Source organism: Bos mutus, chromosome 27 (genome assembly GCF_027580195.1).
Source record: "Bos mutus isolate GX-2022 chromosome 27, NWIPB_WYAK_1.1, whole genome shotgun sequence".
Taxonomy (NCBI): domain Eukaryota; kingdom Metazoa; phylum Chordata; class Mammalia; order Artiodactyla; family Bovidae; genus Bos; species Bos mutus.
Window position 1 is genome coordinate 24516891 of NC_091643.1, and position 144179 is coordinate 24661069.

The 144179-nt window shown below is 38.4% G+C and overlaps 1 protein-coding gene and 1 non-coding gene across 4 annotated transcripts; both read right to left on the reverse strand.

Annotated features, from left to right (window-relative positions):
• Positions 1-15690: 15690 nt before the first annotated feature.
• MSR1 (macrophage scavenger receptor 1) lies at positions 15691-99635 on the reverse strand. Of its 3 annotated transcripts, none has more exons than XM_070364113.1 (10): positions 99446-99635; positions 82000-82106; positions 80754-80867; positions 74533-74942; positions 68059-68245; positions 64471-64551; positions 61276-61365; positions 54475-54528; positions 30288-30476; positions 15691-16570 (listed from the first exon to the last, which is right to left on the reverse strand). In XM_070364113.1, exons 2-10 carry the CDS (start codon positions 82100-82102, stop codon positions 16437-16439), a joined length of 1362 nt encoding a protein of 453 aa, XP_070220214.1. In that variant the 5' UTR covers positions 82103-82106; positions 99446-99635; the 3' UTR covers positions 15691-16436. The 3 variants fall into 3 exon arrangements, with proteins under 3 accessions (XP_070220214.1, XP_005887499.1, XP_005887500.1); XM_005887437.3 differs by lacking the exon at positions 99446-99635 and adding an exon at positions 90794-90915; XM_005887438.3 differs by lacking the exons at positions 15691-16570; positions 30288-30476; positions 99446-99635 and adding exons at positions 49977-50117; positions 90794-90915.
• A 1992-nt stretch (positions 99636-101627) lies between these two features.
• On the reverse strand, positions 101628-101700 carry TRNAC-ACA (transfer RNA cysteine (anticodon ACA)). Its single transcript has one exon. It is a non-coding gene; the product is annotated as a tRNA-Cys (tRNA).
• Positions 101701-144179: the final 42479 nt, after the last annotated feature.

Genomic DNA, 144179 nt, shown 5'->3' on the forward strand with positions numbered 1-144179 from the left:
TAAGCTGGCTCAAAACTCAAATTCAAAAATCTAACATCATGGCATCGGGTCCCATCACTTCATGGTGAATATAAGGGAAAAGTGGAAAACAGTTTTCTGTGACAGTTATTTTCTGGGGTTCCAAAATCACTGCAGGTGGTGACTGAAGCCATGAAATTAAAAGTAATTTGCTTTTTGGAAGAAAAGTTATGACAAACCTAGACAGTTTATTAAAAGGCAGAGATGTAACTTTGCTGACAAATGTCCGTATATTCAAAGCTATGGTTTTTCCAGTACTCGTGTACGAAAGTGAGAGTTGGACCATAAAGAAGGTTGAGCACTGAACAATTCATGCTTTCCAACTGTGGTACTGGAGAAGATTCTTGAGAGTCCCTTGGACTTCAAAGAGATCAAAACAGTCAATCCTAAAGGAAATCAACCCTGAATATTCATTGGAAGGACTGATGCTGAAGCTGAAGTTCCAAAACTTTGGCCACCTGATGTGAAGAGCCAAACCATTGGAAAACAGTCTGATGCTGGGAAAGATTGAAAGCAAAAGCTGCCAGAAGTAGCATAGGATGAGATTTTGGATAGCATCACTGACTCGATGAACATGACTTTGAGCAAACTCTGGGAGGAAGTCAAGGACAGGGAAGCCTGGTGTGCTGCAGTCTGTGGGCTCGCAAGGAGTCAGACATGACTTAGTGACTATATAAAACACACAAAAAAACAACAGACCATCTGACACCAGTTCAGCTGGAGTCAGGATCTCTTTCATAAATGTTGTCCATTTACCCGGTCTCCACCTCCACAATTTCCTACCTCTTCTCAATCTCCATTGCTACCACCCACTCTCCTGACCCTGAGTGAATGAGAATTTGCCAGGTCCTTGAATCCAGAGGACACTTGTTAATTTTCTGCAACTTGAATACTCTGCAGCATTTGATGCTACCATTCCCTCTTCCTGAAAACAATGACCATGAAGTATTATGCCCTACAATTGTTTTTCCTTTAAAATAGTGAAATAATGAAAATTGCAAAAAAGTTTAAATGACACCATAATGAATACCTATGAGGCCACCACTTTAATTCAAATGAGCTAAAACATAACAAATACTGTTCAAACATTTTCAGACTGCAAGCCTATCTCTCTCTCCATTCTCCACACTCTGAACTTGGTTCATGTTGTCTATAATTCTCAACTTTGATCACATTTGTATGTATCCTTAAATAATTTAACTTGATTTGCATTTATTTAAATTTTGTTTAGACAGAGCTAAAAACTATATCTATAGGTTTTTATTTTATTGTTACTGTTTTTAAGTTCAATGTTTGTGAGATTTATTCATACTGGTATGTATAGTTATGTATATATGTATATGTATAGTTATAGATCTCTTTCTTTCTATAGTATATTCATTGTTTAAATCTACTACTGTTGACAGCCCAAAAGATCACCAGAAAAACTTGCTGATCAAGTAAAGTTTATTAGACTTACTGCAGTAAAGCAGAAACAATATTGACAATTTTAAAAGTGTTTCAGAAGTGAGAAAGCCAGGGAGAATATTTACGGAGTTTTAGGAATTGGGCTGGGTGATTTTAAGGTGGGCCTTACAAGAAAGGAAACAGTTTGAGATTGAGCTTGATATATGGCATTATCTTTGGAGCAAGGGTTTTGAAGAGAATCTTGGTGAATCTGATAGTCTTGAGCTGTTAGGAGAATTATTAGTTTGTAATGAAGGTTATTTCAGATGGTTCATAGGCTTATCTCCAGGAGCAAGTATTTCTTGCAGCAAGCTAATTTATTTTGCTTTTTTTCTCAGTATTGCTTAACATAGGACCATGGTTACATGACTCAGTTTTATTTAACTCTGGAGCAGGAAAGGATTGTTTAACACAGTATCATGGAATTGTGTTTAAATTCTGCCCACAATTAAAAAAAAAAACATTTTCTGTATCAATTGTTTTCAATGTTACTATGAATAATGCTGTAATACCTTTATTAATATTTAAAAACCTAAAGTGTAATAGATGATTATAAGGAACGCATATTCTAAAATTTACTAGACAATGAAAATTTGCTCTACAAATAGACTGTTATAACTTCAATTCCCATTAGAACCTTATGAGAATTCTTTGTCTGCACTCTGACCAGTACTTGCAACTGTTCAGCTTCTAAAATTTTCCCCAAAGTTAAATGATATCTTATCATGGTTCGCTTTGCTTTGTTAGTTGCTATTTCTATTTTTGTTCCACTTTTCTACTGAGTGTATATTTTTCTAAATTTGATTTCAGATGCTCTAAAGTTTCATGGAAACCATTTTTATGACTATGTGCATTGCAAATATTTTATCTCAGTTTTTGGCTTTTCTTTCTCTGTTTTATATATTTAGATATCTATAAAGTTTTTTTTTAATGTAGTAAGATTTATCAATCTTTTTATTATAGCCTATATTTTTTGTCCATTTAAGAGCTATTTCCCTTCTAGGAAGTCATTAATGACTAAACATTTAGATCCTTAGTTAACTGGAAATTAATTTTTGTAGTTGGTGTAAGTCAGAAATGAATTTCATTTTTTTCTGTACATGGATGACTCGTTTTCAGAGTGTAATAGAGAATATCTTTTCCAACTTTCTAGCACATATCACACTTCCATATACATGTTAGTATACTCTGGGCTCTAGATTCTACCCCATTGTGCTATTTTGTCTCTTCCAGAACCAACACCATCATTTCTTAGTGTACTAGGAGGATATCTGAGACGTGGAGAAGCAAAATTTCCCAGTTCTTTTTTCTCCAAGGGTGTCTCTTCCTCCACGTTGTTTCCTCCGTGTAATTTTCCTGTCAAGTTCTACTGAAAACCAACCAACAAATCTTAAAACCCCTTGCCATTTCAGTTGGAGTTGTGTTGACTCTCAGCCAACTGGGGAAGAATTGGGATATTTTAATAACATTCAAACTTCATATGCACGAAGACAGAATCTTTTACTCCTTCTTTGCAACTTTCTTCATGTTGTAGCGACCCGGGAAGGGCACTTCCATCCCTTACTGGAGACAGCACAGTGTATGGATGAAGGTCCTGGTTGCCCTCTCTCTGGATCTGCCGCCAAGTTCAGGCAGGGTGAACTTGTTCAAGGTTGCTCCCAGCTGATGATGGAGCAGACAGGGTACTAATACAGGCCCAGTCCTGCTTAATGCACATTTCCTCTGACTCGGGGCCTCCCTGTTGGCTTGGCAGAACTGCTCTGTGGTCTTAGACTGTCCTGCCCAGTGCTCCTTCCTTCTCTCATTTCTCACCCAAGTATCAAATCTTCATCACAGTCTAAGGCTCTCCTACTCTCTTTCCCTTTTATCCTCCAGATGTTTTCCCTAATAAATTTATTTTTATTGACAGTTACACGTTAGTACCTGCCTCTTAGAGCACCCAAAGTCACCACACTCAGTGACTTTCAAAGAATTTTATAATTCCCTTCCAAAGTTATTTCCAGACATTTATGAGACTTTAAATGAACAGTTAAGATTTTAAAATCATACTTTTTGATTGCAATTGTGGTAGAGACACTGCACATAGGGACAGGCATATATCTTTGAGGACTTGCCTAATTCATGCTATTTCTTATCTAAAGGATGTAGGAGAAGCAGCAGAAAGAGTGCCTTTATAACCATGCTCAACTTCTATGGAACCACATTGACCATCTCCTACCACCCTCTTATAGCTAAGACTGAGGCTGCAGGGATAATAAAGGGAAAAATAGGAGGCTTTCTGACCCCTGACTGCAGAAAGAGACTAAGGAACAAGGTGAGTGGAATCGCAAAGCAGCTGAGCTCAGGGATGACACACAAACCTGGTTCTTCACACCCAGAACTGAAAAAACAGAGTTCTAGATCCAGCCTGGGCTTCTCAGCCTCTCAGTCTCTGGGGCTGCTGTTACAGTGAGATGGGTCCTATGGCTTCATCTCAGACTTGGGAGGGAGATGATACTTCAACAATACACAGCTACCTAGACAAGAAACCATTGCCAGAAACATGGCCCAGGAGACACTCCTAACAACTGGCCCTTCAGTAATGAAAACCATTTGCTAAGTAAGGGCTTGGTGGAGAAAGAGTGGACGAGTGTATTTCTAAAGCTAGGAGGGAAGGCAAGAATGAGTCATCTCTTCTTTCTGCGGACAAAACAGCCGTTAGCTTGAGAACCAATCTAACCTTGAGGCAGGATGTTCTGAAACCACCTCCAGGCAGAATAGAAAAGTCTCTTAGAATTCAGTTGCTCCTCTATGAGTTGCAGCTGGGACACAGCAGTGCCAACTCTTGGCTGCTGTGAGCACCATGATTCCAGTGCCCCTGGCTGCAGAGCTCAGTGGCTCATCGTGTCCTGGGGCTGAATGCTAAGACCGCAAATCGTGTGCCCTCCTTGGGGTGTTTAAGCTCATCCCACTTGGATTCTGCTCCAACTTTGCAGGCTTCTGGGAGCCCCAGAGTCATCTGTTTTCATTCTATTGTTAATATCAGGTTGAGTTTCAACAATCCTTTTCTCGTCTCCTCCCTGCTTCCCCTTTGGGCTGGAATCCTCAGTCCTATTATTCAGGAGCAAATTGTTGGTCTGCTCTTCCAAAGCCTAAATCAGACTATAGTGCATAACATTCAGTGCAACTTCCATTGAGCTAAAAGATGACTGTAGTTCTTTATAATTCTCATGACAGAGATAAGACATTGAGTCTAAGAAGATTGAGTGCTTTGCCTAAAGTTACACACTCGTCAACTTGTAAAATGTAGTTAGGATTTGAACCCTGGTTTCTGGGACTTCAGACTCTGTACCTTTTCCATGGTGCATTTTCACCTACCTGCTAGGCACTTCAGTACCCTTTCTCTGCTCCACCTCCAAGCTGGGTCATCTTACTGCATCTTTGTAGATGCCTCCATGCACAATGTGTAACTAAACCTTGACAACTCTGAGTCAGGCTCCCCTTGGTCTCACTATATCCTGGGGAGAGTGGGATGCTACCCCTCTTCATCTACGACTGTGCTCTACAGGTAAATCCTCAGAAATTACAAAGGCCAAGAAATCGTGTGTGGTTTTTTTCTATGATAACATTTCTCTTTATTTCTAATTTCTTCTAGTTCCATTCTACAGAATCTACTGATTCTGAGATGCCAGATTTATTATTAAATAATGTGTGCTCAGTCGGTCAGTTGTGTTTGAGTCTTTGTGACCTCTTGGACTGTAGCCCGCCAGGCTCCTCTGTCCAAGGAATTCTCCAGGCAAGAATACTGGAGTGGGTTTCCATTTCCTCCTCCAGGGGATCTTCCCGACGCAAAGATCCAACCCATGCCTCCTGTGTCTCCTGCACTGACAGGTGGATACTTTACCACTGAGATGCCAGATTTATTATTAAATAATAAATATAGCTGGCTTTCCTGGTGACTCAGACAGTAAAGAATCTAGCTGAGAGAATACTCAGCTATAGAAAATGTTTAATCTAATTTATTACATTTTCTGTCTGCTATTTAGGTTGTAAATTGCTTTCTGTTAGCTTTAATTTATGAAAATAAGCTGTGAGAAGTCAGAAAATGTTGAATATGTGCTGGCATCAACACTCTGGGAAGGTTATGCCTCAGCTAAGGAGATGCTTAAGTCGTTTAAAGGCTTATTTCAAAGTTCAAAAATGAAATTATTACTGCACAGAGACATCAACACAGTGCTTACATAAAGAATATGATGGGAAAGCAATGAGTGATACTTTACATGAATAAATATCTTTTTATGGTCTATTAAGAATTCTGTGCTTGAACTAGTAGTTACTCCCATTAGCTTCTAAATGGAGCATTGTTGAGAAGCACTGGACTGTGATATTATGAATGACGTTGCCAGTAGAATAAAGTGATACAAGAGTTGAGTTGTTTTCAAATGATAGCTGGAGAGATACTAAGGATCAATGAGTTTGTTATATAAGAGACAGGGAATGGGTGGAGAGCTCTGTCTTTTCTGAATGCCAACTAGGATATGTAGGGGCTGATATTTTGGTTGGGTCCAAATAGTAAGTCACAGAATCAGAAATGAGGATGGATGGGGTTGTAATTTTCTTGGACTCTCTTATATTAATTATGTTGATATAAGTAGGGATACAATAGAATTTAATGAACTAGAAGACCAGGCTGGACTGAAAGGGAGTCAGCTGACATAGACCAAATGGGATGGTAAGACCACAGGGGTCCAAGCAGGGCAGGGTCCCCTTAGTCCTCCAGGCTCCCAGGGAACCCCTGTGATAACTGGACACTGAGGAAGACATCCGGTCATTTGGCCAGCTTATGTATTGATAACAGAAGCAACAAAAAAAGCCTCTTATTAGAAGCACAAGGACACCCAGCATTCTCAGGAAACAAGGTGGATACCAGGATTGTGGCTATGCTTGTTATTTGATATCACACCAGCTGGTGGGAACTGGGTTTCTAATGTGTTGGGTCTTATTTTAATAGGCAGTCAGGCTGAGTCATTATGTAACAGGCAGTTTGTTTGCTGAAGCCTTCCACAGATTATAAACAATAAGCTCGATTCATCTATAACTGTGGTGATTCTTCCTGTCCACTTCTTATTTATCGACTGTATTTTATTCACTTTGCCCCATGGTACCTAGATAAATGCTTGCCTAGTTTGAGTTCTTAGAAAATGTGTAGTGGTATTCTCGCTTTGAAACTGACCTAAAAGATGATGGGAAATAATTGTTTTAGTAATATGTAAGATGTCTTCTTAGAGAGAAGGATAGCTCTGCTAGGTCAATGTTTATAGGTAGATCTATGGGAGTAAAAGTGAGATGCTTTAGTCAGGGACATACATATTAAAAAAAAAAAAGTAAAATGAAGATCTGTGATGCACAAGCAAGTAATGGGCATTAGGTGCTGGGTTAGAGACTAAGAAGAATGAGAGAGAGTTGAGGAAAGAGGTACGTTTCTGAGGAACAAAGAGGAAGTAACACTGTCCAATGAGATGTTCTCAATGGTGGCGGTTTCACAACAGAGGCACTTAACTTATTTGGTTCTGAATTGTTAATAGTATTGGAAATTGTATCTGCTTCATTGAATCCTCAGGCCTTTTCCGTTATTTTGGGCATAAAAGAATTAGAATGGTGTCCATGATGAGGCAATGCAGAAAAAGAAACATACTCTTGGGACTTCCCTGGTGATCCAGTGGCTAAGACTCTGCACTCCCAATGCAGAGGTCCCGGGTTTGATCCCCGGTCAGGGGACTAGATCCCATATGCCACAACTAAGAGTTCTCCTGCAGCAATGAAGACAGAAGAACCCACGTGCTCAGCCAAATACAAATAAATAAATATTTTAAAAGAAATGCACCCCTGAAACACTAAATGAACCCTAAATTTAACTCAGAAGAAGCAAAAAACGGGAATTCCAGGTGGACCAGGTATCAGTTTTGATTGGTTCCCTCTAATAAACCTGGGAGGGACCCATCTCTTCCCTCTGCTGCTGGGGAGGGAAATCAATTTGTTTAACCTTTGGATTTAATTTTACTGGAGTTTTCAGTTTCAGACAACAAAAGCAAGAGGAAATTCTCTAGTCATCTTATCCTCCTAGTTTGTAATTATGCATTTGGCATTTAGAAATACATATATCCAGAAAATACATATACTTTAATCTAAAAGAGCTTCTGATACTATTAACATATACTAATTATAATCCTTCAAAATAATGAATTTTTCAAATTTGCATCTTACTGTTTACTTTCACATCCTAAAATTCTGAGACTCTAGGGGTGGGAAGCTAGAATTTCGACACCCAAGAACGACAGTAGATATATGGAACTCTGTCCCTTGTCCCTGTTATTCAAGCTTTTAATAAAGCCCCCTTCAGTACTATCTTCTGACATTGAGAAATCCTTCTTTTATAATGACCCATATAATATCCATCTTTTAAAACTACTCTCAGTTGCTTCTCATATTATTTTAATGGTTTTAACACAAGCATGTAAATACTTTCATTGTCTCCATACACACATGAGAAAATCAACAGTCATGGATTGATGTTTGCAGAGTTTAAACTTGCATGTGGGAACCAGCTCCAAACTCACATTTGATCATCAAACCTAAGGAACAGGAGGGATTTACAAGTGAGGTAGGAACCCAGCCATCAAGGTCTGTGCCAAAAATTCTTTCCCTAAAACTTGCCACACAGCACTGTGCCTTTTATGCGCCAAAGGTAGGTCTTGCTTAAGGCATTTATGAAACAAATATGGAAATTAAAGCAGAATCTCTATTACTAATGGTGATGGCACCTGGCAACGTCATAACGTAAGTTATACAATGAAGCAAGGCAATTATGCCAAAACGCCTGAACTACTAAGAAACTTACATCGTATATTAAATATTCACCCTATACACATGTATAATTCTATACTCAGAGTTATACCAAGCCGAAATCAATCCCCAGATAAAATAGAAATGACTTTTCTCTGCCTCTCTTACCTTCTCTCCCTAGACAGCAATAGTAAAAATGCTGATTTAAATGTTATTAAAACATTTACACAGCATATCTAGATCTTCATATCAGAGTCTAATATTATTACAACAGTGGTCTATAAAGTAGGAATTGAGGTGTACACAGCTTAAAGATGAATGAATGTTAAGCATAAAAAGTGTCATTGCTCAGTTTAATTTCATACTACTTGCCAGAGGTTTCCTGCAACTCCAGTCCAGATTTTGGGAGCTACTCTCTGGCTTGGAGTAGCAGAGAGCAGCGTTGCTTTCAGTTTGAAGGAGCCCATTATCGAGCTAAACAGATGCTTGGTATTTTGCATCATCAGCACATCAGGCCTACAGACAACCAGCTTCTCTCTAGCCACCATCATCATTCAATAGGACAGGTTGCCTTTCTACAGTTTTACAGTGGGTCCCACATGCCTCTTAAATCCAGTTAGACTCCTGAGTTGGAGTTCCTCTAGGAACTTGTTTGTTTTTGGTTCTTTGCATTCTATTGAGGTTGTTAAAGTTCTAACCTGTTTATGACCCTGCTTATAAGAACCTCCTCTGTGCCAAACCACATTTCCTTCTTTAGAATATAGCCACTTTCCAAGAAGGGCCCGAGTTTCTTCCTCCTTTCTTTCCTGTTTTCCTCCATCTCTGTAACTTTCCACATCCTGACTCAGATGGTTCTGTGCTGTGTCAGATGCTGGCTGACTCATTTAATGAGTAAGTGGTTTGGATTAAGACCTTGGCAGGCCTTCTCTAGGACAGGCCGGTGTTCATCTAACAGCTTTTCAATGAAGCCCCAGGCCTTTTCAAGGGTGAGAGAAGAAAGGAAAGAAACAGTGGAGATAAGTGAAAACTGATGTTAAAAAAGCAAACCACTCAGTGAAGGGACTGGCATTTTGGAAGGCAGAAGGAAGGAGATTCACCTGGGGAGTGTTCTGGCTTCAGCTGAGATTTCTGCTGTGGCTCCAGACCAGTCTCTGAAAATTTCTTTGTCTCTCATCTTTCTCTGGATTCCTATGCAGGCCTAGAGCAGCTTCTACATGGGGCAAGCCTTGCAAATGTACCCCTTATTATTTATGTTTTTCAGTTTTTCAGATAATTCTTTTTCCAAGTTAGACTCAACTCATTCCCACAGCATTTCTCCTGAAAGATCTGAGTAAATTCAAAGTTCTAGATACACAGTCAACTTTCTATTTGAATTTACCGAGCACTGTCACATTATGAACCACAATGACGCTGTGATGTGCGAGGGTCTCAGGGTCATGTCCAAATGAAAGGACAAAAGCCACAGTCTAAAAACACAAGAGCAACTTCAAAATCGTTCCAGCTCTTTACTAGTATTAACACCATCAAACAAGCGAGGGCTGGTAACTATTCACCGTACTAGATCACTTCTTTCCATAATTTATGTTCACATCAACTCACAAGCACACCCTGAGTCTTAGAAAAATCACGTGCAATCACTCCCATTTTCCATGCTCGGGTTTGAAGATTTAGAGGTTAAACGAATTTCCTAAAGACGTGCAGCCTGCAGGGGGCAGAGTGAGAGGAGAAACTGAGGCTTTCCCTTCCAGGCCCGTGACCACATCACAAGGCTTCCTGGTGCACACTAGCCTTTTCATGAAACCGAGAAAATGAAAGGCCTTGTTGGAGGAGAAAGCACGTGATAAATAATAATGAATTGCTCAAGTTTTTCATCGCTATGAGAAGCGCATAATCCACAGAGAATGTTATTCATTTGTCCTTCATCTTAATGAGATACGGTTTCTCAATGTTAAGGAGTGAAAGATGATATACTGTAATGCTATTTTAAAAATGAAAACTACAACAAATGGTGTTCTAGCATAGGAAGCGCTTGTTTTGTCGTCATGCCATGAACCCAAGTTGACAGCTGATTCCCCCGCTCCCCGCCGTGTAACTGGAGTGCACAGCCACTGGTGGGGAGGTCTGATACGGAATAATGTTCCTTTGAATTTCTTGATTTCCTTACTACTTGCAATGTGGAGTGAAGCTCTGTTTTTAGGTAGCAAGTTGACTTTAAAATCTGAATATGGAGATAAAAAATAATTATTGCTACCTCATTTCTTCAGGGCACAATATGTAAAAATATCATAAAGCAACTTACCTTCTAACTCAGAAGGTTCGGTGTATAATGAAGCCGTGATGAGCAGACTTGCTTCCTGAGGTCTCTCTTCTTTCCTTCTTCTCTTCCTTCTACCCACCCATCCATCCACCCAGCCCCCTCCCTTCTGGGCTCCCTTTCTTTTTACACTTAGCTCTCAGCTTATTCCTTTGACCCCATAGTCACCCTGGCAGCTGACTTGGATAGGTCTTATTAGTTCTTGCAGTCAGCAGGACTAGACTTCTTTAATAGGCCCTAATTCAGAACAGCTGTGTTTTCACTGTTTTCTGCTGCTGAACTTTTAGAGGAGGACAATTTTATGCAATTAAGTAAAAGAAAATATATGAGCAATTTGTCTCATTAATTTTATCAGTCTTTTCAGGGAAATGATGTAAGCATGAAACATCAAAGACATTTTTTGAAAAAAATTGAAATGTTCTCCAGTAGGTTTGATTGAACTTACTTGGCCCTAGGGAGGTTCTTAATGGATGATTCACAAATGTATTTCAATCTTTTTTTTTTTTTTTCTTTTCTCCCTAAAATTACCCTAGGCATGTAACTCTAAAGTTTTTCATTCAGGGAACCCCAAAGAGCTTTCGGGTTACAGTCAATTCTAGAGTTATTAAAAATAGTAATTTCCCTTTTAACAATTCTCTGTGTACTTGACATTTCTGTAGAAAAACCTATGGCACAATAGTTTCATAAATTATGTAACACTTTTAAAACCTGGACCATGAGTTTCAGGCTCAAAATCGTATTGTCTTCAGAAAACATGTTCCACAGCCAAAGCAGTTCAAAATAATTCCTTGTTTTACCTGTAAGCTCTATAAACTAGAAGAGAATCTAAATATGGAGCCCACAGCTGCAATTATTCAATGTCCTCTATTTTTCTGTTCCCTTTTCTGCATAAGGCCACAGTCTCTAAATCCAGAGTAACTGTTCCTCTGTACCCTTCAGGAGATTCAGTATCACATAACTGTGGACTGTGGCTGCTAAGTTTTCCAGGCAAGTCTGTTGTGTTCCTCTCTGGTCCTGGGTCTGAAGTCAGGAGGGGGCTCTTTAGGAGAGAGGATGGACATGAACTGGGAGACAGAGTGAGCGAGGACAAAAGGGAACTCACAGAGATGAGCTGGAACCTGCATTCATTTCTCTCCTCCAGCTCTGATAAGCCAGGTGGTGTGCAGGACAAAGTGGTAAATTCAACACAGAGCTCAATGTGTACCTGGCTCAAGCAGAAGAGAAAATGAGCAAGGCTCCAGGGAAAGCACAGGAGCTCCTGGCTCCACTGTCCTGCAAACCTGGCCCGCCAGCAGCAAGGTAGACCATCCGTGGAGCTTTGTCAGGGCCCTGCTGCCCCCTCTGCAACTTTCTGAGCATAAAAAGGACCACGCTGCTGCTGAACTCTCAGTTTCTCAACGCCATGCAAAAATGCCCTTGGTACACAGCAAAGGAAACCATAAACACGAGAGAAAGACAACCCTTAGAAGGGGAGAAAATATTTGCAAGTGAAGCAACTGACAAGGGATTAATCTCCAAAACATACAAATGGCTCGTGCAGCTCAATTAAAAAAAAAAAAAAAAATGGGTGAAAGATCTAAACAAGCAGGCATTTCCCCCAAAACATACAGATGGCCAACAAACACATGAAAGATTCTCAGCATCTCCAATTTTTAGAGAAATGCAAATCAAAACTACAATGAGGTATCACCTCATACCAGTCAGAACGGACATCATCAAAAAATCTACAAATAATACATGCTGGAGAGGGTGTGGAGAAAGGGGAACCCTCTTATACTGTTGGTGGGAATGTAACTTGGTACAATCATTATGGAGAACAGTATGCTGCTGCTGCTAAGTTGTTTCAATCGTGTCTGACTCTGTGCGACCCCATAGACGGCAGCCCACCAGGCTCCCCCATCCCTGGGATTCTCCAGGCAAGAACACTGGAGTGGGTTGCCATTTCCTTCTCCAAAATATCATATATTAACTCATATATGTGAAATCTAGAAAAATGATATAGATTAACTTATTTGCAAAGCAGGAAGAGAGACTCAGAAATAGAGAACAAATGTATGGATACCAAGGAGGGAATGAGGGGGTGGGGTGAATTGGGAGATTGGGATTGACATATATACACTAGAATGTATAAAATAGATAATTAATGAGAACCTACTGTATACTAGCAAAGGGAACGCTAAACTCAGAGCTCTATGGTGACCTAAAGGGGAAGGAAATCCAAAAAAGAGAGGATGCATGTATACATCTAGCTGACTCACTTGGTGTGACTTCTCTCTAAAGAGCTTGGTAATCTGTGACAAATACTCTCTATTACTGTTCTGCAATTATCTGGGAAAAAAACGAAAGAAATGCACTGCTGCTGCTGCTAAGTCACTTCAGTCGTGCGACCCCATAGACGGCAGCCCACCAGGCTCCCCCGTCCCTGGGATTCTCCAGGCAAGAACACTGAAGTGGGTTGCCATTTCCTTCTCCAATGCATGAAAGTGAAAAGTGAAAGTGAAGTCGCTCAGTTGTGTCTGACCCTCAGCGACCCCATGGACTGCAGCCTTCCAGGCTCCTCCGTCCATGGGATTTTCCAGGCAAGAGTACTGGAGTGGGGTGCCATTGCCTTCTAGATAATTTCTAATATTATTATTTTTCAATTTTAAAAAATCTGGCTATATTAATAATGCATGTTTATTGTAAGAAATTCAAAGTTTGTAATACAACTGTCAGTGATTAGTAGAATTTCTCCTTTTTTTTTTTCTTTTTCTTTTTTTAAAGAAGAAACTACTTTCCTACCCCTGCTGTTTTCTTTACTCTTATGGCTTTGAGTTAATTTCTAGTATTATTTCATTTCAATCTGAAGGACTCCTCTGCAGTATTTCTTATAGGGCAGGTCCAATAGTAAGAAACTACCTTTGTTTTTGTTTATCTGGGAATGTCTTCCTTTCTCCCCCATTTTTTGAAGAGACAGTTTTGCTAGATGAGAATTCTTGGTTAACAGTTGTTGTTGTTGTTTTTTTTTTCCCCCAGCAGTTTAAACCATGTCTTCTGACCTCATGGTTTCTGATGAGAAACTGTCTGTTAATCTTATTGAAGATCCTTTGTATATGACAAGTTGCTAACCCCTTGCTGCTTTCAGGATTCTCTTTTATCTTCCGACAGTTTATTATGATGTGGCTTTGCGTGGGTATCTTTGAATCCATCCTGTTTGGATACTGTTGAGTTCCTTATGTCCATCTCTTCCATCAAATCTGAGAGCTTTTGCACATTATTTCTTCAGACATTTTCTTTTCTTTCTCCTTTCCTCCCTTTCTCTCTCTCTCTCTCCCTCATTCTCTGCTATTTCTGAGACTCTCACAATGCATGTTTTGGGCACCCTCCATGTACTTACAAGCACCCTACACCATACTTTTACTTTTCTTTAGCTAATTCTTCATTTCGTTTAAATGTACTATTAAATCCCTTGAGTGAATTTTTCACTTTAATAGTTGTACTTTTCAAATCCACAATTTCTGTCCTTTTTTAAAACTTTTTACTGATATTCTGATTTTGTTAATACACTGTTTTCAGTTTTCTTTAATTCTTTGTCTTTTTTTTTTTTAGCATAAACAGTTGTTTTAAAGTTTTTGTCAAATATCACAACATTGAACTTCCTCAGTGACTTTTCTGTCAAAGGTCATACTGTTCCTTTCACTAAATCATACTTTTCTGTTTCTTTATACACCTTGTAATTTTTTTTGCTGTTGTTGTTGAACACTGGACATTTGAATATTATAATGTGGTACCTCTGAAAAGTAGATTCTCCCCCTTCCCAGTGATTTGCTGGTTTGTTTGTTTGTTTGTTTAAGGCTGTATAAGTCTATCTTTCTTGTTACTTCCCTGAACAGTTTTGCAAAACCTGTTTCTTGTGGGTAGTCACTAAAGCTTCTGTTCCTTAGCCTCTGTTCAGCTAGTGTTTTTGAATGCTAGGAGCTAAAACAACAAACAAACCTCTACCAAAAAAAGCCCAAACATACCCAAAGAAAAGCAATAATAATAGCAAAACCCACCTCTTTCAGTATCTGCAGACTGGTTCTATGCTGAGGGGCTCCTTCAGCACTTAATTACAAAACTACACTGCTGGAGTAAATCACCTATGTATAACAATTAGAAGAGTGTACTGTGATGAAGTGCATTTTCAGTAGGCCGTTTCCAGTAGTTCCAATTCCAACATAACATTTTTGCCTTTGCGAGTAAAAGGGCACTGAGTCATTATCTGGGTATATTTGTGAAGACTTCAGGATATGAACAAATGCTTAAGACCATGCTTTTGTTTATCATCATTGAAGAAAGTATAGTAGGGCCATCCTGTACTAGTGGCTTTTTAATCACATGTTTCTCTGAGTTGGGCTTATGAAACTTGAAAAGTATGTTTCTCAGGGCTGAGATTAAGCTGAATTTCAACAGAAATTGCTAGTCTTTCTACCCATACATCTAGACAGCAGGGCACAGTCACTGAGTTATTGGATGAACTTGGTACTATTCTGGCTTCTCAGGGTCATCAACCCTTTGCTGCTGCTGCTGCTAAGTTGCTTCAGTCGTGTCCGACTCTGTGCGACCCCATAGACAGCAGCCCACCAGGCTTCCCCGTCCCTGGGATTCTCCAGGCAAGAACACTGGAGTGGGTTGCCATTTCCTTCTCCAATGCATGAAAGTGAAAAGTGAAAGTGAAGTCGCTCAGTCGTGCCCGACTCTTAGCGACCCCATGGACTGCAGCCCACCAGGCTCCTCTGTCCATGGGATTTTCCAGGCAAGAGTACTGGAGTGGGGTGCCACTGCCTTCTCCCATCAACCCTTTAGGGGTGAAGATTACCTCTCTCTCTCTGGGTTGTAAATATTGACTCTCTTAATGAAAGACTATAGAGATGGGTCATTGAAACTTCCTTCTGCAGGCAGGACATTGCATGCTGTTAATTAAAACTGAGTAAGTAGATATACTTACCTTTTAAACACAGTCCTAGAATCATAACAAAGTAATTACTCATCTTAGTTCAAAATGTATAGCAAGCTGAGCTCTATGTTATAAAATGACATTTTTGACCTGCTAATTATATGGACACATACAGTGATGGTGGGCCTTTGCTTTTTCTCATATGTCTTGCTTTCAGCTAACTTAATGGTCCAGTGTAAAAGAAAAAAATAAAAACAACAAAACTGTCAACACTTGACCATGTCAAATAATCATGTTATTATTAATGACCATGTGGTTAGTCATGTTAGTAATGACTTTGTCAATATTTGAGCAGGTAAAACCTGTTGAGTTTTTCATCATGGCCAAAACATATCATGAACATTACTATCTAACTTCTAGTTACTGCACAGAAATCTTGAACTAAGATTCTTCCTTTAGAAATGTGTATGGGTTGGAGATTTTGCCAACTTGGTACAAAAGAAAACTTTCCAACCCTCTCATTATTCAAAAAGTAATCACATTAAAATCAACTAAATAGATTACAAAGAAGGCAAAAATTGTGTCTTGTAATGAAGATACAAATCGTAGCCAGTGATTGGGATGTGTTTCCATTATCACTGGCATTTGTAATCCAGAAGCCTTAAACTTCAATATATGCAATTCAATATATAAGTCATTATATTATAAAATGCCACTTAAAAACCTAGAGAAGTTGAAATGGTTCTGGTATTTGAAGCAAACATGAAGCTATTTTATATGTTTATCCAGTGATTTTTAAATATTCCTTTTCTGTGGACAAAATTCTTAGTTTCTTAAATATTAATTAAGCTGATTTTAGTGAAGCAAAGGAAAAAAATCACTTTGTAACAGTTTAAAAAATGTGAATGAAAATATGATGCATTATGTAGTGCAAGTGACCCCAGCATCTTCGTCGTGCAAACAGGCTCTCACACCCCACTGTCTAATTCTGCACTCTTCAATGGATGACTCTTTTCCGAAACAAAATACTTCATTCAGCCATATTGGACCTGTACCTGCAAAAATCAGATACAACTGTATTAATAAGTATAATTTAATGTTTATGTTTGCATGGAACAGAGTCATTAATTTATTCACTAATTTAACAAAAAATGTGTTGCTCATTATCCACATGCAAGCTCTGCACTCTGTATTAAGATTCAAAAGTTAACTCCCTGCCCCAGAAAATTTTATTTTCCATCAGTGTGTAAATGACAAAAATACTAAGTAATAAAAGCTGCCATGAAGTTCAGCTCTTCATACAGACTTTTATGAAATCATAGATTAATGAATTATTGGTTTTCTCCAAGGATTTAATAAAAATTTTATTTTTAAAAATAAGGAAGGAAATAAGCTTTACTAACAATGGATATATGCTATAACTTAATGATCTAAACGTATCTTGTAGGAGGTTTATCTAGAACATTAGCGACCCTGCAGTTCTTTTCTTAGCTTCCTGTGTGTTGCAGTTTGCATGTGTCTGGTTTACCAGGTATATTATCTATTTTTAATTAAACCAAAACTAACACAATCAGCAAAGGGCTTACAAACTATCCTGCAAGAAGACTACAGATTATTAATTGCAAACCCAAGCAAACAAGAAAATGGCAGAGGTAACACTTATACTCTTTGTCTGAAATCTTCCTCAGACACATTAGAAGGAAAAACAGGCTGTCAGCACAGGCTACCTAGGAGATAATTAACTAAACAAACTTAACTGCCACTTTCAAGATAAGAACATTATTTTATCAGTGAATAAGAAAACAACTTCTTTTTTTTTTAAGGAATTCATGGCAAGAAAAGATAACTTTAAAATGAATGTTTGGCAATGTTTTTCTGATATTCTCTAAAGATTTTTTTAAGTGTATCAGATATAACAGTTTTTTCTTTCATACTTAAGACACTTGGGAACAGACTCTTTGAAAAACTTATAAATGAATGATTCCATTGATATATGGCAAAACCAATACAATATTGTAAAGTTAAAAAATAAAAGAAAAGAAAATAAAGAAAAAAACAAACAAAATAAACGTATAATATTGAAACCTCCTGATGAATTTTCAAGAATAGTTCATGTCATCAAGAAACTGATGATTTAGCAGTGAAATTCCAATAAACACCTTTGCAAAACTGTGAATGGAAAATAAATATCTTAATACTCTAAGTATAATCAATAATGCACTTTTTCCATTTGGATCAATATGATGTTAAAGGGTTCTCTTTCAGTCACAAGAACTATATAAAGCATGTTTAGAAGCAAATTCAAAACCTAGAAACATACCTCTGTGTAGCTCTAAAAGCTAAATGAAGATTTGTTTTTTACAGAGGAATATAAAATGGCACATATAATTCCATTACTCTTAACTGATTTTTCAAATAATCTGTGAGTTAAATAAAAGTTAATAATATGTGCATGACTAGCGTGCATAATTATATAGTAGTGGACAGGGAGGCCTGGCGTGCTGCAGTTCATGGGGTTGCAAAGAGTTGGACACGACTGAGCGACTGAACTGACTGAACTGATGTGCCTATAATATACAACTAAATTAGCAGATACTGGAAATTTTGTAATTGTGATATGGATAATATTTGACCAAAGCTTAAAAATGAATGAAGGTTTTTCCATATATTGAAAAGATGTAATTCCATATAGTGGGGGCATCATGAAATGTATGATCTATTAAAACATTGAATGATCTTCTGTCATCTGTAACTGAGTCCATTAATGGGGGGAGGTGGGCTCCTTGGAAAGGTTGGACAGGAAGCTACGACCATGCTATAAACATTTTTGGATTGTATATTATAAGTCACCAAAAAAAATAATAACATCATCAGAACTATATTTTAGAATTGTAAGTCTGTCAGAAATGTGGAAGATGGATTGAAAAAGAAAAAAAAATCTATAAGCTAAAGGAGCACTTAATAGGATGTTTACCTAGACATTTTCTGTAAAGACATGTTTTTTATTTACTTTTGGAATTAGGAAATTGTAAGTTCCATATATAAAATAAATAGGTGCACTTACTTAATTTTTGAATAATTTGTGCCTTCACTAGAAATATCCAAATAAAGACAAATATTAATAATATTTAGGTTTACATTATCAAAGTAACTGGGAATAGTATATTTTTCATTTCACACAATAGTAATTAAATCATTAGAATCCAAATAATGTCTCTATTAGACAAGCAAAGGTTTTCCTGGGCTGATCAATTATGAGTAGCAACTTGGAGAGCTCAATTATTTTATGAAGTGTTTATAAGAGTAATAAGCCTTTTCAATTTGAATTTTTAAGGCAGATAAAAAGGAAAAAAGATTAGAGGAATATGATCTTAAAATCAGAAGCCTGGCCAGTAATACTCTTTGGTTTTCAAATTGCTCTTACTAGGTATGTTGTGCTCCGTTTTATGTTTGTGAGTAATTGTGTGTGTGAGCATGTTTGTGTGTGTGTGCATTTATTTTAAATATATAAGGTCTATCTAAATTTTTGCGAAACTGACCCAAAGAGCTACTCAACAAGATAAGCAAATAACAAAAACTGGACAAATAATAAAGCTATTTCCCTGCTAACGTGGAAGGGAGCCAAAACAGTGGGGCATTTATAAATCGTATTTATTACACTTCAGTTCAGTTTAGTTCAGTCGCTCAGTACTGTCTGACTTTTTGCAACCCTATGGACTGCAGCATGCCTGGCCTCCCTGTTCATCACCAACTCCCAGAGTTTACTCAAACTCACATCCACTGAGTTAGTAATGCCATCCAACCATCTCATCCCCTGTCATCCACTTCTCCTCCCACCTTCAATCTTTCCCAGCATCAGGGTCTTTTCCAGTGAGTCAGTTCTTCACATCAGGTGGCCAAAGTATTGGAGTTTCAGCTTCACCATCAGTCCTTCCAAAGAATACTCAGGACTGATTTCTTTTAGGATGGACTGGTTGGATTTCCTTGCAGGTCAAGGGACTCTCAAGGGTCTTCTCCAACACCATAGTTCAAAAGCATTAATTCTTCGGTGCTCAGCTTTCTTTATAGTCCAACTCTCACTTCCATACACGACTACTGGAAAAACCACAGCTTTGATGACAAAGTAATGTCTCTGCTTTTTAATATGCTGTCTGCTGCTGATGCTGCTAAGTCACTTCAGTCGTGTCTGACTCTGTGCAACCCCATAGACGGCAGCCCACCAGGCTCCCCTGTCCCTGGGATTCTCCAGGCAAGAACACTGGAGTGGGTTGCCGTTTCCTTCTCCAATGCATGAAAGTGAAAAGTGAAAGTGAAGTTGCTCAGTCCTCTCCAACTCTTAGCAACCCCATGGACTGCAGCCTAACAGGCTCCTCCATCCATGGGATTTTCCAGGCAAGAGTACTGGAGTGGGTTGCCATTGCCTTCTCCAAATATGCTATCTAGGTTGGTCATAACTTTACTTACAAGGAGCAAGCATCTTTTAATTTCATGGCTGCAGTCACCATCCACAGTGATTTTAGAGCCCAAAAAATTAAAGTCTGTCACTGTTACCATTGTTTCCCCACCTATTTGCCATGAAGGGATGGGACTAGATGCCATGATCTTAGTATTCTGAACATTGAGCTTTAAGCCAACTTTTTCACTCTCTTCTTTCACTTTCATCAAGAGGCTCTTTAGTTCTTCGCTTTCTGCCATAAGGGTGGTGTCATCTGCCTATCTGAGGTTATTGATATTTCTCCCGGTAATCTTGATTCCAGCTTGTGCTTCATCCAGCCCACTGTTTCTCATGATGTACTCTGCATATAAGTTAAGGAGCAGGGTGACAATATATAGCCTTGACGTACTCCTTTCCCAATTTGGAACCAGTCTGTTGTTCCATGTCCAGTTCTAATTATTGCTTCCTGACCTGCATACAGACTTCTCAAGAGGCAGGTCAGGTGGTTTGGTATTCCCATCTCTTTAAGGATTTTCCGGAGTTTATCATAATCCACATAGTTGGCACAGTTAATAAAGGAGAAATAGATGTTTTTCTGGAACTCTCTTGCTTTTTCCATGATCCAACCAATGTTGGTAATTTGATCTCTGGTTCCTCTGCCTTTTCTAAATCCAGCTTGAACATCTGGAAGTTCATGGTTCACGGACTGTTGAAGCCTGGCTTGGAGAATTTTGAGCATTACTTTACTAGCATGTGAGATGAGTGCAATTGTACAGTAGTTCGAGCGTTCTTTGGCATTGCTTTTCTTTGGGATTGGAATGAAAACTGACCTTTTTTAATCCTGTGGCCACTGCTAAGCTTTCCAAATTTGCTGGCATATTGAGTGCAGCACTTTCATGGCATCATCTTTTGGGATTTGAAATAGCTCAGTTGGAATTCCATCATCTCCACTTGCTTTGTTCGTAGTGATGCTTTCTAAGGCCCACTTGACTTCACATTCCAGCATGTCTGGCTCTAGGTGAGTGATCATACCATCGTGATTATCTGGGTTGTGAAGATCTTTTTTGAAAGGGTTGTTATTTATTATAACTTATATAAATAAGCATGAGTGACACTTTTGGTTTTGTAGTCTTTGAGAGCACGAGAACAGCATGGTTCCATGGCCTCTGCACCCTGGGGACTGTGGGGCTTTCATTCTACAATTTGTAGATCTTGTCACCAGATTTATATCTCAGCAGTGCAGAATTTTTACAATCCACGAAAAGAGAATTTAGTATGAGGATCCTCTCAATAGCTGAAGCGCCCAGAAGGGCCATCCCCACAGGGGCAACTCAAGACAGATATTATTCAGTCATTGTGCTGCCATGTGAGTCTAAGTTTCTAGAAACCATAGTGGTGAAATTCATGAATATTTGAATGACAAAGGTGCAGTAAAAAATAAAAATGAACATGTAAGCCCACTGTTTTAAGGATTCATTGTGTGGCAGAAAATAGTCAAAGTACTTTTGAGCTGTTACCTTACTAAGTTCTCCATCTTAAAAAGTTAATAAATGCTATTTTGGGGTCATGATACTGTTATGGAAAGTGAAGGTCAGAGAGAAGAAGCCCCTTTGCCCTAGGTCACATAGCTAGTGCGTGATGGAGCCAGTATTCCCACCCTGGGTCTGCCTAGTGCCAGGCCTTTCATCAGAGATTTACTGCAATCCCTTGCATCACTGTGATGTGTTTGTGTGCTCAGTCGTGCCTGACTCTTTGCAGCCCCATGGACTGTGGCCCTCCAGGCTTCTCTGACCATGGGATTCCCCAGACAAGAATACTAGAGTGGGTTGCCATGCCCTCCTCCAGGGGATCTTCCCTACCTGGGGATCAAACTCACATCTCTTATGTCTCCTGTACTGGCAGGCGGATTCTTTACCACTGCACCACCTGGGAAATCTCCCTTGCATTATTAGATTCCATCATTTAACAAATCTCCTTGCAGTACCTATATGAGTGAACAAAAATCAGAATCCATCCTGTCTTGGACTGACTTTCTAGTGAAGACCTTTGTTTTAGGTGAATGCAACAACTGAGGTCACAGAGATAATTAGTGGCAAAGCTGATTCCTGTATTTAGAACACTTAACTCATGCATGCATGATAAGTTGCTTCAGTCGTGTCTGACTCTGTGTAACCCCGTGGACCATAGTCTCTCAGGCTCCTCTGTCCATGGGATTCTCCAGGCAAGAATGCTGGAGTGGGTTGCCATGCCCTCCTCCAGGGGATCTTCCTGACCCAGGGATCAAACCCATGTCTCTTAAGTCTCCTGCAGTGGCAGCCAGGTTCTTTACCACTAGCATCACCTGGGAAGCTCCCGCTTAGCTCATATTACAATGCTTTCCCCACTGAGAACACATAGATGTGATAAATACATTATGTAATTTAGTAACTCTGGTGTTACACTATACAGAAGACTCAGGCACAGTGAACATACTGAGTCTTTTCATATATAATTTTACATATTTACTTCCAATAACTTTGTGAAATATTGGCAATTATTTCCATTTCACTGATAAATAAATTGAGACTCAGAAAGGATGTATGATTTTCTCAAAATAACAGAGAAAATAGGGGCAAGCAACAGAACATGATGACATTTAAAACTTGGTGCTATTCACTGACTATAGAGAAGCCCAAATAGAGTTATAAAAATTATTTTCAAGTATTTGCTATTTTATTTTTATATTAATATATTCAGGACTATCAACACTAAGGAAAATTTTATTTAATACTTACTTCCCATCTTCTTCCAAATTGTTTTCTACATTAAAAATTAATGCCAAAGTAGAATAAAAGTCATAAAATTTTATCTTCATATGCACTTCAAAGATTAAAAAACAGATCCGTTTTTATTTCTGTAGGTAACGACAGTTACTGAAGGACTTTTGTCGTTGCTGCTGTCCTTGTTATTTTTTGCCTCTGAGCAATCCTTTCTACTAGTGGAAACCATGAAAAATTGATATATGTATTTTAGGGATGATTTTATTCTCTAATCCTACCTGTTTATCGTCTATTTCTCTATCTACCTAAACATCTATATAGCTACAATTTCCTTTACAATGTGAAAGCTGTAGAGGAAGGAAAAACTGATTTTGTGTTTCCAAAAGCAGACAACAAAAACTGTCATCCATGGCTTCTGGAGTTTTATGACTTGGTTTGTGATGCTTAACAGTGTGCTTGACAGATGATACCATTTCCTCTTACTGCTAAGTCACTTCAGTCGTGTCCGACCCTCAGCGACCCCATGGACTGCAGCCTACTAGGCTCCTCCATCCATGGGATTTTCCAGGCAAGAGTACTGGAGTGGGGTGCCATTGCCTCCTCCAATTTCCTCTTAATACCTCTTTAAAACAAGACAAATATTGATATTTCTTTGAGGGACTTGAGTTTCTTTAATCTTTCGTAACCACTGCTTTTATTTTTAAAAAGTAATCATATTTCAAAGAGTAGCCAGATACACAGTGACATGATGAGATTTGAAATTAGCTGCTGAATAAGATAAGTGAAGAAGCAAAAAATCACTAATGGTTAAAGCCTCTGAGTGAATTTTAATTACATCCAGTCAAGGCTGGGTGACATGCATTTATATCACTTTTTAGACTTCTAGTTGGGAAGTGCTTTGTCAACAGCTTCTTCTTTGAGAAAAGCATTATGCTTTTTTTTTTTTTTTAGGGGGTCGGGGGCCAATGTTAAAAATGAAGTGGGAATCAGACTAGAGAATGGGTAAACTTAGATTATAGTTCTAGATTCTAGTTTTTTGGTTCTGGAGAAGCCACTTATTTTCTCTGTTTTATTATATATGCAGAATAGAGGAGTGGGGCTGAAATAGCTCTAAGATTTCATTTACTTTTACAATTCTAAGATTCTGAAGAAGCAAGCTCTTTAGAAATGAGGTTTTTAAGGTTAAAGAACTTAGAAGGACTTTCTGTCCAGTGGAGAGACAAGGTAAGGCATGAAGGTTGACCCATGCCTCACAATCACGATAACAGCTATGGAAATGTGGGTGTTTTGTGACAGTTCTGTCAAATTTCCTTAGTTTTCTAGGGAGAATGGGGCTATACCACCTTTCTCATAAGCACTGTGAGCACTAAATTAGATTGCATAGTAAACACTTGATAAACAATATTATTTCATACTTAGTATTTCTTTGTTAGATAAGCAATAGAACAGACAGGTTACGAACTGTTAGGCTCTATGAAAGTGAAAGTGATTGTGTTAGTAGCTCAGTTGAATCTGCCAGGCTCCTCTGTCCATAGAATTCTTCAGGCAAGAATTCTGGAGTGGGCAGCCATTCCCTTTCTCCAGAGGCTCTTCCTGACCTAGGGATCGAACCCAAGTCTCCTGCATTGCAGGCGGATTCTTTACCATCTGAGCCACCAGGGAAGCCCTGCTTCTATACCAGCTTGCTGCTACTGCTGCTAAGTCGCTTCAGTCGTGTCCGACTGTGCGACCCCATAGACAGCAGCCCACCAGGCTCCCCCGTCCCTGGGATTCTCCAGGTAAGAACATTGGAGTGGGTTGCCATTTCCTTCTCCAATGCATGAAAGCAAAAAGTGAAAGTGAAGTCGCTCAGTCGTGTCCAACTCTTAGCGACCTCATGGATTGCAGCCTACCAGGCTCCTCCGTCCATGGGATTTTCCAGGCAAGAGTACTGGAGTGGGGTGCCATTGCCTTCTTACATAATATCTAACACATAAACATTTACATTTGAAAACTTTCAATGAGCAGGGATCAGAATGTAAGAATTGGCAGTTCTGATCTATTGATATATTTAATTTATCTTTGAGATTGTTTTCACTCCCAATCACTAAGGGATAGTTCAGAGACACAGAGTTTTATTTTTGATCTTCAGTTTAGCTTTGTAATTCTTAAAATTCCACTCAGAAAATTGAATATGGAACGTGAAAGGGGTAATGTACAAAAGATAGCATTTATGTTTAGAATTTTCTTCTGTTTCTGCTTTTACATTTGGAGCTTCAGCACCAACTCCTTTAAATTTAGGAGAAGATGAGATGGCTGCTCCAGAGCCAGTTCTTAGTTTGTTCATTAGCCTAGAGGCTCAGACATGCCTGGAACAAACTCTCGGACTACCACCGTCCCCCGATAAAGCTCATCCGAGTTTGCTACAGGGAGCCCACTGGGAGAGAAGAGGCTCCCTGCCTCCTCCTTGCTCCATGCAACAGCAAGCACCAGAAGCTTCTCAGCGCTTCTTTAATTTAACCTTTTTGTCTCCTTAGGAAAAAGAAAGAACATTCCATTTGATGCAAAAGGTGCATCCAGATGAAAGAACCCATTTAAAGGCGTGAGCTTTAAGCTTTGTTCCTATGAATCATTTTACTTGCAACACTAATTGTTCTTAAAAAGCTAATAAGGATTATCTCTAACAAGCCAGGTTTGCTATTTTAAAATGAGAAGGGAAAAAAAAAAAAGGAGAGGGGGAGACTGTGTCCAGAAAATGGTATTCTGTCTTTAACAGGAGAATTATACAAAGGAGATAAATTTAAACTTTTATCTTCTTGTTTCAATTTTGATAATGTTGTACCATATAGCATTAATCTGATTCTTCTTACTTTCCTATGGGAATGACATGTAATTAAAACTTTAATGCACCTTCCTCCTCTTCTCTGCTCTACACCTCCCCACTCATACTTCTAAATTTCCTTGCCTGCTTCTCTTTTGCAGTCAAACTGCTTTCTTGTTTACCTCCTGAGTAAAACTGTAAATTTAAAATGGAAAAAGGAAGAGTTTAAACAGCTTCACATGAAATGATGGTTTGCCATGACTAATCCAGAATCAGTTTATGTTGTAAGCCTGTTTCTTAAAATACAATGTACACTGAAGCAGATCATGAAGTTCATTTTTCAGATTCTTTTTCTTCAGAACAAATCACCTCAGTTCTATTTTTCTCCCAGCCCACCTTGCTTTACTATTTTAAAATTCTTATCATCATTCTTCAGTTGTTTGGGGCTGAAATCTCCAGAGAGCTGAAACAGTGCTGGGTGTGTGTGTGCAGCAGAGCGGGGACCTTACTAGAGAATGTTACACAGAATGTTCTAAAGTCACACCTCCAAACTGCAGAAAACCACATTCAACTTTTCCACCCTTGGAACATCATGAATGTCACTCCACAATGTAACACCAATCTGACTTCTCTACCTTTCAACTTTCAGCTTCCCCGGTGGCTCAGACAGTAAAGAATCTGCCTGCAATGCAGGGAACCTGGGTTTGATCCCTGGGTTGGGAAGATCCCTTGGAAAAGGGAACAGCTACCCACTCCAATATTCTTGCCTGGAGAATTCCATGGACAGAGGAGCCTGGCAGGCTACAGTCCACGGGGTCACAAAGAGTTGGACATGACTTAGTGACTTTCACCTTTCAAAGAGGATGGTAAATATGTAATTATACAGTTAGTGGTCCTGCTCCCTGTGATCTTGTCACTCGTGAGCAATGCTGTGCGTCTGGCTTCAAACTGGGCACTTTATAGATGCCACTTCTTTTCAGATTCAAAACAAATATTTGCTGTTCAGTTGCTCCATCATGTTCGACTCTTTGCAACGCCATGGATGGCAGCACTTTGGGCTCCTCTGTCCTTTTACCATCTCCTGGAATTTGCTCAAACTTATGTCTGTCGAGTCAGTGATGCTGCCCAACCATCTCATCCTCTGTCATCCCCTTCTCCTCCCACCTTCAATCTTTCCCAGCATCAGGGTCTTTTCCAATGAGTCAGTTCTTTTCATCAGGTGGCCAAAGTGCTGGAGTTTCAGCTTCAGCATCAGTCCTTCCAATGTATATTCAGGACTGATTTCCTCTAGGATGGACTGGTTGGATCTCCTTGTAGTCCAAGGGACTGCCAAGAGTCTTCTCCAACACCACAGTTTAAAAGCATCAATTCTTTGGTGCTCAGCTTTCTTTATAGTTCAACTCCCACACCCATACATGACCACTGGAAAATCCATAGCTTTGACTGCTAAGTCACTTCAGTCGTGTCCGACTCTGTGCGACCGCATAGACGGCAGCCCACCAGGCTCCCCCGTCCCTGGGATTCTCCAGGCAAGAACACTGAAGTGGGTTGCCATTTCCTTCTCCAATGCATGAAAGTGAAAAGTGAAAGTGAAGTCGCTCAGTCGTGTCCGACTCTTAGCAACCCCATGGACTGCGGCCCACCAGGGTCCTCCGTCCATGGGATTTTCCAGGCAAGAATACTGGAGTGGGGTGCCATTGCCTTCTCCATAGCTTTGACTAGATGGACTTTTGTTGGCAAAGTAATGTCTCTGCTTTTTAATATGCTGTCTAAGTTTGTCATAGCTTTTCTTCCAAGGAGCAAGCGTCTTTTAATTTTAATGTAAATACATAGCCTCACTGAAAATGGACGCTCATTTTAGAGAAGTAGTCAGTTATCTCGGAAAAATCTTGAGATGATTGTTTCCATATAGCCAAATGAATCATTTCACTTGAGACTAAACTCTATTTAAATAATAAGCTTCTGTTTTTTTGTTTGGCTAGTATTTCAGAATATTTATTTTATTCCTTTCTTACCGGTGTTTTAGACTAGAAATTCCTAGTGCTTTAGACTAGAAATCCCCAGAGGTATAAGTAAGAATGAATAAAATCTGGGGGGAAAGAGCATTTTACTTGTGAAACTAGGCCTTCAAGTTAATGGAATCTTAAGATAATAGTCTCCAGTTGTGTATTGACTGTACAGGCTTGAACCTTAATGGGAAAACAACTTTGAAATCTATAGCAAGGCTCCATATTCAGAAAAGGAATAGAGCCTGGGTATAATGTCTTATTCTGTTTCCTCCTACAGTTTATATTTGAAATGTTTTTTATACAATTATGTATTTTAAATAAATGGTCTTTCATGCTATAGATCCTAGTTACATAGAAATGGAATCTCTCTGAAAAAAACATTATAGAAACTCAAATGGGCAGATTAGTCTTCCTAAACAATTAACTGATTCATTTGATTTTCTAGTGATGAAGAGTTGGGGATTTTTGTCTTTTTCCCTTCTCTGGGGGTAAAAAATAAATCTATCTTATCAATGTTTAAAACATTTCACATGGAGGTAAATTTTACAGGTACATGAATGATTTTGGTCTGACAATTTTCAAGCTGAGGAAGTTCTGAAAGTGTAGTGTAAATGGAAAAATTTGGAAATTCCAAAAATCTGTTTGGTGGTGGCAACTTATGGATATTTTCTCTTTCCTTTGTTTCTTCTATTCAGAGCTTTAACACACAAATTAAAAACTGGTGGCCAGGGGCTTGAACAAAACAGAACAGAAACTTTCACCACTTTCTTTCTGTCTTGTCTTTAGCCTCTTTATGAAGTTAAATTATCCTTCTGGTCTTTAAAGACTTTGGAATCTAGATTCCTTCTAAAATTCATCTCTTAAATCTGATATAATAAATTCATTTAGGTAAAAGAATAAAGGATATAATTGTGATCTATTATTAATACTGCTTATGTGTTTAGCACAATGCATGACAGAGAGTTATTGCTCAGTAAATTGTAGCATAATAGTGCTAAACACAGGCTTCCCAGGTGACGCCAGTGCTCAAAGGACCTGCCTGCCAGTGTGGGAGACGTAAGAGATGTGGGTTCACACCCTGGGTCAGGAAGATCTCCTGGAGGAGGAAATGGCCACCCACTCCAGTTTTCTTGCCTGGAGACTCCCATGGACAGAGGATTAACAATATGTTTCATTAATATAATTCATGAATTTAAGAAGTCTATCTTGTTTAGTCTTTTGATGTAATAATTTGACATACTCCACTATTTTATTATTACACATAAGATTACCTGGTAATTGTTCAGTCGCCCAGTCATGTCCTGCTCTTTATGACCCATGGCCTGCAGCACACCAGGCATCCCTGTATTACATACCTGGTAATGCTGTTATGTTATGTCTATAATTCTGCATACAATCTCTATTGCCAGTACCTCCCTAGAAGAATAACTAATGCAAGAAGAAGGTGGTCAGATCTTTCTCTCTTTTTTGGTCACCACCAACTTCAGAGACACTAGTTACTTATCACATATGGACAGAAGAATAAATAAAGAGGAAACACTGACTTTAAAATTCTAGTTTATTTATATATGGCTACTTTCTTCTAACCTGTCCTTCAGAACTTATATATGTTTAATTATACATAAAACCTAATACAAGATGCCAGTGTAGGGGGAAAAAATGAGGTAGTAAAAATACCATGGGTAAACTTTCAAATGTTTTACCCCCTGCAAATTTTCTCCCAAGGTCTTTCAATACATTCATAAAACATGTTACCAAATCATCAGATGAAAATACACAAATTTACATGTAGCAAAAGAACTACGCAATTCAACCTCACATAGAGGGGAAAGTAACCTTTCCATTCCCTATTTCCCATCACAGTCCTTAGAGGAGAAGTCATAACTGGCAGGCATAGAGAGCTCGTATAATTGCTCCTTTTTCTTTTAGAGTTTCTACTGCCCTTTCTGGAGAAGGAAATGGAAACCCACTTCAGTATTCTTACCTGGAGAATTCCATGGACAGAGGAGCCTGGCGGGCTACTGTCCATGGGTTCGCAGAGAGTCGGACAGGACTGAAGCGACTTGCAGGGCGTGGTGGCTGGGGGGTAAACGCAGAAACCGGTACCCCGCCCCCACTCAGTTCCACAGAAGAGAGAATAGGGGAACACAAGGCATTGCCCACAAGACCCAGAGAGGTCAGTGAGTGTCCCAGGAAGTCAGGCCTTCTCTGTAACTGACTGCTTTCTGGTCTGCTTTGCCGATCATTTCCCGCATTTCCTCTGTTACATTTTCCACTAACCAATTCAGTCTAAAGGATATGTAGACATTAAAAGGTGTCTAAGAGCATATGTCTTTTCCTTAAATCTCTTTTCATTCCTACTTTCTAGGAAAGGCCTGTAAAAAAAAATTCTACTTCCTTTTCTATATGTTCCTGTCTCTACTTGATTATACGTATTGGAGAATGCTTGCTGCTGCTGCTGCTGCTAAGTCGCTTCAGTCATGTCCGACTTTGTGCGACCCCAGAGACGGCAGCCCACCAGGCTCCCCAGTCCCTGGGATTCTCCAGGCAAGAACACTGGAGTGGGTTGCCATTTCCTTCTCCAATGCATGAAAGTGAAAAGTGAAAGTGAAGTCGCTCAGTCGTGTCCGACTCTTAGCAACCCCATGGACTGCATGCAGCCAATCAGGCTCCTCCATCCATGGGATTTTCCAGGCAAGAGTAGTGGAGTGGGGTGCCATTGCCTTCTCCGGGAGAATGCTTACATTTCAAAAAAAAAAAAAAAATTACCTTTTCCAAAATAAGCTCGCTTATGCACACTTTGAACACCTTTGTATCCCAAGCTCCTGCAGACGACCAGTCCTCCACGCAGTTCCCAGCGGTCGTCACACACCGTACCCCACTGGCCTTCGTGAAAAATCTCCACTCTGCCTTCGTGAGGGCCGCTGCCACCCACCAGTCGGACTGTATTAGATTGTCCTGTAACAGAAATAAACAGGGTTTAATTTTTTATATATGCACATACTGCTTTATAATGCTTTCTCTTAAAAGAAAAAAAGCACATTTTTTCCAGTAAGTTCAATTATTGGAATAAGTATTAAATTTTCTAGCCCCACCTATTGGTAAAGACTTTAATTGCAAACACTGTACTAGCAGTCAAATCTGAAGAAGAAAGCTCTTCTTTCTTGTGAATCTCTTCCAGTAACTTTAAAATTTAACAACCACAGGTCTGTTAATGTTATAGAGATTTTATGATATTTTATAATATCATAAACATAAAATAGGCCAAATATCCCATTCTTCACCAAGATGAACAAAATAACTATAGTGACAACACTGATCTAGAAACAGCAAGACTCTTCCTTGTTACAAGGTCCCTGGATTTTATCCCAAAGTGTTTATCTTGTTTTGTAAAAGCATTAATGAGACCGGGATCAGATAATTTTTATTTTGAGAAATTGCTAAAAAGTACACTTTGGGAAGAAACATACCATGTCTATAATAGTAAAAGTAATTTTGCTCTGCAGTGCCTAAGTAATTAAAATTGCCATACATGCTGTAAACTTTTATAAAATCTTGATCATGTGCAGTGATTAAAGTGTCTCTTTTTGCCTTCTTTAAAAGCAACATATACATTTCAAACCCAAGAACAGGCAAATAAAGTGGGTAATTAGTATTATAAAAAGTTTCAGTTAGAGTTAGAAAATTTCTTTAAATAACCTATACTATTCTAGTAAGTTTTTGCTTAAGAATATTTGGCTAAAAATGAGGAAACAGAAAAGACAGAAAATAACTTTTAAAATATATTTAGTGCTAAATAAAAATAATAATATTCTCTAATAATTAAAAAAGCCAATGAATTAAACACAATTCTACTTAAATATATCTTTTCAAATACAAGTTTGAAGGACATCATATTATAAAAAAGCACAATGTAACTGTTACAACAAAAGTATCTCTGTAATGTGAAAATGGAATTTTAGGTTATGGGTTTTCAGAACTCAGTTACCTAAAGAAAGAGTAACTTTTTTTTTTTTTAATTTCAGTAAATTTTGTTGGAACAGTAATCCAACAATGTGTAAAGGAAAATAAGCTGTTTCCTACAAGCCTGACTGAGCCACTCAGAAACAGGAAAAGCAAACAAATTAAATGTAGTATTACAATTATTTTCTTGATTCTTCCAAAATGTTATTCAGTGCTAAATAATGAATTTATGCAATAATGCCCAGGTGCATAAGCCCTTTTTCACTCAATAAATGTGAATTATAAGCATTAACATTTTTTAAAAGGAAAATAGCTTGCTATTGCAGTATTCAAACTTCCAATTACTGAGTAACCCAATTGTTCACTGTAAATGCCTAAGAAATAGGAACTGATCCAGCAGCAGATTGTGTAAAGTTTTAAAATGCTAGAGTCATGTAATAGTAACTAGTGCCACTCCCAAGTGTTTAAATTTTACACAAGTCAGAAATACCTAAACACAACATGTTTACCATGATTCTATGAAAAAACAGATGTCACATTCAAACACGTGATTTTATGAGCTTGCCTTACTGCCCAAATAAGTGTACAGAAGTGTTCTCATTGTGGGTTCTTACCCTCTTCAGTTCAGTTCAGTTGCTCAGTCGTGTGCAACTCTGCAACCCCATGAAAGGCAGCACGCCAGGCTTCCCTGTCCATCACCAACTCCCGGAGTCCACCCAAACCCATGTCCATTGAGTCGGTGATGCCATCCAACCAACTCATCCTCTGTTGTCCCCTTCTCCTCCTGCCTTCAATATTTCCCAGCATCAGGGTCTTTTCAAATGAGTCAGCTCTTCGCATCAGGTGACCAAAGTATTGCAGTTTCAGCTTCACATCAGTCCTTCCAATGAACACCCAGGGCTGATCTCCTTCAGAATGGACTGGTTGGATCTCCTTGCAGTCCAAGGGACTCTTCAAGAGTCTTCTCCAACACCACAGTTCAAAAGCATCAATTCTGTGCTCAGCCTTTTTTATAGTCCAACTCTCACATCCATACATCACTTTTCTCCTTACATCTCTGAAAATGCCATTAAGGAACCTGGCTTGTCCTGGATCAGTGGGTCTCAAACTTTAGTTTGTCTTAGCTCAGGCTGCTACAACAAATATACCATGGACTGATGGGTTAAGCAATATTAATTTCTCACAGTTCTGGAAGCTGGAAAGTCCAAAAAACAAGGTGATGGCAGATTCAGGATTGGGTTTAGCCAGCTTCTTGCAGCCAGCTGCCTCTTGTCTGCTGTGCTCAGGTGGCCTTTCCTCAGTGTATGTAAAAAAAGAAGTAGAGAATAGGTCTCTGGTCTCTTCTTGTAATACTACTAATAGAGGAAAACAGTAGAATGGGAAAGACTAGAGATACCAGGAAAATTTCTTCAGGAAAATTAGAGATACCAAGGGAACATTTCATGCAAAGATGGGCTCAATAAAGGACCAGAAATGGTATGGACCTAACAGAAGCAGAAGATATTAAGAAGAGGTGGCAAGAATACAGGGAAAACTACACTAAAAAGATCTTAATGACTCAGATAATCATGATGGTGTGATCACTCACCTAGAGCCAGATACCCTGGTGTGCAAAGTCAAGTGAGCCTTAGGAAGCATCACTATGAACAAAGCTAGTGGAGGTGATGGAATTCCAGTTGAGCTATGTCAAACCCTAAAAGATGATGCTGTGAAAGTGCTGCACTCAGCATGCTAGCAAATTTGGAAAACTCATCAGTGGCCACAGGACTGTAAAAGGTCAGTTTTCATTCCAGTCACAGTGAAGGGCAATGCCAAAGAAGGTTCAAACTACCACCAACTGCACTCATCTCACACACTAGCAAAGTAATGCTTAAAATTCTCCAAGCCAGGCTTCAACTGTACATGAACCAAGAACTTCCAGATGTTCAAGCTGGATTTAGAAAAGGCAGAAGAACCAGAGATCAAATTGCCAACATCTGTTGGATCATTGAAAAAGCAAGAGAGTTCCAGAAAAAAATCTACTTCTGCTTCGCTATGCTAAAGCCTTTGACTGGGTGGATCACAACAAACTGTGGAAAATTCTTCAAGAGACAGGAATGCCAGACTACCTAACCTGCCTCTGGAGAAACCAGTATGCAGGTCAAGAAGCAACAGTTAGAACCAGACATGGAAGAAGGGACTGGTTCCAAATTGGGAAAGGAGTATATCAAGGCTATATATTGTCACCCTGTTTATTTAACTTATATGCAGAGTACATCATGCAAAATGCCAGGCTGGATGAAGCACAAGCTGGAATCAAGATTGCCAAGAGAAATATCAATAACCTCAGATATGCAGATGATACCACCTGTATGGCAGAAAGCAAAGAGTAACTAAAGAGCCTCTTGATGAAAGTGAAAGAGGAGAATTAAAAAGCTGGCTTAAAACTCAACATTCAGAAAACTAAGATCATGGCATCCAGTCCCATCACTTCATGGCAAAAAGATGGGGAAGCAATGGAAATAGTGAGAGACTATTTTCTTGGGCTCCAAAATCACTGTGGATGGTGACTGCAGCCCTATAATTACACAAACTCATGTCCATTGAGTCAGGGATGCCATCCAACCATCTCATCCTCTGTCGTCCCCTTCTCCTCCCACCTTCAATCTTTCCCAGCATCAGGGTCTTTTCAAAAGAGTCAGCTCTTCACGTCAGGTGGCCAAAGTATTGCTGTTTCAGCTTCAGAATCAGTCCTTCCAATCAATATTCAGGATAGATTTCATTTAGAATGGACTGGTTGGATCTCCTTGCAGTCCAAGGGACTCTTAAAGAGTCTTCAACAACACAGTTCAAAAGCTTCAATTCTTTGGCCCTCAGCTTTCTTTACAGTCCAACTCTCACATCCATACATGACTACTGGAAAACCATAGCTTTGACTAGATGGATCTTTGCTAGCAAAGTAATGTCTCTGCTTTCTAATATGCTGTCTAGGTTGCTCATAGCTTTTCTTCCAAGAAGCAGTTCAGTTCAGTTCAGTCAGTCAGTCATGTCTGAATCTTTGCGACCCCACAAACCACAGCATGCCAGGCCTCCCTGTATATCACCATCTCCTGGAGTTTACCCAAACTCATGTCCACTGAGTCGGTGATACCATCCAACCATCTCACCTCTGTTGTCCCCTTCTCCTCCTGCCCCCAATCTTTCCCAGCATCAGGGTCTTTTCAAGAGTCAGCTCTTCACGTCAGGTGGTCAAAGTATTGGAGTTTCAGCTTCAACATCAGTCCTTCCAATGAGCACCCAGGCCTGATCTCCTTTAGGATGGACTGGTTGGATCTCCTTGAAGTCCAAGGGACTCTCAAGAGTCTTCTCCAACACCACAGTTCAAAAGCATCAATTCTTTGGCACTCGGCTTTCTTTATAGTCCAACTCTCACACCATAAACGACTACTGGAAAAACCATAGCCTTGACGAGATGGACCTTTGTAGGCAAAGTAATGTCTCCACTTTTTAATATGCTGTCTAGGTTGGTCATAACTTTCCTTCCAAGGAGTAAGTGTATTTTAATTTCATGGTTGCAGTCACCATCTGCAGTGATTTTGGAGCCCCCCAAAATAAAGTCTGACACTGTTTCCACATCTTCTTGCCATGAAGTGATGGGACCAGATGCCATGATCTTAGTTTTCTGAATGTTGAGCTTTAAGCCAACTTTTTCACTCTCCTCTTTCACTTTTATCAAGAGGCTCTTTAGTTCCCCTTCACATTCTGCCATAAATGTTATGTCATCTGCATATCTGAGGTTATTGATATATCTCCTGGCAATCTTGATTCCAGCTTGTCCTTCCTCCAGCCCAGCATTTCTCATGATGTACTCTGCATATAAGTTAAATAAGCAGGGTGACAATATACAGCCTTGATGTACTCCTTTTCCTATTTGGAACCAGTCTATTATCCCATATTCAATTCTAACTGTTGCTTCCTGACCTGCATACATGTTTCTCAAGAGGCAGGTCAGGTGGTCTGGTATTCCCATCTCTTTCAGAATATTCCACAGTTGGTTGTGATCCAGAGTCAAAAGTTTTGGCATTGTCAATAAAGCAGAAGTAGATGTTTTTCTGGAACTCTCTTGCCTTTTTGTTGATCCAACAGATGTTTGCAATTTGATCTCTGGTCCCTCTGACTTTTCTAAATCCAGGTTGAATATCTGGAAGTTTATGGTTCATATATTGTTGAAGCCTGACTTGGAGAATTTTAAGCATTACTTGCTAGTGTGTGAGATGAGTGCAATTGTGTGGTAGTTTGAACATTCTTTGGCATTGCCTTCTTTGAGATTGGAATGAAAACTGACCTTTTCCAGCCCTGTGGTCACTGCTGAGTTTTCCAAATTTGCTGACATATTGAGTGCAGCACTTTCACAGCATCATCTTTTAGGATTTGAAATAGCTCGACTGGAATTCCATCACCTCCACTCACTTTGACCATAGTGATGATTCCTCAGGCCCACTTGACTTCACATTCCAGGACTTCTGGCTCTAGGTGAGTGATCACACCATCGTGGTTATCTGAGTCATGAAGATCTTTTTTGTACAGTTCTTCTGTGTATTCTTGCCACCTCTCAGTATCTTCTGCTTCTGTTAGGTCCATACTGTTTCTGTCTTTTATGGAGCCCATCTTTGCATGAAACAGTCCCTTAGTATCTCTAATTTTCCTGAAGAGATCTCTAGTCTTTCCCATTCTGCTGTTTTCCTCTATTTCTTTGCATTGAATGCTGAGCAAGGCTTTCTTATCTCTCCTTGCTATTCTTTGGAACTCTGCATTCAGATGGGTATATCTTTTCTTTTCTCCTTTGCCTTTCCATTCTCTTCTTTTCTCAGTTATTTGTAAGGCTTCCTCAGACAACAATTTTGCCTTTTTGCTTTTCTTTTTCTGGGGATGGTCTTGATCAGTGCCCCTGCACAGTATCATGAACCTCTGTCCATAGTTCTTCAGGCACTTTATCGGATCTAATCCCTTGAATCTATCTGTCGCTTCCAGTGAATAATCATAAGGGATTTGATGTAGGTCATACCTGAATGGTCTAGTCATTTTCCCTACTTCAATTTATCTCTGATTTTGGCAATAAGGAGTTCATGATCTGAGCCACAGTCAGCTCCTGGTCTTGTTTTTGCTGACTTTAAGGAGCTTCTCCATCTTTGACTGCAAAGAATATAGTCAATCTGATTTTGGTATTGACCATTGGGTGATCTCCATGTGTAGAGGCTTCTCTTGTGTTGTTGGAAGAGTGTATTTACTATGACCAGTGTGTTCTCTTGGAAAAACTTGATTAGCCTTTGCCCTGCTTCATTTTGTACTCCAAGGCCAAATTTGCCCATTACTCCAGGTATCTCTTTACTTCCTACTTTTGCAATCCAGTCCCCTATATGAAAAGGACATCTTTTTTGGGTGTTAGTCCTAGAAGGTCTTGTAGGTGTTCATAGAACTTAGCTTCTTCAGCATTACTGTTTGGGGCATGGACTTGGATTCCTGTGATACTGAATGGCTTGCTTTGGAAATGAACAGAGATCATTCTGTCATGTTTGATATTGCATCCAATAACTGCATTTCAGACTTTTTTGTTGACTATGAAGGCTACTCCATTTCTTCTAAGGGATTCCTGCCCACAGTAGTAGATATAATGGTCATCTGAGTTAAATTCACCCATTCTTGTCCATTTTAGTTCACTGATTCCTAAAATGTTGATGTTCACTCTTGCCATCTCCTGTTTGCTCACTTCCAATTTGCCTTGATTCATGGACCTGACATTCCAGGTTCCTATGCAGTTTGCTCTTTACCACATGGGACTTGCGTCCATCACCAATCACACCTACTGCTGGGTGTTGTTTTTTCTTTGGCTCGCTCTCGTCATTCTTTCTGGAGTTATTTTTCCACTATTCTCCAGTAGCGTACTGTGCACCTACCGACCTGGGGAGTTCATCTTTCAGTATCCTTTTTTTTTCCCCCCTATCATACTGTTTATGGGGTTCTCAAGGCAAAAATACCAAAGTGGTTTACCATTCCCTTCTCCAGTGGACCATGTTTTGTCAGAACTCTCCACTTTTAGGAGACTTTTAGTTCAGTTCAGCTCAGTTCAGTCGCTCAGTTGTGTCCAGCTGTTTGTGACCCCTTGGACTGTAGCACACCAGGCTTCCCTGTCCATCACCAGCTCCTGAAGCTTCCTCAGACTCAAGTCCATTGAGTTGGTGATGCCATCCAACCATCTCATCCTCTGTCATCCCCTTCTCCTGCCTTCAATATTTCCAAGCATCAGGGTCTTTTCCAATGAGTCAGTTCTTTGCATCAGGTGGCCAAAGTATTGGAGACTTTTAGGAAGTATACAAATATGGATCCCTCCTCCCTTGAGGGACAAGCCCCCTTGGCTATGTATTTCATAGCCCAGTCTGCCCCAGACATCAGGCACAAGATTCAGAAAGCAACTTCTGGGCCTCAGACTCCAGTGAATCAGTTGCTCCAATTGGCTTATTCAGTTTTTTAAAATACGGATATGGCCAAAAAGGCTGAACATACCCAGGAAAATATGCAAAAATGGATTTTTCTGCTCAGAGACCACCAACTAATCTTCCCACTCATTAGCATATGAAATTGCTCAGCCTATAAAAACTAAACACGCCACATTTCATATAGGAATTTGCCCTCTGTGATGGCCCACACACTCTCTGTGGTGTGGATCTCTGAATCTGAGTAAATCCACTTCTTACCTCTCACTTTGTCACTCACTAAATTCTTTTTACAATGACACATCAAGAACCTGAGCTTCATTAGGTCCTGAAACCAGGTACTGTGGGTTTTGGCAGGGTTCAAATCCCAGCACATGGGTTCAAGTTCCAATCTGAGGTACACAGTTTGAGTTTATTCTTCAAAATGAAATATAAATCTAAAGTTTTTACTTTTACAGGTTTTGAAAATTTTGAGATTTACATTTTAAGGTGAGAGTACTTGAATATATTATCATACTATTAAACACCTTGCTTATTAATTTTTTAACTACTTTCTTATTTAATACTTAACCTTCTCAAAGAGGAGCTTTCAGCCCAATAGGTAGAACTTTTGCAGACAGACGAAGCTTACCCTATGGTTTCAGAAGGAATATATTTGACTTTTGTTATTTCCAAGCATGATGGATCTTGAAGAGGCTCATGGAGACCAGTAATGAGTAAAATATGGCCCTTAAGCCAATCCTAGCTTTCTGTTTATTTTGTAAATAAAGCTTTAGTTTATTTACTAAATAAACCTCAAAATTCTCCAAGCAAGCCTTCAACAATATGTGAACCAGAACTTCCAGGTGTTCAAGCTGGATTTAGAAAAGGCAGAGGGACCAGAGATCAAATTGCCAACATCCATTGGATAATAGAAAAAGGAAAGAGTTCCAGAGAAATACCTACTTCTGTTTTATTGACTACGCTAAAGCCTTTGACTGTGTGGATCACAACAAACTGTGGAAAATTCCAGAGACTGGAATACCAGACCACCTTACCTGCCTTCTGAGAAATTGGTATGCAGGTCAAGAGCCAACAGTTAGAACCAGACATGGAAAAACAGACTGGTTCCAAATTGGGAAAGGAGTATGTCAAGGCTGTATATTGTCACCCTGCTTATTTAACTTCTATGCAGAGAATATGATGTGAAATGCTGGGCTGGAAGAAGCACAAGGTGGAATCAAGATGGCCAGGAGAAGTATCAATAACTTCAGAGATGCAGATGACACCACCCGTATGGCAGAAAGCAAAGAAGAACAAAAGAGCCTCTTGATGAAAGTGAAAGAGGAGAGTTAACAAGTTGGCTTAAAGCTCAACATTCAGAAAAATAAGATCATGGCATCCGTTCCCATCACTTCATGGCAAATAGATGGGGAAGCAATGGAAAGACTGAGAGACTTTATTTTCTTGGGCTCCAAAATCACTGTGGATGGTGACTGCAGCCCTATAATTAAAAGACAATTGCACCTTGGAAGCAAAGGTATGACCAACCTAGACAGCATATTAAAAAGCAGAGATATTACTTTGCCAACAACAGTCCATCTATATTCAAAGGTATGGTTTTTCCAGTAGTCATGTATGGATGTGAGAGTTGGACTATAAAGAAAGCTGAGCGCTGAAGAATTGATGCTTTTGAACTGTGGTGCTGGAGAAGACTCTTGAGAGCACTTTGGACTCCAAGGAGATCCAAGCAGTCCATCCTAAATGAAATCTGTCCTCAATATTCATTGGAAAGACTGATTCTAAAGCTGAAACTGCAATACTTTGGCCACCTGAGAAGAACTGATTCATTGGAAAAGACCCTGATGCTAGGAAAGATTGAATGTAGGAGGGGAAGGGGATGACAGAGGATGAGTTGGTTGGATGGCATCACTGACTCGATGGACAGGACTTTGAGCAAGTTCAGTGAGTTGGTGATGGACAGGGAAGCCTGGCGTGCTGCAGTCCATGGGGCTGCACAGAATCAAACATGACTGTGTGACCTAACTGAACTCAACTGAAAGCTTTAGTGGAATGCATCCATGCCTGTTTGTTTACATATGATGTAGGTTTGCTTTCAGACTACACAGCAGAGTTAAATAGTCTAACAGACTTTCTGGCATGCAAACCAAAAATATTTACTAGCTGGTTCTTTTCTGAAAAAGCTTGGCAACCCCTGGTATAATTGAAAACACAAGACTAGTATGATAGCAGATTTCAGTAGGGAAAAACCTGCCACGTGACCCCTGGAACCAATAAGGCTATAATTAATCTCCACTTACTTTTCCAGTTTAATGCTTTGGAAACCTCTTTGCCCCTCCTTTCTTGCTTCCTTTACTTCAGTTACATAATTACTCACATTTCCAAATAAGCCTTCCCTCCTTTATTCCTGGGGCTTTGGTGCCTCGATTCCCCCACACCCTCTCCTCCTCCCAGCCCCCACCAACACCTCCCATTTCTTCACCCCCAGCACCCAGTTTTGATAGGTACCCTTCTCAAGCTCGCACAGCACTGAAAGTGTTAGTCGCTCATCTTGTCTGACTCTTTGCCACCCATGGACTGTAGCTCACTAGGCTCCTCTGTCCGTGGGATTCTCCAGGCAAGAACACTGGAATGGGTTGCCATTTCCCTCTCCATGGGGTCTTCCCCACCCACGGATTGAACTCAGGTCTCTCACATTGCGGGCAGAGTCTTTACTGTTTGAGCTACCTGCAAGCACAGCACTACTGACCTACAAAGCACTGAAAACTGGTTTATTTTCACCCCCGAACTGACATCCTTCCAGTTATCTTTTCAATCCCTGACCAAATATCACTTGATGAAGCGTGATGGTATAAATGAATGAATTAATTTTGAGCTCCTCTTGATAGGTGATCTCTATTGGATTAAATTGGCAAATGTTTAAAATACCAAACACTGAAAGGAATAGAATTTAGTATGTCATCCGTCTCTAGAGAGAATGTTGTTTCTATGTGCAGAGCAGTAAAGGAAATTGCACAGGGAAGGTTGATTTAAAAAGAGTCCTATTACAGGAAAAAAACCACATGGTCGTCCACTAAGAGCCCTCTAATGTGGAATGGTCTGGTGGGAGGGTTTGATCAGAAGCCTCACAAATTCCAAAGCCTGATTTTGTAGGTTTAGTGGATTTATCTCTTAGTGGCAGACTAATGTTAAACAGAATCTTGGGACTAAATGGCAATTCAATTTACAACCAGAAATGTAATTGCTTCAAAAAACAGAAATATTTTTAACTACTTGACAAGGCCATTTTCTCTCTGTGGGCAATCTGTGCAAGAAGTCAAATCACAATCAGTGAATTATTCGTTTAATTAATTTATTAATTTACAATGAGGCATAGCAGTGAGATTTTGCCTCTGGGATTGGCCCATGCTCTTTTGCTTAACACATTTTTCTTTCTATATGTTAATATATTTCATCAGGTTAGGGGATTTTACATATCTCTGCTCTGATCCACTGTGGTTTAATTTTCTAAAGGCAGTCTTATTATACTTATTTCCTAGGGTTGGAAGGAAGAGTAGACTACTGATAATTTTTATATATTTTTAAAAGTCTGTAAGAAAGATAAAAACAATATGTGAAATACTTATTTTACAAATAGCTCATTCATAGGTCTATAATCATAAGGTGTCAAACAAAAAATAATGAGCAAGTAATTTACAGAAGAAGATTTTTTAATCTGAGAAAATAATTTCAAATTAGTGCAAGTTAACCAGTTCAGTGGCCATTGTTGTTTTTTTTTTGTCTGTTTGTTTATTGAAGGCTTATTTTTAAAGGAAGAAGTAAAACAACTAAATTAAATATCTGGAATAAAGGAATAGCTAAATTAATTATAGTATATACATTAGATGGATAGTTTTAGAGGCATTAAACATAACTGTCAAAGGAATAATGTAGAAAATGAAAAAAATGGTAATATAAAATTAAGTGATATTAATATTTTATTTTACTATGCCAAAAAGTTGATATTTAAAAAGACTAGAAGGAAGTATCCAAGAATATTGACAGTAATTTTGTATAGGGGACAGGGATTGAATATAAAATCTTTTTCTTATTTTCTGAAATTATAATATTTTTAAAATTAGGATTAATTAAAATAAGTGGTGGCCAGATATTCACTAATGTCCTTACTGTTTTAAAGGGTCTATTACTCAAATAAAGCCAAAATTCATAAAACTGAGGAAAAGAACAAGCTTAGAATGAGAGATCTTGTATAGTGTTTTTTATATAAAACAGAAAATAATACCATCTCCCATTTATGCAAACATACATATGTAGCAAATATACAGAAGCATGAATGGAAACAAACATGTAACTCCATGATGGAAATTTAACCTAGAAAACAAGACAGGCAAGCATAAATGGAACTTCAGCTGTGCAAGTTAGCATACTTCTTAAAAAAAAAAATATGTGCAGTCAGTATGGTAGAAAGACAACACCTCTAAAATGCAGGTGGTGTATACATGATTACGTATCAGCTATTTGTTGTAAATGTTCTTTCTTCCTGTCTTTATATTTGAAATCTATTTTATTTAAAGAAGTCTATTTTAAGTCTCATGTTCACAGGGCTACTGATGGAGCCATCCATGAGCCCAAAATAAATTATAGAAATGCTTCATATGTAAGTCTTTTCTTGAAAGTTAGGAAAAAATATTATGAATCTGCATAGCATAGAACAGGAAGGCAGCAGGGCACAACCTTTAAAAGAATGACAGAGATGTTGAGGACACAGCATGAACTGGTTAGCACCAACTAGGTCCAAAATGGTGCACAAGTGAACTTCCACTAAACCTTCAGCCTCATTATGCACTCATTATAATACATCAGAAAGCTAAACTCACGTACAGACACCAGGACAGTTCTAAGCCCAGCCATAAAAAGGCTAAAGTGGGCAGTGCCCCAATTCCTGGAAATCTCCACTCCATCCCCATAATAGTTGGAATAATACTCCCACTCATTAGCCTATAAAAACCAACCACCCCGTATTTTAGGGCCTCTTACCTTCTGAGATGGTCCAGAATCTATCTATGGAGTGTGTATCTTCCTGAATTAGCCATCTTTTACTTGTGACTCTTGAATTCTTTCCTGAGGGAAGCCAAGAACCCACACTAGGCACCGTCCCAGGGACTTGCCTGAGACCCCAGATGTGACCATCCTCTTGCACCCCACTTCCTTTCCTGCAACAAGCTCCAGCTTCCAAAATTGTAATTTGAAAAGAAAAGTCAAGAAGAATGTGAATTCTGAGGCATCCCTGCATGTATCCAGCACTGCTACTTGAGTGGAAGAAAAGAATGGAGGTTAAGATGACTTGAGGAGTGTAGTTATTTCATTTCAAGTATTATGATATTGCTTGCCTTATTGTCATGCTTTCTTTACTTTAAATTATTTAGTGGAATTACAATTTAGGGTTAAATTTATTACCCAATGGTAATTATTGTATCTGAGCTCCAAATGTAGCAAAAGTTTTTTGTAAAAGTCTAGTTGCAAGTTGACCCAGAAGTCCTTGTAATATAACAAAATTCCTCTGGAAAGGGACCTGATTTTTTTTTAAGATAATTAGTCTAGTGAAGTACTTAACTATGAAAGGCACAATCTGGTGTGAAATAAAATTCATACTTTATGGCAAGATCAAAAAATTTAAACATAAAATTTTTTCTGCCCTTTGGCCTCTTCTGCCCCTAATGTTCACTGTATATCTGCATTATGTATCAACCAGATCTCAACCATCAGCAGAAAGACCTGCTCAACAATAAACAGCAACAGTGTCCTAGCATCAAGACAATTCCTTAAATATAACATTCCCTCTAGAGCTTGTAAGGGGTCACATGACCTAGCACGATGACCTGAAGATTTGGATTATGTAAACTATCAATAATAACATCATTTGATATACATCCCTCTGTCTCAAAAACTTACACAACTGGGCCTTGACTTCTAATGGAGCTCTCTGAGATGCTCTTCCCAAGCTATCATCCTCAAATTTGGCTCAAATAAAATTTTCCATTTCTTCCTTCAATTGACAGATTAATTTTTCTTTTACAATGGATATCAGATGTCTGCAGAAATACGTTGAATTTCTTGGAAAAATACTTTAACAGATTTTGAATCTTGATCTGGAAGTTGAAGGAAACAAGTATTCTGGAAATCCCAAAACAAAGTAAAGAGGAGAAACAGGAGGGAGAAGATCCCAGCTGAGCAGGGGTGTGTAAAGTTTTTTGGCTGGAGGGTAGAATCTGAGGATAGCGGCCAGTGAGGAAAATTTGGTGTCTAATCTAGTTGGTTTTCAACAGAGTCAAGTTCAAGGCTCAGCTTGAAGTTGTAGACTTTTCTGCTCACATTTCCTGTTAGGCATGATTCTTCAATAAAATTCTCTTACATCCCCAGGTAGAATTAGGGAACATTCTCAAATGAAGGGAGACATGTGGTGGTCATTGTTGGAATGAGAGATGTCGGGGGAGGGGGAAGCAACAACAAAGATGCGTGGGTGTGTGAGTTTCCTCAGGCTACTATAGTCAATGACCAACCCAGACAGCATATTCAAAAGCAGAGACATTACCTTGCCAACAAAGTTCCGTCTAGTCAAGGCTATGGTTTTTCCAGTGGTCATGTATGGATGTGAGAGTTGGACTATAAAGAAAGCTGAGTGCCAAAGAATTGATGCTTTTGAACTTTGGTGTTGGAGAAGATTTTTGAGAGTCCCTTGGACTGCAAGGAGATCCAACCAATCCATCCTAAAGGAAATCAGTCCTGGGTATTCATTGGAAGGACGGGTGTTGAAGCTGAAACTCCAATATTTGGCCACCTGATGTGAAGAGCTGACTCATTGGAAAAGACCCTGATGCTGGGAAAGATTTAGGGCAGGAGGAGAAGGGGACAACAGAGGATGAGATGGCTGGATGGCATCACCAACTTGATGGACATGGGTTTGGGTAAACTCCGGGAGTTACTGATAGACAGGGAGGCCTGGCGTGTTGTGGTTCATGGGGTTGCCAAGAGTCGGACACGACTGAGAGACTGAACTGAACTGAACAATAGTAAATGGTCACAAACTGTGCAGCTTAAAACAACAGAACTTTATTCTTGCAGTACTGGAGGGCAGAAGTCTGAAATCAAGATGGTGGCAGAGCCTTGTTTTCTTTGAAGCCTCTGGGGAAAATCTATCCTTCTTTGTCTTAAGTTTCTCATGGCTTCAGCAAGTCTTAGCATTGTTTGGCTTGTAACCAGATCACTCTAATCCTTGTCTCTGTCTCCACGTGGTCTTCACTGTGTCTCTATGGCATTCTCTTCTTATCAAGATGTCCATCGCTGGCTTCAGGGCCCACCAGAATCCAATATGACCTCATCTTAGCTTAACTACACCTGCAAAGACCCTACTTCCTAATAAAGGCACGTTCTGAGGTTTCAGGAGAAAAGGAATTGCTAGAAACCCTATTAAACCCACTATCACAGTTGTCACGGGGATTTGAAAGAGGAGATGAAGGGAATATAATTTTTTCATATTTTCATCAAACTGCTTTCTAAAGCAGGCACAATTCCAGGAGGTACTGGAATTGCCTTAGAATATGAGGGTGGTGCTCAATTTATTACAATTTTATTTCAGGATTAAAGGACTGACTGCTCCCCCCCTCACCATGCCCCAGATTTCAGGACTGCGGAATAGCTGGGTAGCAGACATGTGGTTGCACTGGAAAGTAGAAACTTAGCAAAATTAACAATGATGACAGTGAACACCCATAGTTCAATAACCAAAAGATTGAGAATGTGTTACATCAAAATAAATGTTAGTAAACCTAGATGATACTGAGTAAATACGTTACAACTTAAAAGTTCTTACTTTGCAGTGGATTAAGCAGGATGTGAGTGAGAACACAGCAGAATCAGGGGGTGAGGGTAACCAGAGCGTCCAGGAAGGGTCCTGCAGGGTAAGCCACAGTGGGAGATATTTCTGGGACACTTCATGTGCGAGCAAGTAACTCCGCTGGCTGTTCTAAGGAATCTGACCTTGAGATTCGCATTGTAGGGAGCACAGTAGCCAGAGAACCAGGTTAAGGGGGCAAATGATCCGTTGTGACCTGGGAATTCCCTGGTGGTCCAGTGGTTAGGACTCTGTGTGCTCACAAAAGAAACAATCTTGTATTAGTGTAAGATGATGTTTACTGCAGAACAGGAAGCCAGGACCTGGTTCTCTGAAGAAGGAAGGAAAGTCATTTGGACCTCCAAGCTCGTGGAGACATGGGAAGTGGTGTGTTGGGTCTCTCTGCTCCATCTGAACTCTAGCACATACCTGGGTGAATTACAAACTTTGCTGATGCAAAAGACCTGGCTGGAACTGTATTGATTTTGTTTTTTTTTTTTCCTTCTCATTATCTCTGCTGAGAGTCAAGCTGTGAGACAGCTGGGATAGGTCCTAAACAGGACCAGTGCTAAGCCCTAGGCTCATTACTGATTTAAATCTCTAGTTCAATTTACAAGACATATTAGATATACACACTATTAAGGAATACATCTATTGCTTCTTAATGGAACACTATGTGTTTTTAGCAACCATTTGTGGAATCATATAAAGCTGAAAACACCACATAACTGTTGAGAATGATCAGTGTTTATGTAAGTTACATGGAGCCATCACTGCTCAGGGGACACTGCTCTGCTGAAGCCCAGCTGGGCCACTGAGGAAAGGACAGTGAGCAGTAAAACAAGAAACATGACGAAAGAAATGGGACATCCAAGCAGCAACATAATTGGGGAAAAAATGTGTTCAAATTGAGCCAGTTACTGAAATAAAGATAGAATATTAACAGGTAGCATCTTCCCCCGGCACACACGAGTAGCTCTCAGCAAAGTAATGGAAGCTTGGTGAGCATTCCAGAAAGACTATGTTTCTGAGTTAATATTCTTTAGGGAGAGACTGGAGGCAGTGGCTGGAACAGGATATGATGGAAGAAACATCAACAGAGATTAAACGAGAATGCTTTCTTGGAATCTGACCTAGTGGAATTCATGTTCTAAGAACTTTTTCTTCCTTAAGGTCTTCAAATGATTATAGCCATCCTAGATAATCAAATTGCTCATTACAAATCTCTTTCTCTCCCTTCCTTCTCCCTCTCTCCGCACCCTCCATATATTTGTGGTATTTATATATAAAAATATAGAAAACTAGTGTAGGAGTGTTGGATGGAGTCATAGAAACAAATAGGAACGTTGCAGATCAACACATCAGGTTTTGCGTTTCTGTTCTACCACTTGTTACAGGTGAGCTTCAGTTTCTAATCTATAAAATGGGAATGATGATAAGACTTACCTCAAAGGCTCTTCTGAATATCAGATGAGATAATGCATTAAAGCCCCTGGTGCTGAGCAAATGTTCTCCAAACACTCATTATTATAATTATTTTATGGTTGGAGAAGCAGCCTTGACTTTGGTCAGCTGATTGCTTTGAGAAAGACTGGGATTCATTCAAGGGTGTGCTGAGTCCTCAGCAGTAATCAAATGAAAGACATACTGATATTTCATATCGTGCTATGAGTTTCATTGTATGTAGTCTTATTGGGTAAAAAGCACAGTAGAAAACACGGACATTAGTACTTGGTACCTTTAGGACAGAGCATCACACAAAGTATTTAATTGTACAGCAGGAATTCATTTGCCTGAAACACATATGCTTCGAAGTTAGGGTGAGAACACAGCAGACTATTAGGACAAGCGTTAGAACTTGATGCAGACTTATTTTCTTTTTACTATATGTTATTAAATTGGGTGCCATGTGTGCATTTGAACTGGGCATTCAGCATCTACTTTTGTCTAGAGAAAAAGCCCTTCTGCCCTAATGTGGAAAGTTCAGGTTAGTATTTCACACATGTAAAGAAGTTCTTTGTAGTCTGGGGAGCCAGATAGCTTGTGAACTGAATCCCCTAGCATGGTGTCCCAGGGTGTCTGGGTTCAGGGTCATCCTGAGGCCAACGTAGACCAAGTCCTGTTGGAAGGAAAGATGGCTCTCAGCTGTCGCCTGGCCCCCAGCACAGAAAAAGGTAGGACATCCAATGAAACCACAGGCCAAGAGATCCGACTCATCTTCAGACATCTGCAATAATTGGCTCCTCAACATTGCTAGTTTGCTAGCATTGAGGATGGGTGGTCTGATTGCTCCCTGTCCCTCTTCTCCTGGAGACCTTAGTGTCGAGCCGGCACAAACCCAGAGTACCACTGACAACTCTAATCTGTTTCAACCTTTCCTGGAGCTTTCTCATCAGCAGCGTCATGGGCTCATCCTTCGTTCCTCAGAGCCTGGAACTCCTGTTTTATTAGCCTGACATTTTGTTCTGACCTGTGTTGACAGCTTCTGGCCTCTGGTGGGCACTCTGTTTAGTCGCTCCTTTTATTTATAACTTAACGCTCTTTTCCTCGGCTCAGACAAACTCATTGATTTGTGATCTGGTCACACTCGCGTTGCTCTATCTAATGTAAAATCTTATCCGAGTCTCCAGCATCTCTTTTTTGTCCATGGCATTTATTTGGCTTCTTGCATTTTCATTTGGCACACACTCATGTTCTGATTGTGGATTTAAATGTCTGCATTAGACCAGTGAGAAAGAATAGCTCCAGGTTAGAGAGACCCACCGGGAACTATGCCTTATGAGTGTTAAGCACGTCATGATTTTACAGAGCCATCTACATACATGGAGTATCTTATGTGACTCTCACGACAACACTGTGAGGTGAGTGATACAATGCCCATTTCACAGGCGAGGGAATGAAAGTGGGCAGACACACAGGGATGCTACTGAGAATTCTCCTAGAACTTTAATATCCTGAATCCTGGGACTGTATGTGTTAAAACTTGAAGGGAAGGAGAGGTGAGGAAATTCCATCTTTTGATTAATAGAGAGAGATAGACATTCAAAATGAACAAGGAATCCCATAGCTTTCTTTTTTTGTAGTTTGTCTTTTCCTACTTTTTCTCCTTTCTCATTTTCAGCTTTTTTACCTACAAAAAATATCTCCAGTTCTGCTGAAATATTTCTTTTTCTCCAGGATCTAAACAGAATATTTAAAGCACAAAGAATTGCTTAAAAAATGGTTTTCTTTATAGTTTTTATTGAGTAACATAACTAACACACTTCGAAACTTTGTTTTTACATGTGCGTTTACCAAGGATATTAAATGAAGCAGGCTGGTGAAAAGAGCTTTATAGAATAAAATAGTTTCAGCATTATTTTTTTATGATCAAAATATTCTTGCTTGAAAGAGCCTGGTAATTTAAGGCAACAAATTTTGATTTTTTTTTTTGGCTAAAAAATTTTGAAGGAACTGCCCCAGCTCCACTTGACTTCATGACAAAACTTGAAAAACATATGCCATAAACTGGAGAATAAGAAGACAAAGTAAACGAAGCAAATCAAAGTCAATTTACCTTTTTAAAATTCTAAGGAATTGAAGACTCTTGATCCCCTCTGAACACCCACGGAGCCCAGTTCCTTCCCCCATCTAGCCCTGCTCTAATGCATAACTGCTTGTGTCCATGGCTATGTTTTTCAGGGACAATTAGTTCTGGAAGGCCAGAGACAACAGCTATCTTATTAGCTGTTAAGTCTAGCTCCAGGAGGTATATGGTAAACATATGCTGAACAAACAAATGGATTCCTTTATGGCATCACTATCTCTGGCTGAGACTGATATGTTTGAGGGTAAAGAACTCACATATAATCTGTTACCATGAAATTTCTCCTGGGAGCCAATGGATTCGGGAGACACTAGATGAGTGAGTGGCAGAGTGATCCTGGCCTGGCTCTGAGAAGGGTAGGAGAGAGCAGTCTGCAAGTCAATCCATGGAGGCATCCCAGCTCAGGGACAGTGGTCATGGAGAGGTGCTGGAGAGCGGACAGGTATGAGCAGGGGAGCAGAGGCCCCAACAGCACCAAAAAACCAGGAGAGGAAGGCATGCGGAAGCTGATACCATGTGGGAACCAAGGTCGTTTGGAGGAGCCACAAGGGAATCCTGGAGTCAGATGTGCTGATGACTTGTCCAGAGATGAAGGGCCTTTTAATGAGATGGTAGCACGGGGTGTCCCGCCCAACCCACCTGATCTTCAAAGGGGCCTGCCCTAATACGATCAGGGAGTTATCCTGGTCCTGACACATATATGAAAGAGGAAATAAGAATGAAATTAGAACATGCTCCAGCACCATACACAAAAACAAATGCAAAATGGATTAAAGGCCTAAATGTAAAACCAGGTACTATCAAAATCTTAGAGGAAAACATAGAACACTCTCTGACAAATATCATAGCAAGATCTTTTTTGACCTACCTCCTAGAGTAATGAGAATAAAAACAAAAATAAGCAAATAGGACCTAAGTAAACGTATAAGCTTTGGCATAGCAAAGAAAATCATAAACAAAATGAAAAAACAACCCACATAATGGGAGAAAATATTTGCAAAGTGACCGACAAGGGATTCATTTCCAAAATATACAAACAGCTCAAGGGGCTCAATACCAAGGAAACAAACAGCCCAATCAATAAATGGGCAGAAGATCTAAATAAACATTTCTTTAAAGAAGATACACACATGGCCAAGAGGCACATGAAAAGATGCTCAACATCACTAATTACCCGAGTGAAAGAAAGAAAGTGAAGTTGCTCAGTCGTGTCCGACTCTTTGCGACCCCATGGACTGTAGCCCACAGGCTCCTCCGTCCATGGGATTTTCCAAGCAAGAATACTGGAGTGGGTTGCCATTTCCTTCTCCAGGAGATCTTCCCAACCTAGGGACTGAACCCGGGTCTTCTGCATTGTAAGCAGAAGCTTTAACATCTGAGCCACTAGAGAAGTCTGAGCCACCAGGGAATTACCAGAGTAATGCAAATCAAAACTACAATGAGGTATCACCTCACACAGATCAGAATGGCCATCATTTAAAAATCTACAAATGATAAATGCTTGCAAGGGTGTGAAGAAAAGAGAACCCTCCTACACTGTTGGTGAGAATCTAAATTGGTATAGCCATTACTAAGAACAGTATGGAGGTTCCTTAAAAAACTAAAAATAGAACTACCATATGATTCAGCATTCCCACTCCTGGGCATATATCCAGAGAAAGCCATAATTGGAAAAGACACATGTACCACAGTGCTCATTGCAGGACTATTTACAATACCCAGGACATGGAAGCAACCTAAATGTCTATCAACAGAGGAATGGATAAAGAAGAGGTGGTGTGGAAAATTACTCAGCCATAAAAAAGAATAAAGTAATGTTGTTTGCAGCAACATGGTTGGAGCTAGAAATTGTCATACTAAATTAAGTGAGTCAGACACAGAAAGACAAATATCATAAGACACTGATTATATGTGGAATCTAAAAGAATGATACAAATGAACCTATATGCAAAATGGAAACAGAGTCACGGATACAGAAAAGAAAAAAAATATTAAAAAAAAGAAAACAGTTACCAAGGAGGAAGGGGGGAGGGATAACTTGGGAGACTGGGATTTTCATATACACTCCACTATATGTAAAATAGATAACTAACAAGGACCTACTGTATAGCACAAGGAATTCTACTTAACACTCTGTAATGATCTATAAAGGAATAGAATCTAAAAAAGAGTGGATATATGTATATGCATAACTGATTCACTCTGCTGTATAGCAAAAACTAACACAACACTATAAATCGACTACGTGTGTGTGCACTAAGTCGCTTCAGTTGTGTCCAACTCTGCGACCCTATAGACCGTAGCCCTCTAGGCTCCTCTGTCCATGGGATTCTCCAGGCAAGAATACTGGAGTGGGTTGCCATGCCCTCCTCCAGGGGATCTTCCCGATCTAGGGACTGAGCCCGAGTCTCTTATGTGTCCTACATTGGCAGGTGGGTTCTTTACTATTAGTGCCACCTGGGAAACCAAATCAACTGTATTCAAATAAAACTTAATTAAAAAAAAGCTGAACCCCCCGCAAAACAAAATAGGAAGTCAATGATTATTTTCATTATATTTAAATCACACTTGAAAAATATTTTTAAAAATTACAGCAAAATAATTCAGCATCAATTTTCATATATCAGAATTAATTGAAGATGTGGGGATAAGGCACTTTCGTACAGAATAAATTGGTGCAACCTTTTAGGAGCCATTTGCAAGAATCCACCAAATTGTAAAATGCATGTCACCTTTCAATTATTGATTCTACTTCTAGCAAATTCTCTATTAAAAAACATTCCCAAAAGATCATGTAAGAGAGTGCTGAAAGTAGCATTGTTTCTTTTTTTTTTTTTAAACTTTACATAATTGTATTAGTTTTGCCAAATATCAAAATGAATCCGCCACAGGTAAGCCAAACTAAAGCAAACAAAAATCATCAAGTGTTCATCATTAGGGAATTGAATGACATATTATGCCAATTAGGGCAGCACTATATTAATGGAATAGTGTGTAGCCACTGAGAGAGAAAAAAGTACCCTAAGTATTGCCGTGGCAGATGATTGGTATGCTAACTTAAAGAAGAAGACAGACTACTCTGTGTAGACGTTTCTGGATATGATTCCTTCTGTGTTTTTGAAACAGTATGGAATTACATACTCTTTACGGGAGGATACATGGAGAGGAATCTGGAGGCTATGCACACACATTTACACATGGAAATTCCTCTTAACACTTCTTCAAAGAAAGCAAGCACATAAACTTCAAAACAGCCATGAAAATACCTATAACTGAAAACATTTCTGAACACATCTGAAAACAAAAAATGTTCAAAGCATTTGAAAGCCTCAGGTAACAAAAGAAAGGGTGGGTGTTTGGTTAGACAGGCTGCAAAATAAAGGTTTCCCTTATTTGCCAAGCTTGGCCACAGTCAAGGTTAAGAAACTCAGAGAATGTCTTAAGAAAAGACAAGAAGGAGATAAAGAACCAAAGATGGAGAGTCCCATGAACAGAGGAACCTGGCAGGCTACAGTTCTTGGGGTCGCAAGAGTCAGACATGACTTAGTGACTAAACCACCACCAAAGGAAGAAATAAATTTTGAGATAAACATGCAGATAGAGAAGAATTACACAGGAGCTCAATGAAAATAAGTGGGTGATGGGGGAAAGGGGAAGAAATGGAATAAAAAGTAAACAGCTGATCAAAGTGACCACATCAAATAATAAATGGACACAAAGGAGACTTTTTCCTACAGTCCATGGGACTATCTTGGCAAGAATACCGGAGTGGGTTGCCATTTCCTTCTCCAGGGAATCTTCCTGATTCAGGGATCAAACCCACGTCTCCTGAATCTCCTGCATTGGCAGGCAGATTCTTTACCACTGAGCCACCTGAGAAGCCTTCAATACAATAACAACAACACTAATAATCACTGACTCACACTAAAGCACTTTGAGGATAAACAACACTTAGTATTGTTCAATTTAAGGGCACACACAGTTCAACAATGAAGCAATTACGGAAACGATTGTAGAAAGCATCATGTGGTTATACCACACTTAAATGGCTGGCATTCACAGTGGTGATCCTAAGTTGCCTAAATGTGTCATCCACACACACTATTAGGTTAAAATAATTATTTTTAATAAGACAGAAAAATTAGTACTGCAGTTTTAAAACAATAATTACAATGGAGAACTGCTAGATTTTTATGGTTCCATGAAAGGATTTGCCAAAATCTGTCTCAATCAGATTCCTGATGGGTACAGATCATGATCATCTCTGTGTGTATCCCCTATTTTCACAGCACACACACATATACACATTGCATGCAGTGCCTAGCGCGGATGCAGAGGAGCAACACATTGGTTTCTGAGAAGTCAAATGTGAATTCCCTTTCAAAATTTTTTCATTATATCTGGTAGGTTCAGACTAGACATACAAGTGTTGACTTATAAAGATAAGTCATCTAATATTTAGTTTTCAAGGTCCAATTTACAAATTCTCTACACTAGAATATAAAATCACCATTCCATTCACAGGGAGTCCTGTTGTGAAATTTATGCTATTGCAGTTTTGAAGGTCTGGGATATTGAATATTACTTGTCAAGTTTTTAACAAAACAAAACACAAAAAATCCCAGCTGTCACAGAATTAGTCTGTCAGGGTTCTTAGATTGTGCAAATTCCTATATGTAACATTTCAGTTATTTTGGTTAGTAGGTAAGGAGGCTGTAATTGTTTCTATTCATAAGCTTGATTTTCCTTCAGCAGATTGAAATTGGCTTGAAAATTGAGCAATTTTCTGTGTGAAATTTTTAGAACATTACGCTCATCACAAAAACTAAATACAAATGGGTAATGAGATTTAGAGTTGTGTAATTTAATCTATTTGCTTTATTCCAATTAGCACAGTTTACTTGTAGAAAACTGTGGCTGACTTTCAGAGCATCTATGGTCAACAATGAAGTTCTCAACCTCTACCTCAAGCGTAGCCCACCACTGTCACAAGCTTGTTTATTACAGAGCCACAGAGGAAAAAAAAACAAGAAATTATAAACTTACTTTGCATGCTTCCACTCCCTTTTTCTCCCTTCTGGCCTTTTTGTCCATTAAGTCCTTAAAAAAAAAAAAAGGGAAAAAAATTAATTTAGGCAATTCACAATGCTTGCCCTAAAAGGAGACAGAGCATGGTGAGGTCATCCAGAACATCAATGTATAACAACCTACAGATGCTCAGACATAATAATGCTGCTGATGATGATGGTGACGACGATAGCTATCATTTTAGAAGGCTATTATGAACTTGGCATTTTATGGGTAGGTCCTTTACATACATTATCTCAGATTCCTTACCAGCGCATTAAGTGTTCCATTTTCCTAAAGTAAGCAAAACTGAGGAGTAAGCAGTTTGTTTGGGGCGTGTGCTCCTTTTTGTCCTTTTTCTCTGTCTTCCTCCCTTCCCCAGAAAGTCTAGTGTCCACCATCTCATCCCAAACCTTGATTTTCCATTCCTTTACAATTTTTCTATCTTACTTTCTATTTCTTTTTTTGTGTGGAGCCTCTCAAAGACTGAGCTGTGAAAAGAACTGGGAGTACTGAGATCCTGACTACCTCTGTACTGGGGAAAGCTGGGAAGGTTTGAGGGGGTGTCTAAACCTCTAGGCTTCAAGAAATTTTGAGAAATTTTGGCTTTGTGAAATTTCATTCACATAGTTAGAGGTGTGGTACAAAAGGTATTCTAATAAGGTTTAGGGCTTCAGATACTTATGGAAACATTGCTAAGACCCTGCTCTTTGCTAATGGGTTGCTATTTAACCCATGGTTCCATTCGGAAAGGTAGATCCAGAGGATCAGTCCTTAGCACCAACAAGAGACTTCACGAGGGACAATCCCGTCCCATGAGAGGGGTGCTGCTCTCGCTTATTGATTCTCCTTCCAAGGGTCCTCAGTTGGCTGTCTTGCAAATAATAACCTTCCTGGTATAAATGCATGACTGAGCACAGTGCCATCCAGCTCTAAGTCAAAATCTTTATTAACATTCTTGATTTCCTCCAATAACACCAAGGACTGCTCTCTTTTCATCCAAGAACTCAGAAAGCAGAGTTCAAAAACTCATGAGCTTTGGAATAATAACAATCATTTTAAAATCTCTTGTGTTGAATTATTTTGCTTGGCCACTTATTAGGTATGTGGCTCAGAACAGGTCTTTAAACCTTTCTGAGCTAAAGTTTATTCTTCTTTCAAATGAAAAAAAACCAATACTTTCTATTGTAGAGTTGCCTGGGAAATTAGCAACCATGTTTATAAAAGGCCTTGCCCATAAGAGATGCATGTGAGAGATGGTAGCTCTCATTATTTGTTGTACAACATCACTTAGCTAGAATGGTCTCCATGATTTTATTCTCAGTGAATCAGAGAGGATATTTTCATTTCAGTTCACCTTTTTATGGTACAATTATTTTAAACTTTATTTTTCAGTTTTACTTTTTATTTTGGATTTTATTTTTTAACTGTTTTTTCCTCTAGTTTACTTTGCTTCATCTATGCTTTGTTTTTGAACACTTGTCCTTATTTGACTTTTTGAGAAGATTTTTTTTTGATCCCCAACTTACTACATTTAAAAAAATACAAAATAATGTGTGATTTTATTAAAAATTAAAATTTCATTAAAATTTTATTGTGAAGATTTCATGAAATACCAACCATTCTTTATCAGAGTATGATAAAGAGAAAGTCTCTAATTGTTTTACACCTATGAATACAATGTACATCATTAAATTCACTTTTTACTAATGATTCAGTCATTTCAGGTAATATTAAATTGACAAGAATCATTAATCTTGCACAAAGTACCCAAGACCATTTCTACTTTTTTTGGGGGGTGGATGGTAGGCTTTTATGAGATATAATAACAAAGTTTTAGACTTCCTCAAGAGAAAAAATCTAAGATATTAAACAAAAATTGGGGATAGGGGTTTAAAACGGTGTAACTGGTCAGTTCTAATTCTTTTCAGAGAAGATAATAAACAATCTTATCATTCTAGCACTATTTTCACAATTAGAAAATAGTTGTAAGATGATTCTTGGAAGTCTTTTCATACTGCAATTTGTCTTCAGTATTTGAACAACAGAACGGTTTAAACCAAAGATCTGAGCAAATGACCCACTTTTCTTCTTATAAATAAAAACGAATGTTTTATGTCATTTTAGCATGTTTCAGAGATTTCCTCACAGATGGCATTTGGAAATCTTTTTCACACCTGAACACATGAAAAACACCCTTTCTAGAGAACAGGGGCTCCTCTCTCCTTTATGAAGCAATGCCTTAGGGTAAAAGTGAGCCCAACAAATTTGTCAAAATCTGGAGTTAACCACCTCTTGTCAGATATGTCACTCTTTCATCAAAAATAAAGAACTAATATTTCTGACAATCACTGAAAAATAAGAAGTAGATGGTATGTAACGTACCGCCACTCTAAATTCTAAGATGAGAGGAGCTATTCTCACCGATATCATTATGACGCCGGGCATTTTCAGAGCCCCTGCCGCGAGCCAGGCTCTGGGTTCCCGTTTTCACACGCAGGCACACTCAGCTCAGCCAGTCTCTCCATGTCGATTCAGACGTGACAGCCTCCCTCCTCGGCCCCCTCCTGCTTCTTCCCATCTCCTAGATCCTTCCCCTTCCCCCCTCTTCCTAACGTGTCACAGTCTGTTTCGCCTTTCTTTCCTCTGTATCTTCAGCAACTCCTGTATTTCATCTGGCCATCAGCCTTTAAATAGTATTCAAATTACCCTCCAAAGAAAACACAAAATCAAAAGAAAGAACTGAGCTCCTCCTCTCCCTAGGAAGAGCCTGACCTCTCTACCCCCATCTACAGTCCCTGCCACCAGCTACCTCTGGGCCTTCCCTAATCTGGCTTCCACCCAACCCCACCAAAACTGCTCTCAATAAAGGCAACGTCCTCATAGCAAAAAATGCCAAGAGCTTTCTGTGGGCTGCATCTTACTTGACCGACTTGTGCAACTGTCTGCCTTTTCCACTTCACCTTGTCTGGGCTCTCCTCCTCACTTGGGCTCCTTTGCTGTTTCTGCTCTGTCTGTACTTCCGGAACCACTTCAGCCTTTATCCTAGGCCCCTTCTCTTCTCACTGCCTACCCAAGAACTACTATTAAAATAAATGATTATTAAAATTCATTGACCTCAGTGAACATTTAAATGAGACTGACTACAACTTTGTCTTTTTACATCTGGCTTCACCTCTGAGTTTCAAATCCATATATTCGACTATCTATAAATATCTCCATGAATAGCACAGAGAAAGTGTTTCATAATCGTTTGTCAAATAAATAAATGAATTTGTTATGGTCTATAGCTTTAGATACTCCTAAGAAAGACCATAACTCATTCTTAGAATCAGACTTTGAATGGATTCCAAGAGAAGTAAATTATTTACATTGCTGGAAAATCTAGTTCATTTAAACAAGTTCTATTCAGAGTCCTTTAGGGATTTTAAATATATGTAAGGTTACACATTAATTAAATCTTCCAAGCTCTCTTCAATAAACCTGTTGGGATAATAAATGCTCTATAAATCTGAGATGGATCAAGAAGAAAGTCTTCCCTTCTTCTGCTTATATGTTTATATTTTATCAGTTAAGGACTGTGTCTTCTTTACTTCTCATTCCCTTGTACCAAGCATTGTCCCTGTGTGTGTGTGTGTGTGTGTGTGTGTGTGTGTATTTATATATATGGGGTGGGGGATACTTAATACACATGGAAGAAAGAGGGCAGGGTGGGGAAGAAAAGGAGAGCAGGAGAGAAAATAGGAGAAAATAAATAGGATTGCTTTTTAAAAAACTTTTTTGCTTTGAAATCTGTTAATGCTTTGACATCACTCAGACAGTCCAGGCTGTCATTATTTAGAAGACGACAATTCATAGATTTTATTTCTAATTTTATTACTCTTTGGACTTTTGTATGGAAGGACTCATTTACAGTTTTAATCTAAAGTATAACTAAACTAGTACCAGGCACTGCTGCTCACATTTCTAGCAAATTTGAATCTTTTAATAAGGAAGGAATATCCTGAGAATATCTTTGGTCAAGGGATTTATTACCTCTGTACAGTTACTGTTTCTCCACATTTCTTTACTGGAAATGTGGTTCTCAAACTCTGATCCCTGGATCAGCATCATCACTATTACCTGGAAACTTGCGAAGAGTAAACATTCTTGGGGGAACCCAATTCTTAATCTACTGTATTATAAACTCTGGAGTTGGTGCCCAGGAGCCCAGGAAGTTGTTTTAACAGGGCCCTACAGGTGATTCCAATGCCTGCTGAAGCCTGAAAACCACAGACAAAAATGGTATACTATGCATCTTTAGGCCAGCTCCCATAGGACTTTCTTTAACACCTTGTCCTGCTGTATGGAATTAATCACTCCACTGCCTACTTCCACCGGAGAAGGCAATGGCACCCCACTCCAGTACTCTTGCCTGGAAAATCCCATGGATGGAGGAGCCTGGTGGGCTGCAGTCCATGGGGTTGCGAAGAGTCAGACACGACTGAGAGATTTCACTTTCACTTTTCACTTTCATGCATTGGAGGAGGAAATGGCAACCCACTCCAGTGTTCTTGCCTGGAGAATCCCAGGGACGGGAGAGCCTGGTGGGCTGCTGTCTATGGGGTTGCTCAGAGCCGGACATGACTGAAGCGATTTAGCAGCAGCAGCAGCAGCCTACTTCCACAGCATCCAGCTCCCATTACTTCTATTCTACTGTACAAATGTTTATTACTTACCACTTGGCAATATAGCTAATTGCTTCTGCATTTTTCTGCCCCTGCTCCCTTCTAAAATTTCTGTGCAAAGTTCACAATTCAGGCTTAGGCTACTGGCATAAGGAGTAGACATAGTATCATCGTGTATGCAAATTATAACGGGCCCAAGCATGTCGATTATTAAGTACTAATAAAACAACATCTGCTGGATCATCAAAAAAGCAAGAGAGTTCCAGAAAAACATCATTTCTGCTTTATTGACTATGCCAAAGCCTTTGACTGTGTGGATCACAATCAACTGTGGAAAATTCTGAGAGAGATGGGAATACCAGACCACCTGACCTGCCTCCTGAGAAACCTGTATGCAGGTCAGGAAGCAACAGTTAGAACTGGACATGGAACAACAGACTGGTTCCACATAGGAAAGGGAGTACGTCAAGGCTGTATATTGTCACCCTGCTTATTTAACTTATGTGCAAAGTACATCATCTGAAATGCGAGGCTGGAAGAAGCACAAGCTGGAATCAAGACTGCCAGAAGAAATATCAATAACCTCAGATATGCAGATGACACCACCCTTATGGCAGAAAGTGAAGAACTAAAGAGCCTCTTGATGAAAGTGAAAGAGGAAAGAGAAAAAGTTGGGTTAAAGCTCAACATTCAGAAAACTAAGATCATGGCATCCAGTCCCATCACTTCATGGCAAATAGGTGGGGAAACAGTGGAAACAGTGTCAGACCTTATTTTTCTGGGCTCCAACATCACTGCAGATGTTGATTGCAGCCATGAAATTAAAAGATGCTTACTCCTTTGGAAGGAAACTTATGACCAACTTAGATAGCATATTCAAAAGCAGAGACATTACTTTGTCAACAAAGGTCTGTCTAGTCAAGGCTATGGTTTTTCCAGTGGTCATGTATGGATGTGAGAGTTGACTATCGGAGAAGGCAATGGCACCCCACTCCAGTACTCTTGCCTGGAAAATCCCATGGACAGAGGAGCCTGGTAGGCTCCAGTCCATGAGGTCACTAAGAGTCAGACACCACTGAGCGACTTCACTTTCACTTTTCACTTTCGTGCATTGGAGAAGGAAATGGCAACCCACTCCAGTGTTCTTGCCTGGAGAATCCCAGGGACAGAGGAGGCTGGTGGGCTGCTGTCTATGGGGTTGCACAGAGTCGGACACGACTGAAGTGACTTAGCAGCAGCAGCAGCAGAGAGTTGACTATAAAGAAAGCTGAACACAGAAGAATTGATGCTTTTGAACTATGGTGTTGGAGAAGACTCTTGAGAGTCCCTTGGACTTCAAGGAGATTCAACCAGTCCACCCTAAAGGAGATCAGTCCTGGGTGTTCATTGGAGGGACTGATGTTGAAGCTGAAACTCCAATAATTTGGCCACCTGATGCGAAGAGCTGACTCATTTGAAAAGACCCTGATGCTGAGAAAGATTGAAGGCAGGAGGAAAAGGGGACGACAGAGGATGAGATGGTTGGATGGCATCACTGACTCAATGGACATGGGTTTGGGTAAACTCCGGGAGCTGGTGATGGACAGGGAGGTCTGGCATGCTGCAGTTCATGGGGTCGCAAGAGTTGGACACGACTGAGCCACTGAACTGAACTGATACAGTAGAAGGCAAATTATCTTACAAAGGATAGGATTTCAGGTCTACCTGTGTTTTGTTAATTATAACTTAAGAGGATTTGAAGGGTTTTGGTTAAAGGGGGGTTAATATTGTTTATTATTATTGGTTATTTGGTTAGTATTTTGCTTTTTTGTTTTCTTTGCCAGTCTCGCACTCTCTTTATTCTATGATAGATGGCGATTTACAGTGGTGTGAAGCTGATAGATCCTCTGTTGTGGTTTTATATTAAATTGTTTTCCTTTAGTAAACAGAAACCTTGCTCACATGGACAGAAATCAGTTTCAATATGTTTCAGATCACAAAATAAACTGCATGTAACTGCTACTGTTCATACCATGATGACCATTGTTTTTGTTATCTAAGAAGTTGAAAGGAATATCAATGATCTGGTGTTTATTTTCATGTTCTATAGAGAGAATATGCATTATCAGAATACCTGGCTTCCCGGTCTTCCCCATTGGTCCTGGGAATCCTCGAATTCCAGGTAAACCAGAGATCCCCCGATCACCTTTAAGACCTGGAGTACCTACACGGTAAATGAAGGGGGAAAAAAAAAACAGTAGTAATAATTCATTTTTCATAACAATTTGAGAAAATAATGAAGCAATCTAATTTCACTAATGGATATGAAAGAGGTGAGTCTCCAAGGTGGAGGAATAATGTCTTTCCTAAAATTTCATGTGTAGAAATCGATAGATAACATCAACAGTAAGTGGAAAAACATTAGTGCATACACAGCAGATATTCAACAGGTAACATCTTGTTAATAGAAATAAAAACACATGAGGAAACGAATCTTAGAGTTTTAATTAGGTTTATGTAGTCTAATCAGGTATCTTCAAATGGCAGGATTTTGCTGTGGCTGAAGTGATAACTTGGAAATGTAAGCTAAAAATTGGATTTTTAAGATTTGTCCCAGAGAAATCCCAACTCAAGCAATGGGAAATATCAAAGAATATTTATTAAAGAAAACTAGGTACAAGTAAAGGAATGTATTACTCTATCTTGCATGCTCTTGTTTATACCTACTCCACTGTAATCCCAAACAATAATGTAACTGTGTCTGTGCGTGTGTCTCCTAGGCACAGGGAAAGTATTCAGTAAAAACTTGGTAAAATAAATTTTAAAGTAAAAGGTCATAGGTCATTCTCCTTGACATGCTGCCAAGGAAACAGCACACTGAAATGATTTTGTATTATATTATTTGAGATAAAGCACAGTTTAACATAATATCCACCCCAGTACATAAGTAACAATTATAATATATTTGCTGTATTGATTATTTAAAAGTACTAACATAAATAATGGACTCCAATATCCTTGCCTGGGAAATGCCACAGATAGAGGCACTTGGCGGGCTACAGTCCATAGAGTTGCAAAGAGTTGGACACAACTTGGAAACTGAACATCAGGATAAACACTTATTTTTCTCAGACTTTCATATTGTGGTTGAGTGTCAAGCTGAGTTTAGTGGGCTTAACTGCATGTGTATGTGGGGTTTTAATAAACCTGCTTAAATCAGAAAGTAGAATAATCAAGACAGTCCATTATATACTTTTAAGCTCCTGATTCCAGTTCTACACATGAGGCAAATAGGCAATGTGGCAAAGAGCAAAACAGAATGCAGCAATTAGGTAGGAGAGATGCCTTATAACTTGAATATTTTTGCTGCAGTGCACCAAATCAAATGGTAACCTAATAATCTAAGAGTCAGTTTATAACTCCCACAGTGAAATCTGCCTCTCTTTAGCGGGGCCAGATAATGCTTGTTTGTATACAGGAGCAGCACCAATAGCCACAGACTAAAGCCTCAGGTAAAGAATCAAAGCAGCTTTGCAACAGTATCTGTTTACGGTATTAACAAAAACAGAAACTTTTAAATCCCTCTTTCTATTTCATACATCCATAGTTCCGAAACAGCTACAAAAGACGTTCCCAAGATGAAGCTTTGGATGCAAGTTTTAGCCCAGACTGAACTTTTATGGTTGAGTTATAAAGCTTTGACAATTGCAATTTGTAACGGAGGAGCTGACAGACCTTTGACAATAGCCACTCTGGCAGATAATATAACACTGGTTACTTCCCCTGCTCATGACATTAACATACCATTGCTAAGCTCTGCCAGGTGCTAGTCAAGTGGAAAGACTTTTTTGAATAAAGGATCTTACCTGGTATTACTTTCAAAGGCACAGCAACAATTCACTCTCTCTCTATATTTTTTTTCTTTAAAGGAATTTAAATTTTTTAAAAAAAAATGTACATGTTATATACCGGCTTTAAATGGCAACCCACTCCAGTATTCATGCCTGGAAAATCCCATGGACCAAGGAGTCTGGTGGGCTACAATCCATGGTGTCGCAAAGAGTTGGACACAACTGAGCGACTTCTGTGTGTGTGTGTTTAAGCTCTATGACATAAAGGGCAGGCTTGTGTCAAATTAGTGCTTTTCATTTTTAAAAACCGTTTTTCTGATGTAAGCTGGGCTGGTCAATACATTGATCAGAAAGAAGGACATTTTATATAATCAAAAGACAGAAAAATAAGATGAAATCCTTACTATTTAGGTATTTTGGGAGAGGGCAGAACAAACCATTTTAGTTGTAATTAGACTGTGCAATGTACTCCCCACCTTCAGCAATCATACAGGTATTTGATTTTGAACCATAAATAACATGGTGATCATGTTCTTGTTATTATCTTCTTTATTTTTTGAGAGCAGAAAAAGTTCATGATCTTTCTCTTTTTCTGTCTTCTATTATCTTCTTTCAAAATATTGCTTTCAAGATTACAAAATAGACTGAAGAAAGTAATTTGAAACATTTTGCTCCGAGTAAGATACAAAGAGTAACTGACAGCAAAGGTAAAATTCATCCGTATTCTAGTCAATATTTATATTGAAACTGCAGAGGTTTAGGAGAAGGCAATGGCACCCCCCTCCAGTACTCTTGCCAAAATCCCATGGACGGAGGAGCCTGGTGGGCTGCAGTCCATGGGGTCGCTAAGAGTCAGACACGACTGAGTGACTTCACTTTCACTTTTCACTTTCATGCATTGGAGAAGGAAATGGCACCCCACTCCAGTGTTCTTGCCTGGAGAATCCCAAGGATGGGGGAGCCTGATGGGCTGCCGTCTATGGGGTCGCACAGAGTCGGACACGACTGACACGACTTAGCATCAGCAGCAGCAGAGGTTTAAGCAGGTATGTTCAGTTAAGGACTATATAAGGAATATGATCCAATTTGCCTTTGACTCATTTTATTTATTTATTTTTTGTATCTTTAAAACCAGATAACGTGTAAATATAATCAATGTGAAGGTAGTTTTCATATTTTCCTTCACCTGTGACTTCAAACTAGTTCTGCCAAATACTGTTTTCGGTCAGTGATACAGACAGCCCTCCCTAGAATTAACGAACAACCTCATGTTGTTAACATTCTTCGAAAATAAAGAATCAGTGCTTACCATTCTGAACATAGAGGTGATGAGGTTACCTGAACACTTAATATGCCCACACACGCACGCACACACACCCCACAGAGAACCAATCAAATATGTCAACCCTCCTTCCTCATACATGGCTGTACACTACTCAGCTCTGTGGTACATAGTGGAGTAGTTACTATTACCATACCTATTAGACCTGGAAAGCCTGGTATACCATTTTGTCCAGGAGGGCCTCTATCTCCTTTTTCACCTGGAGGTCCAGGAGGACCTTTAAAAAAAATAAATGACAGTTACTAATCATAGTTTTAAAGCAAGGGTAAAATAAATTTGTCACCTGTCAAGACAGTTACATAGGTAAATCCAAAGCCTTTTGTTTGTTGCACAGTTATACAGAACGAATGAGACTGACCTTCCTGGATGGAAGCAGTGTAGCCAGCCACTGAGTACTACAAAGAGATAGCCCTAAACTAGACAGCCTGATTACAGATTAAGTACTTATGTGTGCTGAGCACTGTTCTGCGTTCTCAGATCCTGGTGGCAGAGAGAGACACTGAGTCAATGACAGGACAAGTCCACATTAGTACTGTGTACCTACTGGGAATGAAACCCAGCGCCCCTAAAACTGAGTTTCCTTGCCGAGTTTATGATTAACCTCTCTATCCAATATTTTATTCCCCTTGTCTTACCCATGCTCCCCTCAGGATTGAGCAGCATCAAAGAAAAGGGGGATCAAGAAGGATCTTTGGGACCTACCCAGCCCAAGGCTCTCCAGGTTCCCTTGTTTCTTGTTTGTAGAGAAAAGTCTTTAGTTTCCTAGGCCTTCCTGGAGCTCCAATGAGCAGGCACAAGCGGTTAACAATGAGACAAGTGAGGGGGTGCAGACAGAAAGCAGTAGTCCGGCAAGGTAGCTTCAAGTTCAGAGTCCTAGTTCTTCCCCAACAATATATGTAACAATCTGACACATGTCTGAGTTGATCTGCAGACACCAAGCTGCTCATGGAGGTGAAGGATGGTAACTATGTTCAGACCACTAGCACACGGAGATTCCCGATTCACAGGAACCAGAAGGTTGATGATTAAGTTTCCGGGAACATCTCCCTGTTACCTCACCACCAGGCAGATTTTACTATATTAAGTTAGATGTTCTGTGGAAAATGTCCAAGTAGAGTCATGTGTGGTACCGTCAAAGGAAACAGAAGTCCATACAAAGTAGATAACCAAAAACCATATTGTTGAAAATGATACCCTTGGGTATTTGTTAGAGAGATGCATGTCAGCACGAGGAGCAGTGGTCGAAAAGACTTGACTGAGGAGGTAGGATTGGAGTGGACTTTGAAGAATGGGTAGAATGAGAAGAAAGACTTCTGGGTAAGTGGGAGATATTGGGGAAAGACAGTAAAGTGAAACTGAGTAAAGGAATAACTTTTCGAGTATAATATTAAGTAGAATCCCAAGTTGGATATAGATGTTATAAAATAAGATGGAGGTTGCAGGGGAAATTTTGACTACTTGGCATGGCAATTATTAATACCACAGTGTCCCCCAGTACTGAGTCTGATCAACACTGATTAAGTCACTTAAATTTTCTGTGTCCAAGAAACAGATGGCACTATGTCCCTCTTCTTCACAGAGTGCCACAGGACAAGTATTAATCTCTAAAACATAGCAATGTTTTAAAATAAGCATTTTCAACTTCCATGGTTCAGCCACATACCCCAAGGACAATACACGGTCATAGTTGGCATCACTGGTTAAACAGTACTCGTTTACAAATTGTAATCAGGTGGGAAGATGTAAGACCTGAAAAATTCTTAGAAGGGACTACATAAATAGAGATAATGTGATGAGTAAGTATATTCTGTCCATTTTCTTTGCTTCTTTTGAAATACTTGCCCCTGCTTTTCTCCATTTTCCTGAACTGTTTCTGATTTTGCAGGGTCCAAATTGGGTTTTAGGACCTTCCTTCCCTGATAACTTAATTTTCCAAATATCCACAGCACATTTGCCATTTCAACGGCACATTTTCCATTTCCCTTCATATACACCACTGGGCTATAATGTTTTATTGCATTTTCATTACAATAATAACCCTACATATTATAGGAAGGGTGAAAGCCTAGACAAAATGAGGAAAATCTAATTCATAATTCTATCATCTTAAGAGAATAACCTCTAACATTTATCTTTTCTATTTATGTTGTATATTTTTTTGCCTCTTTGCTTTTTTAAAAATATAATCATCATGTAAATTACATACCACTGGGCATTAAGTAGCTGTAGTAACAACCAGCAAGTTCTCCTAAGCTATAGCTTAATGTTGGAAACATATACTTAGGTGTCCACAAGTGATGTCATGGTTCTATATCAGTGGGAATCCATGCATCTCCTATTCCTGCAGCAAGTACTTCTTCCCAACAAAGGGGTTTTAACCCCACAACTGTGAACATGGCTATAGGTCATTCATCTCTGCACAGTGACAACAGAGCAGGAAAGTAGGCCAGAAAGACTCAATTTGCAGCTTGAATTTTGCTGAGCAAATTGAAGGGAAGCAAATCTACAGTACTCCAGGGTGAATTTTGACAAAAGAGTGCATACGCAAAGACTTTGATTCAGTGATTAGGACCCTAAACCAAGATAGACATTTCAGGAAAAACTATACAGCATGAGACAAAAAACAAGGGACACAAACTAGCTGTGGACTCTTAGCCTCTGAGATTAAGAGTTTTCACCATTTCTTTAATAAATCAATATTCAAAAAACTAAGATCATGGAACCCAGTCCCATCACTTCATGGCAAACAGATGGGAAACAATGGAAACAGTGACAGACTTAATTTTCTTGGGCTCCAAAAATCACTGCAGATAGTGACTGCAGCCATGAAATTAAAAGACGCTTGCCCCTTGGAAGAAAAGCTATGACCAACCTAGACAGCATTTTAAAAAGCAGAGACATTAGTATGCCAACAAAGGCCCATCTAGTCAAAGCTATGGTTTTTCCAATAGTCATGTATGGATGTGAGAGTTGGACTATAAAGAAGGCTGAGAACCAAAGAATTGATGCTTTTGAACTGTGGTGTTGGAGAAGACTCTTTAGGGGCTCTTGGACTGCAAGGAGATCCAACCAATCCCTCCTAAAGGAAATCAGTCCTGAATATTCCTTGGAAGGACTGAGGCTGAAGCTGAAACTCCCAACACTTTGGCCACCTGATGAGAAGAACTCACTCATTGGAAAAAACCCTGATGCTGGGAAAGATTGAAGGAAGGAGAAGGGGATGACAGAGGATGAGATGATTGGATGACATCACCGACTTGATGGACATGAGTTTGAGTAAGCTCAGGGAGTTGGTGATAGACAGGGAAGCCTGGCGTGCTGCAGTCCATGGGGTCGCAAAGAGTCAGACACAACTGAGAGACTGAACTGAACTGAACTGATAGCCGATTAACAATGTTGTGATAGATTCAGTGAGGGTACTCAGCCACACATATACATGTATACATTCTCTCCCAAACTCCCCTCCATCCAAGCTGCCACATAACACTAAGCAGAGTTCCCTGTGCTATAAAGTAGGTCCCTATTGGTTATCAATTTTAAATATAGCAGAGGACAGTTATCTTAACACATCTTGAAAAGATCTCAAGACTCCTTCCTCTGGATATTTGTAATAAATATATGCTCCAAAACTGTTTGAAAACTGTAGAATTTCCAATACCAAATTTCTACATGTATCAGTACATCTTAGTATATCATTTTCTGGAGGAATGAGAAGATACATTACCTTGGAGTAAAGTGATATTTTTCAATGTCTGAGAATGTTCCCAATCCTTCAGCCTCAGATCATTAGTGATATTATTCAACAGTTTCATTTCCCCTTTTATTTCCTGTTCCAAATATACTTGTTTTTCATCTAGAGACTTAATTTCTGCTGATGCATTGTATATACGCTCCTCTAATTTACGCATCTCCTGTGAAACACAAGCCAACATCCGCAATTTCTGTTACATACACAATTATCAAATATATAAGTTTAAGAAGCCCTACGAGTCAGATTTTTTAAAAATGGATAATATTACAATAATATTATGGAATAAGAATATGGAAATTAGAGAATAACTTTAAAACAGTAATTCTTTGGCTTTGAAGCATTTCCTCTTTTAACTGAATGGCTTATTTCTACACTCTGCCAGAAAAAAAAAAAAAAGGTTAAATATATATATATATCTTAGACATGGTTCTATTCCTAAATATCTACATGTCAAAATGCTAAAACTAAAATCAAATTTGAAACTTGGCATATGGTTTTAAATTCATCTAAAGTTAAGCTCTTTATACTGTACTTGAGTAATTCCAATTCTATCAACTCAATAGATTTGTATATTAAATTGTTTTAGTACAATAGCAAAGCTTAATGTCACAACTCTCAGTGGTAATGACCATTAAGGATAGCTTTTCAGATTCGATAAAATCTCAACTAGCATATTAACAATATCTTATGTTCAGGTTTTTTGCCTCTGTATTTGAGATTTCATTATTTTATGTTTTCAAATGCACATATAGATTGTGGGCATTTATATACATGCACGCATAACTGAAAACTACCAACAAGAGGGATGGCATCATGTTCTGGATTATGACTTTATTTTTCACTCAATAATATATTAAGAATATTTACCTATTAAAATATTTAGAAACTGCTTTATTTTCTATAATTTAGTAGAATTATATTGTATGTTTCATAATTTGATTCCTATTGATAAAGAGTTTTGAGCTGCACATAAATAATGCTACAATGAACACAATTTTATATGTATCTGCATATTTATACAAGCACTTTTATAGGACAGTTTCCTGGAAGTGGATGTGATCAAAGGCACTAAATATAAACATTTTTGTTCTCCACTGCCCTACCACCTTATAAATACACAGGACCATTAAAAAAAAAATCTTACTTAATGTATCTGCTGCTGCTGCTGCTAAGTCGCTTCAGTTGTGTCCGACTCTGTGCGACCCCATAGACGGCGGCGCACCAGGCTTCCCCATCTCTGGGATTCTCCAGGGAAGAACACTGGAGTGGGTTGCCATTTCCTTCTCCAATGCATGAAAGTGAAAAGTGAAAGTGAAGTCGCTCAGTCGTGTCCGACTCTTCACGACCCCATGGTCTGTAGCCTACCAGGCTCCTCTGTCCATGGGATTTTCCAGGCAAGAGTACTGGAGTGGGGTGCCATTTTGCACTCAAACCCTGGGTATCATCAATGCATTTAATTTTTCAGAGTAAGAGTAGACATAATAAAATCTTGTTCAATTTGCTTTTCAAATTGTGATGAGGTTAAGTATCCAGTTGTAAAGTTTTTGACAATATATATATATTTTTATTACTTTTCCTTTCAAGTCATTTCCTGGGTTTTCCTTTGGGAGCTGGGCTTTCTCTTTCCAGGGTACCTAACCTTGTCATCTATCTTGGTAACATTTTCTATTTCTCTGTTCTACTTACCTTGTGTCCTCTGTGTTCATGGTATGATTTATACTTTTCTAATGACTTCTATGTTTAATTGCTGATAAATTCTCATTTCCCAATTGCACAAAGAAATAAATCAGTGGTGTACTGTTCCTTAATCCAGGTATGAAAAGAAAATTTCACCTCACTTGACTGGACTGGACAAGTTGAAGTGAGAGGGTCCAAAGTGTCAACTAAAACCTTTGGAAAGAAATGCAAGTGTACCCAGATTTGCCTGTACAAGAGCACGGCACTCAAATAGAGATACGTCAATTTTTACCACTCTGACTGTGCCTTCCCCCATCCAAAACCTTGTTTTAGATTAGGATGTCTCTACCCTCTGCTGCCTCCCTCCCCATTTAGTCTTTTCTGTACAATATGGTATATATATATACACGAAATAATGAACATGGATGTTTTATAGAGCATAAGAACATGATAAATATGCTTGACATCATTGATGTGGCTGCAGATTGCCCCAGCTGTCAGGATATCCACAGATATCCTGTGATATCCTGATATCCTGTTATCAGCTCCTGATATCCACAGAGAAAAGGTCAAGGGACTAGTTGGTGATTTTTGCTCCCTAAACCTTAGGAGTCACCCATGTTTTTCATACCTAAAGCTGAGGCTGCCTTTTCCCCCCTTCTTTGAAAACTCTATATAGCGCTCATATTAACCACACTTTACTTAAAACAGGTTTTATTGGGAGGAGAGAAAGTTCATTTGATATATCTTTAAAAGTCCTGTATAGCAAGGCTCTCCAGCTAACAGGATCTAATGCCTGATAATCTGAGGTGGAACTGATGCAATAATAATAGAAATAAAGTACACAATAAAAGTAAAAGTAAAGTGCACAATAAAAGAATCATCCTGAAACCAAATCCCACCACCCCCCATCTGAGGGAAAATCGTTTTTCCATGAAACCGTCCCTGGAGCCAAAAAGGCTGGGGATTGCTGCTCTACAGTAACTGCACACACTGCCCATCTACCACCAGCAGCTCTGCTAGAAACAAGCATTTAATTTTGCATTCTTACAGTCCTTTCTATGTAAAACAGAGATGATAAATCCCACCTCTCTCTTTTATTTAGTCAGTATTCTTCTTTCTTTTAAATTAATGCCTGGTCTGTCCTTGGTAAACATATGCTGGTATTACTTATAAGCCTTTTATTCAAACAATTACTGATTGAGGCATTTATTTAATTTACTTATTCCTGCATTGGGCTAAAGATTCAAAGATGAATCCAATTGTTTTAAGCAATGGGAACAAGACTGTAAATACTATTTTCAGTGAGCAAGCATACATGCACACACACATACACGCTAGCACTTACCTAGATTTCAAATCTCTACAAATGACTACTGTCTTACAAAAAAAGAGCTTTAAAAAAATTAACCTTGCAAGTTCCTCCTTTCCCTTGTACCTCCATCTCTAATGCTGGGACCGCTTCCAAAACGAAAGTGCAATCTATTCCAACTCAATGATCGATTATTACCAGATTCCAGCTGTTTCTATTATATATCATTTCCAGGCTCCCTGGTGGCTCAGAGGGTAAAGAATCTGCCTGCAATGTGGGAGGCCTCGGTTCAGTCCCTGGGTTGGGAAGATCCCCTGGAGAAGGGCATGGCGACCTACTCCAGTATTCTTGCCTGGAGAATCCCCATGGATAGAGGAGCCTGGAGGGCTACAGTCCATGGGGTCACAAAGAGCCAGACACGACTGAGCAACTAAATGCACACACATGTATCACTTCAAACATGTTCAGCACTTCTACTATCTTCCAAATGGTTTCCAATTTGGTTTTAACTCTTCATTTATGTGGGTTCATGAAAGTGATGAAAATGGAAGTCGCTCAGTCATGTCCAACTCTTTGTGATCCCATGAACTGAATTCTCCAGACCAGAATACTGGAGTGGGTAATCGTTCCCTTCTCCAGGGGATATTCCCAACCCAGGGATCAAACCTAGGTCTCCCGCTTTGCAGGTGGATTCTTTACCAGTTGAGCCAGTTCATAGATAATCTATAATCTCTGAGGACTTGGAGACATTACCAATATCAAGTAAATTCTTATTCTTTCATTGTGTCTGTCTTCATTTTCTTCTCACCCTGTCTCACTGCCCCTCTGATCTTCAGTTTAGTTCAGTTGCTCAGTCATACCCAACTACTTGTGACCCCATGAACTGCAGCATGCCAGGCTTCCCTGTCTATCACCAACTCCTGAGTGAGTAACACCATCCAACCATCTCATCCACTGTTGTCCCCTTCTCCTCCTGCCTTCAATCTGTCCCAGCATCAGGGTCTTTTCCAATGAGTTGGCTCTTCGCATCAGGTGGCCAAAGTATTGGAGCTTCAGCTTCAGCATCAGTCCTTCCAATGAATATTCAGGACTGATTTCCTTTAGAATGGACTGGTTGGATCTCCTTGCAGTCCAAGGAACTCTCAAGAGTCTTCTCCAACACCACCAGTTCAAAAGCAACAATTATTCAGTTCTCAGCTTTCTTTATGGTTCAACTCTCACATCCATGGAAAAATCATAGCTTTGACTAGATGGACCCTTGTTGGCAGAGTAATATCTCTGCTTTTTAATATGCTTTCTAGGTTGGCCATAGCTTTCCTTCCAAGGAGCAAGTGTCTTTTAATTTCATGGCTGAAGTCACCACCTACAGTGATTTTGGAACCCAAGAAAAGAAAGTCTGTCACTGTTTCCATTGTTTACCCATCTATTTGCCATGAAGTGATGGGACCACATGCCATGATGTTACTTTTCTGAATGTTGAGTTTTAAGCCAACTTTTTCACTCTCCTCTTTCACTTTCATCAAGAGGCTCTTTAGTTCCTCTTAGCTTTCTGCCATAAGGCTGGTGTAATCTGCATATTTTGTGGTTATTGGTATTTCTCCCAGCAATCTTAATTCCAGCTTGTGCTTCATCCAGCCCAGCATGTCTCATGATGTACTCTGCATATAAGTTAAATAAGCAGGGTGACAATATACAGCCTTGACGTACTCCTTTCCCTATTTGGAACCAGTCTGTTGTTCCATGTCCAATTCTAACTGTTGCTTCTTGACCTGCATACAGATTTCTCAGGAGGCAGGTAAGGTGGTCTGGTGTTCCCATCTCTTTAAGAATTTTCCACAGTTTGTTGTGATCCACACAGTCAGATTTTAGAGTAGTGAATCTTGTTTTCACACAAAGTAATATTTCTTCTCCTATCCTCTTTCCCTCATATTTAATCAGTTTCTATTCCCACAGCTGATATTTTATTTTCCTCTGTCTCAAGGTTCTCAGCCCTGTGGACAGTTTCTTCTTTGTGCACTCTTTCTAAGCCCTCCATAGCCTGAGTCATTGATATTCCAATAACATTTGTATATGTTTAGATACTTATTAACCATGGGGGACAGAGTAACAGTCAGTATTTGGAAGATGTGACAAGGATACAACACTGACTATCAAGGCTGACATTGGGATGAGGTTCACCAATGGTTTCTATATTTAAACAGCAATGTCATTGTCTTCTCAGTGATTGCATATTACAATAAATAAATATTAAAATGTGCTTTCTTAACCTGTTTAGTCTATTCTCTAGTCAATAATTTAATTGGTTTTCACGTGATGTTAAAACTTTAGAGGCTTCTCTTTGCTCTCTATAAGGGACATCTATTTACAAAAATCACCACTGCATAACACTGTATCTATATAGAAAACAACCTCATTAATTAAGACATGGTCTATTCAAGTAAAATATACTACGAAGATGGCAGCCTTACTGAGCTAATGGTGGAAAGTTTACACATTTCACATTATGATCTTAGGGCTTAGATACCATGTAATATGAAGATTAATTTTTTTCACACAAGTAATAAAGCTTTATCCATGAGCTTGTTTTTTTCACAAATGGAACAATTATAACTACCTAACAACAAAAAATAATCCAATTCTGAACTAAACAACTTGCTTCTTAATTTCCTTCTCTTCAATACAAAGTAACTCAGAGGGTTGTCCACAGAGTAGTTTAGAGCAAAGTTAAGAAAAATTATGACCCATGGGTCAAGTCTATTTTTGTAAAGAAAGACTTATTGGATCACATTTCCTAAGAGTTACATCTGGGCCTTTGCAAAAAAACTTTGGCTGGCAAGTGGTCTAGAAGATGTCTTGCTCTCTTGTGTTGATCCTGTGATGGTAAAAAGATGTTGATGCATTATTCAAACTCTAATTCTTTACTTAGAGTTATCTCTACACATAAAAATTTAGCAATTCTTCTTGTGAGTGACAAACTATTTTAAAATTTAGATTTTATAATTTACCCATGTAAATAAGGTTTTCATTCTTTTCATGATATTCTGGGTTTCTTTTAAAATTTGCAAAAACTGTGTCTATCTGTCCAAATATGCTAAGATAATCTATCAACTGTAATTGGTTTAGAGGATCTCAAGAGGCATTCTGAAAGTATTTATAAAATTAAAACATGCTAAGAGAGTCTATATTTGATGAAAAACAAACAAACTCCGCCTTCGGCTGGGAATTTGGAAGAGGCAGTAGGTAAATCCATTTGGAACTTTCTGGTGAGACTGCAAGAGAAATCAGGTAAGTAGAATGACGTTAAAACAGGTTTTGCCATAGCAAAACCAATACAATATTGTAAAGTTAAAACAAACAAACAGGTTTTGCAACTTTTTCTCTGCCCTGGACTATCTGAGGAGAAAGGTTACAGATGGATTCACTCCCAGCATACGACTTTCCAGTACAAAAACTCTTACCTCTTGTTGTTTAAATGCATTCTCTTGGACTCTGCCATTCAGTGTTTCAATACTGAACTGCAAATCAAGTACTGTGGTGTTCAGACCTACTAATGACTTGAAGATATCCCCTATGATATTCTCATGTTCCTGGATGGAGGAAAGTAAGGAATTTAGCTGGAAAAGAACATCATTAAATCTTTGATCAGTTGTTATGCTGAAATTTTGGAAATTCTTAGCATCTAGGAGATTGGCTTCATTATCTGAAAGATACTGGATTCTGCTTTCCATGTTGCTCATGCGTTCCATCACAGCTTCTCGAAATCTCATTTCATCTTCACTGCCATTTCCTTTGCCTTCTGGACTTGGAGATATATCTGCATTAACTGAGCCAACCGTGCAATTCTTCGTTTCCCATTTCAGGAGCTGAGCTGCATATTTAAGTAAAAATAAACAGAGTCATGCCCTGTATCCTTAAATGCATCCACCGTTCCATTCCACATCACTTCATCCCATTCTAACATTCTGAATGCTATCCTAAATCAGGTGTTTATTTTAAACATACAAAGTATGAACCAAGGTAGGCAGAGTGCTGAGAGGGAAACAGTCTCCTTTTCCCATTTTATATTAGAATTTATTCCACAGTTAAGTCATTCTTTCTGACTTGCTGCTTAGATCAATCTTCTAGGTCACTGCATTTAGCTATGAGAGCAAGAGTAAATGCTACACATTATGAAGTACACTGTATCCTTGTCCTCAGGTGTGCTGTTAGGATAAGATGAGATAATGCTTAACACAGCGTCTGAAGTAAACATGTTGAATATGTTAGCTATTATGAAGATTAATGATGATGTGACAAAAACAATATGTAGTAAAAGTAGAAATATTAGTGTTATCCATTGTATGAGTAAATTGTTGGCTCATCTTCCTTATGCTATCACTAAGCTACCAGAGAGTTATCACTTTCAGTTTCTGCAGATCTAATTTATTGTTGGTAGAGAAGGAAATTGGATAAAAAAGTTTTTTAACTTTAAAAAATACTGTTCTTTCAAGACTCCTCTTTACTTATTATAAAATATATACTTGTAGAGGAAAATTTAGAAAATATGAGTAATGAAAATAATTTACCATTAATCTCATGGTGCAGAATTAAGTGCTAACATTTTAGTATATGCATATCAGATTTCTGATTCCACTATCATATTATTATTATACAATCAAGAGCTTATATATAATTTGGAAACTAGCTTTCAATTTGCATCTATCATAAAGACCCTTGCATATTACTTAATATTGTTTTACAAAAGTAATTTGAATAACTACATTATTATTCTATGTGTGGTTCTGCCAGATTTAACAAAACCCCTATATTCAGTTTGCTTCTATTTCTACTAATATATTTAACCCTTTGATGAACCATCTTATGAGCAATTATTTCCTGAATATAAACATTCTATTAAATGGTGTTTGGGGCATAGAGAGCTGCTAATATATATTCCCAAATGGGCATATGTTCTCTAAACAAGCTAATTATCCTTCTGAAAGGATTTAGAGAAGTATGTTTATGGTTTCAAAAATGAGAAGTATAAATATTACTTTTGCAGATAAAATAATACATTAATTGAAACACCATGAAGAAAATGTTCAGCACCATTTTATTTCTAGTTAATGATGGTTAAGATTTTATTGTTTCATCTCTCTCTATATATATCGATATGATTTATACCTTTTATCTACATATATATCAGTCTCTTATCTATATTAATTTGAATATATAAGACTTTACATATTTGACCATTATTGAGCAGTAAAGAGTAACTTCATATGGTTTAAAAGTATATCTATATAAACAGCAATAACTGACCTGTCAATTTTCTTTAAAGTGATATGACAATAGTTATTAGCTTTACAGGTTTTGAGACTTAACTGAAGTAACACATGAAAAGCCCTGAATTCCACCCTGAGCTCAGGGTACCTGTTATACAAATGAGAGCGTGGTGTTTACATAGGAACAAGCTGCCCGATTCTGGAATCTAGTCCCACTCCTTAGTTACTAACTAGGTTACTCTGAGCAAGTTATATTTCTTCTTAATTAGGCTTCCCCAAAGACCTAAAAGTAATAACCGTCTTACAGTGGTGCTGAGAATGAATGAGATAAAGCATGTAAATCCCATAGCACACAGATGGCACATATGAAAACTACTCAAATTAAACTGCCTTATCTTTGAAAGTTATTATCTTAGTTACAGAGTCTTCGCCACTATCACTTAAAGAAGGTGTTTGATGATGGCTGTCATTGTAGCTCTTATTAAGCATTAAACTACATATTCAATTAAATCACAATTTTAAAAAATATATATTATTTGTTCCTAGTTATATTCTCTTTAAAATTAGCTTATTTGATTTAATAAAATATGTGGCTATATTTTGATATAATACACAACAGAGGCCATATTGAGTATACATTATTTTATTAATACTTTGGACAAAATAGTATATTTCTTAGTTGGATCTTGTAACATTTATTAAATTAAGTGTAGAGAACAAGTTTTGGATTGACAGCTTCATTTACGCATTTGCCAATTCCATGATTTATTTATTGAGTACCTACTGTATATAAAGCACTGCTCGAGCAACTCTGGGAATAGAAAACTGACTGGGAATGGAATTTGACTTTAACAATCAGAAACCCTAACTAACAATATTTGAAAAATTATCTCTAAGTTAGCCCTTAAAATTTTTATTTTATGATGATTACTGCTTTTTCAGGTAGCAGTTAATAATACAGGCTCTAGATGGGAACTGTCTGGATTAGCCATTCTGGCTCTTTCCTTCATAAACTGTGCCCTTGAGCAAATTAATCAGGCTATCATTTCACTACCTTATAAATGGGATACTACTAGTCAGTGTTTAAATAATTAAATGAACTGATATATGTAAAGTGCTCAGATCTTTCCCTGGCACATAATATACATTTGATACTTTTCCTTTTTTAATTATTATTAATATTTTGGATTCATTATCTGCATGCCCAATACTGATACAAGCAGGAATTAATATTATGTAATATAAAAAATTGGGAGGAAGTTGGGTGCTCCATGAGAAAGATAGTATCTGTACTTTATTTTAATAGGCATACTGATTTAATTATTCAACCATATAATATTTATTTTCACTAGAAATGCTTTTTATTTCATAGGGATAAAGCAAAACCTCTTCACAGTGTAGAAAGGGAAGATTTGATTTGATAAAATGGCATGTGACCAAAGATTTTTATTCAATATCAAGTTCAACATGAACTGATAATAAAGGCTATATTTTGCTTACAGATTTAAAAATGCAATATTGCTTGTTTTCCTAAATCTTGAATGAAACCTAATTTAATCCTTACTTTCTTTAAAAACATTTAATTGCAGTACAGATGATATAGATACATGTACTGCAAATCTAGGTATGGAATGCTAGAGTTCATATTTTCAAATGTTCATTTCTTTCATTATCATCAGAGAGATGGCATTTTGTGACTTTTCTATCTTACATTTGAAAGGAGACAAATTTTATGACCTGTACAATAGGGAGAAGGTTATATTTGACCTTACAGATCACATATACTCCTCCATGTTGGCAATACCTTCTTCTACCAAAAATTTGTATTATTTTGAGCTCAAGGATCTTCAGTTTGTCAGCAATTTATATATATTAACCTTAGGCTTAACCTTATCTTATTCCTCAGAGACATTATTATATGTTGTTATACTGTAATAGAAATGTAGTAGCTTCTTGGAAAAAAGGTAGCTTGTGGAGAAGATTATAATTAAGAAACATTTGTCAGTACATAAGACACTTTAGTTTTCATGCACAACATTTTATTTCATCTACTGATTTATATTTGCCAAAACAGAATAATTTCTATCATTACAGGAATATATTTTATCTACATTTTAATTTTTTTATTATGTAGAGTTAATTTATTGCATTTTAGCTTTCTTTTGGAAAAATTCTAAAACTTACAGCTGTAAATGGATAATCAATTGTTTATTATTCAAGTATGATAAACACAGGAGATCTAAATTCTGGTGAATTGGGGTGCTCATGTGAACTTGCAAGATTTGAATACTTTTAGCTTTTTGTCAGTCTTAATAGTACATGCTACAGTTTAAGGAAACAAAACTACTTTAAGTCAATCATTGTCAACCCTAGAACAACTGTGTTGACTTGGTAGCATTTGGTAACAGCCCGGAGATTTTGAACCTGATTAGAACCCTGATATTTTCAAACTTCAGTTCACATTGTGCATAGGCCAAGTATAAAGAAGTTGCATTCACTGAGGTTGGTTCTGCAGGCCACGGTTTACATAAAAGCAATGAAAGTGAGTCACTCAGTCGTGCCCAACTCTTTGTAACCCCATGCACTAGATACAATCCATGGAATTCTCCAGGCCAGAATACTGGAGTGGGTAGTCATTCCCTTCTCCAGAGGATCTTCCCAACCCCAGGATCGAACCTAGGCCTTCCACACTGCAGGCAGATTCTTTACCTGCTGAGCCACCAGGGAAGCCCAAGAATACTGGAGTGGGTAGCCTATTCCTTCTCCAATGGATCTTCCCAACCCAGCAATCAAACCAGGGTTTCTTTTGTTGCAGGCGGATACTTTACCAGCTGAACCACCAAGGAAGCCCCATAAAAGTGATGAAATTACGCAAATTCTAACTGGCTGATAGCTAATGATCCCAGACAATGATGCATCTTTCAGGTAAGCACTTCAAACTGATAAGCATAAACATAAACAACACATAGATAACCCGGTTATCAGGAAGTTGTTGTTTAATGACAGACACATCAGGTTCTTTTATTTAAATGGCTCTGGTTGGTTTGATTGGTTGATTGGTTGTGGTTGGCTTTTGTTTTTGACATCCAAAAAGGTATTTGGCTTTTACATACGGAAAATATTTTCCTGGCTGATGTTACAACAAGTTAATTTTTTAGTGGCCAATCATAGTTTGTTCTAAACACCTGATTGTACTGGGAGATAGTAGACCACAGAGGATAGGAGTCAGGGGTCATGGCAGGAACTTCAATTCCATCACTGAACAGTTTCCTTTTGTGGATGATGAGGGTAAGCATATGTCTGTTCCAAGGGTAACTGTGAGGTGTCTTAAGATAATCTGTGGAAAATGTATAGCCCAGGGCCTGAACATAGTAAATGCTCAAAAATGTTACAAAGATATTACAGTCATTGTTGCTTTCATTATCATTTCTTCCTTAGTAAAATTTTGGTTCTGTCTTGGAATATCCTTTTGACAGAGGAGGTATGGCCTTATATCAGGAGCATTTCCTTGTTAAGCTGATTAGCATGCGCATGAAAACACATCTTCCTCCCAGCCTATCTCTTGTTCAAGCATGTGTCTAGACATTTTGTCACTCTCAGAGAAAAAGGGAGCTACAAGGCAAATAAATTCAAATGTCAATCAAATCCCTCAAAAATGGTCCTGAGGGAAATAATGTTTATAAATTTGCTTACGTTACATGCAAGCTTTCCATCCCTGTATAAACTCTTTAAATGTATCCCCAACTCAAGCCAAACTCTTCAAAACAAATATACACCTGAAAAACATCATGTAGGACCCAACCAAAGTGTTCTATTTTTGTTGTTGTTTGTTTGTTTGAAAGAATGCTATCAGTTCATTTTTAGAAAGGTTTTAAATAAAACCTCATGAAATATGTGACCATATAAAGGACAAATACTGCTGAGGGATAGGTCATTAGTTTCTGAGATTTCCTCTGAAGACTTGTAGGGATATTTCTTTCTGCTCTCAATACTAGGAATAAAAGTATTTTTCCAGAACAACTGTCTTGTTTTTATATTTTAGGCATTGCTAATATAAACAATCATGTTTATATCTTCACATTTGCAACTAGAATGCTTACCATGAAATTTATGATGCATCATCAAAACTTCATAGGACTTCAGATGATAACATTGCTGAAATGATCAATTCTTTCCATCTTACCTTTACATATTCATATTTTTATCTTAAAGTTCCATTGTCTAGGCTATTTATTTAAAGTTTCTTATGCAATAACTTTGCAGAATCTGTTTTTTTTATGAAATAAATTTGAGGAACATTTTTTGATCTGAAGTTCAAATTCTTACGAATTTGCCATATACCAAAGACTGAATGCTTCTTTCTGCTTCTGCAGTAAATAATTTACCAGATGAGTTTCAGAACTAGAGTACTGTACCTGCCACTATGCCAATGATGGGCACGAGAACTACAAACACAATGAGATAAAGGGTGATCAGTGCAGTTTTATAAGACTTCATCCTCTCTTGAAGAGTTGGGCCATTTTTAGGATCTAAAAAACAAAAGTCCAATCTCCTGTTAGAGAACTTATTCATCTTACTTAATTAAAACTTTTTAAAATCTCCAATTATATGGTTAGTATCAAACCTACTGGAATAAAAAATGAACCAAGAAATAGGTTCTCATTTATTCAGCAGGAAGTAAAAGTGACAGTCAAAAGGAGAAGTCAATACAGAAATTGCTGTGGACATTTGATCTATCCACTAACTAAACATCCAGGACAAAGTTACTATCTTCTCCAAGCCATACTTGTCTCATTGGATACATTCATTGATAAATTTTAATACTGATACCATACCAACACACACGCAAACATAAATTTTATTCTTCTGTTTCACATGGGAATGTGAACATTCTGGATGAAAATAAAGCTCCTCAAGCAACCATATATTAATAATTATATATATATTTTCAGATTTTAAGTGGAATAAGAAAAACATTACTTTTGATGGTAATTATGCAAATTTCCTTTTCTCATTCTACCTCAATAGTTTTGTATTTGGATGCCTCTTGTGATTTGAATACAAGTTGAAAAAAAAGAAATAACAAAATTCACACTTTGATTAAACGTTGGAGTGGATCAGTAAAGCCCATCCTCTGGATATTTCAGAATATACTAATATTTTAGTATTATTTCTTTATATGAACCAGCAATTCATATGTTGAGATGCTAATTGTAGAAAAGTTAACTCGATATAGAGGGGATCTTACTAGTAGAAGAAGATGTTTCTCTGGTTAAGTGAATAAAACATCTATTAAAACATTCTTTCCTATGGCCATCGCTTTTGTTGTTTAGCAAAAAAGAAGGAAATTTTGTTTTCAGGTTGCAAGTTAAAATGAAATTTTAGGTATTATTCAGTAATCTTCTATGAGGAATTGAACAGAAAAAGGAGGAAAAAATTAAGTAAAGAAAATTTAAAAAATAAGGAAAAGGGGGAAAATGAAGGAAAAAAGAGAAGGAGCAACCACAATACAAACAAGATGGGATATGGGATATTCCATCTGTCAGGTGACTAAGATTGGATCCAACCAGGAAGATAGAGTAAGTCTCATGACCATAATTTTACACAATCTCACTAACTCCAAGGACAATGTCCATGAGCACCCTCCCTTATTCTACTTACGGGGAGGAAGCAAAGCTGTCACTGAGCGAGCATCGAACTTCACAGACTCTGTACAGCTGTCAGTGTCCTCTTGCTGATCAGGAAAGTCATCCCACTGTGCCATACTTCTATCAAACACATGGAAAAACCTGTTAATTACACACAGAATTGCTAGGGCCCTTTGGCATCATGTTTCACATTGAAATTTACAGTTAAAGTCCAATTTTAGCCAGGGAACAAGTATAATTAATTAAATTTACATACATCTCTGTCATATATATGCCAACATATTATAACTACCCATTAATTTCATTTCAACATTAAAAGACAGACTTACATGCAACCCACTCACAAGTTTTTCCATGTACAAATGTACACTTGTGTCTGAAGTATGTGGGTTTTTTTTAGAGTGAGAGGTAACTTTGCTCTCTTTAGCTAAAAAAGGAAAAATTCCAAACTGGCAGAAAACAACTGTTTACCTAAAAAGTTAAAAAGAATTTCCCTTAGAACAAGTAGTAGCTGAAAATTTGAAACAAATATTTCCCGTGATCTTTTATCAGAGCTTTATCAGCCAAATTTTCTTCTGCCAAGGCATCTGTTTATCCCTTTAGAAACAGAAAACAAAATCCGGTCACAAGATAAGGAGCCACAGGACAAACTTAGTTTTTATTTTCCTTTCCTTTCCCTTCTTTCCCTTTTTTTAAAAAAGTTATTATATATTTTCCTATCAAGGCTTCCCTCACTGTATACATTGCCAGCACCTCAAATATGTGCTTGTACCTTTTAAAACACATTTGCAAAGAGCTGGTCACGACTGAGCATACACACACATATTTTATGACCCAATTTATATCTATGTCTCTTTAAGAGGCATCAGAATCATTTAAAAGGCTTACTTTAAAACAGATTGATGGTCCCTAACTGCAAAATTTCTGATATTTAGGGTAGGGATTAACAACTTGCAGGCTTCACTGGTGGCTCAGCGGTAAAAATCTGCCCGCCAAGGCAAGAGACGTGGGGTTCAATCCCCAATCAGGGAAGGTCCCCTGGAGAAGGAAATGGCAACCCACTCTAGTATTACTGCTTGGGAAATCCCATGGAAAGAGGAGCCTGGCAGGTTACAGTCCATGGGGTCGCAGAAGAGTTGGACATGACTTAGAGACTAAACAACAACCACAATCTGCAATTCAGACAAGTTTTCTAGTCATGCTGCTGCTGCCAGTCTGAAGACCACAACTTTAAGAACATTTGTCAAAAGAAGCTGTATAACTTTTTCTTGGAAACAGTTCAGTTCATTTGATTGATAAGTTTAGCATAAAGCCAACATCTTCTGATCATTGTTTATTTTCTCTAATGCTGAGTTATGGATTTAACACAGCTGAAGTTGCAACTGTGTACCCTGGCAACTTCAGGACACTGAACTCTTATCTCCTCCAGAAAATGGGCAATCATTCATATGCAAATGTTCATCCTGCTTTGGGAAGAGGTACTGAAAATAAGGATGTGGCAACTCCTGTCAATATATTAAAAAATATGTATCTCCAAGGAGTTATTTTATTTTGTAGTTTGTACATACATCATTCTGTAAATCGGTTTTAGTTTTTTGTAAGTCCAGTCGATCTAACCAAGGAGTGTATTCTTTAAATGCTTCAGTCACTGTGGAGGAAGCTGGCAGAGGGGGAAGTTAGAACGACATCCCCTTTTCTTAGGCAGAGGTGAAACTAAATAAACAATTATCGGGGAACACTATTATAGGAAACCAAACTGATTAATTCAGACCCAGACTCTCCTGCCATTTCCCCCCATTTTAATTCACTCTATTATTTGATTTGGATGACAGTTTTTTACTTGCCATGGGAAACAAATCAAAAACATGACTTTCAAAAATGAGATGACAATGAAACAGCTAAATTCTTTTTAAAACTGCAGCCTGCTCCCAAGACAATGTCAGCCACTATTTGAGAGAACAGGAATATTTATTTTTTTAAGTCCAAATATTTAATATCCAAGATTAAGAAGATAAGTCTGTATTCCCATCAATAACAAACTGGAATCTGTTTGCTTTTTTTTTTAGGTGAAATTGAAATACCATTTTTTACCATTATTTTACTTACCAGTATAGACATTATTGATATCTTTAAGGCTGACCTTCCTGGTATCATGGTATCATGTAATGACTGAATGTATCTAAATTGTAATAATTTAAAATTGACAAGCATATAAAGCAAAACTATGTTGTTAAAAGTTTCCTGAAGAGACAGATTTTTATTATTTATTTTCTTTTTGACTAGTAAGAGTTTATAAATAAAAGGAATGGAAAACCTTTGAGTGTAATAAAATATCTTCAAATTAAAAAAAACAAACAAACTACAGTTCAAAGCATTGGGACTCTGGCAAAGCTTTTAACATTTGAACTCAGTTTATAAAGGATGGGCTCACAAAGTCTACTTTTTTTTTTTTTTTTTGCTGTATCCCATGGCATGCAGGATCTCAGCTCTCTGACTAGGGAACAAACCTACATTCCCTGCATTGGAAGCCCAGAGTCTTAACAACTCAACAGCCAAGTATACCTTTAGGTACCCCTGCTAATGCACCTAGAAATATATTCCTGTCAGTCTGCTCACAGGTCCCTTCTCAATGTGTTTGACTCTGGTTCTGGTCCCAATAGCTGAGATATTATGACTCCATTTTCACTTACATACAAAGGAAACATCCTTATATTACTCAGTCTTCTAGATGGGAATTTCTTTGTAAAAAATATTTTTGCAAAATTTTGAAAATTTTAAATCTGATAAATCTCACTAGACTGTGAGCTACAGAAGAGGTGGGACCATGTCTAGTTTTGTTCAATATTACATTGCCAGAGCTTCAAGCAATCTGGAGTATAGACTATGCTTGATATATACTTGTTGAATATTTGGGCACTACTACAGAGACTAAGTTCAGTTTTGTTTTTCTTTAGGCCTTTACACTTCGATCTATCTTTTATGGGCTTTAGATGATAATATACATCTTTTAGATTACTGGATTTCAAACTATGGTTTCTTTGGGTAGATTTTAAATCTTTGAAAAAGAAAACCCTCCAATAAATGCCTACAAGTGGGTTAGACTGAATGACCACATGGGGACAACAGAGGTACAGAGAGCTGAAAGTGAGATGAACACTAAAGTCTGTTGAGTGGAGAATATGGCACTTTTCTTCTTCCAGGGTTTCTGATGTTGGCATGCCACTCATTTATATCATCTGTTTGTTATTACAATCCTGGGCTACCTTAATAGCTCCCAATAGGTCTCTCCGGCTTCCCTGATAGCTCAGTTGGTAAAGAATCCTACCTGCAATACAGGAGACTCTAGTTCAATTCCTAGGTTGGGAAGATCCAGTATTCTTGGGCTTCCCTGGTGGCTCAACTGGTAAAGAATCTGCCTATAATGTGGGAAACCTGGGTTTGATGCCTGGGTGGGAAGATTCCCTGGAGAAGGGAAAGGCTACCCATTCCAGTATCCTGGCTTGGAGAATTCCATGGACTGTATAGTCCATGGGGTCGCAAAGAGTCAGACATGACTGAGTGACTTTCACTTTCACTTTTTCATAGGTCTCTCAGCTTCATGTTAATCTTTCCATTCTACTTTCCATACAGCTTCTAGAATGGTCCTCTTCAAAAGTAAGTCAGATTGACATCATGACCAAGTGGCTTTTATCCCAGGGATGCAAGGACTCTTCAATATTTGCAAATCAATCAATGTGATACACCACATTAACAAATTGAAAAATAAAAACCATATGATTATCTCAACAGAGGCAGAGAAAGCCTTTGACAAAATTCAACATCCATTTATGATAAAAAAAAAAAACCCTCAAGAAAGCAGGCATGGAAGGAACATACCTCAACATAATAAAAGCCATATATGATAAACTCACAGCAAACATCCTTAATGGTGGAAAATTGAAAGCATTCCCCCTAAAGTCAGGAAAAAGACAAGGGTGCCCACTCTTACCATTACTATTCAACATAGTTTTGGAGGAGAAAAAGAAATAAAAGGAATCCAGATTGTAAAAGAAGAAGTAAAACTCTCATTGTCTGCAGATGACATGATCCTCTACATAGAAAACCCTAAAGACTCCACCAGAAAATTACTAGAGCTAATCAATGAATATAGTAAAGTTGCAGGATATAAAATTAACACACAGAAATCCCTTGCAATCCTATACACTAACAATGAGAAAACAGAAAGATAAATTAAGGAAATGATTCCATCCACCATTGCAATGAAAAGAATAAAATACTTAGGAATAAATCTACCTAAAGAAACAAAAGAAAACTATAGAAAACTATAAAACACTGATGAAAGAAATCAAAGATGACACAAATATAGATGGAGAAATATACCATGTTCATGGATCAGAAGAATCAATATAGTGAAAATGAGTATACTACCCAAAGCAATCTATAGATTCAATGCAATCCCTATCAAGCTACCAACAGTATTTTTCAGAGAACTAGAACAAATAATTTTACAATTTGTACAGAAATACAATAAAAAAAAAAAAACCTCAAATAGCCAAAGTAATCTTGAGAATGAAGAATGGAACTGGAGGAATCAACCTGACTTCAGACTATACTACAAAGGTACAGTCATCAAGACAGTATGGTCCTGGCACAAAGACAGAAATATAGATCAATGGAACAAAATAGAAAGCCCAGAGATAAATCCATGCACCCATGGACACCTTATCTCTGATAAAGGAGGCAAGAATATACAATGGAGAAAAGACAATCTCTTTAACAAGTGGTACTGGGAAAACTGGTCAACCACTTGTAAAAGAATGAAACTAGAACACTTTCTAACACCATACACAAAAATAAACTCAAAATGGATTAAAGATCTAAACGTAAGACCAGAAACTATAAAACTCCTAGGGGAAAACATAAGTAAAACACTCTCTGACATAAATCACAGCAGGATCCTCTATGACCCACCTCCCAGAGTAATGGAAATAAAAGCAAAAATAAACAAATGGGACCTAATTAAACTTAAAAGTTTTTGCACAGTGAAGGAAACTACAAGCAAAGTGAAAATACAGCCTTCAGCATGGGAGAAAATAATAGCAAACAAAGCAACTGACAAAGAATTAATCTCAAAAATATACAAGCAGCTCATGCAGCTCAATTCCAGAAAAATAAACAAACTAATCAAAAAATGGGCCAAAGAACTAAACAGACATTTCTCCAAAGAAGACATACAGATGCTAACAAACACATGAAAAGACACTCAACATCTCTCATTATCAGAAAAATGCACATGAAAACCACAATGAGGTATCATCTCATGCCAGTCAGAATGGCTGCTATCAAACAGTCTACAAACAATAAATGCTGGAGAGGGTATAGAGAAAAGGGAACCCTCTTACACTGTTGGTGGGAATGGAAACTAGTTCAGCCACTATGGAGAACAGTGTGGAGATTCCTTAAAAAACTGGAAATAGAACTGCCATATGACCCAGCAATCCCACTGCTGGGCATACACACTGAGGATACCAGAATTTAAAGAGACATGTGTATCCCAATGTTCATTCCAGCACTGTTTACAATAACTAGGACATGGAAGCAACCTAGATGTCCATTGGCAGACGAATGGATAAGAAAGCTGTGGTACATATACACAATGGAATATTACTCAGCCATTAAAAAGAATGCATTTGAATCAGTTCTAATGAAGTGGATGAAACTGGAGCCTATTATACAGAGTGAAGTAAGTCAGAAAGAAAAACACCAATACAGTATATTAATGCATATATATGGAATTTAGAAAGATGGTAATCATGACCCTATATACAAGATAGCAAAAGAGAACCAGATGTAAAGAACAGACTTTCAGACTCTGTGGTAGAAGGTGAGGGTGGGATGATTTGAGAGAATAGCATTGAAACATGTATATTACCATATGTGAAATAGATCGACAGTCCAGGTTCAATGCATGAGGCAGGGCGCTTAGAGCTGGTGCACTGGGGTGACCCTGAGGGATGGGATGGGGAGGGAGGTGGGAGGGGAGTTCAGGATGGGGAACACATGTACACCCATGCCTGATTCCTATGAATGTATGGCAAAAACCACTACAATATTGTAAAGTATTTAGCCTCTAATTAAAATAAATAATTTTTTTAAGTAAGTCAGGCTGTATCACTCTGCTCAAATACTATAAATACCTTCCCATCTCACTCACTCAGACAGACTTTTCTCCAGCATCAGATCTGAAATGGCAACCTACCTCTTTCACTTCCTCTTCTCCTTCTTGCCTTGATCTGCCCCCCAGCCCCAACTTATCACCATCCAACATGAAATGCATTTCCCTTATTTATCTTGTCTATTATTTGTCTCTTCTTACACAAGTTAGAGTCATGATTCAGGGTTTTTTATCTCTTTGGTTCAATGAATAGAGTTCTTGTCACTTAGTAGGTGTTCATCATGTACATAAGAACATTAGGAGAAATTCCACAAATAAATGAAAGACAAAATAGTTTGCAAGATGACTGGATTTTATACCTGGAGTAATGCTTCAAGGAAAGTTTGCATTAGTGAAATGCAGAAATGTAAAAACCTGTACTGCTATCTATTGGAAAATGAAAGGTTTTTCTTTGAATCCTGTGTCAACAGGAAACTGAAACAAAAAATCTCACCCCCGAGGTTCCCACTTTTGCCTCCGAGGGATTTGTTAGACTTACTGGTTTCCTTCAGTTCCTTACTCTATCAGTGCTGTTTGTTTAGGAATGTTGGAAAACATACACTGAGGCTTTGTTAGAAGCCAGCGGACAATTCACACAAATGAGCCTTAAACTGCTTTTTCCAAAGTTAAAAGAAAAAGTAACCTCACATAATGTTACAGCTTCCTATCAAATGTCAATGCACTGACAAAGAACTGCGAAATCTTCTGAGTGTATGTAATCTATTAAAATCACGTTCTCATGAGAAGTGAAACGGCTCTCTGCAGTATCAGCTCTTCATGAAGAGGGTGAAAAGTTTATAGAAGCTACAACAGGAAAACCTTAATGAAAGAAATTCAGTATTATTCTGTTTGGAAACATACTTTTCTTTATTCCTGTTTTTATTATAAAAATGTAACACTATTGAAGACAAGTTGGGACAAAATTTCTATCATTTCATCACCCCAATAAAGAAAAAAATTGAGTGTATCCACATTACAAATTGATACTATAATGTACATTATCATCTGGTTTTATGTATTTCCCTTAAATTCATATCAGTATCTCTATACTTGAAACTATTTTTCCAAGTTTAAAATGATGGGCCACATAATAATTCATTGACTATATGTACCTTATTTATGCAGCCATTTTCTTATAATTCTTCAAAATAAGATATGTTCCCTGTTCTTTGAAGGGCAATGTTTTACTGATACAGATGCTGCTGCTGGAAATATTTGCATAACTTAGGTTTCTTCTTTTTAGCCTAAATGTTTCTTTAGGCTAATTCATTATATGATGAACTATCAGATAACAGGAATACTATCTCAAACTTCTTAGTATCCACTGTCTGACTTCTCTTTAAAAAGATTGTACACATTTACAGAGAGTCACTTATGTTTTAAACCAAATTCACCACTGTTCAGTAACAATGTTTATTTTAGAATCACTTAGATTTTAGTGAGAGCTAAATGATATCTCAGATATATATCTATATACACACAGACATATATGGTTATAATAAGAATTTAAAAATTATTATGAGGATTAAAAATAATTTTTATAAATTGTCTGCTACATAGACAACCACAGATAAATGAATCACCATTATTTTAAACCATCTTTTTTTTTTTTATATGAAGTTTTCTTATTTCATCCTCACAACAGCACCATGAGGTATGTTCTCAATTTTACAAGCTGGGAAACCAAGGCCTAAAACATTTAAGTATCCAGTTAATGTTAGACAACTAGTGAACGGGGAAGTTGGGACCTGAAGGTAGGCAGTGTACGACCAGAAAAACAGCTCCTAATTCCCGTATAAAACATTTATAATCTCAGTTTTATGACTTTTCTATCACTATTTTCACATGGCTAATGAGAATGCTAATTGCATTTTATGCTGTGTAACTCTTAACCATTCTTCGAGATGAATGTAAATTCTAACAGCTCCACGAAGATTCTTCTTTCTCCTCTTGAAGTACTTTTGGCCTCTCCTGTATTCTCATAGTAGTTACATATAGCACTTGCACACCACTTTTATGGTGCTCAAATTGTATTATGCCAATTTGCCTTAGATCTTGATTTTCCTGAAGACAGAGACTTTTATTTTTTATATCCCTTCCTTACATCTAGAAAGTTCACACAGTAGATGCCCAACCAATATTTGTTATATGAGCAACAGAGGTAATAAAAGTATTAGATTGAAGTCAAAAGTATTATGTAAAAACTAAGATTAGACTAAAATATATTTAATCACACTGAGTAAAGCCAATAATTTGCAACAAAACATGCACATTTATATGCCCAAAATTTCTTGCTAGTTCAACTTACAAAATATATATTATATATATATATATATATTTCATATATATTTGTGCACATATATACATTTTTTCACCCACAGAAAACCTAGCAGAAATCTCTATTTATCATTGAAACAATCAAAACAAGTTATTAGTGATAGGATAAAAAACTGTACCAAAAATTACTGATCACATATGTGAACAGCTCTCTCATACCACACACACACACACACATGTAGACACACAAAAATACGGAGTAGACCCATATATTCAACAGAAGCAATTTGGGAGAAAACACAAGTAAAACTTTTACCATATGTCCTAAAGACGGCAGCACCGATTTATCTACTTCCCTCTTGTAACAATTGAAACCTAAAACCTTTATCACATAATATTTCAGCACAGCACACGAAGAAAGGAAATGACACATTTGTATGTTGAAAATCTTTCTTAACAGCGTATTTCAATAGTACTCTTCTCAGTGCACAAGTTTGCAGAATCTAAATTTGTCAGATAACTCATTCCTCTTTCCATCTAGGACATTACAGAAGAAAAAGAGAAGTCAAATGAAAAACAATTGGGGTTATTGTAACAGCGTGCATAACATATGGAAGATTAATCTTTTCCTTTTTGTAAGATAGGTCTGCTTTCTATAATATTCTCATTCCTATTAATCTTCCATTAATCTCAATATCTTCCACTAATACTCATGATCTTTCATACTGTATAACCTTGAGGGAAGACTCTATGTCTAAGTGATTTGTTTTTCTCAATCCTTTTCCCTAGATCCCTTATCTCTAGCTTCAAACACAAAGCAGAGTAGGAAAGGATACCCACCAAGTAAAAGCAGCAATCCCTTACTGCTCACTTCAGCTCTGTCTATAGTGATGTTAGCAATTTCTGTAGATCCCTTTGAGCATCTAAAAAGTTATTTATTTCCTGAGAAGTATAATAGAAGAAAGGGGTCTCGGGCATGGGATCAGAACAAAGGAATGACTTTCATCTTCCATACCTGTCAGAGTTTTACATATTTTTTAATCTCATTTATTTAATCACATTCCAGTTCCAATAAGACATGTAAAAAAATATACTAATGAGCTAATTTTTAGATTCGAATCTTTTGGGGAAAAGTGTTTAGTTTATATTTCATGGGCACTTCATGGTGCTCAAAGAGGGAGGGATCCTACTTTCTATCAAGAGATGGTCCAAATGTCCTTGCCATGCCCACTGGCACCACAGAACACTAACCCCTAGTAGAGAGAACCCAGGAATAGTGCACAGTGCTTGAAAAAAGAAAGCAGAAAAGAAAGTAGCAGTGTAACAGCAATAGTAACAGGCAATGAAGCTGGAAGCACAAATGCTGGCCAGGCAGCTTGAGCCAAGAATAGGATCCCAGACGTCAACCCAGGCTAGACCAACATGAAGGCTACTCTGTGACCACACTTGGTCACCAGATTCTAGGAGAAGACCTGGATACTAACATCAGAACTCACTGTATTTTCTTTTTATCTGCTTCTACATGTTTTTGTTGTCCAGTCGTTAAGTCATGTCCAACTCTTTGCAATCCCATGGACTGAAGCAAACCAGGCTGTTCTTTCCTCTACTATCTCCTGGAGTTTGCTCAAATTCATGCCCATTAAGTCAGTGATGCTATCTAACCATCTCATCCTCTGCCACCCCCTTCTCCTTTTGTCTTCAATCTTTCCCAGCATCAGGGTATTTTCCAAACTCATTGGAAAATATTGGAGTTTCAGTCAAAGTATTGGAGTTTCAGCTTCAGCATTAGTTCTTCCAATCAGGAAGAACTGAATATTCCAATCAGGAAGAACGAATATTCAGGGTTGATTTCCTTTAGGAAGGACTGGTTGGATCTCCTTGCTGTCCAATGACTCTCAAGAGTCTGCTCCAGCACCACAGTTTGAAAGCATCAATTCTTTGGTGCTCAGCTTTCTTTATGGTCCAACTCTCATGTTTGTACAGGACTACTGGAAAAACCATAGCTTTCACTATACAAACCTTTGTTGGCAAACTGATGTCTCTGGTTTTTAGTATGTTGTTTCAGTTTGCCATAGCTTTCCTTCCAAGGAGCAAGCATCTTTTAATTTCACGGTTTCAGTCACTGTCCACAGTGATTTTGGAGCCCAAGAAAATAAAAGCTGTCATGTTTCCACCTTTTCCTTTTCTATCTTCCATGAAGTAGTAGGACCGGATGTCGTGATCTTAGTTTTTTGAATGCTGAGTTTCAAGTCAGCCTTTTCACTCTCTCCTTTCGTCCTCATCAAGAGGCTCTTTAGTTCCTCTTCACTTTCTGCCATAAGGGTGGTATTATCTGCGTATCTGAAGTTGTTGATATTTCTCCCAGAAATCTTGATTCCAGCATGTGATTCATCTAGCTTGGCATTTCACATGATGTAAACAGAATATGTTAAATATGCATGGTGACAACATGCAGCCTTGACATACTCCTTTCCCAATTTTGAACAAGTCTGTTGTTCCATATCCAGTTCTAACTGTTGCTTTCTTGCCCTGCATACAGGTTTCTTAGGAGACAGGTAAGGTAGTCTGGTATTTCCATCTCTAAGAATTTTAAGATCACAATTTGTTCTGATCCACACAGCCAAAGGTTTAGTGCAGTAAATGAAGCAGAAGTAGATGTTTTTCTAGAATTCTCTTGCTTTCTCTATAATCTCTCTATAAATTTCAGATGCTGGCAATTTGATCTCTGGTTCTTTGTCTTTTACTAAATGCAGCTTGTACATCTGGAAGTTCTCAGTTCACAAACTGCTGAAGCCTAGCTTGAAGGATTCTGACCATAACTTTGCTAGCATGTGAAATGAGCACAATTGCAGTGTAGTTTGTACATTCTTTGACATTGCCCTTCTTTGGGATTAGAATGAGAACTGATCTTTTCCAGTCCTGTGGCCACTGCTGAGTTTCCAAAGTTGCTGGCATATTGAGAGCAGTACTCTAACAGCATCATCTTTGAGGATTTGAAATAGCTCAGCTGGAATTCTATCACTCTCACCAGCTTTGTTCATAGTAATGCTTCCTAAGGTCCACTTGACTTTACACTTCAGGATGTCTGGCTCTGGTTAGTGACAACACCATTGTGGTTATCCAGGTCATTAAGACTTTTTGCTTATTTCTTCTGTGTATTCTTGCTACCTATTCTTAATCTCTTCTTTTTCTGTTAGGTCCTTACTGTTTCTCTCCTTCATCATGTCCTTCTTTGCATGAAATATGCCCTTGGTATCTCCAATTTTTTTTAAAGAGCTCTCAAGTCTTTCTCATTCTATTGTTTTCCTCTATTTCTTTGCATTGTTCATTTAAGAAGGCCTACTTATCTCTCCTTGCTATTTTTCTGGAACTCGGCATTCAGTTGGGTTTATTTTTCTCTTTCTCTCTTGCTTTTCACTTCTCTTTCCTCAGCTATTTATAAAGCTTTCTCAGACAACAGCTTTGTCTTCTTGCGTTTCTTTTCCCTGGGATGGTTTTGGTCACTGCCTCCTACACAATATTACAAACTTCTGTTCAGGCACTCTGTCTACCAGGTCTAATTCTTAAAGCTATTCATCACCTTCACTGTATAATCATAGGGGATTTGATTTAGGTCATACCTGAATAGCCTAGTGGTTTTCCCCACTTTCTTCAAGTCTGAATTTTGCAATAAGGAGCTGATTATCTGAGCCACAGTTAGTTTCAGGTCTTGTTTCTGCTTACTGTATAGAGCTTATCCATAATTGGCTGCAAAGAACATAATAAATCTAATTTTGGTATTGACCATTTGGTGATGCCCATATATGGAGTCATTTCTTGTGTCATTGGAAAAGGCTGTTTGCTATGACCAGTGTGTTCTCTTGACAAAACTCTGTTAGCCTTTGCCCTGTTTCATTTTGTATTCAAAGGCCAAATTTGCCTGTTATTCTAGGTATCTCTTGACTTCCTGCTTTTGCATTCTAATCTCTATGAGAAAAAGAACATTTTTTCTTGGTGTTAGTTCTAGAAGGTCTTGTAGATCTTCAAAGAACCAGTCAACTTCAGTTTCTTTGGTATTAGTGGTTGGGGCATTGACTTGGATTACGGTATGTTGAATGGTTTGCCTTGGAAATGAACCAAGATCATTTTGTCATTTTTGAGATTGCACCCAAGTACTGCATTTTGGACTCTCTTGTAGACTATGAGGACTACTCCAGTTCTTCTAAGGAATTCTTGTCCACAGTAGTAGATATAATGGTCATCTGAGTTAAATTAATCCATTCCATCCATTTTAGTTCACTGATTCCTACGATGCCAATGCTCAATATTGACATCTCCTGCTTGACCACATCAAATTTACCTTGATTCAAGGACCTAACACTCCAGGTTCTTATACAATACTGTTCTTGACAGCATGGGATTTTACTTTCACCACTAGAAACATTCACAATTGAGTGTCATTTCTCCTTTGGCCAAGCTGCTTCATTCTATCTGAAGCTATCAATAATTGCCCTCCACTCTTACCCAGCAGCATATTGGACACCTTCTAACCGGGGTGCTTCATCTTCTGTAGTCATATCTTTGTGTCTTTTCACACTGTTCATCCATTGGGTTCTCTAAGGAATACTGGAGTGGGTTGCCATGTCCTCCTTCTGTGGACCATGTTTTGTTAGGACTCTTCACCAGGACCCATCATCTTAAGTAGCCCTGTGTCAGTTCAGTCACTTAGTCATGTCCAACTCTTTGAGACCCCATTGACTGCATGACGCCAGGCTTCCTTGTCCATCACCAACTCCAGGAGCTTACTCAAACTCATGTTCATCAAGTCGGTGATGCCATCCAACTATCTCATCTCTTCTCATCCTGTTCTCCTCCTGCCCTCAATCTTTCCCAGCATCTGGGTCTTTTCCAATGAGTCCGTTCTTCACATCAGGTGGCCAAAGTATTGGAGCTTTAGCTTCAGCATCAGTCCTTCCAATGAATATTCAGGACTGACTTCCTTTAGGATCAACTGATTTGATCTCCTTGCAATCAAAGGGACTCTCAAGAGTCTTCTCCAACACCACAGTCTAAAACCATCAATTCTTTGGTGTTCAGGTTTCTTTATGGTCCAACTCTCACATCCATACATGACTACTGGAAAAACCATAGCTTTGACTAGATGGACCTTTGTTGGCAAAGTAATGTCTCTGCTTTTTAATATGCTGTCTAGGTTGGTCATAGCTTTTCTTCAAGGAGCAAACATCTTTTAATTTCATGGCTGAAGTCACCATCCACAGTGATTTTGGAGCCCAAGAAAATAAATTCTGTCACTGTTCCCTTTATTTCTCCATCTATTTGCCATGAAGTGATAGGACCAGATGCCATGAACTTTGTTTTTTGAATGTTGAGTTTTAAGCCAAATTTTTCACTCTCCTCTTTCATTTTCATCAAGAGGCTCATTAGTTCCTCTTCACTTTCTGCCAAAAGGGTGGTGTCATCTGCATATCTGAGGTATTGATAATTTTTCTTGATTCCAGCTTGTGTTTCATCCAATCCAGCATTTCGCATGATGTATTCTACATTTAAGTTAAATAAACAAGGTGACAATGTACAGCCTTGATGTACTTCTTTCCCAATTTTGAACTAGTCCATTGTTCCATGTCTGGTTCTGACTGTTGCTTCTTGACCTGCATACAGATTTCTCAGGAGGTAGGTAAGATGGTCTGCTATTTCCATCTCTTCAAGAATTTTCCACACAGAATTCTTCTAGAATTTTCCACCCTGTTGTGAGCCACACAGTCAAAGGTTTTAGCACAGTCAATAATGCCGATGTTCCTCTGGAATTTTCATGCTTTTTCTATGATCCAGTGGATGTTGGCAATTTGATATCTGGTTCCTCTGTCTTTCCTAAATCCAGCTTGAACACCTGGAAGTTCTCAGTTCACGTACTGCTGAAGCCTAACTTGGAGAATTTTGAGCATTATTTTGCTAGCTTGTGAGATGAGTGCCAGAGTGTGAGATGACCCCTACGCAAGGGGTCGGGACAGAGTGTCTCTGAGGGGTGAAGGGCAATCTTGTCAGCCTATCCCTACTTGAAACAAACAAACCCTGTCCACATCAGGACCAAGGAGAAAGGAGAAGTGGCCCCATAAGAGACAAAGCCAGACTTGCCTTGAGTGTCTAGCCCTGTGTGACATGGCTCATAGATTCACCGAGTAAGCCCCTTAGCCACAAGGCTGTGACCCACGAAGGGACTGCTGCTATATACATCTTATTATAGACTATGGTCCTTTTGAGGTCTTTAAAAAAAAGTCTAGAGTTTAAGAATTCCTTAGTCTATTGCTAAATTTGGATACCCCTGTCAGTACTATGTGATCAGAGAAGTCAGACTCAGTAAAAAACAATCTAAGACACCAACTTTCTAAAATTCTTCCTAATAAGATTCATTTATTTTAAAGTGGGCTATATTTCTAGGATGTCTCTATTAATATTGTTTGGTATACATCTCTACTTTAGCAATAGTAACCACTTTTCTATTTGATATTTCCACATTCTTCAGTCAATCTAGTCATTCATTTAAAACAAAAAAATCTCTGCAAGTGTGTACAGGGTATCACATAATATATTATATTCCATGATATTATCTATTAGGGCTTAATATATGTAAGATGGCATCCATGGGGTCACTAAGAATCGGATACGACTGAGCGATTTTACTTTCACTTTTCACTTTCATGCATTGGAGAAGGAAATGGCAACCCTCTCCAGTGTTCTTGCCTGGAGAATCCCCAGGATGGGGGAGCCTGGTGGGCTGCCGTCTGTGGGGTCACAGTGTCAGACACGACTGAAGTGACTTAGCAGTATATGTAAGATACCTTATCAGGGAACATGGAGAAAATGTTTAGGTCAAACTAATGGTTCACTGAAAGAAAAGAGGGGAGGGAATGGATCTTTACATCCACTGAGTCATTTGAATTCACAGCAACCTTGTCAGGTCATTTTCCTGGTTAAGACACTGAAGCTTAGACATTGAGTAAACTTGTCAAGATCATAGAGATATAAGTCATCAGAGCTGGTAGTCACACCCAATTAACCTGATTTCAAAACTCAGCAAAAATATACATTTGTCTCAGTCTGAGATCAGTGTATGCATTATCAGTCACCTTCATGACAAATGTTATTTTGAAAACAAACTACAAACACGGACAAAGTCCAGATCATCAGAATAGCTGCCTTCTCATCAGTTACTGCCATGCGATTCTTTGACTTCATTTTTGTTGCTTATGGAATATATGTCTAGCACAAAGACTATTATAACATTATGCCTAATGTTCAAATAAAGTTTCAAAATTAAATAAATGGGTTGAAAAAACTTACTTGAGTCCCATAGAGTTCTTTGTGTTAGAGGAATGCAAGCTGAATTCAAAGGAAGACATACTTTATGTTCATAAAGTGATACATTTGAATGTAACAGGTCATTAGTTATAAGGTACACGATACCATATATTTATGTGATAAATTTGCACAAAGATAACATTTTTCCTAATCTTGACTCAAAATAATAATTAGATAGTAATGTTTACTATCTACTTATTCTTTTAATAATTAAAAGTTTTAATAACATTACATTGGACACATCTCTCCATGTGAATATAATGTCTTAAATAATTATCAAAAGAACCTCATCAAAATCAATATTGAAAAATTACATGCTAATAGAGTTTTTGTTTGATGATCATCAATAGGAAAAAGGAAGACTTTTTATGGTAACTATCATTTTATATAACTCTATACTGAACAGAACTTTTCTGCAGAAGTATTATTGAAGTTAAAATACATAAACAGACAAGTACAGCATCAGAACCAACTCTATCTTCCTTCTGTGAAGCCTATCAAAACTGTTCTGGTTCAATCACATGATCCTAAAGTGATACAGCTGATTAAAGTTTTAGTATTTTTGTAGGGTTTAATGTAATTTACAAATGCATTATATCTATAAAATATATTTGTAACCAAAAATTGGTTAAGAACCATAGACTTATAGACCTATGGAATTTAGGTCTAAATTTATGTTTCTATGTTTTAACATATAATTATAATAAAATATCAACACTCAGTGAGATAAAGGGACTAAAATACTTATTTCCCTTGGAGACACAATGCACTTCTACCATACTGTTTTAAAAACCATACAGTTTTTAAAAGAAAGGGCAGATATCTAAAGAGCTCAGATGTCCCTACAATAAGAAAAAAATAACCTGAATAAACTGAAAATCAATGACATTTCCTGCAGACAGCAGAGCCTTGAGGTCTCAGGACAAACTTTAGAGAGGGAACCGAAAGAACTCACAGCTGGGTTTAGCTTCCCTGGAGCAGAAGCCGCTAGAATCAGAAACTGGCAAGAACCTGTAAATGGTAATTTGAACGAATGGCTGGAGAGCTGAGGGAGGGCCAATGTGAGAGTGAAACTCCTGGGGCTGCAGTCGTTGGGGGCTTTATGCTCAGGAACCCCACCAGGTTCTCACAGGGAAGAGCCAAGAAAAACCACCTGGTGCCTGTGGCAGAGGGAGGGGAAAGAAACCATTTTAGAATGCCCCCGAGCATTCTCCATAATAAAGGCTTCTTCTCCAGGGCAAAGGGCTTCCCTGGGGCTTCCAGTGGTCTGAAGATCCCCTGGAGAAGGGAATGACAACAACGCAGTCCAGTATCCTTGCCTGGGAAATCCCAAGGACAGAGGAGCCTGGTGGGCTACAGTACACGGAGTCTCACAGAGTCGGACACAACTGAGCGACTAACACTGTCGCTTTTTTACTTTCACAGCTGACTGACCCTGAAAAGTTCTCTTTTTTCAGGGAAGTTTGTAGGGAAATCCCAAAACTAGAGGAGACAAAAAACAAGGACACTGGAAGAAATTTTAGCCTCTGACAGCTTAGCTCCAGCAAGTATTAAACACAGCCCAACTCCTAGCCAGGGAATCATAAAATTTCATACCCATATGCCCACTTACCTCAGTTCCTAAACCTGTCTTGACCAACTCCAGTTTTCAACAAAAGACATGCGACAAATCAACGAAGTGTGTGCCAGGCCCTAAAAGTCATGGATTCCTCGGATAGTTAGGGAGGTGGTAGATAGTGGGGGTGCGGAGGATAAAGTATGCACAAAATCCTAGTGACCAGTTACCCTCAAGCAATATTAGCAAATCACCCCTTCCTCATGACTCGTGTCTTATTAAGGAGACACAAAATGCCAGTTAAGAAAAAAATGAATGTGAGCTCATTTTTAAGTAATATTTTTAAAACATGAATGCCCTGAGTTTAGGGAAGTTTGGTTTCAAAACTAGAGTGACAGACTCATCTAGTTTAAATAAGCTTTAAAGTGGTAAAAATGTCAATTTATGTAAGCCTGAACAAACTTCATAAAGCAGGAATTCAGTTCCAGACCAGGTATCAAACCTAGACCCTAAGCAGTCATAACTACTGGACCACTAGGCAATTACCTCATTAAACAAATTCTTATCCAGAAATCTCCTGGAATCATTACGAGATGTCAGCCTAGGGGCTCAAAAGCAGAATGGACCCTTCTACCACAGCTAAGGGAACTGAGGTAAACTGAGTATCACTCACTTTATAGCAACTTCACATGTGCCGTAGTTTTTCCTACTCATGGCTAAGAAACAACAACAACAACAACAACAACAACAAAAACCTCTTTGAAAATGAGAGAATAAAAACTCTTCAAAAAATTTATCTAGGGTCACTTGGTCAGTGACAGAGTATGTTCTAGAACCTATATTCTATGATGTTCTTTCCACTTGGACCCTTAGCTTCCATGAACACACATAATTACTCATCTACACATCTCCGTTCTCTCCCATAACGTCTTCAGAAGCTACTGATAGTTTCCAAAAGGCATCAAAGCCAAGCTCTGTCTTTGCTGTTTGATCTCCCTGCATTCGATTTCAGAGAATAAAGAGCTCCCTCTTTTTGACTTCCAACTCTCTTGAAAGCACTACTCCTTAGCCAACTCTCACCAAGAATCACACGGGAAAGGTGATTCTGAGCAATGTAGTTCCTGGAACCTTCCGCGGGACACAGAAAAGACAGTAAAGAGTGTAGGGAGGCAAAAAACAATAGTGGATGTCTACATAATCTGACAACTCAGAAAGGAACACTTACCATCCAAAGAGGGAATGGAAACTGAATTGCTGAAAAGGGAGAAAGAACAGAGGGGGTGGAGAAAACAATGCATCCAAATGCCCGAAAAAAGACAGGAACACGAGAACATCAACGACCAGAGTGAGGCCAATGTGGCTACGGTAAAAATTTCAGATGTGGGAAGCAAGGTTTCAGCTAAAGCTGAGCTGTAGGTAGGAAGCCACGGATTGAGGAGTTTATCTTCAGAGCAGCAGAAAGACATGAGTCCTTTGGAAATGGGATGAATGAGACATATTTCAATTTTAAAAGTTGACTGTCATGTGGAGGTGGGGAAGTGTGGTTGACCACAAGTTGACTGGTTAGGAAATTATTACAGTGGTGTCAGGGAAAATTGATGAAACCATCTGACTTGGAGGGTGTCAGTGGTAAAGGGGAGAAGTAGGGAGATATTAAAAGGCGAATTTAGTGGGCGTTGATGATGGATTTGATGGTGAGAGTTGGTGAGCTTAAAATTTTCTTATTTACTACTCCAGATTCACTCTCCACTTTCTCTGCTGCTGCTGCTGCTAAGTCGCTTCAGTCGTGTCCGACTCTGTGAGACCCCATAAACGGTAGCCCACCAGGCTTCCCCGTCCCTGGGATTCTCCAGGCAAGAACACTGGAGTGGGTTGCCATTTCCTTCTCCAATGCATGAAAGTGAGAAGTGAAAGTGAAGTTTCTCAGTCGTGTCCGACTCTTAGCGACCGCATGGACTACAGCCTACCAGGCTCCTCCGTCCATGGGATTTTCCAGGCAAGAGTACTGGAGTGGGGTGCCATTGCCTTTTCCGCCACTTTCTCTACCCTTCTACTTTTTGGACTGAGAGTTATGGAACACATAACTCTCTTGATCTCTGGCTTCTGATGTGAAGTGAAGTTGCTCAGTCATGTCTGACTCTTTGCGACCCCATGGACTGTAGCCCACCATGCTCCTCCATCCATGGGATTTTCCAGGCAAAAGTACTGGAGTGGGTTGCTTTTTCCTTCTCCAGAGCATCTTCCTGACCCAGGGATCGAACCTGGGTCTTCTGCATTGTAGGCAGACACTTTACCACCTGAGCCACCAGGGAAGGCTCCTGATAAGGTGTGACAAATGGGTAGCCCAGCAGGATATTTGTGAAAGGAAAGAGTTAGTTCTTCATGCTAAATGTCTAGAAATGAAATAAATACTTATGACCTGGGAATGTTGAGTAGCCTCTTAAAGGGCTACTTGACCTATATAAGCAGAAAATGTCTGGGTCTGCTAGGCAATAACCTAACCCTCACTATTGTGGAGGTTTCAATGTCATACCCATTTCCAGAACAGTGATAGTAAAAAAACAAAAAAAAACCCAGAACCCTACTTTTTAAGAATAAACAAGGCCCGGTGATAAGACTATGGTCGGCAGAAAATCCTCTCCCCCAGAAAGCTATCCACATCCTAATTCCCAGAAGAATGTTATGTTTCAAGGCAAAGGAGAATTGAGTCTGCACATGGATTTAAGGTTGATCATCAGCTGACAAAATAAGGAGATTATTCTGGATTTATCTGAGTGGGTCCAAGGTAATAACCAGGATCCACAAAAGTAGAGGAGGGAGGCAGAAGAAGGTCAGAGGAAGTGATGATGGAAGAAAGGCCAAAGAGATACAGTTTCTGGTTTTGATGATGAAGGAAAAAAGGCCATAGGCTAAACTCTGTGAGTGTCCTCTAGAGGCTGTGAAAGGCAAGAACATAGATTTTTCCCTTAAACTGTTGAGAAAGTAAGGCAGCTCATTGACAACTTACAATTAGAACAGTAAGATCTGTGGAAACTAGAGAACTGTAAAAAAAAAAAATGCATTTGCATTCTTTTAAAGCCACTGGATTTGTGTTAATGTGTTAGTGAGGCAGTAGAAAACTGATTCAGGACTGTTTGTTAGAGCTGCCATATTAAAACACCACACTGAATGGACTGGGTGGCTCAAACAACAGAAATTTAGTTTTTACAGTTCTGGAGGCTGAAGCCCAAGCTCAGGGTGTCAGAAGGTCTGGTTTTTCCTGAAGCTTCTCTTCTTGACTTGCACATGGCTACCCTCTTGCTTCTTTACATGGTTGTCCCTTGGTGCTCACACTCCCCTCTAGGGATATGTAACACAAATAGAAGACAGGCTTTGTGATCTGTAGCAATGACCTATTTAAAAATATGTACTCAAGCCTTGGTGACTTAAAGGTAAACTCTTCAATTTACCATGTGTGTTAGTCTCCCAGTTGTGTCCGACTCTTTGCAACCCTATGGCCTGTAGCCCGCCAGCCTCCTGTGTCCATGGAATTCTCCAGGCAAGAATACTGGAGTGGGTTGCCATTTCCTCCTCCAGGGGATTTTCCTGACCTAGGGACTGAATTCGGGTCTCTGTCATTACATCTGGTCTAATTTACCACATCTATGATGAAAACAATCTTTCAATTCAGTTCAGTTGCTCAGTCGTGTCCGACTCTTTGAGACCCCGTGACTCACAGCACGCCAGGCCTCCCTGTCCATCACCAACTCCTGGAGTTCACTCAAACTCATGTCCATCAAGTAGGTGATGCCATCCAGCTATCTCATCCTCTGTCGTCCCCTTCTCCTCCTGCCCCCAATCCCTCCCAGCAACAGAGTCTTTTCCAATGAGTCAACTCTTAGCATCAGGTGGCCAAAGTACTGGAGTTTCAGCTTTAGCGTCAGTCCTTCGAATGAACACCCAGGACTGATCTCCTTTAGAATGGACTGGTTGGATCTCCTTGCAGTCCAAGATTAGAACATTGTTATACAATTCAGATACCTGAATAGATCTGACGGAGTTAGCAGCTCTCTACAGGACAGGACATCATCCCAAAAGCACCGAAGTCAGTAGAGAATCCACCTGTAATACGGGAGACCTGGGTTCAGTCTCTGGGTTGGGAAGATCCCCTGGGGGAGGGCATGGCAACCCACTCCAGGGTTCTTGCCTGGAGAATCCCCATGGACAGAGGAGCCTGGCGGGCTATAGTCATGGAGTCGCAAAGAGTCAGACATGACTGAGTGACTAAGCACACACAAGGAGAACAATGAACGTGATAATGAGCATGAAAGGAATCGGCAACTTTTTATCGTCAGCCCAACGAAGAAATCCCACAAAGGACAAAAAGCAACACCATCTCCTGAATAATAGTTCAAAGAAGAGGATGACTCAGAAAAATAAAGAAAAGGAGCTCCCGTAACCTGTATTATAAAAGGCAATCGCAATGCTTAGTCTTGAGGCTCCTGCTTTTAGATATGAATACAAATTATCCTAAGAAAATTCCTTTGCAAGGCAAGAGTTTTTGAAATTTAAATGAGTTCTCTCCCATCTATCATAATGCTTACAACAAATTTACACAGACTTCACACTGCATTGATTTAACCAAAGCGAACAGTCTTCCTTGGCTGTTTTCACATCATATCGAAGAGATTCTGTTTGTTTACTTGTTCATTTCGTTTTTACTGTGGTACACACTGGCATAGCAAATATTCCAGCCTGTCTCCAAAATCTATATCAAAAGCACTGTATTTCTTATATTTTAAAATATTTATTAGCTGAGGCAGATTAAGGAGAATTGTTAGAAAATTGGTTACTGGAATTATTTTATGTCTCAAAATAAGCTCTTTGCATCCAAATAACTTGCTATATTCATACAACATAGGAAAAAACAAAAAAATGAGTAAAATGAGGCCTTCAAAAATAGAATATAAATGCTATAAAATTCTATTCAATAAAGAAGCATGGCACTATTTATTTAAGAAAGATATGATAGAATTTTCACTGTTCCTGGAAACAGGAACTCAATATTTTTATTTTTTATGATTTATTTGTTATTATATACAAGATCCTTATTTAAAGAACATGGAAGATAAAGTATGGACACTAAGAAAGCCTTCCAAGATTTTGAATCCTGCCTCTAAACTTGCTAGCCATGACATGAGGCAAGTCATTTTATCTCAGTTTTTCATCAGTAAGCTGATTTTCAAAAAGATCCTTTAGAACTAAGTTCACATTTGTAAAGCATACCTAACAGTGCTCTGCTTGTAGTATGTCCCCTGTAAGCATATTGCTTACAGTAAATTAAAATGTTAAAATCGGAAAATGTGAAGTCAACATCAAATCTTCTTAATATTATAATACTTACTTTTAAAACAATAATCTCTAAGAAAATATTAACTGATTTGCAAAATTTTATATCTCTAACTCATTTTTAATATTGGTATGCTTTTTCACCCAGTAAATGCAACTAAGATATACTTTGTTGTAAATAATATGGAATGTTACATTTTCTATTCTCTTATTTCTTCTCTCCTGACAGAATTATTTTTGCCCTTGATAATTTAGCAATTTAAATGAAAGATTTATATCTTAAAATGACTGGAAAGATTCTCATTATGTACTCCATAATGGTTGATTGGCTTATGAAGTCTAGCATTTTAACATCATGGGGAAAAAAAAAATCACAGATTCTGAAAAAAATCACAACACTTCCTGGCTTCAAATTCTGGATCTCTTCTTACTAGCTACGTGACTGTGGGCAAGATATTTAACCTCAGTGTGCTGCGGTCTTCCTCACCTAGAAAAATGGATGAAAGAAAAAGTTATCTCTTACATTTGTTGAGAAAATTGATTACATTTATAGCTGTGCTTTTACAAAGCAGATAATCTTAAGTATTCATTGGTATTGCTATAATATCAATGATTATCAATATTATTACAATAATTCTTGCTATGAGGTCATTATATTTAATTTTTGTGTCCATTTTGGGACCCATGAAATGTATACTTGCTGTAATTTTTTGAAGATGTCAACTTCTTTGACACCATAAATATTTCAAAAATATGTTTATTGGGGATCTGTTATAAGTTGTTGTTCAGTCGCTCAGTCGTCTCCCACTCTTTGCGACCCCATGGACTGCAGCATGTCAGGCTTTCATGTTCTTCACCATCTCCTGGAGCTCAGTGATGCCATCCAGCCATCTTATCCTCTGTCATCCCCTTCTTCTCCTGCCTTCAATCTTTCCCAGCATCGGGGTCTTTTCCAATGAGTCAGCTCTTTGCATCAGGTGGCCAAAGTATTGGAGCTTCAGCATCAGTTGTTCCAATGAATATTCAGGACCGATTTCCTATAGGATTGACCGGTTGGATCTCCTTGCAGTCCAAGGGACTCTCAAGAATCTTCTCCAACACCACAATTAAAAAGCATCAATTCTTCAGCACTCAGTTTTCTTTATGGTCCAACTCTCACATCCATACATGATTACTGGAAAAATCATAGCTTTGACTAGACAGACCTTTGTCAGCAAAGCAATGTCATTGCTTTTTAATAGCAGAGACTGTCTAGGTTGGTCATAACTTTTCTTCCAAGGAGCAAGCGTCTTTTAATTTCAGAGCTGCAGTCACCATCTGTAGTGATTTTGGAGCTCAAGAAAATAAAGCCTCTCATAGTTTCCATTGTTTCCCCATATATTTGCCATGAAGAGATGGGACTGGATGCCATGATCTTTGTTTTTTTGTTTGTTTTTTTTTTTAATTTTATTTTATTTTTAAACTTTACATAATTGTATTAGTTTTGCCAAATATCAAAATGAATCCGCCACAGGTATACACGTGTTCCCCATCCTGAACCCTCCTCCCCCCTCCCTCCCCATACCATCCCTCTGGGTCGTCCCAGTGCACTAGCCCCAAGCATCCAGTATCGTGCATCGAACCTGGACTGGAATCTCGTTTCATACATGATATTTTACATGTTTCAATGCCACTCTCCCAAATCTTCCCACCCTCTCCCTCTCCCATAGAGTCAATAAGACTGTTCTATACATCAGTGTCTCTTTTGCTGTCTCGTACACAGGGTTATTGTTACCATCTTTCTAAATTCCATATATATGCGTTATTATACTGTATTGGTGTTTTTCCTTCTGGCTTACTTCACTCTGTATAATAGGCTCCAGTTTCATCCACCTCATTAGAACTTTGTTTTTTGAATGTTAAGTTTTAAGCCATATTTTTCACTCTCCTCTTTCACTTTCATCAAGAGGCTCTTTAGTTCCTCTTTGTTTTCTGCCATAAGGGTGGTATCATCTGCATATCTGAGGTTATTGATATTTCTTCTGGCAATCTTGATTCTAGCTTGTTCTTCATCCAGCCCAGCATTTCATATGATGTACTGTGCATGTAAGTTAAATAAGCAGGGTGACCATATACAACCTTGATGTACCCCTTCCCAATTTGGAACCAGTCTGTTGTTTCACATCTGGTTCTAACTGTTGGCTCTTGACCTGCATACAGATTTCTCAGGAGGCAGGTAAGGTGGTCTGGTATTCCCATCTCTTTAAAATTTCCACTGTATGCTGTGATCCACACAGTCAAAGGTTTTAGCATAGTCTAGGAACACAAGTAGATGTTTTTCTGGAATTCCTATGCTTTTTCTATGATCCAATGGATGTTGACAATTTGATCTCTGGTTCTTCTGCCTTTTCTAAATCCAGCTTGAACATCTGAAGTTCTTGGTTCACACACTGTTGAAGCCTGGCTTATAAGTTAGCTAATATCATTTTATAAGTTGTGATCTGAAAGAGGGTGATCAAGAAACTAAATACAAACACACCATTTTAAAATTCAAATAACTTATAATTCTATTGATATACATTTAATGACATTTAATGAAAGGCATGGTGAATATTCACATAGAGTAGTTCTCAAAAATGATTTAATTGGACTTCTTTGACATAGTTAAGTTGGTTTGCTTAGTTTGTTTTCCCATTGTAAGTGCCGTTTATCTATAAGCAATATCAATATTGACAGTTTCCCATGGTACCAGGATAGCATTTGCCCTGCATTTTGCGGTTGTGTGCATAAAGATTAAAAGACAAGTCAAGATTTCATTCCCTAGACTCTGAGATTGCTTTGTCCCTAGCCTCCTTTTATGTCACAGAACTATAAATGCTCTGTTTAGCATTTCTGTAATCTGAGTCTCTGGTTCACTGCACATTCCTTATACCCTTATTAAAATTTGAAAATAAATTCTGGTAGACTAGATATGAGGCTTTTTTTATTATAACTGGCTTAACATTTCTGTTTTGAAATTTATTATAATTTCTAAACATTAGCATGCAGCATTATGTCTACATTTCTAGAAAAACAAAGGCACGTGCCACTAATCTTATTTATTCAACATTCTGAACCCCAGTTTGGATATTTAAATTAGTCTCGAAATCATTCTGGAAAATAACAAGGCACATTTTTGGAAAACCGTGAGGTAGAAACAGGGCTTGTTCCCTCCCCATTGCTTCCTCCACTCTAACGCGCACATTGACAACATTGTATTAAGTTCAAACAGTAGTCTAGCAGGCTTCTCTTCACTAGAGAGGCGCACTATTAAGGGTAATGCTCTTTTGTGCAACATCTAAGGTTTCCATTAGACACCTCTTGTGTACCAGTGCACAGTCTGAGCTCCGGTTTTTGCTGTGGCTGCTACTGAAGCATCCAGTTCATGGTGGGCTTCACCCACACACTGGGCATGCCACAGGTGTGCCCAAAGCTCTTACCACGTACCTCTTGTTTTCTATCCCAGAGTTTTTGCTGACACTGTCACTCTGATATCAGGGTCACCTAAAACCTCGAAGGTTGTCATTTGAAGAAGTAGGGTTATCTTTGACCAATGGGGCAGAAACTGGAGGATAATGCTCTTCTTCCTATCTTCAGGTAGGCTACTCTGAGTCATGTTTAATTAAGTCTCTTCAGGTCTGGACTTGAGCACAAGTCACCTATAATACTGGCCAACTTGATAAAAGATCTTGTGCTGTCTTAACTCCTTCCGTTTTTTCATCTTTCCAGGTCTCTTCCTAGGGTCAGTCAAAAATTAAAACTAAAACAATTGGCAACAAAAAACTGCTTGCACATGAGTGTTTGTATCAGATGTTCCTTGGGCATGGGAAGTGGGAGAGGGCAACTAAATGAAGTAAATGGTATTAAGTTGTTCCCTGTATGTGAACATTTTAATCCTCTGCCTGAAGTAAAGCTGAAATTAATGACTGAATGAGAATGATTACAAGCCATCTATCAAGATGAAATTATTCCTCACCGGACAACATCTACCATGCCTTCCTCTCCAGTTGCTTCAAACCCTCTGTGTACTTTTATCTGGCCTGTGTCAACTGGCTCCTCTCTTGCTGAGCTAGGGAAGTCCGTTGTCTCTAGGTACACAGCAGACCATCAGCTATCCTCCCCATATCTTTCAAATCTTTCACCTTTCTTTACACACAATCCAGAGTAAATGTTAATGATAAATGTTTGAAAGAATGGATCAAAAAATAATTGTACTCAATCTTAGATGGTCACTCAGGTGGCAACAAGCTAAGTTAATTTTTCCTCCACTAAATGATGGAAGGAAATTTTCAAAGAACCAGAGGATAGGCTGTCTTCTTCCCTCATTATCCCCCTTCTTTATGGAAGATTGCAAGATGAGTTTCAATAGGTTTTACTGTAATTGGCCATAACTGTGTGGGACTAAGTGTCGGTCTAGAAATGTGACAACAATACATTGTACCAATTATGACACTGTATCTTGAAATATTGGTACAGACTAAACTATAATATTAAATTTAGATTTCTTACATGGCAACTGCAAGGTATAAATAAGAAAGTTTCCCCCATGATGAAGAATGAAAATTACGTCATGAATAAGAATTACTACATGAAAACTTTAAAAACGTTTTTAATTTTATGAATAATTAGTCACCATATTAAAGTGTTTATGCACATAGAGCCTTATATAAATATATATGTGTACATACCAGGATGGATCTTGAATCTCAAAATAAACAATGAGGCCAAGTCTACATAAAAATATGGGATGGAAGTAAAACACTTGACTTATTTGTAGCTTTTCATGGTTCAGTATTTTGAAAACACCACAACTGCATTTTAATGTGACAATTTAAAAATTAAAAATTAAAATTTATTTTGCACCTAGAGATTATCATACTAGGTGAAGTAAGTCAGGAAGACAAATACCATATGATATTACTTATATGTGGAATCTGAGCTGTGACACAAATGAATTTATCTACAAAGCAGAAAAACATTCACAAACATAGAGAATATGTTCTACAGGGTAAAGGGCTTCCCTGGAAGCTCAGATGGTAAAGAAGCTGCCTGCAAGGTGCAATCCCTGGGTTGGGAAGATGCCCTGGAAAGGAGAAAGCTACCCACTCCAGGATTCTAGCCTGGAGAATTCCATGGACAGAGGATCCTGGCGGGCTATAGTTCACGGGGTCGCAAAGTGTCGAACACGACCGATCAACACTCACTGTCACTTTCACCAAAGAGAATAAACATGTGGCTGCCAAGTTATAGGGCTGGACTGAGAGTTTGGGACCAGCAGATGCAAGCTCTTATGTGCAGAGTGGATCAACAAGGCCCTGCTGTACAGCACAGGGAACTATAATCAATACCCTATAATAAACCATAGTAGAAAAGAAAAAATTTTATTCTAAATCACACAAAACCTGTATCTATACCTACACCGAGATTTTATTCCCAAGACAATTGTCTTTACTTTCCTTACTATGAAGAAAGTATGTATTAATGCTTACACCAAGTCTTTATGGCTTCATATATACAAGAAATGGATGAGAAAAGAAAATAACTTTTGTATTCATGATCAATCTCTAATTTTTGGAAAGATTCCAAGAATTATGGAAAGATTCCCTTGGCTATTTGAACACCAAATTCAATAATATCAAAAGCTTTCCATTTCTAATCTATGCACTTCTTACTAAGAACATATACCTATGTCCATTTCACAGACTGCACCACAGTTGAATACATTAAAAAACTGGACACTCAGTAAGTGCATGAAATGCGGTCCTTAAATACATTATTTTCATAACTCAGTAGGAAATAGAACAAAGTATACACATGCTTGAAGTTTCTAAATGGTGGATACAAATATGTACTCTACTCATATTCCACATTTGTATAGATTCATCCTGAGGCCTTTAGAACTTAAATTGACCTTGGGGTTGGGTTTTACTCTGCCTTATCTGGAATGGTCCAATAATTTGGGTAAGAAACAATTCTCTACTTCCTTTCTTACTTTTGAAATAGCTACGGTGTAAACAGTTACTGTTTTGTTCATTATTAGAGATAAGTTTTATACATGTTTATTCAGCTCTTGACTTGAAGAAAGCAAGAATATAAAATGCATCACAGACTTTCAAAAGAATGCTAGAATTCAAAGTTAATAGCTTAATTTTATGAATTTCTTACTATAGATATTTTTATTGGCATTCTTATTGAGGTTAACAGATTGTACATTTGTGGCGTAATTTAACTTATCCTTAGTATTTCTATTAAATAAGTTCTTTATGAATCATTTGAACTGTTGTATATTTTTCTTTAAATTTACTTTTAGACTTTGATTTAGGGTCAATATAAACAATATTGCTATAAAGATTATTACATGTATGTTTCAGTATGTTCCCACTATATAAAAATATCTTTTAACATTAATACTTTTTCATGAATACAAAAATGAAATTTATAGATAACAGAGTATGCAAATATTCAGATTTAATAGATAATGATGAGCAATTTTTTCAAAGTATTTATACCAATTTATACCCATGCTATCATTAAATTAGTTTTCAGATGCTTTCCTATTAAATTTGGTATTTTCTGCCTTTTTTGTATTAGCCACTCTGTTATATATGTGACTTTAGTTTGCCTTTCTCTGATGACTAATCAATTTGAGCACCATTTTATATGTTAATCAGCTTTTGGATATCCTCATTTATGAAATCCTGTTTGAGGTTTTGGTCCATTTTTCTGCTGGGTTGATACCTTTTGACTTATAGGAAATTTTCTGTGTTTTATATAAGTCCTTTGTCAAACATATATAGAAAATATCTTCTTTGAGGATAGTAGTTAGCTTTTCTTTCTTTTAACTCTTCTTTGTAGCTTTTTGAAGAAATTTCTTTGCCTTTATTCAGGTCTTCAGGGTATTCTCTTCTGCTTTCTCCTAAAAGCTTTATTATTTATTTCAATATTAGCTCCATAATACAGCTGGAACTGATTGTTGTGTTTTATGTAATAGAGATCTGATTTGGCCACCTGATGCAAAGAACTAACTCACTGGAAAAGACCCTGATGCTGGGAAAGATTGAAGGCAGGAGGAGAAGGGGAACTACAGAGGATGAGATGGTTGGATGGCATCACTGACTCAATGGACATGAGTTTGAGCAAGCTTCGGGAATTGGTAATGGACAGGGAAGCCTGGCGTGTTGCAGTCCATGGGTTGCAGAGAATTGGACATGACTGAGTGACTGAACTGAACTGATCTGATTTGGCCATTTCCATGCAGATATCTAACTAACCTAGTAGCAAAACCACTATGAGGTACCATTTCACACCAGTCAGAATGGCTGCGATCCAAAAGTCTACAAATAATAAATGCTGGAGAGGGTGTGGAGAAAAGGGAACCCTCTTACACTGTTGGTGGGAATGCAAATTAGTACAGCCACTATGGAGAACAGTGTGGAGATTCCTTAAAAACTGGAAATAGAACTGCCTTATGATCCAGCAATCCCACTGCTGGGCATACACACTGAGGAAACCAGAAGGAAAGAGACACATGTACCCCAATGTTCATCGCAGCACTGTTTATAATAGCCAGGACATGGAAGCAACCTAGATGTCCATCAGCAGATGAATGGATAAGAAAGCTGTGGTACATATACACAATGGAGTATTACTCAGCCATTAAAAAGAATACATTTGAATCAGTTCTAATGAGGTGGATGAAACTGGAGACTATTATACAGAGTGAAGTAAGCCAGAAGGAAAAACATAAATACAGTATACTAACGCATGTATATGGAATTTAGAAAGATGGTAACGATAACCCTGTGTACGAGACAGCAAAAGAGACACTGATGTATAGAACAGTCTTATGGACTCTGTGGGAGAGGGTGGGAAGATTTGGGAGAATGTCATTGAAACATGTGAAATGTCATGTATGAAACGAGATGCCAGTCCAGGTTCAGTGCACGATGCTGGATGCTTGGGGCTGGTGCGCTGGGAAGGCCCAGGGGATGGTATGGGGAGGTTGGGAGGGAGGAGGGTTCAGGATGGGGAGCATGTGATTTTTTTAAAAAAAATAAAAAAAAAAAATAAATAAATAAAAGATATTCTTTTCCCCACAGTACCACATTACAATCTATGTCACAGATCAAATGACCCTCTATGCATAATGGGTTTGCTACTGGGCTCTTGTTCTGTTTCGTTGGTCTTTCTGTTGTACTCTTTTAAATATCTAGCTAATCAAGAAGCTTTCACTGTATTATTAGCTAATATCTCAAACATGGAATCCATTCACAATCCAGTTTGTTTTTCCACAATAATAAGTGCGATTTTATATTTCAGAACACTCATTAATTTAATTTCTTTTTTGGTAACTTATCACTTTAGATTAGGTCATCAAGGTTTCAGCCTCATAATGGAGCTGATAAAGAGTTCATGTTTAGTGCAGGCATGACAACAAAACAATTTTCTTATTATTCTTTTGCCCTTAAAAATCTCCAACATATGGTTTGTCTTGGTGAGTTTTTTTAGAATACTTGGCCATTCATTGTCATTAAAACTAGATAACAGGAACTCTTCATATGCTTAATTATAAACATTAATTTCAATTCTCTGCAAAGGAAATAAGGCCCCTACCAACTGCTTTGCAATAAGAAACAGTTTTATCACAAGATAACCCCTGATGCAGCATGTGACAGAAGAACTAAATGAAACTGCCAGTTTCAATATGAATATTAAATACAGATGTAAATTTTAAGTTTCTCTTGTTTCTTCTTTTACTAAGATGGAAAAAAAACAGAACTTCTGCTTCCAGTCGTGATGGAGTAACAGGAACTAAATTTCTCCTCTTGCCCCAAATAACTGTAAAACTAGATAAAAATGAAAACAATTTTCAGATAATAGACATACGACAGCATACAAGACAGCAAAGGATGAGAGACAGGAAACTGCAAGATGAGCCGCCCTGCTGCCTCGGCTAGTGGTCTGGCTGAAGTGCAGAGTGAAACAGAGATGGTTTAACCCAAGGCAGAAGAACCTTTAAAAGTTGTGGAATTTGTAAAGAACAGGGACTGGTGGCTCCAGAACCTTACTACAAATCATTAAATTCTGAATTGCTGTGGGGATTTTAGAGAAGCTTCCCTTGTATTCACATCTTAGATCCAAAATGCAATGAAGAATGAGGCTCTCGGCTTGTATGTAAGGCTAAAGGCTGGTGAAGTCACAGAGAAACATATTTGAATAATTAAATTCAACTCTCAGCTGGTGTGAAACCCAGTGAAACCCTTTCCTAGGTAATGGCATTTTCCCTAGACCCACACTTTGAGATACCCCTTGAGGGGCACACAACCAGAGAAAAAGACTTCTTACAATTCCTCTATTCAGAAGTGCACGAGTCCAAGGAGCATCCTGAGCCACTCCAGAAAGTCATGCGACTGCTGTATAAGGCCAGAGGAGCACAGAAAGTGGAGGAATAATGGGAAGGAGCTTACAAGGAGAATTTCGTTAGCCCTGGATATGAGCGTAACCGCACTGTTTTGATAATGGTGCCAGGAGACAACCTGGGTGGTTGAGCTGCAGAGAGAGACCAAGAGTCAAAGACCTGGACCTCTGGCAGGGAGAGGAAGTGCTCTTAGAAGAGTGATTCACTGAGAGATGGGAGGAAATGAGTATAAAGTGAAAGCAGCAGAGTTCCAAACTTTAGAAATATTTCAGAAGAAGGGATTAATGACAAAAGCACGTGGGATCATAGGAGGAAAGAAACCCAATTCTAACACAGAAGTTTTGCAGGTGATAGTTAAGCTGTGCCATGGGATCCTGTATTTATTGAGGAAAACAGTTCCATCACTGCTAGAGACCATAAACAGGGATATTTAATGATGTGACTGTCTCCATCCCAAAAGAGAGAACAGGCATCCCGACACAGCTAGAAAAACTCAGGTGTGTACCTCCAGGGAGGCCTCATCAATGTCAGGACAGACACTGAGTCTTAGGAAAAGAGAATAAAAGGGATTAACAGAAGTGAGAAATGTTTTTCAAATGAAGTTACCAATGGCTAAGAATAGTTCCTATAGGAGTTAAATACTTAATAAGAAAAACATCAAGATTAAAAAATAAATAAGTAGAAATAAAAAGCAGAGGGGTCTCTTATGAGTACAAAGAATAAGAGATGGCACTACTCTCCCACCAGGAGTAGGGCAGGAAGCTCTTATAATCTAAGTATTTCCTCCTATTGACCCAATGAGAATGGCGATAAATGTGATGCTAATGGCTCCCCACGGATATGACTTGGCTCTGCTCTCTTGGGCAATTTGTGGCTTCCATTAGAAGTAGAGTAGGACTGGGTCATATCCAGATAAAATGAAATGTTGTAAGCTAAGAACTGCAGTCCTCCCCAAACTGGTACTACTCCATGTTTAATGGCCCATCTACTACAAGGAAGTTATATAAGATGCAGGGTCTAAAATCTCACTGCTGTATTGACTCTTAAACCAGATTAAAATTGCTTTGGCTTTCTGATGGATTAAAACCAGTCCAAAGTTGTCTTCAACTCATTAATTCAAGACCTTGCATTCTAACTCAAGCATACTTAATAAATGAACCTAATTATATTCACTAAAATTCTCATTTCACCTTTCTTAAAGAAGAGATAATTGACAATATTCTTTAGGAAATTCATAGTGCATATTCTTGGAATGAGCTAAAAAAGATACATTTGAGAGTTCAGACAAGAGCAGGAAATTCAGCATTCCCTCCAAAGTAGACTCAAAAAGTTATAACTTTAATACATATTAAACATCAATTTATATTCTGCTATATTTTATCTCATGTTTTAGGATAATTTTTAAAGTCTTTATTGAGTTTCTCCCAACACTGCTTCTGTTTCCTGTTTTGTTTTTTTGGCCACAAGGCATCTGGGCTTTTAGCTCCCCAACCAGGGATCGTACCCAAGCAACTTGCATTGGAAGGTGAAGCCTTAACCACTGGATTGCCTGGAAGGCTCCTAGGATAATTAGTTTTATATATCATTGCATACTCCATTTGTTTCACAAAAAAGTAAAGTGAGTGTTGATGGTTCAGTGTTTGATATTCCCATAAATAAAAACCTAAGTAAACCAGTGGTATTTGATTTGAAGGCAGAGGAAGTAAAGGACCAAATGATAAAGGCAGACAGCAAAAACTTGTCAAAAGGCTAGAATTCTTTTAAACAAAAATATAAGCCTTGGCATATTTACTTAATTAACACATATTTCTTCAACAACTACTGTTGTCTCAGAAATTGTGTTGAACCCTGAAGATGCAAACTTTAAGGCATAATTCTGATGTCAAAGCTTCCATGTTGAGGTTAAAATACACACCAGGAAAACAAATGCATGTTAGGAAACAAAGATGAAAATCCCAGCATGAAGAGTCCTCATAGCACAAGAATGCTGACTTCGTCACTGGAACATTTCATAGGGACACTGAGCTCAGACTGCTGTGGGGAGGGGAGAGTCCTAACAAGGGGAATTAGATGAAAGGAGATTGTGGACCAGAGAAAGGTTTTCTGTATAGAAAGAGAGACTTAAAGAAACTAAGGTGATGGTAGAAAATATAAAATCTTTAAGAAACTACAAATAATTGAGTATGCAAGAAATGAGGATAGGACAAAAAATATATATACCAATAGTTTTATAATCTGGGGTTGAGAAACAGCTTTCTAACCTAAAAGTATATTAGGCAGCAGAGAATGGAAGGGCACGACATGGACTTTCAGATCTGACTGCAGTGGTTCATAGCTTAACTAATAAAAATGACCTGGAAAAATCAATTCCTTGGATTTCATCACTTCAGCTTCCTCTTGTGAAAACTGGAAATAATAAACCATTTTTTTTTAACCTGCATGCAAGGTTATTTTGAGGAGCAATGAATTAATATTTTTAGAAGTATCTAGAACAGTGTCTGACAAATAATAAGCATTCAGTAAGTGTTAGTTATTATTAATATTAGCCAAATCGGAAACCAGAAAAGCATTGATCGATTTGTCTGTAGTAAAAACACAAATTTCCATGTGTTATTGATAAAACTGCCTTGTGTCATTGACACTACTTGGGAACAAGCATGGACTTCTCAGTGCACACAGAGTCAGGCAGCTCTTAATAAAGGCACAAAGACAGACGGGAAGAGGAGAAAGTGAGCACAGGCAGCGCTGCATCAGAGGGGTTTTCAGGGGCAGCCCGCAGAGGCCTGTCCCGGGAACCCAGGAGGTGGTTCCTCTTCTGAGACAAGCCTTGGGAATCTCAGCTGCAGTGAGGCAACGTTTCCCAGGAGATCTTTTCTGACCCACTGGTCACATAGCCAAGGCAGGCAGTGAAACTGGTAAAATCAGGTCTAAGGCATCATTCCATATATTCTGAAATAATGCAAAAAGGCTTGCCCCTGGTGTCTGAAGGACAGGCTTGAACTTTACACAGCACATCATCAATCACTAATCAGAGCATCTCATCCTAATTTTGGCTAGGAAGCAGTGCCAGAATTCTAAGTATCTCCAAAGACAAGCAGAGAACTGCCCCAATTCAGTGGAGGATAACCACTTTATACATTCACCACTTCTGACTTATGTTCATATTTTTATAATTATAAACTGTTCATTATCACATTTCTGTAACTTTTGTACCATTTATAAAACAGAAAAAGCAAAGAACAAAAATGCTAATTACTTGCACCCTTCAATGAAATATATTGTTTCAAAGAACCATTTCCATTTCCAAATATTCTAACCCTAACTTGCTTGTAATCAGACAAAACTTGACAACACACAGACAAGGAAGAAGCTGGCATTAAGGGTATCAATAACAGCATTGTGTATTATAGCAGAAAATAACAAACAAAAAATTCAAATAAAGATTCAAATATCCAACTACAGTAGGATGAACAACTAAATTAGATCTATTGACTTAAAGGTTTACTATAAGAAGAGAAATTGAATAAAGAAGAGCTAATCAGCATAAATGAATTTCAGGAACATGTTGAGAAAAAAATACTAATTCTAGATGAATACATATAATTAGGTTACATTTGTGAAAATTTTAAAACTGGAAAAAAATAAATATTTTATTTTGGAGGATACTGGCAAAAACATGAAGGAAAACAGTTGAATTATTAACTCAAAATCCAGACTCATGAATGGGTAAGTTTCAACCTGCAATCTAGGGGAACATCAGAGAGTTTCAGAAATACGGGTGATACACTTGACTTTTTTCATTCATAGATTTCTTATTTAGAACAGCATCTAGGTTCATAAATACTGAGCAGAACATACTGAGCTTTTCTATGAGTCCCTTCCCTTCACCTTTCCCCCAGTTTTTTCCGATTATTAACATCTTACATTAGTGTGGTATATTTGTTAGAACTGACTAGCCAATATCGATACATTATTATTAACTAAAGCTCACAGTTTACATTAAGGCTCACTCTTTTGTGTCTCACATTCTGGAAGTTTTGACACTGGACACAGATATGTATCCATCATTACAGTGTCACACACTGCATGAACACAATAGTTTCAATGCCCTAAAAATCCCCTCTGTTCCACCTATTCATCCCTCCTCCTTCCCACAACTTCTGGCAACCATTGCTCTTTCTACTGTCTCCATAGTTTTGCCTTTTCCAGAATGTTATACAGTTAGAATCACACAAAACAAAGCCTTTTCAGATTGGCGTCATTTGCTTAGCAATATGCCTTTAAAGTTCCTCTGCATTTTCTTGTGACCTAAGAACTCATTTATTTTTATCATTGAATAACAGTCCATTGCATGAATGTACCACAGTTGTTTTTTCATTTATGTATTGAGGGATACTTGGTTGCTTCCAAGCTTTGGCAATTATAAATAATCTATTTTTAAAGTGTGTGGGGGGCATAGAAATATGTTAGTATTATTACTTACATTTTATCATATATATTATTGCATTTTTATTATACATTTCATGAGTGACATACAAAAAACTAAATTATTCAATTGTTAATATTATGACATATGCCTCTAGTACATATGCCTACATATATGTACTTATATAAATATATAGCAATTACTAAAATAAAGGTATATATCTATATAGATATCTATATGTATGTTTCTATATTTATTGACATCCAAACTTTTTCATGACATTTTATCAGGGAAAAAAAGCCAGGTGTAAAAGTGTATTCTTAGTGATTATGATTTTCTAGATGTATAGCTAGAGAGAGATTTGGATACATAGATAATATCTGAAATTATGTTCATCCAAATATTTACAGTATTTGCCTGAGTTGTAGAAGAAACACCATTTGGCCTTGGAGTACAGAATGAAGCAGGGCAAAGGCTAATAGCGTTTTGCCAAGAGAAAGCATTGGTCATAGCAAACACCCTCTTTGAACAACACAAGAGAAGACTTAACACATGGACATCACCAGATGGTCAACACTGAAATCAGGTTGATTATATTCTTTGCAGCCAAAGATGGAGAAGTTCTATACAGTCAGCAAAAACAAGACCGGGAGCTGACTGTGGCTCAGATCATGAACTCCTTATTGCCAAATTCAGACTTAAATTGAAGAAAGTAGGGAAAACCACTAGACCATTCAGGTATGGCCTAAATCAAATCCCTTATGATCATACAGTGGAAGTGACAAATAGATTCAAGGGATTAGATTTGTTAGACAGAATTCCTGAAAAACTATGGACGGAGGTTCCTGACATTGTATAGGAGGCAGGGAAAAAGATCATACCCAAGAAAAGGAAATGCAAAAAGGCAAAATAGTTGTCTGAGGAGGACTTACAGATAGCTGTGAATAGATGAGAAAAGTCAAAGTGAAGTCACTCAGTCATGTCCGACTCTTTGCAAGCCCATAGACTGTATCGTACCAGCCTTCTAAGTCCATGGGATTTTCCAGGCAAGAGTACTGGATTGGGTTGCCATTTCCTTCTCCAGGGGATCTTCCCGACCCAGGGATCAAACCCAGGTCTCCCACATTGTAGGCAGACACTTTACCCTCTGAGTCACAGGGAAGCCCGAATAGAAGAGAAGCAAAAGGCAAATGAGAAAAGGAAAGATATACCCATCTGAATGCAGAGTTCCAAAGAATAGCAAGGAAAGAGATAAGAAAGCCTTCCTCAGTGATCAATTCAAAGAAATAGAGGAAAACAATAGAATTGGAAAGACTAGAGATCTCTTCAAGACAATTAGAGATACCAAGGGAACATTTCATGCAAAGATGGGCTCGATAAAGGACAGAAATGGTATGAACCTAACAGAAGCAGAAGATATTAAGAAGAGGTGGCAAGAATACACAGAAGAACTGTACAAAAAAGATCTTCACGACCCAGATAATCACAATAGTGTGATCACTAACCTAGAGATAGACATTCTGGAATGCGAAGTCAAGTGGGCCTTAGGAAGCATCACTATGAACAAAGCTAGTGGAGGTGATGGAATTCCAGTGGAGCTATTTCAAATCCTGGGAGATGATGCTGTGATAGTGCTGCACTCAATATGCCAGCAACTTTGGAAAACTCAGCAGTGGCCACAGGACTGGAAAAGGTCAGTTTTCATTCCAATCCCAAAGAAAGGCAATGCCAAGGAATGCTCAAACTACTGCACAATTGTACTCATCTCACACGCTAGTAAAGTAATGCTCAAAATTCTCCAAGCCAGGCTTCAACAGTACATGAACTATGAATTTCCAGATGTTCAAGCTGGATTTAGAAAAGGCAGAGGAACCAGAGATCAAATTGCCAACATCTGTTGGATTATCGAAAAGGCAAGAGAGTTCCAGAAAAACATCTATTTCTGCTTTATTGACTATGCCAAAGCCTTTGACTGTGTGGACCACAACAAACTGTGGAAAATTCTTAAAGAGATGGGAATACCAGACCACCTGACCTGCCTCTTGAGAAATGTGTATGCAGGTCAGGAAGCAACAGTTAGAACTGGACATGGAACAACAGACTGGTTCCAAATAGGAAAAGAAGTACATCAAGTCTGTATATTGTCACCCTGCTTCTTTAACTTATATGCAGAGTACATCATGAGAAACGCTGGGCTGGAAGACGCACAAGCTGGAATCAAGATTGCCAGGAGAAATATCAATCACCTCAGATATGCAGATGACATCACCCTTATGGCAGAAAGTGAAGAAGAACTAAAGAGCCTTTTGATGAAAGTGAAAGAGGAGAGTGAAAAAGTTGGCTTAAAACTAAACATTCAGAAAACTAAAATCATGGCATCCGGTCCCATGACTTCCAGATGGAGAAACAGTGGAAACAGTGGCAGACTTTATTTTTGGGGTCTCTAAAATCATTGCAGATGGTGACTGCAGCCATGAAATTAAAAGAGGCTTGCTAATTGGAGGAAAAGTTATAATCAGCCTAGACAGCATATTAAAAAAGAAACATTATTTTTCCAACAGAGGTCCATCTAGTCAAAGCTATGTTTTCCCCAGTAGTCATGTATGGATGTGAGAGTTGAACTATAAAGAAAGCTGAGTGCCTGAAGAACTGATGCTTTTGAACTGTGGTGTTGGAGCAGACTCTTGAGAGTCCCTTGGACTGCAAGGAATTCCAGCCAGTCCATCCTAAACGAAATCAGTCCTGAATATTCATTGAAAGGACTGATGCTGAAGCTGAAACTTCACCATCTGATGCAAAGAACTGACTCATGAGAGAAGACCCTTATGCTGGGAGAGATTCAAGGCAGGAGGAGAAGGGGATGACAGAGGATGAGATCATTGGATGGCATCACCAACACAATGGACATGAGTTTGAGTAAATTCTGGAAGTTGGCAAAGGACAGGAAGGCCTGGCATGCTGCAGTCCATGGGGTAGCAAAGAGTTGGACACGACTGAATGACCGAACTGTATTGAACTAACTCCTTTTATTTGTAGGGAGAACTTTCATCATTAATATCATCCTTTTCATTTTGAAATAAAATTTCAGTCACTTGTATTAGAGTATGGAAATATAAAACTTAAATTCAGGGGAAAAAAAGCATAAAAGGTTCTTAGAGAATTGTTGTTATTCAGTCAGTCATTCGTGTCCAACTCTGCAACCCCATGCCAGGCTTCCTTGACAGAGAAAAGAAACCAAAATAATGCCCTTAAACTGTAAATTGATTGTAAAATGTTAGAGGAGGATGAAATCTACAGAAAAAATATTTTATATATAAACTAACATATGTAACCTACAGTACATAATATAATACAATGCTAATCAAGTTAAATCTAATCATTTTCAATAAGTCCTTCTGTGAAAGAGTTAAAACCTGAAAAGAGATGTCAAATGACTTTTGGCGAACAGCAATTGCTCTTGATTCTACCTTCTAATAAATTTAACTTTTCAATTTTTGATTGAAAAACAAAACCAAACAAAACCCAGGACTTCCCTGACAATCCAGTGGTTGAGTCTCCAAGCTTCCACTGCAGGGGACAAGAGTTTAATTCCTAGTCAAGGGCTTCCCTGGTGGCTCAGTGGTAAAGAATCCATCTGTGATGCAGGAGATACAGAGATGTAGATTCAATTTCTGGGTTGGGAAGACGTAGATTCGATTTCCTGGAGGAGGAAATGGCAACCCACTCCAGTCTTCTTGCCTGGCAGGCTACATGCCATGCAGTTGCAAAGGGTTGGACATGACTGAAGGGACTGAGCGTGCACTGAACACGCAGGGAACTAAGACCTGCATGTTGTGCACAGCAGCCAAAAAACCCAACAAAATCAAACAAAAAAATCCCCTGTGAACTGATTTTTAAAAGATTCTGAGGCCAAATCTTCACACATGTACTGAGTCACTGATAACGGAATTTTACAAGATTTAGTTAGCAAATGAATTTTCATAGTTCATGTAGATAGGAAAGATGCTACATTAAAACCGACAAGATAACACAGGATCAGAGAGAGGGCAATGGAGTGGGATGACCTGGGGAATGAAGCGGAGAGCTTCTCACCGACTGAACCCTTCACGTCCGATTGCTTCTTATTTCAACAAAGGCTCTTTTTGTGCAGAACGAATAGGGGAAGTCATTGTGTTAGCAGGAATTTTGTTTCTATTTTCACACTGAATCTATATAGACATAAAGTATAAATCAATTTGAGATATTTTTAAAATATTGGGTTGGCCAAAAAGTTCGTTCAGGATTTTCTGTAACATCTAATGGAAAAACTCACACGAAACTTTTGGTGAATGCAATAACATAATCATGTGAGAAATATAAGGAAAGTCAGTTGATGCTAAAAAATAGAGCTTTGTAACAGGCTAATGTAATGATATGGGTTGACTTGTGTAGCCCCAAATTTACATGTAAGTCCTAACGCCCAGTAACTCAGAATGTGACTTTACTTGGAGATAGGTATTTACAGAGTTAATCAAGTTAACACAAGGTTCTTCAGGCAGGCTCCAGTCCAGTATGACTGGTGTGTATGTTAGTCACTCAGTCATGTCTGACTCTTTGTGACCCCACCAGGCTCCTCTGTCCATGAAACTGTCCAGGCAAGAATACTGGAGTAGGTTGTCATTTCCTTCCCCAGGAGATCTTCCCGACCCAGGGATTGAAACTGGGTCTCCGGCATTGCAGGCTGCTTCTTTACTGTCTGAGCTGGTGTCTTTAGTAAAAGGGGAAATTTGGAGTTAAAAATAGGTACAGGGAAGATAATGTGACAAGATAGGAGTAAAGGACAGCCATTTACAAGCCAAAGATTTGCAACTGACCCTTCCTTCACAGTCCTCAGGGGGAACCAACCCTGCAATGACTTGATTTGGGGCTTGTCCCTTCCAGCACTGTGAGACAACCAGTCTCTTGTTTAAACCACCCCATTTGTGGTATCTTGTTGTCACAACCTTAGCTAACTAATATCTCAGCCCATATGAAAATTTACCTGGAGGTTTGAAATGATACATTGCTGGTTGTTTAGAATTTTTTTCATTAGTTAGCAGACACAGTTTTTAAAGATAAAGCTACCAAGTATTTCAATGCTTTTAAAAGATATTATTTTACTTTTGATACATTTCTCTAAAATATGAATGCCAGTATTCAAAAAGAAATTCAGAAACATGTTTAGATTGGAAGATATGGATTACTCATGAGTAATTCTTCATAAATATTTAAAGAATTTGGAGGAAGAAAAATAATGTTTTATAAATTAAAGACAATATAAAGAAAAAAACTACATAACCAAGGGCAGCTCAGTTCAAAATGCAACATCCTCCTGAGGAAACCAGTAAAATTATTTTTGCTTTTATAATTTAGGCACGTAATGTGTCTTTGAGTATTCCTGTCACCTTCCCTCAGGAAATATATTCTTAATAAGCCATAACAGATAACACTAAATGTATACTAAAGATCTCCAGCAGGCTGCTTTGCATTTTGGAAAGTAATGATATTTCAAACATACATTGAGTTATACCTAAAATAATTTTTTAAACTTATATATGAAAATTTTAAATAATTTTTAAAACATATATATGGAATATATTAAAACATATATATTTTTAAAACATGTATATGTAATCTCCTCAAGAAATAACTAAAGAAGCATTTAACATCTCAAGACAAAGACAGCAAACAAAAGGAACTACAAGGGAAAAAAAAGATTGCAAGTTATTTAGCTGAAAAAAGAACTGAAATCATGTAACATTTACATGTTATGATTAACATTTTAGTCATAAAATAAAATGTCATTTTCTGAAATGATGGCAGCGGAGTCATAGCATAACTTTGTAGAAGGATCCTTCACATCATTTCCACGTAAAGGCAATAACCCACCATTGATTTATTAAGCAAGTGCAATGGCAGACTCCATGGCTTCACAGCTATGGAGTCCCTGGAATTAGAAATAAGGCAGGTGTAGAAGAAACTTCTAGGCACTCACATAAAATTATTTGTAAATAAGTAAGATACTGTCACACATCAATAGTTGCTGTGCAGAATATAGGCCATGCCACCAAATGCTGAAGGTGCCAAGGTGTGGGTGAGGGTACCGAGGTGTGGGCAGAGAGAAACTTTTGAAAGGTGGATCCATTATTATGTCTCTGAGGAGCTGACTTTACGGCTGACATGGAGAGCCTCACATGAAAAGGCCCTGTGGTAGGCACAGACGTGGTGTATTAGAGTAGAAAGCCCTGGGTGTCTGGAGAGTGGTGATCAAATGGTAACCTACGTAGCAGAGCCTTAAAAGGACCAGAGATCATGAAGGAACCTGGCAAATGTTGGCCCAGAGCCTGGACTAGCGCATTTAAAAGCTGCTTGAGGGTTTAAGTATAGAAATGGTATTTTCTGATTTATGATTTTAAAACCCCATTTTGGCTGCTCTGAGAAGAATGGATTGTAAGGGGGGAAAATGCAATGATGGAGATCAGCTCAAAAACCTATGCACTACTGTGTCCTCACTGGCTAACTCACAAGTGCTCAGAAGAAATGAATGAATTTTCAGGTTACAAGGGAAAGAGGTGACAAGTCCACGGAATTGTTGTTTAAAAACGAGTAGTTTTTAAAGGCACAGCAGTCTTGCATGTCTCTGGCTTGCACAAGGACTAATATCTATGAAGATATGGAATCGTGGTTTGAGAGCATCCGTGAACACTCATTGGTAAAATATACAAAAGGAAAGAAATAGAAAAAAGAGGCAGAAAATGACCCCAATACACCATGAATTTCCAGAGCCTATGAATCAGAAACAGCAGCATGTGAATTTTTAATTGACTAGTACGCTTCTCTGCAATTATACATCTGCTATGTTATGGGTCCCCAAGGATAATACAGCTTCTTCATTAATGATGATCCAATAGAAAACATATTTTATCTCATTAAAATTCATTTAGCAAGCAATCACGCATCTCCTAATTTTTCCGAGGACTATAAAAAGACGACTAAAGCCAGTCCTTGCAACCAGTGTCCAGCTGAGGACACTGCCACCCTCAGATCCGGTCACATCTTCCTCAAACACTGAAACCCAAGGACTTTTATTTTTTCCCCTGATTTGGTCTTATGAGAAAGTGATGTGCAAGTTCAGCAGCATAGTGAACCAAGGGAGACTGCAGAGGCGGAAGTGAGTCCCCCAGGCGAGAGGATACAGCACTTCTGCCCCCGCAGTCTCCCAGCATGCGGGGAGCGTGGCCCGGGGACGGCGTGGCCATGCTTTCCGTGGCTAGTCTCTCGAAATCACCCAGCGCAGCGTCTAAGCAGACCAGTTCTGCAGATGACCATGCACCCACCTTCCCCTCTGCCCAAGTGGAGGCATTTAGAATTGCTGGAAAACTGGTTTTAAAAGGGCAGTCTTAGGGAGAGAAAGCCACCCATCATTCAGGTCCCCATGGTGGTTCAGGCAGCTCTGGTCCTGGGCCAGGCTCGCCTTTGGCCAGCCCTCCTCAGAGGCTTAGAGGTCACAGGACTGGAGGAGGGCCTGGATGGTGGAACTCAGCTCTTCAGCTTTAGGCTGCAGGAGATGAGGGCTACTCCAGCTGAGCTGGCTGCTGGGCCCTGGGGTGAAACTGAGGCTGGACATTGGAGGTAATTTAGAACTTTAAACATTACAGACATAAATACAGGAGCCTCCTTCTTTACACTCACAAACATCAAGTGAGCCTACCGAAGTGACTGGAAAAATAACCATAATAAAAGATGATAGGGTAGGACTACTATCATGCCATCCCTATAAGGTAGGGAATAGCGTGGGTATGGGGCCAGTCAAAACGGGCAGTGAGTTGGTGTCCCTCCCAACGGCTGTGCTTCACTTCACGAATGCTCCCTGTCTGCCTCTCTGAGTCTCAGCGGCTTTAAGCACAGGGAGGCAGAAACAACATCTACTCCACACAGCGTGGCACAAGGCTGAAGCCACCACCCGGGAACAGTGCTCAAAACAGTTTAGCGCCACCACCCTGAAGCTGGGTGCAACGGAAGATGGCAGGGAGAGAGATTCTTCTTCCCAGGGGGTCACAGAAAGCTTCAAAGAAAGGAAGGCACTTAATACGGTCTTAAAAACAAAGCATCAAAAGAGAAATAAAATGAGCAGAAGTATGAAGTATGCAAAATGCCTGACTCAGCTGGGAGCTGACTGTGGGGCTTGCGGTAGAAGCTACAGACAGAATGACCGGTCTGTGAAATAACATGTGTACAATATACAATGTACTGAGAGGTTTTACACTGTGGACAACTGTGTATTGTTGAGATTGTTTGCTTGCTTGTTTGTCTGTTTGTTTAATGAGGGCAACGACCTGATTGGAAAAAAAAAAAAGTTTCAGGAAAGTAATTTCTACTTCATGCTGACATCTCCAAAAAGAACTGTGGACCGTCAGTCATTTTCTTAATGCTAAAGTTACCACAAAACCTACAGGGAAGGAGCCAAATGGTGGTGCCCACGGATCAAAAGTGGGAATAAAACATTTCCAAGGAAACCCAAGGGTTAGTTGCTGAATGTGTAAGCTGGGATATTTACATTTTTTTTTCCTTTTGTTTACAATTATGTTCACAGTTTATTTCCACATAACTTGTGTTTTAGACCCTACATCAATGAGGTTTATACTTTAGACTCTTTGTAACAATAAAAATAAAATATTAAAAACTCAGAAGAAAAGTTATGTGGCATTGACTGCAGTAGCAAAACATCTAAAACTGCCAAGAGGGAGCATGTGGCTTGGTTCCTAGAAAACTTCAACTGGATTGGATTTCTGAGGTTTTTAAATACTTTAGATTTTAATGCTACAGTTTTGTTCTGGAGGAAGTAAGCTGCCTCATGCTTTGCTTTCCTTCTCAGATTCCATTTTAAATAAAGCCTAGCTACATAGTAATGAAGGAAAGTGGGAAAGAACAGACCAGAAAGAATACTTAGTATTTCACTGCTTTAACTTTACAACCCAAAGGTTTTGAATAATTTATTGACCATAAAATAAGGCCCCCTTCTCTGTTTCTAAGCACTGGATGCCAAATAGCAAATATGAATAACAAAATCCTAGTCACTTTTATCACAACTTTATTGCCCCTGTGTGGCAATTTTCTGGGCGTTTTATTGCTTTTCCACTTTTGTCCAAGTTAATAAAAGAGCTTGATAACCTCTTTCCTATCTAAACAATTCAGCAGCAACTGGGGGGATAATAAAAAGATGATTTACAATCCATTTGGATAATTTCTTGATGCAGGTTTAGAACTGGATCATAATTCTCAACCTAATGTGAAATAATATAATTCATCAAATCCTGGAGTGGAAATGAGAAAGGAGTCCAGTACAAAGCATCATGTGCTATTTGCATGGAGTGATGCCTTGGTCATTCTCATCAGAATTATTCTCCATCATTTGCAAAATAGAAGGAAAAGAAAATATTTCGTGTCCCAACGTTTTAACAAATATTTTAAAAAATTTTGCTACTATATGAATTGATATTAGAAAGACCAAAAAATTTACTATCCAATGTGGGAAATACCAGTAATTTTTCTGGGACAACATGGATAAACCAGGAAAATTCCTTACAAACCAGGATTTGTTATCACTAACCAATACTTCTTTCTAAAAATGTGACTATGGAACTCTTTCCCTTCTTTTTTTGCCCTTAGAGTCTCTGCTGCACATATTATTTCCCTACTTAAAAGTCTTCAGTGGCCTCTCACTGCAGTGGAGACATATTCTTAATTATAAATCAGGTCAATAATACTCACACAATCCATTCCAGTGGTGTCTCCCTTACCCTGGCTGTTGCCACTAAGACTGCTCTAGCCATATGGCTTTTTACCATTCCCTGAGCTTGCCAAGCTAATTTCTTTCCATTCCTCTGTCCGAGTTGCGTTTCTCCTGCATCTTTGCAGGTCTGGTTCCTTTCCCTCACTCAGGTTTCACTCCACATGAGGACTCTCTGACAGCTGCTCTCAAAGAGGTCTTCCCAGCCTTGACTTCTCAGGCTCTCTTCATCTCCTTGCCATGTTGACTTTTTTCTGCCGCACTTAACACTGATGGAACTTTTCAGGGTCTCTATCTTATCTAATGTGGCAGCATTAGAAAAATTGACTTTCTGGCCCTTTTGACATACGTCCTTCACAGGGCATCTTATCACCTAGGTTTCTTCTTACTTTTTTGGTTATTCCTATTAACTCCTTTCCTATTTCCTTCTCATGTTAACCTTTAAATCTGTAACCCCAGTCTCAGTTGCTGACTTCTTTCCTTTCCTATGTACGGTGACCCCCTAAGAGATTTCATCCAATCTCATTGCTTCTCATCTATAGTTTGATAACTCCTCCATTTACACCTGCAGCTCTGTGTCTCCCCTGAACTTCTGGTCTGCATGTCCTGTATCAGTCTAACTGGGGTCTCCAGGTGCACGTCTAGGGGACACCCTTTCCCTGTTCTCTTCCAGAACTTCTGCTGCTCTCAGCCATCCACATCTCACTTAATAGCAATCAATTCTTTCCCTTGCTGATGTTTAAAACTTCTGCCCACCTTCCACTCCTCCTTTTTCCAGCTAAAGCCTCATCTGCTCCATCAGCAAATCCTACCTGCTCTTCCTTAAAAAGAAACACAGAATTCTATCACAAGTCAGGACGAACCCAGCAGGCACCATGCTGATCTTGGCACCATATTCTCTCTTCAGTTATTGTGATAGGCTCCCGACCTATCTTCTGACGTCTGCCTTGGCTCCAGAGAGTGTTCACAGCACCACAGTCACTGGGATCCTGTTAAAACATGAGTCTTGGCCTGTCCTTTCCCCAGTGTCTGCCTGTCTCAGAGTAAAAGACATATTCTCCACAGCAACTCCCCGGTATGCTAGAATGTGTGTGTTCCATGTATCTGTCTGATTTTCTCTAGTTTTATTCTTCCTTATTTGGCTACAGTAGTTTTTACTCCTGTAGGTGGAAGGCTTCATACCTGCTCTCACTTCCGAGACTTGGTACTTGAATTTCCTCCTCATGGAGATGCTCTTCTTGAAAAGTCACAAGGTAGCTCTCTCATTCCCTTCAGGTCTTTACTCAAAAGCCCTGTTTCTCTGTGAGACCTGTCTCCAATTTCACCTGTCATTTTATATGGCCCTACTCTGATTTTTTGCTTTATTTTTCTCATTAGTGTTTATCACCAGGTAATATATTATACATGATACATAATTATCAAGAATATTTTCTATCTTCTACCACTGGGACATTAGCTCCACGAGAAGACAGGTTTTCCATGAGAAGACAGGTTTTCTCAGTCTCAGGCAGTGTTGTGGTCCCATTACTTGGAAGAGGACCTGGATCACAGAATTACTTAACTCATGTCTGTTGACTGTTGTAATGAAATCAGAAGCTCTTCTTAACTCTGCATTCTTTGTTGTCATGTTCCTGCTTTCTGCTTCAATTGAGACTCTACTCAAAAGAGTGAAGGCACAAGCACAACTTCTACCTTCTTACCTACAACTCACTCTGCAGCCCACTCCAGTCTCATTTGGTCCTCAACGTTCACCAAAGCACTTCTTGTCAGTGTCACCAATGGCTTACCTACCAGCAATCCTATCCAAAAGCTCCAATCATTATTAGACTTGTAATTTAGAATATTTCACATGGTTTACCACTTTTAACATAATCACTGACTTCTGTGATTCTGTATTCTCCATGGTTTCATCAACAATCTCGGCCCCCTTTTCCTGGCCTCCTTTGCCAGTTCATCCTTTATCTAATATCTCAATTTCAAGTTTCTCAAGGCCCTGCTTTTTTTAATTTTCTAACTTTATAGAATCCATTTCAATAGCATTCAGTAGCATTACATTCTACCCATAGGATAAAATGTATATTTACATCTGCAGGCTGTAAACTCTTCAGAGATAAAAGGATAAACATGGACTTCGCATTGCTGACTTTAGCAGCACCATATTTGTTTCAGTCCCCCCATGGTATTTACCATTCCTCTGTAATCTCACAGTGCATTGCATTACACAGAAGAAGACATTCAAACTTGGTGGGAAGCACAAAATTTTCCAGGGAAAGAAATTAAGCTATATGTCCCTTGAACTGCAAGGAGAGCAAACCAGTCCATCCTTAAAGGAAATCAACCCTGAATATTTGTTGGAAGGACTGATGCTGAAGCTGAAGCTCCAGTACTTTAGCCACCTGAGTCAGCTCACTGGAAAAGATCCTGATGCTGGGAAAGACTGAGGGCAGGAGGAGAAAGGGGAGACAGAGGGTGAGATGGTTGGGTGGTATCACTGACTCAACAGACATGAAGTTGAGGAAACTCTGGGAGAAAGTGAAAGACAGGAAAGCCTGGTGTGCTGCAGTCCATGGTGTTGCAAAGAATTAGGATACAACTTAGCGACTGAACAACATTTGCCCCGTTGTACCTTTCAGTCTTACAGACATTAATATGAAATCCTATTACTAATGATGAAAAATGTCCAGTGGGGATATCAATTCAGTTCAGTTCAGTCGCTCAGTCATGTCTGACTCTTTGCAACCCCATGGACTGCAGCACGCTAGGCTCCCTGTCCATTGCCAACTCCCATAGTTCACTCAAACTCATGTCCATCGAGTTGGTGATGCCATCCAACCATCTCATCCTCTGTCATCCTTTTCTCCTCCTGTCTTCAATCTTTCCCAGCATCAAGGTCTTTTCAAATGAGTCAGTTCTTCACATCAGGTGGCCAAAGTATTGGAGTTTCAGCTTCAGCATCAGTCCCACCAGTGAATATTCAGGACTGATTTCCAGTGGGGATATGGATATGCCTAAAAAGATGCACCTGTATAGTTTAGATACAGGAAGACTATTTGAGAAAAGAAGTAGGATGTGTTCCTTCTGTATCATGGATGTTGTTTTCAAAGAACACACATTTATTCAATGCTAGCTCTCTACTTTTTTGCTAACTCAACACTGTATTATGAATCACTACAAAAATACATACTCTTTTTTATTTCCTTCATGTTCTGAGAGGCATTTCATTATTTATTTTATACTTAGATTGAACTTATATCCCATTTGTTACCATTCCTCAGAGAAATATATTATGTATCTTTTTATTAAACAATTTATTTTTACCAAGATGCTATGCATGTTGCAAAATGAATGCCTTTAGAATTTTTGAAAAATTAAAAAGAGGAAGGAGGATTCTGAAATTCTCTACAGAGGCCTATAAATAATTGCTTTTCTCTTAGGCAATCTTCAGTGAGACTGATTTTTCATTTTATTGCCTGTTTTTACTGTCATAAGGCCACAAATAAATGAAAAAAATACAAAAAATAAAATCAGTATGTATATGATTGAACATAAAATCAATATGACATTCTTATTAGATTTAAGTTCAATTTCCCAAATGGGTATGTGAGAAATCTAGAAACATTCCTTAATCTTTGCCTTATCTATGCTGTTCCTTCTCTCTGGACTGAAACAGAGCATAATTCAAAGGAAAGTTCAGGTGTTTCTCTACTCCAAATATAAATAGTCTGTGCATTCTAGGGTAGGTACTTGGCTTGTGTGAAGTACAAGATGATATTGTAATATTATGCCAATGTCAGCATATCTAATTTATACCGTAGCCCTCTTGAAAAGTTCATTACAAGGAAAGGTGAGCCAGTGGAATGGGGCCAAATATAACTGTTGCTTTATTATGATTATTACAAGAGCAGGTTTCTACTATTCCACACTGATTTTATTACTTACACGGTCCTGGTCATGAAAACCATGGATGGACAGGACAAAGAGACAGAGAGAAGAAGGCAAGAAAGGCGTGAAGAAACAGGTCCTGCAGAAGGACATGCCTTTTCAATGCAGTCATTCATGGAGGGTGCAGTGTCCATTGGTTCACTTAAGGATCTAAACCAATGAGTGGGTAAAATGCAAGGATCCTGCTGTCTAACAAATGAAAACCAGAAAACCCTTAACTGACAGTCACTGTTAGAGACAGATAATTAGCAGTAAAACTTACATGAACCTTCTCTGTTGTTGTTCAGTCTCTAAGTCATGTCTGACTCTTTGCAATCCCATGGACTGAAGCATGCCAGGTTCCCATCCTTCACCTTGTCTAAAGAAAAATAAAACAGGAAACAAACCATGAGTGTACACTGGATCTGGTAGTGGTCAGCAACAGCAAGCTAGAGAACCAACCTTGTTTGACAGTGAATGCTCCTGACAATGTTCCCACCCAAACACGGAGCCCTGGCCCAGCAGCTAGGCCTGGGAACTATACCTGGGCACCCAGACGGTGCTGACGCACTCAAAGAAGGAGAAAGTGCTGCCATTTTCCTCCCTCAAATATTTCAATTTGAAGTATGCCAACTTGTAGCAAAAGCAGATGTAAAATTTCCCTGGCAGAGAACGTTCCCAATACAACTACTCATTAGTCATGCAGATGGAAAATAGGCAGATATGACTTCACACAGGTATCAGAAAGAACACAGGGGGCAAGGCACTAAGTGAGCACCAGTGCAAACAGTGAACAGCTGCCCAGGCCCACAAAGGAATTTTGAGGATCAAAGTGTCAGAGAACACACAGTTGCCAAGGAGAATAACCATGTATAAAATGACTAAAGAAATGTAAGGTAGCATGTGCTCAGTCACTCAGTGGTGTTCGACTCTTTGCAACCCCATGGACTGTAGCTCACCAGGCTCCTCTGTCCATGGGGATTCTTCAGGCAAGAATACTGGAGTGGGTTGCCATGCCCTCCTCCAGGGGATCTTCCCAACCAGGGATCGAACTCAGGTCTCCCACATTGCAGGCGGATTCTTTACCATCTGAACCACCAGGAAACCCCAAGGTAGCATATGAGGCAGCAATTAGATTACCAAGAAAGAACAGCAATATAGGAAAAGAATCAAATAGAACTTTCAGAAATGTAATTTTAACTTCCAGAAAACTGTAATTTTTGAGATTGAAAGATGAAGATTCAATAGATGGATTAAACAGAAGATAAGAAATGGCTGAACAGGGAATCGCTGAACAGAAATATTGATTTGAAGGAAGGAAACAAAATTCAGTATAGGGTAGGGGGAAAGGAGGCTATGTCAATGACACCACGAATTCAAATGTCTAATACCTCCTTTACTGGAGCTTTAGAGAAAAGAGGCAATATTGAAGAGAAAAAGATTGAGATTTTCCAAAATCACTGAAATTTCTCTTAATCATCTTGTTTCAACTAATTTCATTTCAAAATCTGAAACCTAAATCTACTGGGTAAAACATACACAAAAAAGAAAACTTAAAAGATTATGCATCAATCTACATACGGCAGTATCCTTGTTATCTCCAATAATGATTTTTCCAAATCATGAAGATTAATAATATATAAGTAGTTTAAAAATAAATGATGGTGAGCAAGGAATATTACAGTGAGTGCTTTAAAGAATACTTTTACATTAATTTGAATAGAAATGATTCTGTAGAAATTAATACCTAACACTATTTTTATTGCTATAAAGAAAATGTATATATCACAGTAAATTGTTGGAATGGCTTTTTGTTCACTATAAAGCATTCATCTGACTCATTAAAAAATGTTTTCTATGTTTTATAATTTCTCTTTGTGTTATTGATCCTTTTTCCCACATAAATATTCACATTTTTATTCTTTATGAGTTACCAAAATGTTTGATACCGTCAGCAGAGCTGGGATTTGTAAGCAAACTCAAAAGCTCTGCTATATTCTGATATTTCTTAAAGCAATTCTCTATTCAGCTTCATTCACATCTGGTTCATTCTTTGTTTCAAACAAAATAAATTATAATAATGTAAGCTTAGACTATTTCAAAACTATTTCAGACTACTATTGGTTTTGTTGTTCAGTTGCCCAGTTGTGTCCAACTGTGCAACCCCGTGGACTGCAGCACACTAGGCCTCTCTGTCCCTCACCATCTCCTGAAGTTCGCCCAAGTTCATGTCCATTGCATTGGTGATACGATCCAGCCATCTCATCCTCTGACAGCCCTATTCTCCCTCTGCCTTCAATCTTTCTCAGCATCAGGGACTTTTCCAGTGAGCCATCTGTTTACATCAGATGACCAAAATACTGGAATTTCAGCATCAGCACCAGTCCTTCAAATGAGTATTCAGGGTTGATTTCCCTTAAGATTGACTGGTTTGATCTCCTTGCTGTCAAGGGACTCTGAGCAGTTCCAACACCACAGTTCAAAGGCATCCATTCTTCAGCACTCTGTCTTCCTTACAGTCCAGCGCTCACAACAGCCCATGACCACTGGGAAGACCATAGCCTTGACTATATAGACCTTCGTTGGCAAAGCAATGTCTCCGCTGTTCAACACACTGTCTACGTTTGTTATAGCCTTCCGGCCAAGAAGCAACTGTCTTCTGATTTCATGGCCGCAGTCACCATCCACAATGATCTTGGAGCCCAAGAAAATGAAATCTGTCACTACTTAAACCTTTTCTCCCTCAATTTGTCATGAAGTAATGGGACAAGATGCCATGACCTTAGTTTTTTTTTTTTAATAGTTTTAAGCTGGCTCTTTCATTCTCCTCCTTCACCCTCATCAAGAGGGCCTTTAGTTCCTCTTTGCTTTCTGCCATTAGAGCAGTATCATCCGCAAATCTAAGGTCATTAATGTTTCTCCTACCTATTACACTTATTCCAGCTTATAATTTTTCCAGCCCAGCATTTCTCAAGATGTGCTCAGCATATGGATTAAACAAACAGGGTGATAGCAGACAGCCCTGCTGTACTCCTTTCTCAATCCTGAGACAATCAGTTGTTACATAAAGGGTCCTAAATGTTGCTTCTTGACCTGCATACAGGTTCTTCAGGAGACAGGTAAGATAGTCTAGAATTACTATTACATGCATTTTAGAGAAGAGAAAACTGAGGTACAGAAAAATTAAATATTTGGTTTCATTAGGCATTTCATTGGTATTTCTGATCACTCTATAAGGTGACCGAGTAGTCTGCAGAACTTTGTCCCCCATCCTCACTAATTTCTATGACTCTAGGAGAGACTTACTTACATGTTCTACTGATGATTTTTCTCTTCATTCCTCTCTCGACGTTTATGTTATTTTTATGAGGAAGAAAATTGCATGAGATGATTCTGGTAAATCCCTTTGCTCAGTGTTGTCCAAAAAAAGTAACTGCTCCATTATATGTTTATGATGTGGATGCTGATAGCAAAAATTTAGGATAACAGGGAGTATTTTGTAAGCTTTAAGCAAGGTTCTAACAATTTGTAAATTTCAGGTAGATTGTCTACAAATGAATTCCTGGAATATAGCCTTTCTATTAGCAGTAAAGTCACTTTTTTATTCCTTTGAAATATAAAACCTTTGTTAATGTGTGGTGGCTGGATGACAAAAGGGTACACAAACAGCTGCTGTATTACAGGTAAAATGAAATTGCTTTCGACAGGATGGGCAAAAGAAACCCCAGCAGGCTACAGGGCAAGATGCAGTGTCAGCTTGCATAAGCACCCATACTGAACGGATGCAAAGAAGCTGGGGCAAGACAGCAGCAGACAGAACCACACAACTCAGAAACATCAGACAACTTGGCGGCTCACTGCGGAAGGAAGAAAAAGAAAGGAAACGCTGTTTGACAACAGAGTAAAATCAGTCTTCATTTGTATGCAGCTGGAAACAAGGGTCTGTTGGCTTTCACTTGCCTTTTAAACCAGATTTGCACAGACATATAGCAACATTATCTACATATGATACGAAAGTGAAGGACAGTGGTACATGTGTTAATCCTTCTACCTTTATCCCATTGCTTTGAAAATTCTCCAAAAAATTCTTAAATTCAACAAAATAATTCAAGTGCCCAGGGGACAAGTGAAGTCACTCCCCAGCCTGGATGACACTGAAAAGATATTCCCTTCTTGATGGATACAAGGACAATTTAATGGCAGACCAGACACTGGCTATTCCAGGCAGAAGAGGAGTTATATTTGGAATTATAAAAAGATTGTGGCTACCTTCATCCCAGAGTTTAAGATGACATCTCACTTTACTCAAAGTTTTTGTAATGCTTGTGAACAACTGTCAGAATGAACTTATTTCTATGCAGATACAAGATCACATGCTGACAGAGACGTTTCTCCTTGAACTTGGAAATAACAACCCTGCTAAATTTAAGCCCATATAAATAAGAAGACAAAAATGCAAATGTCTATTACTCAGGAGAGGTGCTAGAATCTGCTTGAATTGTCAAAGCATCAAAGGAAGGATCTCTAAATCATGCTGGAAGTTAAGGTACCAGCAGCAGTGCACAGACATCCAATGTCATCTACTTGTTTAGTGACAAATTTTATAAGAGAGGAGAAAACAAAATTAAATGATCTGGGTAATGTGACAATAATGCCTTTCATTTTCTGACTTTTTTTTTCTTTAATGGGAAATGTCTTCATTTATATGATAAAGAAGGTCTCCTCTTCCCTCTGACTGGAGGGTTTGGCCAATTCTCTGCTCAAGTGCTTTTATCTCCTGATTAATTGGCAATTGGACAGAATCATATTTTCAATTGCACTCTAGGCTCTCTATATTCAATTTAGGATAAATTGCCTTCAAAACAAATAAAACATTAGTTGAAAGTAACAAAAAGTACTTTATGTTATATGCAAGGTCATTTTCCCTGTAACAACCACATCAACAATAAAAAGGAAATAGAAAGGCTTGAACAATTTGTCTTGCAATGGTCTATTTAAAATTCCATGCAAAGCCGATGAAAGAGATGTCTGTGGCTTAAGGTCCTGGGAGGCACTGGAATGTTTCCTTATGACACGAGCCGGCAGCTCATCCTTTGTGCTGACAGAGTGACGGCCTCCCAGCAGGTGGAATGGATTTGTGGCCTTTTCGGGCATTTTGTTCTCTGCTCTCTGGTCATGTATCTCTCCTTTTCCAGAAATTGATGCAGTGATGATTCTTCACATTTTTATAACAGCCTCAGACTAATTAAAATATAAATGCCTTAAGAATTTCTTGATTATCAAGGATTTCTTAAAAAATTATTGACAACACTTGAATGGAAATGTCTATGATGAGAATATGTGTTTCTTTCCTTAAATTAGGAACTAGAGTGACTAAGCGTGAGTATGAGTTATGCATTAATTGATTATGTTTATTTAACAAAAAGTTATGGGGCAAATATTTATTATCTACTGATATTAGGCAGTAGGCTATATGTGACTAGAGGCAAATAACTTAATAGAATTTAATTCTTCATTTGCAAAACAAACATGTGCTAAGTCACTTCAGTCATGGCTGACTCTTTGTGACCCCATGTACTGTAGCTCGCAAGGCTCCTCTGTCCATGGGGTTCCCCAGGCAAGAATACTGGAGTGGGTCACCACTTTCTTCTCCACAAAATGAACATATTTACCTAAATTACCAAAATATCGCCCTTTAGCTCTACCAAAAAAAGGTATGTGCTACTGTTCTTTTCATTTTTTCAAGATAAAGCCACATATACTACCTATAATGATGAATTTAAAATGTTAAGCAAAATATTCCATTCACAATAGCAAGAAGAATTAAACAACATTTTAAAATTATAAAACTGTCAGAAATATTATAGGAAAGATATGAAGAGTCACAAAATTTACTCAAAGAGGGATTGATTATTGAGAGTATTCTACATAGTCAGATGAAGAGATTAAATACTTTAAAGATGCCAATACTGAATAATGCTTTTCTAATTAGATTAGAAATGAAAGGATTTGTTTGTATATTTTGTTTTACATACACCTTCCTGAACTAATCATAAAGTTACCTGGAAGAACAATAATTACAACTCATTCAAAATTACTTTTTAATGAAAATAATGAAGGAAGACTTTTATCTCCTGATGCTATTTATTCCAAAATACACAATGACTATAATAAGTCTGCTGCTGCTGCTGCTGCTAAGTCGCTTCAGTCATGTCTGACTCTGTGCGACCCCAGAGACGGCAGCCCACCAGGCTCCCCTGTCCCTGGGATTCTCCAGGCAAGAACACTGGAGTGGGTTGCCATTTCCTTCTCCAAAGCATGAAAGTGAAAAGTGAAAGTGAAGTTGTTCAGTCTTGTCCAACTCCTAGCGACCCCATGGACTGCAGCCTACCAGGATCCTCCGTCCAAGGGATATGAAATAATTTGGAATATAATAGAAATGTAAAATTAATTGGGAAAAGGATGAATAATTTATACTTCAGAAAAACCCAAATGAAAGACAGCTACATAGGAAAAAGGAAATAAGTATTTACAAAACTGGCACCAAGAAGCAATCCCTGTAATATGTGAATACTATGCAGAATAGCATAAAATAAATTCATAATATATTTATTCTTTCTATACATTTGAATCAAGTATTTCTATAGCAAAATAAATCTCTGCAATAATATATAATATTTGTTTTACTTGAATACTATTCCATTGCAAGGAAACAGTCTACTTAACTAATTAATAACTTGTACTTTCAAGCAATTGAAAAATTATATAATTTTTGTAATCTTTGGGGAATATTTCTATATTGAAACATGTTTCTAATGCTTTAACCATTTCCGTGGTGAAAGTGAAGTCGCTCAGTCATGTCCGACTCTTTGCGACACCGTGGACTATAGCCTACCAGGCTCCTCCGTCCATGGGATTCTCCAGGCAAGAATACTGGAGTGGAGTGCCATTTCCTTTTCCAGGGGATCTTCCTGACCCAGGGATTGAACCCAGGTCTCCTGCATCAGGGGCAGATGCTTTAACAGACATTTCTAAATATACAAGTGCCTCACAAAATTTTTTAGGACTTTTTATTAGTTTGTTACCAAGTCATCAAATGAAAAGGCTATACTAACAGTTTGCCAGAAGCCTCACCTTTAAAATGGATATTATCATTATTATTTTCCCACCAATTTTATGCTCCTAATGGTATTTTATTTCTTTTCTATACATCTTATAACTAATCCAGTTGAAATTTTTAATGTATTGTCATTTGTGAGTTGTATGAATGAGCCTTTCCAAGGCTGATTAACTCTGAATTGGTATTTGCATTTTTTCTTATTAAAATGAGACATTAAGATGTTTGATATGTAGCAAACCTCTGTCTATAATATAAGCTGCAAAAAATTTCCCAAGTCGTTTCTGTGTACCAGATCTTCACTTTAGATTATGAAGGGTAGTTTCAATTCAAAAACACCATAGTACTATGCTTTCCCTTTTCATACAAAATTTTAATATTCTATAATTGTCCCTTAGAATGTTTTCTAAAAAATGAAATTAATTCCTCAATACTTGAATGCTTTCAGAAAAAGAGTTTATTATAGATGAGGTAAATGTTTAAGAGCTATGTATAGTCAAAGCTATGGTTTTTCCAGTAGTCAGGTATGGATGTAAGAGCTGGACCATAAAGAAAGCTGAGTGCTAAAGAATTGATGCTTTTGAATTGTGGTGTTGGAGAAGACTCTTGAGCATGGATGGCATCATCAACTCAATGGACATGAGTTTGAGCAAGCTCTGGGAGATAGTGAAGGACAGGGAAGCCTGGAGTCCTGCAGTCCATGGGGTTGCAAAAAGCTGGACATGACTGAGCGACTGAACAACAACAAAAATGTTTTCCAGACATTTCGTTTAATCACAATTTTGTTTTGTTTGATTATGTATTTGAGACTTGCATTCTCTCCACATGATATTTGGTTTATACTAGTTCTTCCTTGTCTGCTAATTAGGTTCAAGTAGCTGATAAGTGTGTATTTTGTCAAAGCAATGAACTACTCAGTTTTACTGAAAAAACTGTTATACAACTTTTATTTTTTATTTTTATAATTTTTTGTATTTATTTTGGGCTGTGGTGAGTCTTCGTTGCTACACTGGCTTTTTCTCTAGCTGAGGCAAGCAGTTGTGGTGTGCTGGCTTCTCATTGCAGTGGCTTCCCCTGATGCAGAGAACAGGCTCTGGGGCACGTGGCCTTCAGTGGTTGCGGCACGTGGGTTCAATAGCCGTGGCTCCTAGACTCTACAGCACAGGCTCAAGGGTTGCGGCACATGGACTTTAGCTTACACAGCATGTGTAATCCTCCTGGACCAGGGAATGAACCCGTGTCTCCTGCACTGGCAGGTGGATTCTTTACCACTGAGCCACCAGGGATAGAAAGCCTTTAAAAAAGCACTTGGAGTTTAATCCAAAACATGCAAACTAAGTTCTGCTCAGTTCACACTTAAATTTATGAAAGTGTTTCAGGGTGCATCACCATGTCACCTTGCTGGGTTCCAGTTCCATTTGGAGTTTTGCTTTTAATAACCAAGGAGGTGGAAAGTTTTCCTCTTTTGCATTTCTCATTACGAATTACTGAAATGGTTTTATGCTGTTCAGTAAACTATGTCAGACTAACTATTGCAAATCATGACCTGGCTCGGTGCCTAACTTCCTCTGCTTTTAAAAAGTTACCTACAGAGGTAGTAGCATCCTCTTCCTAAAAATGTAGTAAAGATTAAATTTGCTGTCATAAGGTTTTCAAAACATTTTGTACTTCAAAGCAGAAATAAGCCTGGTTAATGAAATCTTCTATATAAGGTATCCCTTAATCCATTATTCTTGGCTGTAATAGTTAAGTACGATCCATTATGTATACTGATGGATAATATCTTGTAGCTTTGTAATTATCACAATAAGGGATACAAGGCTAATTAATATTTCGGATTTTCTACATAACACAGCGATATTACCTTCAATGATGGCAGTTTCATTTCTTCTTTTCTAATCCTTACATTTAAAAAATTTCTTGCTTCACTGTATTTTCAAGGAGCCCTGATATAATGAAGACTGGAAGCATTCTTGTTTTGTTCCCAGTCTGAATGGAAAGCTTTTTACTATTTCACCATTAAAGGTGATGTTGGTTGATGATTTTTTGTTCCAACTGTCTACTGAATTGTGTTTCCTTTTATACCGAATTTGCTCAGATTTTTTTCTCTTATTATAAATGAATATTAAATTTTATCAAATAATTTCTCTGTATCCTTGAGATGATCATATATATTTCTTCCTTTATTCTTTTAATATAGTGAATTATATTGATTTTCAAATGTTAAACCAACCTAGCTATCCTGGGATATTTGGTCTTGGCATGTTACCATTTTTATATATCGTTGGATTTTAATTTGCTAATACTTTGCATAGAAATTTTGATTCTATCATCTCAGGTTTTCTCTGTGTGTTACCTTTCCACTGCTTCCTACTTTTGTGGTGATGATAAAAGTTCAGTATTCTCTTTTCTTTGCAAGAGAGTAGATTTTCCGTTAGATTGAAGTTGTTAAAAAGATTCCTCATGAGTCAAAACATGCTACTATAGTTCCTGAGATGAAATGACCTGGAGGTTTTACTGATTAACTGTTTTGGACCAACAAACTTATAGGCTGTTCCTTGTAGGTGAAGGTGCTACATAAACTAATTCTTTGATTAATTCATGATAATTTTGATAGACATGGAGAAATTAACCAAAAACTATGCTTTTGTTCTTTACTAAATCAGAACATAACATATGTACATTTAGATAAAGTAAAATGCCCCCCAAAATTAAAAAAAAAAGTAGATTATCCATTAGTAGTAAGCAAAGAACATTTTATTTTATATTCTTCCTCTACATTGCCTGGAACTAAGTTTTTAAATCTGTCTAAAAGTTTGATCTATATCATGGGAACTTTAAAATCACTTTTGCCAAATAAGAACTGAACATATATTTTGTTTTTTAAAAAATTTTAGGTCATATATAAAAAAAATTATTAGGACATCACACGATGCTTCAAACATTGATACTTTCCTTAAATCTCAGAATTTCTAATATAATGTTAATGCTATTTGGTGTTTACAAAACAGAGCAAAAAAAAAAAAAAATAGATGTGCCCACTAAATCTGAGAATCTTTCGTACCTTATAAGGGCCACTATCTTCAACAGAGATGATGAAATTGGTATACAGCAAGAAAAGAACAAACAGCAGGGCAGTTGAGATGCCCAAAGGATAAGTTTCCCAGAAATAATCAGCTTTGAGAGTCAGTAAGAGTCTTCCAGACACATCTAAGAGACAAAATCTCAAGCCTTCAAGCAGCATTATACTTTACCACTGTTATAAATTTTTGTTTAAAGTGACTGTTAAAAGTTGGTAAAAACCAGTTTACACATACAGGAAAAGAAATAGAAACTAAATAATCCAATAATTGATAATATTCTAATCTTTCTTTCAAATAGCAATCAGTAATATTAATGGAAAAAAACAGCTATTTCATCTGCAACAAAAGATGTGAAAATATTTTCTGAATTCAGTTTTACTTTATAAAGTATAAAGCTTTTATTGCTTTAATTTGAAAGCTTCTAAGAACACTTGTAATTATTGTTGCTTCTGTGGCTAATTGTAGTTTTATCACCTGCGTAACGGGTGCTTAGAGGAGTCTCAACACCTTATGTTGAGAAGAAAAGTTTTCATTATTTCTCAGCTGCTGCTTTCAAATGTGTGATGCTGAAACTTTCTTCGCTGCCGGATAGTTGGTCTCTTCACAGCATACAGCTCCAGTTCCACAGAGGCAGCTCAGGTTCCAGGGGACCTAACCTTCTCAGTTTCTGCAACCCAACACACCAGTCCCCAGAACCAGCTCACTTCACAGCACAGCCCAACCCCAGGTCTGAGACGAACACAACGGAAAAAAGGACAAGACCTTGAGTTGCTTCTGGACAGAACCACAGATTCTGTGGGTGGTGCATAGGTTCGTTGTGAACGTGGAATCTCACTTGCTTCATTTGACTTACCTCCCTCCAGACACAGCACACGCTCAAGGGCAAGGGCACCTTATCAAACCTGACCCTCAGGGCCTCCATTCCAACAGCTGGAGCTAAGACCCTGTCCAAGGGCTGTGTCCACAGAGCAAAGAGGAGGCCCTGCCCCACATCCGGTGCAGGCTCTGCACACTATCACATCAGTCACATCACTGTCAAGGGAAGTGGCCAGCACGCTGAGGAAAGATGTGGCTGGCATTCGTATCCAAAACGCCCCTGCAGCAGATACGTTGGACCTACACAGTATAATAGGGATGCTCCCACAAAAAATATTCCTTAAAGGCCACACTAGATACCTGTTTCTCCCAAATTCATAGGGACAGAGAAAGATAGGCAAAGATAGGGAAATGAAAAGACAGAGGAACTACTCTCAATTAAAGGAAGAGATCCCCTGAAAGAACAAATAATAAAATGGACCCCCCCAGTCTATTCGACCTTGAATTCAAAAAGGAGGTAATAAAAATGCTAAAAGAAAGATTATCAATAGATAATCACTAGAAGTGAAACAGAATCTGGAAGAAAACTCCCTGCAATCAAAAGTCCAGGAAAAATGGCTTCACTGGAGAATTCTACCAAAACATACGAAGAAGAACTTATGCCTATCCTTCTCAAAGTATTCCAAAACCAAAACCACAATGAGGTATCACCTCACACCAGTCAGAATGACTATCATCAAAAAGTCTACAAATAATCCAGCAGCTTGGACTCTAATTAAATTTGAACACTTTTGCACAGCAAAGAAAACCATAAACAGGACAAAAAGACAACTCTCAGAATGAGAGAAAACATTTG

What these genes read in the sequence shown, in the direction of transcription:
- MSR1 (XM_070364113.1), bottom strand. Translation starts at nt 82,102, where the DNA reads ATGGCACAGTGGGATGACTTTCCTGATCAGCAAGAGGACACTGACAGC. An exon ending in GGGGAAGACCGGGAAGCCAG is followed by an intron (nt 54,529 to 61,275) that starts GTATTCTGATAA and finishes TTTTTTTTTAAG; the next exon opens with GACTTAATGGACAAAAAGGC. An exon ending in AGGGAGTGGAAGCATGCAAA is followed by an intron (nt 30,477 to 54,474) that starts GTAAGTTTATAA and finishes TTTCTGTTACAG; the next exon opens with GACAATCTAATACAGTCCGA.